Source organism: Dromaius novaehollandiae, chromosome 1 (assembly GCF_036370855.1).
Source record: "Dromaius novaehollandiae isolate bDroNov1 chromosome 1, bDroNov1.hap1, whole genome shotgun sequence".
NCBI lineage: Eukaryota > Metazoa > Chordata > Aves > Casuariiformes > Dromaiidae > Dromaius > Dromaius novaehollandiae.
The window spans coordinates 33,936,255-34,041,704 of record NC_088098.1 but is presented as its reverse complement, the minus strand read 5'-3'; the positions used below and the strand labels follow the sequence as shown (position 1 = coordinate 34,041,704).

The following is a 105,450-nucleotide window of genomic DNA, read 5'->3' as shown; positions in this document are numbered from 1 at the left end:
CACTGTGCTATATACTACACCTACAGGCAGAGTTCAGTGGTGAAAGATATCCACAGGCTAGTCTTTAAAAGAATATTTGCTATGCTGATGGAGCTTGAGCTTGCAGAGAAAGAGGAAGAGATTTCCAGATTTCCATGGACTGTGTCTCTTCAGCCTTTGCCTGAGAGTGTTCTGAAACGGACCAAAAGATTTTAGCAACCCAGAACTGGGTTTTGCAGAGAAATACTGTATCTATGCATGGAACGCCATTTAATGCGTGAAATATATTTAGCTGGAAATAAACACAAGCTGTGACCTTCCTTCAGTCCTGTTAATTACACGTCAGAGCCAATTCTGTCCAAGGTTCAAGAGAGGGGTCCTGCCTGACTAGTCTCTATGCTTCAGCACTACCGGATGGCATTGGCATGACACTGTCAAGACACAGTATCACAGATTTTGTTCTGAAATATAATTTATAACATCACCATGTGTGACAAAGTTACTCAGTTGCTAGGAAGCTTATAATGAAAACAAGATAATTACTAAGAGTACAGAAACAAAAACTGCTGCATTTGTGTTTAGTTCAGCAAAACTAGCAAAATACTTCCAATTTCCAGCTCAGCTGTTCATCCATTCCTAATCCAAATAAGTAGCTATATTTGTGAGCTTTCTAAAAAACCCTTTGACTCCTAGCAGCTGCACAAACACAAAAAGAAAGATTAAAAATTAACCAGTGATTGGTAATCTGCAACTTTCAAAACTTTGCCTCAATTCAAAAGATGGAAATTGAAAATCTGTAGTATTCAAATTAATGTAAAACACATTTGTTACTAGACTTATCTGGAGCTAAAAAGTATGCATTATCTGCAGATGAACTAATAAAGTTAAAATAGAATTGTATAGATACCTTTTTAGCTGTGAGATCAAAAGTATTTCACATTTGATCCTCTGTTACTGAGGCTTTATTACCAGTAAGTAATAAATGTAATATGTAAATAAAGAAAACCGATAAAAGGGGGGGGGGGAATGTTGAAAACATTATACAATGTACTACAGAAGATAGTTATAGTAAGAGAAAAAAAAAAAGCCTAAAAAAGTGATGCAACCAAAACCTTACCTGCACATCACACAATCACGGCACGTCAAACTAAACCAATACCAAATCTGTATCACTAGAAAACCTCATTCCACATCTTTTCTGCAACAAATCTATTAAGCATAAAATTCTAAAATGTTAAGGAAAACAGCACAAAATCTGCCTAAATCCCATTCAAAATGGAGAGAAAGCAAACGAGCAGGAAATGAGCATGAGCAGTTTGTCTAGACCCCTTTTTATGGGTCTAAGGAAATCTCTCTGTATAAGCAGTGTAGTTGGGATTCATCTGATTGAATGCAGGTGTCTGCAGCTGAGTTGGTTGTCAAGGCTCCCTTTATGGTCAGTAGAGAAAGATCAGGGCCTCTGGGCACAATTCTTCTCATCCTGCACTAAAGGTGTAAATACGTGAGAAGAACTGTGCCCTGTGTTTCTGAAAGAGCCAGGATGCCGCGATAGAAAGTAGAGAAGAGGTTAGCAGAGTATTAGTTCTTAGAGTTGGAACATGAACAGCTGTAGAGACAAGAAGCAGTGTGCTGTTGTCTGGCACACAGAACATACTAAATCAAAACACCTGAGGTTGTTGAAGTATGCCATCTCTGTCAGGGATGGAGGATAGAAACAAAAACAACTGAATTCAGAGCACAGAACTAAAAAACTTTAGTTCTAGTCTCAGAATTGTGTCATAAACACACAGAAGCACTCCCCAAGTACAATGGGATTTCAATTCATTTTCTTCAGCCCTCAAGTGTTATAATCAAAATAAAATACTTAATATAAATTCAGCCTATCAATCATGTCTTAGGGTCCTCTGAGGTGAACTGCTTACTTCTCCTACTGACTATCTGCTGGAGAACAACTGGTTTCTCCTCCTAAAAGAGAGATCAGAAGAGAACATCTTACAACAGATCCAGTGAGGCATATCCTGGACTCTATAGAAGAAAATCACAGTCACAAAATGTTTGTTCCAATCTGTTAAGTTCTTATTTCATTATACAATATATTTTACTACTGTGAAATACCTTCACATATTGTTACACGGAAAAGAATCTCTCTTTGCATATTCCAATAATATTTGTGCTTGATTCTGTTTAGTATAGTATAATGTATATATTTATTGTATAGTTGTTTAGTACTGTCTAGTTGTTCCCTATTTTGTTTTGAATACTTCAATCTGTAAAATTTGCAGTAACATACCTTATATTCCTCTCTTGATGTTGGAAATGTGCAGAGGCAGACAGCACTGGCAAGGACTGGTATCATACTATGATGAAAGTGAGTATGTTAGAGAGGACATTTCTATGCTGCTATGGCTGAGCACCATGATGATAATGGACTAATTCTTGGAGACTACTGCAGGTACAGTGTGGTGTACATTGTCATTTTAATGTAGCTTTGTTACAGGTTTACTATACGTATTTAGTTCCATATATCAAAATTAAATTTGAGTATTAATTAAAAAACTAAATGAAAAAAAGGTGTTTACAGTAGAAATAACAGACTGGCATTAATTCTAGCTAGGTAACAGGTATTATACTAGTAGGAGTAAAACTACAAAAAATGATTCAATGGTATTTAGGAAAATCAGCTTTGTACATACTTTAGAATACAGAAAAAATAAAACTCAAGGCTAAATCTACAGAGAAGATACTGAGTTGCCTTGTAACACAGTTTGACACATAGGATTTGACTCAGTGGATGACAGCTCAACTTGCCTGTGGGCTTTGCGTGACTTTGTGCCAAAATTAGTAGATTTCTCATTGGGAGTTTGCACGGAACCATCTATACAGGAAATCAGGTCGGGGCAGCAAAACAAAAAAAGTGTTAAACATGCTGCTAAAACAATCAGTTTGTTCATCCCAATTTAACCCATTTAAGACAGAAGTAATCTGATGTTTCTTTAGGGTACAATAAAGCAGGGACATCCTCCTTTAGATCTCTGACAGTTGTATGAGTGATTACATGCTGTTTGCACTTGAGATTAACAAGGTCGCACCTTGTACATTTATTCTCTCTAGGAAAGCAGAAGGAAGTTTTTTTTATCACCCATGCTTTATTTTAGCCATGGCAGCTATTAGGCAGAAGATAATGTTTAGAACTGAAGTGTAAGATAAAAATGCACAAAAGAGGTATTGCAGAGCTCACCTTTCATTGTAGCCCCTTATGCTTTTCCCTAAGCTCCTATACTCGCCGTCAGGGGACTGTGCCCAAAACACTATAAACGATGTGCTCTTCTGGTACTCTACTGAGCAAAATCAAAAAGGCATTTGTCAGTATTCAGTACAGTGCAGAGAAAACAGACATGTCTAGCAGCTCATAAAGCCATCCAGCCAAAAACAGCATCATCTTTTTCTTTCTGTTGTGCACACTGCTGACTTGCATTTAACTGTCTGGATAAAGAAATCCATCCAATCACACTAGAGTTTTCTGGTAAACGCTCCTTAGCAACAGAAGGAAGAGATGACCAGGATCACTGGACAAGAACTGAGCTCTAGTTCCGGCTTGGCCAGCAACCTCCTAGATAACCTTGAAAAAAGTCATTTCACCTCCGGGTGCTCTCATCCGTGTCTGTGTCGCTCACAGAACTTCAGAGCAGGGACTGCTTCTTACTGCTCAGGCACACTGTCTCCCAAGGACTCAGTCTGGCTGACAGCTCCTACTGCTACTACAATGCCAAAAAAACGAATATATATAGAGAGATATATATGCAAATATTTCAGAAAGCATCTTAGCAAGGAACTATTTTATCAATTCATCCAAAAATACATTAATCAGTAAAAACTTCAGCTTTATCTTCTTACTCAGCGTATTAAAAGGACAGGTATTATTAATTCCCACAATGCCTGAAACTCCCAGACAAGCAATACTAACCACATGTTGAACTTTGAGCATGGTAATATTATATAAAATGGTCTTCAAGATATAACAAGTTCTGCAAGGCTTTCAAGTAACAAGGAGAAGTTTCTCCTTCTTTGGTTCCCCAGTGCTTTCTCAGCAACCAGAACATCAGGAGGTACCATGCTGGTGAGTAACAGTAACGTTTTTATTACTAAGATCTTCTTTGCTTTTGTAAATAGATCATGGCTTTGATGTTTTATTACAGATCTTGAAAACATCCTAAGGTATAAACACTGCCTGCAGAAACACCTATTTTATCACTATTTCATTAGCAGACTCCTTTCTACTCCCGTATCAGCTCCCAAATAAAGTGTTCATTCAAAACCTAGCCTTATGGCATCTGGCCTCCTTCCACCTTGCTCATGAAATTAAACATAGCATATCACCAATGAAACATGCCCCAGGCAGCGAAGACTCCCACCTGCTTGTAAGAACCCTGCAGGAATCCCCTGCAGGGTGACCCTAAAGCATATGAGAAAGATAAGCCGGAAACCACATAGCCTGTTCGGAGCCTTTCAGTGTTGGCATCTGAATGTTGTGATTTTTTTTTAATTTTTCTCTTCACTACTGTGGAAATTGAGTAATAGCTGTTTGTATTTTCTGTAGGCCTACAGAGTCAGCATCTGAGATGCTCCAAATCTGAAGGACTTAATTAATAATTAACCATTCCTGAGGCGGTAAAGACAAGAACAAAGGAGATATGCAGAGAATTAATCAATGCCTCTACATATGAGTGTATGGTTTAGGTGTGGAAGGTGTTTTTCCAATCAGAAGAGAAATACCGGAGCCCTGCTGTAGCTGCAACCACAGAAATGTACTGGGAGAAGCAGAGAAACTGATGGAGATAACAAACTAGCAAGCAAGTCCCAGCAAAGCTGCTTCTTGTTTTAAATTTGCACACCCGTCCCTCCTTTCTGCACCAGGCACAGCAGCCTCCAGCTTCACCAGCGCTACAAGCTCTGGCAAACTCACCTTATGTAGAGCAGCAGTTCGCTCGGGCTCCTTTGCACCCTGCAGGGAAACCAGGGCTTTCTGGGACCTGAGCTCCAGCAGCACAACGCAAGCCCAGGCTAGCGCTCTGCCATCCAGCCCCTACAGATTCCAACCAATTTTGGTAATTTTGGATTTAAAACATAACAAAGAAATATTTGAGAACTGCATATCATAAGACATCTCTCTGTAAAAGGAAGGGGAAATGAAAAAGGACTCTCACCTCCACCATTTCTAATCTGATCCACAGTTCTCACTCTTAAGATAAAAATTGAACAGGCTCCTGGAACTTGAATGGTTTTGATAATTGAAGTAGTAACTCGAGATGTAGTTCTAGCAACTTAATCCCCTCATTACATGTCATTAAATATGAACACACTCCTACTGCAGAGATAGCTGATAAAGTCTATCCTCTTTTTAAAAAACATTAAAATGTACGTTCCACACATTTGTCAAAGAAAAAAAATCCCTTTGAAGGAAAAAAAATCATTAATCCCTGTCTTCTCCCTCCCTCTGCATTTTACCTTCATTTCTGTAAGGGGGAATCAATTTCTTTAATGTTGCTGCTAATTGGAATGCATTTAGATAACACCTTAATTTGTCCCAAGGCCTGCTTTTTTTTCCCACACATAATTAAAAAGCCCTCTTGTAAGAGATATATATCATACATTAAAATGGAATCCCTCAGTCCTTTAACTGCACTAAAGCAGCAGTCATCTACTGAATATTCAGAGCCAATATCAAAAGAATAATTTTTAAAATGAAATGAGGCCCCTCACCAAAGGCTAGCCTGCAGTTCCAAAGTACTCATTTCTGACGGAAAAAAATCAGAAGGCCCTGATAATCCCTGAAACTGTGCTATACTCTTCACAACCAAGGAAAGATTGCTAAAAAAGGGAACTCTGAAAAATGGATGAAAACATGTAAGAGATGATTCACTGAACGCAGCTGAGATGACATGAATAGTAGATTTGGGGGGCAGAGGGAACCTGCCATCGTATCTTCTAACACGGGCTCCTGCACCTGTGCAGAGCACCTGGCAGCTGAGTGGGCCCTACGCAGGGACAGCAGTGTCTGTCTGCACATAGATCACACTAGACTCAGATTACATTACAGGTATGCTATAGGTATAGAAAACAACACTACAAGGAAGGAAGAAATGGACTCAGGGACATAACTACAGACTATCACTTAGAAGATACCCACTGACCTGATTCTTATCTCATCTTTAAGAAGACTCCATCTACCCGAATTCTGACAGAAGTACTTTAATTTTTCCTTTTCGTATACAGGCAGCTTAAAAAATACTTGTGAATCTTTGTTTTGTTCCCAAAGTTCTTGCAATGTTTATACCAATACATATGTTGTTACATAGGTGACAGCCAGTCTTTAAGAGTCAGTCCATCAATGCCATGCTTTTAAGAAGTATCTGAATTCCTGATCTGGCCCCGTTACTTAATAGTGAAAAGGAATGACCTGTTTTTCATGGTACCTCTAAATATTATCTGATTAAGTATCTTCAGAAAGTTTGAACTGAAAGTCATGAATTTCTATAATTTCTCTATATTCACATAAGAAAATTTTACGCTTGCCTAAAAGTGATTGTAGGGATATGTGTGTTACATGTAAACACAGAAAATAACATGCAGCATGGGTAAAATTTCTGAAAAGGCCTAGTAACATTTCTATTTGGTTCAATGAAAAAGTGCATCTAAAAAAAAGTTTCAAAATTCAAGGCAAATGAAAAATAATTCATTACGTCATTCACTGCCCCTGCCACTAGTGTAAACCTAGTCCATTGACCAGACCATGTGGAAAATAAAACCGTTAAGAAACTGTATTCCAAAACCTGGAAGCATAAAGGCAGACTTTTATCTAAAACCATTAGAAATGCCTCAACTTTCAAATGCCAAATGACAAGGCTAAACAAGAGCTCCAGAGCTGCTGCACTACCTCACATTACATAACATGAAACCATCAATACAGTGTAAGAGATTGAAAGAAATTTTGAATACTAGGAAACAAAACCATTCTTTAACTATAAATCATTGCATTAGTTTAAATTAGAATAACCCAGGTTGCTTCTGCTTCAAATAGTTAGTACAAGAAAGTAAGACCAGACAGTGACATTCTGCATATTTAGAGTATCATCAGTTTTTTACCCCCCAAAATAGAGGTGAAAAGGTGAACGGCCATGCTGTACCACTAAACCAATTAAGTCTCTCTTGAAAGGTAATCCAGAACAAGAGCAAGAGCTCAGATACTACAAAGCATCTTTTTCAGAGGTATTTCATTACACTTGGCTTTCTTCCTGGGCTGAGATCCAGAAATATCAGTGTTGCTTCAGTTTATTCCAAGAAATAACTTGTTTCTTTGCTGTTTGAATAATGTGCACCTTGTACACTGCATTTGAACAGAAGATCATTCATCTCCTTGAACTCCTTTTTTCCATTCTGATCTCGCTTCCCTGAGTTACACGAAACTATTTTTTCAATATTTAGCTGCAGCCTGACAACAAACTTCTGAATTATAAACAAAGATTTCACAAAAAGGAAAAGGGTCCTTTACTCTGTAGTTCTTCATTCACTCCAGTGATACCATGTTACTTTATTATACTCACTAAGGACTGCACAAAAACCCGAAGATGACTGCAGCCCCTCTGTGAAATTACAAAAGCAGTCTCTACCAAAGCTTGGCTGCGTTATGTTCCCCTTCCATGCGGCAGGCGGGACAGAGATGCTCAAAGCAGACCACCTCTCCCATAAAGATATTGCTGTTCTTTTCTCTAAAACAGGAACAAGTCTGCTCACCTGAATACTTTAAATACTACTCTTTTTACGTGCCCTTTAGCTACTTCCCTATCCCAGATAGGGTTTCACATGCCTTCTAGTCTTCTGGTTCCTTTCACCGAACCAAGCACCTCCAATTCTGATTTTGTTTGAGAGCAACAAACTAGTGAGAACTGACTTCAGTTAATACTCAAACAGGGAAATTTAAATATATAGAATATCTATATATTTCCCTGAAACAGAATCATCATGCCAGTTTAGCATGTAGTTCCTTCTTTATCTGCAGTGGACCATCTGGAAGATGCTGTTGTATTTTGCTTTTTAGATGACATATAAAATGAAGGTACCTACCACTCACAGCCTTTAGAAAACACAGAATTATTTTAGAACCTTTCAGCAAAAGAAGGGCACTGTTAAATATAACTAGCAGCTTAAAATCTTTGAAAGGTACCCGCAGTTGTAACATCAGGTGTAATTTCTCCTTCACAAGCCTAGCTGTAGTCACTGATGCATCCACTGCAGCTTGCAAGGCCACGTAAGCCACGTTTTAGAAGCTGGCTGCCTTGGTTATACTCCACACATTTTTGTTCTGTTAGCTCTCTGCGGTGAGAAACATCATCTTCTTCTGTATTCATACACCCACACAAGAGCCCATGACTAAGGGTGTACACTGGCATCTGGCCACAGTGTTGATGTAGCAACTCCAAATCACAAGGGCACCCAGCTACTTGCTCCCCCAAGCCCCAGGACTGTTCTGACGAGGCTACTGTTTTTGTGGCCCGAGCCAATTTTTCAGCCAGATCAATTCATCAGTCTGGCTCACTGGTGTGCCTGCAAACCAGGAAAACCTGAGTTTCTTGCAGCAATCTTTGCGCATCTCAGCTGTTGTTTCCTTTCATCTCCGTATCACTCTACTGCTTTTAAATGTTATATTCGTGGTAGGTTAGAAATGCTGACCTCTTCCTATGCAACTATGCTATGCAACAGCAATTTCAGAGAGTAGCTTGAAATACTACCGCTCATAAAAATGGAGCCTCTTGTGGAAGAGAAGGAAAAATGCTATAAACTGTAATTGTTCTGAGAAAATGTTACTGGAAGATAAATAATCTAACATGAAATTTGAAATTCTTGCCACATAAAATTTGATCATAAGAGTAAAAACATGATTTTTAAGGTCTACTTTCACATAAGCATATTTTATGTCCGCTCAGAACAAACAGTGCACTAACTTAAACAATAAATAAAAACTACATTAGTCTCACATCCAAAGCATTTGCATTAAGACTAGGAAACTGTAAAGGCAGAGCTATAGAAGATGAGTATAACAGTGAGAACAGCATACTGTTGTAAAAGAAAACTTGTACATCAGCAGAGGACAATGTGAGATCCTTACATTTCCTTAAGCCAGAACAAAAGAGTAAGAAAGAAGATTGACCTTTCTGTCCTACCTTGGGTTTCAAATATCATCTGCTAAACAACAGTTCAGTGACGTAAATCAAAAGCAAATCATACATCTTAACAGGTCACTCCACTAAGGATAGTACTAGTTTATCTTTAACAATGTAATTTTCATCTTTTTTTTTATTTTTTTTTTTGAACTGGAACTATGAATAATGTGTCTCAGAGTTTCTCATGGGGGAGGATCTTTTTCCTTCAATGTATTTTATAAAAGCACTGAAAACAGAACAAGATACGTAATGTTTTAAAGTGATATAAAAGCTGTAGCAGCAGAGGTACTCGAAAGATACAGAGACAATTGCTGCCCTTGTCATGAGCTCCGTTCCTCCCTGAATTAGTCTTTTTCTCTACAATTGCCCAGTAATGTAAACGCTACTGTAGTCCCAGCAAATGGAGTTCCAGCACAAAAAATGCAGAGGTTTTCCTGCTGATTTTTCCAGTATATGGCCTTGAAGAAAAATATTAGTCAACTTATTGGTAAAAACACCAGCGACTCACTAAGGTTCCCCCTGTCCTACACCACTGGTACAACAGCACAATAACCACAAGCAGGAACATTTAAGGAAAAAGGTACCGCTGTAGCAGTGAACATGCCTGCTGGACAGCGCAATGACATTCATCTTGAGGTGACCACAAATGCGGCCAAACGCTTTTAAAACTGAGGGATGACAAATGAGGATTTTATTTATGACGCCTAGATTACGTTTCCCTACCATAAAGAATAGGTGCCAGCAGGTGGGCAAAATCACTGTATTTTAGAGTATTTCAGTGAAAGAAAAATAGCTAAAAGAAACAGAAAGGAAAACTCAATTGTTTTCTACACAGTGAAAGAAAAAGCCATTTTTGTCTACTATGAATCAGACTGGAAAGTCCAAAAAGATATTTACATGGTGGGTACGTGATACATACATTTGGTATCTCAAGACTGAGCAAGATGCAAGGATGCAAAAACTAGACAGTAGAGTTTCTACTGAACTTACGAAACCATACAGGACCCTCCAGAGTGCCACCAAACCCAGAGCCAGAACCCTCCTGCTGTACACGAACTGAGCATTTTTGCCTGGATTACAGTACGTCCACGCTATTCCTCCTCCGCAGCTCTGCGGCATAAGCAACAAGACTCAGCAGCCCCGGGCAGCCCCGCAGCCCGCCCCGCACCACCTCGGGCGCTGCGCTCCAAGCGCGGCGGCCTGCACGAGTCACCCCGCTCCCCAAACCGCCCCCGCGCCGTCCCCGCCTCGCCGCCAAGACCGTGCGGGGAGCGGCCGCAGTCCGCGGGGCGACACCGCGGACGGGGCGAGGCCGACGGAGGTGGCGCGGCGGCGGCGGCAGCCCGTAGCGGCCCGCGGGCGCTCACCGGCGCAGCGCAGGCCCTGCGAGACGACGAAGCGGCAGCAGAGGTCGCACCACGTCCCCGCCGCCGCCGGGCTGAAGCGGTGCCCCGGTGCCGCCGCCGCCTCGAAGATGGTCCGGACGTGGCGGGGCCGCGGCGGGCCCGGGCGCCGGCGGCCGTACACGGGGCGCGGGACGCCGGCGGGCGCGTCCAGCTGCAGGAACATCTCCCGCGCCGCCTCGCTCCGCGGCGGCTTCGCCCGCCTGTCCCCGGCGGGGAGGCTGCCCCCGGGCGCCGCCGCCATGCGCAGCGGCGCGGGGAGCCCCCGGCCGACGGGGCCGGGCCGGGCGTGCCGGCACCCTGCCTCCTCCTCGGCGGAGCGGGGGCTCTGACAGCGCCGCGGCCGCCACCGCGGCGGCGGCGGGGGGGGGGAGGGGGGGGCCGGCGGGTGCGTCCAGGGCAGGGGCGCCCCTCCCCCCCGCCCTGCTCGTAACGGTCGCTCGGGGCTGCCGCAGCGGGCGCTGCCCCCGCGCCGGGTCCCTGCCGCGCTGTGGCGCCGCTTTGGCGAGCGACCGGCCCAGCCCTCCCCCAAGGAAACGTTTCGGGGAGCAGTAAACGCACCCCCAAGCTCGGCGGTGCTCCGGGTCGACCCACGGCACCAGCGCTTTCACCTCCCATTTTCAACGCGTTTGCCAACACCATTATGTACCGTGAACAGGTTTCCAGGAGGTACGTTTTACGATGGGAGAAAAAATAATAAATATTGAGTAGCCTACATCGCTACTTTGTTTTTTCCCAGCTCAAGTTTCCACAGGAAGCTTTTAGGAGAATCCCTTACCTTGCAGAGGAAATCTCAGCTGCCAGAAACGCTGTGCAAGATCTGCGAGGCATCGCGCTTGGGAAATTCAAGCCGAGGGTACACAGGGCGCCGAGAGCAGACCGGATTTCAGCCCCACGAAACCCACCTCTACGCTGCCAACTAAAATCTCTCTTTTTGTCGCAAACTTGCAGCCCATCCCACAACTACACATACAACCCAGATTTATCAAACCTGCACTTTTAGAAAACACTGCCCGTGAGCTTATTAGTACATGACGGTGACCCATCCCATGCATTAAAAATGCCTATTTTAATGCAGCCTTTCAGAGATCTTAAAATGGCATAAAATTAGCTTGCAGGAACTAGGGTAGTTTTGTTGTAAGGCATTTTCAGGATTTGGAGATAACAGATTTATGAACAATTCACCTGCACATTCACTTCCAAGGAATGAATGTAAAGAAATGCAAAGTCTTTTCACCTGTTCTCTATACTGCAGATTGTAAAAGCTATGCTCCTATCCAGCTCAAACCTGGAACTGCCATAGAGCCCCCCCGCCCCCCCCCCCCCCCCCCAGCTATCACCAGGGAAGCAGCAGCATGACTGTGCTGGCATCATCCTGCTCTGCCATGAGTTAGCAAACGTGCCTGCAAGGCCAGCTAGCGCCTCGCATAGCTCGGTGCCTCGCGCGAGCTGAGCTGCGCTCCCCCTGGCACAGTGCTGCCCTACAGTCGCTCATAACTGGCTCTGGAATTGCTTAAGAAAACGTGTGCCACACAGCATAGATATATTCAAGGACACAAGAGCAACCATCCCGCTGCCACACAGGACGCTGACAAGAGATGTTGATGTATCTACTGAAGATTTTGATTAAAATGATCTTAAATTACTCAAAGCAAGTAGCCCAGGAAATGTTTCCCCATGGCTAAACAGTAGTGCCATAACCTATAACCTGATGGGAACTCTGTGAAGGCCTGGCTAGTCACACACTTAAACACTTGTGCAAGTCTTCAGGAGCTGAATACAAGCTTTAACAACTGTAGTATGACCGCATTTGTGGCACACCAACAGATCTACCTGTTGCTGTCAGTCTTCCTTGTCAGTATGAAGCAAAATTCTCCAAACGATGCCCATATGGGCATCTATGAGCACAGTGACCACTGGCCGGGCTGGTACTGGTGTTGCAAGGCCAAGCTGCAGCTCCAGGAGCACAGGTCCTACCAGCATCAGCTATTCTCCTCCAGGTCATCTGTTCATTGGCTGAGGGATAGTACGCCTACTGGATTTATTTGTGATCAATGGAACAAATAACCAAAAAAGCATGAAAAAATTACTGTTTAGACCACAGAAAATTAAAAGGAGAGCTGGAATGGTCATGCAGCCTTGCTGCTGGCTGAGTTCGCCACAAGAGCTCCCGCTCGTTAACCTGTTCCTAAAACACTCTGGTAATGGATATTACTCAGTTCCCAGAACAATCCGTTCTGGTACTTCGCTCTATTTACTGTAAGAAAGTTTTTCCAAGCTGAACAAAAGTCTAGTCTGGCCTTTGTTTCTTGCACTACAATTTATACTCATGATCTCTAGTCCTAGCACCACAGACATGCCTAAGACTGATCTTCTGCAACAGCATTTAGATAAATTAAGACTTCCATTCTCCCCTTCTTCTGATCTTCTCATTTTTAAGTCAACTCCCATTTTTTCCAGTCCTAGACCCTAGCCATTCTTTTTTTCTCTCCTATAGCCTATGATCAGGTAGTCAGTATCTTTCTTATCTTTATGGATAAGCCAGTTTAAAAGTGCTGGTCACAAGATGTGCTGATCACAGAGGAAACCAAGCTTTCCTCTGCATAGACCAGGGTCCGATTCTAACCCACCAGTTTCCAGGTCCTCAGCTAGAAGCCATCATTGGTTTAGCTAACCAAATTTGGCTAACCAAATCAATGACCGTGCCATTCCTAGAAGATTTCACTGTAACAGCAAGCTATGCAACTGCTTAGTAATAATTCTTTAATTTTACCCAAATAAGTCTATGTAACTGCAGCTTCCAGATCTTCCCTTTCTAGGCTTCAAGTTAAAAAAACAAAAAAGGAATCTCCTCTGTTCAGCCTCTTTAATCCTTGTCATAGCACTATATCCAAAATTATTCTGTGATTACCACTTCCATCTACAGTAATCTTAATTAAATTAGCACTGATTCAGCTCCACCAGTGGAATGTTTCACACACAGCAGGGACTAAGAATTTTATCACTGTTAGAACTAATTTGGATCAGAACAGATTTCAGCACAGTGGCTGAAAAATAACAATAGTAAAAAGGATTAGTGGCCCTACCCTATAGCCTATGTTAATGATTCTATTGTATGGGACACCTTCTGGACAACTGACTAATGCAATCTAAATAGCAATTGCTACTTCTGCCTTCAGACTTTATATTTCATGTGAATTTACGGGGAAATAAAAATTATAAAGCAACACTGAAGTTAACAAAAAGTGAAATTATGAAAAGACTTAAAGAACTAAGTACGCAACCTACAGTAAGTGGTTGATGATGTATTTAAGTCATTCACTCATGCATTTTCACAATTCATATGAAGACAGGTTTGTTCGAGTAACAGATAATTAACCTACTAATCTAAACCCCCCAGAACAGTAAACCATCTTCAGGAGAAAGGACCATATATTACTTTCTATTACTTCTTTAGACAAATCAGCAGAATGACTGACAGTATCAGGGCACTTATTTTGAACCAGTTGCATGGTACAATACACTATGCTTCAATGTGAATAATGTATTTCTTTCATAAGAAGGTAATCAGTAGATTATAAACTGATTACTTCAAGTTCCTTAACCAGTGTTTAGTTAAAATTACTTGAGAAAAAGTAATTTTAACAAGGTTAAGATTACTGATGTATCTGACAACACTAAAACCAGCAATGTTTAAAATGAACATAATATAAAGTAATATAAAACATCTTCAAACATATAAAAGAATGCCAGCACATATTTCAATATATTGCTACTACAACCAACTTTCCCTTTCAGACTGCTTCAGTATAAAGGAATTTGAAGATTACATACTCCAGCTAACACTCAATTTCCTTCAAAATTAAGAACCTTTGAAATAACAAACACAATGTTTTTTTTTTTACAGAAGTAATGTTGAAAAAGCCGTAAGATTTATGTACAATTTAAAAGCCCAATTTTTTCAACAGCTATGTATCTGTTTTGCTGACACTTACAGACTATGGACATGACTAAATGAATGTACAACCAGGCATTAAAACATTCCAGTTAGATTCAGATATTTTGAAGCAAACAATTAAAGAAGCCATGGCTAAACAAGGAAAAACATGCAACGGAACTGTTGCACTAGTTTTGCATAGCTAGATTTTTTTCAAAAAAGCTTGCAAAAGTATGAAGCTCATCACATGAGTGTTTGAATTTCCTTTTAATATTTGATCCTCACTAAAAACCCTGGAATGCAGGTATCTGGGATTTCCAGGCAGTTAGTATCCTCATCTTTTAACAATAAAAGAAGCAAGCAAAAATTTCATAAGTTTATATTTAAATATATTTGAAATATATTGGGTATGTTTTGTATTTTGAGAAAAGATAAGCATGGACTAAAAATCACAAAACTATCTGATGGTATCAAAGGTTACCACTCCTTAAGTTATATCTAGAAGTCTCACCATTAATTATGGAAAATTTTAAATATCCTGGAACCAGCTCTTCCTATATATGCAATACAGCAATCAGAAGGGCTACTTGGATACCACTGACCATCTGTGGCCTAGTTTCCACACAGAAAGAATGAGAATACTAAGTAAGCCCAGCAATATTTGAATGCTCTACACTTTAAAAAAAGATAAATACAACTGTGGCATTCAAACAAAGTGCGGGATGTTTTCGGAAGTTTATGGTTTTTGTTTTCCTCTTCTTGTTTCCTCTCCTTTCAAGTACTTTGGAGCAGACTGTTTCATTCTCCATCTCTACATGGATGCATGTACTATATGCATTACAACCTAATTATGTAGTACTAAAAGTAATACCTATTTATAGTGGAAAATAAACATACATAGTCTTAACAAATTCCCCCCCCAAGTTTAGTATCTCAGTCAAAAGTCAGCAGTGCACGTGATCCTTTTTCAAGATCTAGACAAGATCTGGATTAGACTTTTCTAATGTTCAATTACCACTGAAACATGATGCTATCCAGTTTACCGACTATTGAAAAATTCCCACAACACAGATTTTTAACCTTTTCTTTTTTAATGCCTGCAAACAGGATTCTGAAAAGGCTACTGAATTCTAAGATCCCACTTCTCTTGTGGTGAGCAACAAGATTCCAGGGAAATTCTGGAAATGCTGTACTCCACAAAAGGAATTTTTACATTTGACCTGATAACCTGAAGGATAAAATGCCATAATAAAGACCAGTCATATAATTACAGACAACATGGCACCAAATATGGACAAGGACTTGGGGGGAAAAAAAAAAGTGGATTTATTTCCCAAAGTGGAAGTGAACTAACAGTCTGGATGTGAAGGAAAAAGAAATGTATTTCCACTCTTTGTCTTATCTGCACTTTTAGTTCCTATTTGTGTTCATGTAAAGAGATCTTATTTAAGACAGTCTTTATGTTCCGTAAATGATGATCATTGTCATTCAACCAGCAGCCAAAATAATAGTGGTGATTAAAGGAAACCCCAAACACCCTTTACAGACTATGCATAATTTGCAGAGTTCTGAAAGTTGCAGTTCTCTTGTAATGAAGAGTACACTGAATTCTGAAAAAGGGGCAATATTCAAACAAATGTCAGCTTCATCCACAACACTTTCGTCTTTAGGATTTTGCCAGAGATCCTTCAATGCATAAGTTCCCTGCCAGGAGTAATTCTCTCCTAACATTGACAAAAAAGATATATTTCTTTTATATTTACATATTATACATATTTACATTTTTAATACTACAGTTGCAGAGGAAAAAACTGGGTACAGATTTATTATCTGTCTTTAAATGCTCCAGCAGTATTTTTTCCCTTCAAAAAATTTACAAGTCCTTTTCAGGTCCTTTGATAGCTAGATACAGTCCACATTCCGCAGGCCACCGTCCATAGTCAAAGCTCCGAATCTAAAATGAAAAAAGAGTATATTCTTAGCTGATTGAACAGATTCACATCCCAACACACACATTTTAATCTCATTATTGTAAATGAAAAGAAGATATAAGGAAGGGCACCATGCTTTAAGTATAAGACTGGGGAATAATTAAAAAAAACAAAGAACAAAAAACATAACCCCCCCAAAAAGTTTAGCTTGAAGCTAAGCTCAGCTCTACCAGCACTTTACCACAAAGCTTTTAGCAGATCATTATTTTTATATTTTTTACCATCATCATCATCATCATCATTAGAAAATTGTCCCACTGCTGACAGCTTCCATTTGCAATAAGTTTCTCAGAACCAAAAGTATTTCAGCTGTTCACACAGAAAAAAGCAAAATCATTGAAAACACTCTCCCAGTATTGTGAGAAACACATCAGCCTCTCTCTCTTCACTTTATGTAAGTAAACTGCAAAACTGCATTCGTTCAGACTGGTATAATTCCACAGTTGTTAAAAATGGTATCTAAAAGTGAAGAGTTAAAAAAAACCCAGTAGATTGCTGCAGAAATACTGGGTTTAAATTCAGAATTAACCTCTCTGTACAACAGATATTTCCATTAGCTAAACAGAAGTTACCTTAAACAAAAATGACATGACTGCTGTGTTAGAATGATTTTACAGTAATGTTTCAAAGAGAAAGCTTGTTACAACTCAGATCAGCACTTCAAAGACATGTTTACTGTCATCAAATAGATTATACAATGTCCCTTAAGTTGCCTTCTGGATCTACAAAATGTACCAAATTCAGGCTGTTCCCAATATCAGGCAAAAAAGGAGAATGACGGCTTGCCTTTCCAAAATGTGATTGTTCTCAGCCAGCTCTTTAACAACCCCTTCCATTTCCTCCTTTAGTTTCTTCATACTGTAGTAACAAGAAGCAAAAGGAAGGTTACAATTTTTATAGTAACAGTTATCTACTAAGGCCACTCACCACCACAAAGCTTTTAGCAACTTGCTATTACATGCAGAAGAAGGGAAAGATATCAAGTTGGTTATTCAGTAGAAGTGATGGATGATATCTTAGTGTTTTCCCCTACTAATTTCCACCACTTCAGCAATATAAAGGTTTTTTTTCTGCAATAAATACAAAGTTCCTGCTCTTAACAGAGCAGTCACTTAAGCTTTGCACTTACAAAGCAGTTAAGTCAACCATAACAAAATTTATTTTACATATATAATAGATAAAGAATGTTACATCAATCCAATTAAGAAATTCTTACCCAAGAGTCATTTCCACTAATGTGTTTGAACTTGGATAAACTGGATTCATTGCATGTTTCATCTCACTGGAAGCTGCAAACATTTTTTGTGGCAGAGCATCTTGTAACTACAGTAAATAAAAAGCAAATATAAATTACAAGGTAAGTTGTTACACATATCTTGGTCTCCACCTTAAAATATTCTTTAAATTCTCCATTGCCATGATACCTCACAAAATCATTACAGTGGCAAGCCACCTGATAGCCTGCAAGTTCAGCTCATCATGGCAAATTTTGTATTGATATGACCTATAGTTCTGATTTGTTCCATCTTCTTAACTGCCTTATATTTTGATAATAAACTCTCTGAAGGAGGGATTATCCATTTGCTTTGTCTGTAGATATCCTAAGGCAGCAGGAGCTTTATCAGTAACTGCCATCTGTAGTATTACCAAAACACAAACAAGTAGAACACTGCTTTCCACTGTTTCTTAATAGCTTCTATATCTATTAGGTGTTTTTTTTTCATTTACATTTCCTTGTTAAAGAATAGTAATTTTATTGCATGAAAGTGTTCTTTTGTGCACTGAGATTATTATTTTTTCTTTTTTTCTTTGATGTGGGGACAATGTGTTAAATTTGATGCTCACATTTCATTAACTAGGTTCCACAGGAAAGAATAACAACTCTTCTCATTCTCTCGATCTTGAGCTAACTCTAATAGTTTGCATTCTGCAGAATCGCTGTCCAAATGTTACAAAATATTTTCATTCATGGCACCAGTAGCATTACATTAGCATGTATCCTTGAGCCTCTGTCCCCAACCTTCAATATTGGAGTAATGTTTTTATGCTTCATAGCAGTATTAAAATAATCCTCTAGGTGCTCAGATACTATTATGATAGGAGCTGCACAGAATGTTTCTCAATGAATCCAAATCCACTTGCATAGATTTTTTTAGGGACTGCTAGCCCTACAAAAAAAAAAAAAAGGTCAGATTCAAAATCAGGCTGACTTCTATGCTACTCTTCCACCAGCAGTGAAGCTACTACGGACCATACTATAAATACTATATCCACGCACTCCTATATTTCAATACGACTGCATTAATGTAATTAAGACTCACTATAAACAACATTACTGGTAATAAGCAACATGGAATAGAGTTTTTTAGTTTTGCAAACAAACACTTGACATAATTTAGACGCATTCTACCTCATTTATATAATCCTGGTATTTGGATACCTCTTCTTCAATATCAAAACACTGGTTGCTGAGAGCGAGTAACTGTTTCCTTATATGAAGCATTTTCCTAGGAAAAAAAAAGTTTTATTTTAAAAACTTCCTTTTAAAAAAGCAGTGCTGCAGTCAACACTACCAAATATTAAAAAAAAAAAAAAGAAACCAAAAAAACCCAGCATCTTGCCTTGTCCAGTCCTCAGCCTTGTCCAGAAAAGTATCATACTTGCTGACACATTCATCTTTGAACAGAGCTACAGCTTTTGTAGCATGCAAATACAACTTCTGCCTGCAACACAGGAACAATAGGAACAATGTTGTTATACTGTTTTCAGAAGCCCATTCCTCTAATTTGCTTTCTGAAACTTGGAGAACAGATATATGGACTTAAAATCCCTTCAGATGGCTTTCATTCATGTTGTTGTAATGCATGAGAACTCAACATACTGCATGAAAAGACAGGTTATGTTTCAAAAATGGACCCTGGTAGGGAGAAAATGTTTTATCTGTAGCATTTAGTTTCAATTATTTGCATACAAACAATTGGTCAAATATCTTCTCCCAGTCAACATTTACCTGTGCAAGTATATTCAAAGAAAAGGAATTCTAAACAGAAAGGACAAACTCTTATTATTTTTTGTCTTGTACAGACACTTGCAGCCTTCATCATATGCAAGTAATTATTTGTGCTATGTGTAATATATACACAACACAAACGCTGTTTTGTGTGTCAGCTTAAATTTATGACAGGAAAAAAAAAGCAAGCAGATGGAGAGATAAGGACAGGAAACGAAACAAAAATTCAACACTGGTTAGCAATGCAGACAGTAGTCCCACTGTGACTGCCCTGCCATGTTATGCACTGCACCAGGAAGTGAAATTATGGGATGTAAAATATTCCAACACTGCTTCTGATATTTCACTAATTTCACCCTTGCTAGTGGAACAAAGTTCTTAAATTTCATTTTTCAGATCAGCAGAGCTCAAGCTACAGCATTGCAGAACAGCAGGTACTTTACACAAACCACTGCAGTTTCTCTCTGGGGTCAATCAAGCAAAATTGGATGTAATTAGGATCTCAAAGGTACCTTAACAATCCTGAGGAGATACTTGTGATAGAAAATATATCGCTATTCAAAACCATGGAAATGAAGCCTATTTATTTAAAGTTTTTCATATATTAATGTAAGGACACATTTTGATTTTTAGAAAAAGGCCTTAAAAGCCCAGTTTGCCTGAGGGAGTGCAGCTTTAAAATGAGCTACAGATTGTGCCCCTATGCTGGCCAGTTTTCCAACCATACCCTTAAGAACATAAGCCTTGAAATTCTCTCTTATGTTATTAAGTTCAGTCCCTTGCTATTGCAGGCAGTCATGTCCAAGTCACTTTCAGTTTATCAACATCTGCCTTAAAATCAGCTAGTTTCTTGCCCTTGATGTCCTTTATTTTAAGGGGATGTCTCCTCTACCTGACAGTTACCCCATTTAGCTTTCTCTAGGGCAAAATCAGGTGACATGGTTGGGAGATTATCAGTGTCTTCTGCAAGTTAGCCTTCTGTCAGTAACTGTCAGTGAAGCTACTAGTGGTAGCAACAACTAGAATTTTTAGAAAATGACACAGGGGTGTCTAAATTCATATAGCAGCAAGCAGACTCTAGAGAGCTACTCCGTTGAGCAGGCACGAGGAGAACAACTCAGTTACCTAAACACAGGCATCTAGCACCACTTGAGATGCACAAGGATATTCTGCCCTGCTTCCAGCTGTCCATCCAGAAAGGTCCAAGTCTCCCATTTGTTTTGGGTCGTACCCATCAGTTCCATAAGCATGCCAAATATCTTAGGACAACTGATACAGTACTAGGTACCTGCCTGTGAGGAACTGAATTGAGCCTGAGACATCTGCTGCAGGATGAGCAGAAGAGCTGATTACATTTGCTCAAAAGCTAGGGGCTTTAATGGGAGCCCGGACACTCAGGTTACATATAGATGCTTAATGTAGGCACCTGTCAGAAGTATTAAATTCTTTATAGAGGTGAGAACCGCATTAAAATTTTTTTACCTGCTGTATTTCCTGGAAGACTAAGTCACTCTATAATGTAATTTGACTAACCCATATTTTATTAATCTGAAGAAAATTATCTCTGCCTTAGTTACAAAGTCACTTAACTGCTATTGAGGGTTTTTGTCTTCCTAAGAAAAAAAAACACTAATAATGTTTATTTCCTAAAATACAGTTATGTCCAGATAAGGTATTAACATCTACATTTAAAAGGTGTATCAGCACAGGAACTCCACTGCCAGAAAGCATCTCATTATAATATGTTGGCTCTCCATGCATTTACAATGTTTGAAGGAAATTAAAAATAAGTCCATGTCCTAAAGAGCTTGTAATTTAATAATCATTGACAGAAGAGGTTGTTGCCAATAGCACCTGAAGGACCTGCAAGCAATGATGATGCTTCCTAAAAGTAACTTCAAAATGTAACTTCAAAAACACTTACTTGTCAAACTTGTGAATTTGTTCTTCATTATAAGGAAGCCCTAGGATTAAAGCAGATAACGAGATATTGCAGTTGAATTCTGTTAACTGTATTTATATAAAATTCCAATATATTTACACATTTTCTATGTGTTTTCCTCCTCCTGTTCTTGCAGGTAAGAGGCAGTAATTTACTTTTTTCCAGTGGTGCTATTCAAATTTCTGAGACTAACTGGTCTTCTATTCATCCAGGCTTTAAGATAGTACTCAACAGAGACAGCACTTACAGACACACTCACTCTTGCTGACCGTTTCCCCATTGCTACCATAAATAGCCTACTAGATCAAATACTGACCTGTCCTTTACATTACAATTTATGTTAAAAGTAAATTGAGTTACTTACTACGTTCTGCTTTGTCTTTTTTGAACTGATAATAAATATCTGTGATGGAACATAGCAGTGCCTGCAGCCTCTCTGGACTAGAATGACAACAGGAAGAAAATGACATTTTATATATAAACTTAAGTGCACATTGATGAGTTTTATGAACTACAACTCAATGTAGAATTCAAAATATATTAAAACAACAAAACAGTTACTTACTTTCTGTCTTTTGGATGCATGCCTTCCTGATTTGCCCAGGTGTCAGCCAGTAAACCACCAGGAGAAAGTTTGTTTTTGATATCTTGAAGACTAGTTTCTATTGTGCCTTGAGAGCTGGAGAGCTATGTAAGAGCAAAAAAGTTCAATCTTACCACTAGCTAAAGCAAAAAATTACTTCAGGCTGGAAACAGACCAAGTACCTGACTACTATAAACTCATTTGTTTAACTGATATTCATTATAGGAACATGCCCAGTCATGTATAGAAAGTCTGCCCAAGCTTCTCTAAGGGCAGGTAAAATATGGCACTGTTAAAGAAAGGATCTTCTTTGAAGCTGGCATTCCCACTAATTAATATCTGTTTTCTTTTGAAGTCCTCAACAATAAGTTTCTTCCTTTCATATATCCTCTACTTGCTTCTACACTTCCTCTTTCAGTTTATTAACAATTCATACAATGACTATTCACATAATTCATAACAACTCTTATACTTCAAATAACCTCCAAAACAAAAGTGCATGAAGCACCTTTCGTTTTCTAGAATAGAGAACTTTATAGTTTTTCCCAGGACACCAGTGTATAAAGTCATTTTCAATTTTTCTTTACTTGTCTGAAAACATGATACAAATTTTAGAGTAGATCACTCTGAAGTGTGTGTACATGTACCATTTTAGAAAGCCAATGAGGTAGTTCAGTATTCTTCAAGGAAAGGGAAAAAAAGCCTCAAACTAAAAGATATATTTCATCACTTTAAATTTTTTATTGGAGTATTGTAGTAAATGGGATGGTACTTTCAAGGACTTACTATTTTCACTACACTGAGCTAACAACAGGATTTACTCTGCTTTCAGAAAAACATCCACATCTCAGCACTGGCATTTTAACAACCGCTGGTAGTCTAGAAATAACTATGACAATTCAAAATCCTTATTACCTGTGTGACTCTGTGTTTGGATTTTTCTCTAGAAAAAACATTTTGGGAATGACACTGGTTTTGTAAGATACTCACACGCAGTAGTTTCCCATGTATCTCTGAAATTTCATCCACTTCTGATGTTTCCAGGTTGATCTGCATTAAATTCTCATATCTGACCACAAAAAATCATAGCACAATAATAAGAAAATGAATGAGTGCTGTGAATACACTCCGAATATTATTTGAATCTAAAGATTAACAATAACTACCACCCTCTTTATACAAAATACAATATTTATCCACCAACCATGAAAGTCAAACAACCTTACAGGGCATAAATAACACAGGAAATATTTTAGTTTAAAAAAGTCTTTGAATTTTTTCATACGTTTGAACTGTTTAAAAAAAGGCTTTAAACTTCTGTTCCTAATTTCTTTATTCTGTTCTCGTTACTTTTATTCTACTGGCAAATAATCTCTCATCGAGTAATTTTTAAAAGGTTACCAAACTAAAATTACTTAAAACAGTCAATAGCAACACACCAGAACTAGTAATCTAGTGCCAAGAGATGCTTTTCTTCGGAAACTTATTGGAAAGGTTGAGTTAACAAAACCTTATGGGCTGGACTGCTAGCACTCCCTGTTCATACTGATACTTTCCACATGACTGTAATTCAAGTGCTAAACAGATCAATGAGAAGACTTTTAATGCTGAGTCTCAGGCAGGTTTTTTAACACCATCAAAACAGCTCAGCTATTTTCAAAATGATACATTCTTTCCTCAAGCTGAATACTCTCTCTACTTATTCACATAAAAGTCATGCTGTGAAGCACAACCTAGAAAAGGGACAGCTTTTCCAAAGGACATGCACCCTTTGCTAACTCCAGGGAAGTCTTCTAAGTTAAACAAACTGAAAAACCTGCTCCTTCATAAAAGGCTGAAACAGCACATGCAAACACGTAAGAAGCAAATTTCTATCCATGAGTCCTACTCCAGTCCACAAGTGAACGTAATTTTTCTTCAAAATTGCTGCTCTGAATCACAGAACTGTTGAGGTTGGAAGGGACCTTTGGAGATTATCTAGTCCAACCCACCTGCTCAAGCAAGGTCAGCTACACCAGGCTGCCCAGGACCTTGTCCAGACAGCTTTTGAGTATCTCCAAGGATGGAGACTCCATAACCTCTCTGGGCAACCTGTTCCAGTGCTCTGTCACCCTCAGTAAAAGTTTTTCCTCATGTTCAGGTGGAGCTTCCTGTGTTTCAGTTTGTGCCCACTGCCTTTCATCTTGTCACTGGGCACCACTGAAAAGAGTCTGGCCCCATCCTCTTTACACCCTCCCTTCAGATATTTATACACATTGATAAGGCCCCCCCTTAGTCTTCTCTTCTCTGGGCTGAACAGGCCCAGCTCACTCAGCCTTTCCTCATATGAGAGATGCTCCAGTCCCTGAATTACCTTAGTGGCCCTGCACTGGACCTGCTCCAGTAGCTCCATATCTCTCTTATACTAAGAAGCCAAGAACTGGATACAGTACTCCAGATGCGGCCTCACCAGGGCTGAGTAGAGGGGGAGGATCACCTCCCTCAACCTGCCGGCAATGCTCTTCCTAATGCAGCCCAGGATACCATTGGCCTTCTTGGCTACAAGGGCACATTGCTGGCTCATGGCCAAACTTGTCCACCAGGACTGCCAGGTCCTTCTCTGCAGAGCTGCTCTCCAACAGGTCCGCCCCCAGCCTGTACTGGTGCATGAGGTTATTCCTTCCCTTTACTGAACTTCATGAGGTAAATGAGATGCTGTTGAATGCACTGGAGGTGCAAACTGTAATCTAAAGCACAGAAATGATCTCTTCTGAAATCTAAGTGGCCGCCTTCTGCTGGGTCCTTGCAGAATGGGAGAAGGAGCCATCTGAACCAAATACAGATTGAACAAGAACCAGTCCTGTCAACTAGTGTAAACTGGCTCAAGGGACAATTTGGATTACAGCCCTGATGATCTGTAACTAGGCTATCTGTTGTCTAGCTTGTTATCAGCTCTGCTGGTTTCACTGTTCATGGTTTTTTTTTTTAAAGGAAGCATCTTCAAACCCAGATGTGTCAGAGTTGTTACGCATGTGCTTGACATGGATGCAGCAACTCTGACAAATCCTTGGTATCTCCAATTACTATACACAAGCTGTTCAATTTGCACATACCTAGCAGCTCCAACATGGCTTATATCTGTTGGAGCTATTCTACAAGCACAATGGCTCTACATGTGTGCATTAATCATCTTACAGGCATCTAGATTTTCAGACCAGTCTGGAAGCAAGTTTAGAGAATCTTGTGACCCAGACAGCATTCGGGGGAGACTGGGAGGAAAGACTATAGGAAAACAGGACTCTCCTATGAAAAGCCAGGGTATAAAGATTGTACCAGACTTTCTAAGAACAAAGCACCTTAAAGATGGAGCTGAACAAAGACACTATGATGACACTTGAAAAGATGCTGCAAAAGGTGAGTGATTGAGAACTGGATATTAAGTGGGACTGGGAGAGCTGAAAATAAAAAATCTGGAGGGAGGAAATATGAAACTTGGAATTGAACCACCAAATTCTCCACCCATCTCCTACAGACAGCATTTGATTGAAAGAGTCAGAGCAGAAGAGTCTGCCTACTAGAAAATATTTGCTTCCAGAGCTTGGAATGGATGACGACAGAAACAAGCATCACCATTCTTCTGCGGTCTTGAAACTCAGAATTCTTGTCTCTTTTATGCTAGAAGATAGCAATTCATTAGTTGACCCTTAACATAAATTTCACTATCATTAAAGGAAGTGCGCTGAAAAACTTCCTACTATATAGATCTAAATAAGTCCACACGGACAACTGCAAGATTCTGCAAGGCAGACCCCTGCCACTTGAATTAACAAAAATAGACAAACATAATTTAAAAGTCAGACACTTAAACAGAAGAGGAGCAGGAAGAGGAGTGGACTTTCTGTGCAGTTTACTTCTGGCCTCCTTATGTGCATGTACTGTGACAGTCAGAACGAGGTTCACATAGTACTTCTGCCAAAGGATCCATTTTATAGAGCTCTACCTCATTCATTAAAGACGAAAAGGGACTGCAATAAAAGCAAGAACACTAAGATAGCTGAAGGCTAGGCAAGTCATTTAAATCAGGATTTCCAGATTATAAGATTTATGTCTTTTATTTTACAAATGCTTGATATAGAACCAGTTTCTGATTTGCAAAACAAGAACTCATTGCTACAACTAAGGGTAATGGAAACTGTGTTTAAACATATAAAATAGTATATACTAAAGTAGTCTGAAAAATCATGGCCCGATCATCTCCATTTGACACCAGAAGTATCTGTGGATATTTCTGAACTTTATTTTTATGTGCTTATGTTCACAAGTTGTACAGTCAGAACAGTATCTCAGAGAGATACTTATCTCACAGAGCTAAGTCTAATAAACACTGATAAGGATAATTACTTGTTGAAGCATTGTTTAATAAGGAATACTAAAGAAAAGCCAGTGAAGAAAGTAATAATTCTGTTTTCAGAGTAAAAGTCTGAACAGCTTGCAGCAAATAAGCTGTTCACTAATCAACACCTGAAAGAAGGAAAAATGTTCAACAACTTTCCATTGAATATATGCTTAATAAGGAAGAGCTGACATGGGGAGAAAAAAAAAAAGCTATGCAAACACACAGGTAGAGACTAGTCACAACATATATGCACAACAGCTAAGATGGTATTATAGAAGCAACCCTCATTTTTTCCCTATGTTTTTGATTTTATAACCTTTACAACTTTACTAGTGCTCTCCTAATGCATATTTCTATAAATTTTTTACAGCTGTCGTATCTCCTATATGAACATTAAAATTCCTTCCATGCAAAAAGTGCTAAAGTCTTAAAGTTGTGAAAGTGGCAGTATTTAAATTCATCCTTAATAAATGCACACAAGCAAACTAAGTGACAAAAGCTGCATTATAAGGAAAGCTACTAGATTCTTTGTCTAGACTTCACTATAGCTCCTGAAGTCAACAACAGCAAATGAGCTGTGTCAGAGAGTAAAGGAGGAAAAAAAACATACACTACCCAATAGTAATTACTTCTTCTCACTAAGTAAAGGAGCAAAATTAACACTCAAATTTGAGAAAGCTGATTACTAGAGCTGGTGCTTAAGTCACTGCCATTAGCAAATCCATTCCAATTGAAATTTAATTTTCATATGGAAAAAAAATCTGTAAACATAACTTAAAATACAGTTGTCATTGAAGACAGAAAAATCAGTGCTTTTACTCACATTTTCTCAGCTCTCTCAATGTTTCTGCTGCAGAAATCCAGCTTGATGACAACCTCTGTCTTTCTATGAACCATTTCATTGTAATCGTCCTTGATTATTTCCCTAGAAAAGCGAAGCACTAATATATAATAAAAAGCATTCAACTGCCATCTTACCAGCAATCAGTAATACAATAATGTATCTACAGTTATGACTGCTAGTAGGAATTACTATCATTTAGAATTACATTAGCAGTACTGTCATACAAGACTATCTTGTGCAAGCCACTCAAGTTGTCCCTGCATGTTACTGGAGATTATACTTAAATTAACCACAGGAGAAAGTGAAATTGCAAATGCCTAAAACTTCCTATCAGACAAAGAGATCTTTGTTTCCTCAGTGTCAGAAAAAAAAGAAAAATTTCAAGACCTCTCATTCAAGGAGAAAAGGAAACCTCCTAAGGTACTAGAAGATCACAGAATTATGTATTGACAACCAAGACATATTTCAATTAAAATAATACATCATGCTCTCTGAAACTCAGTCAATTGCTTACGTTAGCCATCGTATTCCTTTTCTCATCAGTTCATGGTAAAGCAGCAAAGAACTGGCAACTCTACAGGCATAACACACAATACCTGTTACTGCCTGGTAGAAAAAAAAAGCAACATTAGTACTAATCTAGTATTCTCTTAACAATCGTTTCAAGTCAATTAATCACAACAAAGCAACTCAGATTAATAAAAGAAAGAGCAACATGAAGATGGTAGTATAAAATGCAAAACTTTGCCCAAACATTAGTGGGAAGACAACCAAACACTCATTATGGAGGCAGAGCTAGATGTGGTAATGAATTTTTCCAGTTATGCTGGAATATCAGTTAGGGATGAAAATAAGTCTCTTATGAACAAGAATGACTCCACTTAATCTTGGGTTTACTTTAATTTTCTGGAAAGTCACAAGTACATTTGTTCAGTAGTTCAGGTATTAAACACATACATTAAAAGACTCATAAAAATGATAAATTTCTAAATCCTAAGGTTAGGACCTCTCTTCACTCACCTAATTCTACTTACAGCCTTGCTGCACCATTTAGGAATTATAATTTAAAATATTTTAAGTAACTAATATCAACTTACAACTTTATTTAATAGTTTGAAAGACTTCTGGCTTTCAGAAAAGCATATGCTTTTAAGACTACTCCGCCTGAACACAAGGCTCTTCAGCAGCCAATCTTTTATGGACACACTATAAATGATTGCCACAAAGTCAACTGGCAATGCACATTCAGTTGTTTTAGAATAATGACAAAAAATGAAACATCCACTACTTTTCTCCCATAGAGATTCTGAACACCTGCAAGAGAGGCAACTGAAAATCTACTCTCCTGCAGAGTCCTAGAGATTCCTCTCTGTGAGAGAAAAATTAATTAATGTTATCTTTCTCATGCTAAGTTCTTCTCTGTCTCAGGGGAACACAAATCTGTTACAAATCTGGCTAGCTTCTGGACTCCAAAAAAGCAGGAGGCTACTCCTTGCCCCACATTACTGCATTACACAGTAACAAAGCACTGGGACTTTAAAAGACTGATTTTTAGAAATCAATAAAGATAAATAATCTTTCCACTGCATGGATTTCTCAGTAGATAATGTTTAATGATTTTTTCAGAAGTATGTATGGATAAAGTTAAAGTTGATCTAAATACTAATTCCTAAAAAAAGTCAGTCACTTTCACGTAGAAGACAAGCTCTTTCAAATGGATAAAAAGTTAAAATTACGGAATCAAACAAACCTAACATGGAAAACACTTCAGTTACTAAAAAATGTATTTAGAATGATCTAACTTCAATTATTTGTATTTTTTCTGGAAAAACAGATTATGAAAGACCATCTGTTAATTGACTTTGCTCTAAAATATTCATCTCCCCTTAGTAAGAAAGTTAAGTGAAAGTTTATTTTAAAACTGATGGTACTAGTAAGAACACATTATTTTCAAATGGAAACAAACCTATTAACATAGATAGCAAATAAAAACAACTCTCCCCTTGACTGAAGTAGAAATTTTATTTAAGTAATGACTTGGGGAAGCAGTCATTGTGTTTGATTTCCAAAGCAAACAGTGAAATAAAGTTGGAGAATTACATATTTTAGTGAGAAATAACATCACATTTAAGCAGTTAAGTAAATATTTTGTAAATAAAGTCTGGCTTTAGCAAAATATTCTTTCAGAGCACTTGTTAACAAATAGTAATATATACATCTCTGGCAATCAGAATCCTTACTACCATATTAAAAATAGTTTTATTAGCACTGCTCATTTGAAAATTAAATAGCTTTCATTTCAGTATTGTTATCTGAGATGGCTATATAAAATAAATAACAACTCACTTTAGCCATACTGGCATCCCCATCCAAGTCATAACGTTGATGTACTTTAGGAAGTAAGACTGAAATATAAAACAAATATATCTGTATTTTCTTATTTTCAGTAAAAGGCTTAAAGCGTCTTCATAAAATAATAAATACACTAGTATATATGTTAGAAATACTTATTAGAACTCACAAACACAACTGAGTCAGAAGTCAGGAATCTAAAAAGCATCCCATTTTGTTCCACTACCTAGAACACCGCTACGTGAGAAGGCCTTACTGGATGTCACCCAGCTCAGTATATCATCCTCCACAGCTGTCAGTAGCAGAGGTTTAGGGAAGCATACAAAAACAGGGCAAAAGGTAATTCCTTCTCAGATTCTCCCAGCTTCCCACAATTTGTGGTTCAGAGCTTCCTGAAATCCAGTAAAATTTGTGTTCAACAAAACCCTTCATAGATTCCCCAACCCTTCCATGAACAGAAGCTTTCTGAACCCATCAAAACCTTTAACACCCACATCTTACAGCAAAATCTGCAGCTTAAGTACGTTTTGTGTAATGAAGTATCTCATCTTGACTGTTTTGAACCTGTATATGACAACTGAATTTGGTATTTCATGGTTCTTCTATTAGAAGAGAAAGTAAACAAGCCTTATGCAGCTTCTACATGCTACTCAGATGTCTATGAAATGAGAGGTCTACATGCTACTTCTCTGCTTCTCCTTCTCCTCCATCATCTCTTTCTTGGCTGAAAATCTTTAGTCTATTTAATCAGTTCTCTCACCAACCTTATTGCATTTCTAGGAACATATTTTAGTTCTTCTATTGCCATTTGAGAGAATAGGGAAGAGGGCCTAGAACTGACCTGAAACTCAAAGTTCAAGGTGAAGGCACACTGTAACTGCATGCAGGTGCATTATAATGCTTTCTTTTTTGCTCCTTGTCCATTCCTAACTTTGCATTTGCCATTTTGACTGCCACCGAGCACTGAGCAGATGTTTCGAGAGAACTACCCATTACAACTCCAAAGGCTTTTTCCTGAGTGGCAAGGCAGAGCAGTATTAGTGCAGAGCCCCTCAGGAAGTTCAGATTGTTTCCCCTTCACACCCTGTTCGTCCTCCTTACCTGCATGTACAGGCATGTTCATCTAATCTGTTACTGCCAAGCCTTTTAATATCATGTGATCCTGCCTTTGTCTTAACTCCTCTAAATAATTTTGTATCTTCAAACTGTCTCACTTCCTTTCTCCCGATCACTTTTGAATATGCTGCACAGCACAGATTTCTGCAAGGCTCCACTAATGATCTCTCGCCATGGAGAAAGACATTTATTTATATCCTTAAGCCCTATGTTTGTCCTCATGGGACAAACTTCCCTCTTATTTCATGGCTGTTTAGTTTCACTAAGACTCCTGGGGGCAGGACCTCACTGAATACCTTTAAAAAACCTAAGTAGCCAGTATCAACTGGATCTCCTTTGATCACATGCTCATTGACTCTCCCAGAGAGCTCTGGCAGGATATAAAAGCCCTGTTGATCCTTCTGCATGCTGGGTGAGTGCCAGGTGGCCCTAGCAGTCACTAGGTAGGACATACTGACAAAAGCAACATTGCTCCCTCAACTTGAGGCACATCCTCCAGCTCATCTCTTATAAAGAAGGGCTTCAGCGCAGGGGCTTCTCTATGCCTGTGATGAGTGCAAATGCAAAAACTTTATTTTTTTCTGCTATGGCATTATCTTCTTTAAGCAAAGGTAAGTGGTTAAGATCTCTGTTAACAGAAAGACTAATCACATTCAATAGAAAGAAAACAAACAAAGCAAAACTTGAATTTCCACTTAGCGAGAAGTGGAACCACAGAACCAGCTCTGAATGACATTCGATAAAGTTCCTTTCAACTCATGAAGAGTGGAACACTTCAGAAATCTCAGAACTCCAGATGCACCACTACCTCGTAACACAAAAATGCTCACATTCACAGCACTTGCAGTATTACAAGCAGCTGCTATTATTGTAAAAATATGCTGGATACTCAGCATTCTCAAGAAAATGAACTGCTTGCTTACAGTCAAATACCGATAGAGATTTTTTTGAAACACTACATCTAAGATATACCAGACATAAAACCGTAACAACCACAACTCTTTACAAAGGATAGCTCTAAGAAGGAGGAAATGACGTACACATACCTTCTTCATAGATTAATCCAACAATGCTCACAGCCTCCCTGCTTACTACAATGATGGGATTCTCCTCGGTAGTTCTGGGGAAGTGTTGTGCCAATCTGCCAGGCTCTAGTATTAAACGCCGACCTTCATATATCAGTTCTTGATTCTGAGATGGTATTTTTGTCTGTTTGTAGACCAACTCATGAAATATAGCAGCTCTATAATACAAACAATATATTCAGTACTAGTTAGATTCACTAAAATACAATAGCTTAGCAACTCATAGCTTTTGTATTATTTAAATAAACATCTCTTATTTCTGTTGAATTAAGAGTTGTTTTTAGACATACAGCATTTGATTTATAAAAAGAACAAACAAAAAAAGCAGTACTGCCTAAGGCTACAGCTTGTTCTGTTAAAAAAACAAAAGACTATTTCCTGCAAAATATCAAACTCTCCTCTATACCTCTGATTTTCCACCAAAGCACATTTTTGTAAATGTCTGTGTAAAAAAACTTGCTTTGACTTGAAGTCTGAAGGTCAGTACAAACAGGCAAGAGCAAAGGAGAGGGAAGAAGCATACTTCACTTTTCTCAAAAATACCCATTTCTTGAAAGAAGAGGTTGGTCTCTCCACAAGAAAAGGCCAGTGTTTTACATGTTAAACAGCACACACCTGAAATTCAACCTGGATGCTAACAGGTGGCCAGATTACCTCCTAGAACAGCATTGATTAGGAAGACCAAAGACACTTTGGTGTTCTATTTCCAGCAGACAATGGAGATAAGGTATAGAAAAAGATAATGAAAAAAGAAAAAAGAAAAACAAAAAAAACAACCACCATACTTAAAACACACTAACAGAAATGATCAGTTTGTCTCTGATGCAGCGCTAATATACTGTCACCTCTTAATATGGCATCTTGCATTTAAATAAAGATAAATAACAAAAATATTAGAAAGTAAAGTTCAAACAGCAATTAGAGGTACAAACAGAATTTATCTGCAAAAATAGTGCTCAGGCTCTCTCAAAATGCAAATCTCAGAATGGAAGAGAATAACTGGAAAAGGGCAGTACTGTATCTACAACATTTAATGCTCTCATATTAGAGAATAATTATTATTATCTGTTATAGATCTGTATTATCTGTTATAGAAAGGCATTTATTCTTATATCAGACTGTATACAAGACTTAACAGCTTTAACATCACTGCTTGATGATCATAAAACGAACTCCATATAACTCAGGATCCTAAACTTGCCACCTACAACTTCTCTTGGAAACCCTTTAAGATTTTTATGTCCAACACAGATGATGTACGTGTTTTATATTTTTGATGACAAAATAAGCAAAATGGTTTTGAACACACTCCTTGAAAAACTATCTTGCAAATACATGTATTTAATAGTAGCATATATGAACCTGGGGGGCTGGGCTGGTAAGACTCAAGCACTGTAACACATCAAGGATTAGTGTGTTCTGTCATTGATTAAGATGAGTTGATTCAGCCTTCAATTATTTTATTAGAAATATTTTATTATCAACAATACTTATCTGCACAGTGAATAAAGCCCATTACAACTTACACTTAGATAAACTGTCAAGGAAAGGCTAGTGAATTTGTAACATTGGTGATTTTGGGTCATAGTACTGTTGGACTGAGTAAGGAAATGAAAATAAAGAGAGAACACTTACGTATTATAGCTGTGAATATAAACTTTGTGCAAGGTCATCTGTTGTAGTGAAAAGATGTGGATTGTTATTCGGTGCAGTATGTCACTTGTCTCTGCAAAGAACTGGTCAAATCCCCAGCATTTTTCCTGGTCTGCTTCAAGAATATTTGCAAGGACAGGTGTGAGCAGTACTTGCAGACCCCTAAAGTACACCAGGAAGAGATATGGCAACTTGGATCTTCTCATGTTGCGACCAATTGTAATATTTCATTTGACCTCTCTTACGAATGCAAGTCTACCTTTAACACCTTGAACAACACTCCAGCTTCCCCCCCCGCTGAATGACAGAATGCTCATACTTTATCTATTTCCTTCTTAGGCCTCTCTACCAAATATTTTTTCTTTAGTATTTGACAAATATTCACAGATATTGGAAAAATGGCAAGCAATTTAAAAAGCTTACATCACAGACCTACAGTCATTTTCTACCATGGCTGGGCAATAATCGGTTACCCAGCTCACTAATAGCTCTGAATAAGCACTCAACAAGGCACTTCAGAACTTCTGTAATTTTAAAGTACTTAAGTAGTCTCAGATAAATAGGTGAATGAGTTATAGGAGTTTTATTTTTTTGTTTTTTTTTAAGATAACATTGTCATCACTTCCTTCATGTTATGACTGCTAAGGAAATTTGTTAAAAAGGGACAATAATCCTTAACATACCGAAGGTTGGATTACATTGGTACATACATTTCAGTTTTCCCTTTACACATAGCTTCCCATTACGTATATCAGCAAGAATTATTCTTTATGCCTAAAACAGTTTGCATGGTTCCTCCTACTGAGTATTATGAAATATTAAGCCAAAATATCAACAAATGAGATAAAATTTTGAAAGACACTATGTGACTATGCTGAATGCACTCAAATGAATTGTTTTCCGGGAAAAATGCAAGTCTCTCTGAACTAACTTTTCTTATTTAACTCCTACTGCCTAATCCCTAGAATGTTTGAAGTCATACTCTTGCAAGAAATGGGGGGTGTCAGCTCAGGGTTTATATGAAGCACGATGTGTCCATAACAAATCATCATACTCCTTTCTGAGGGTGGGTGGAGATTGGGGTGGAGAAGAAATAATAATAATCTTTCTTCTGCTCATATCACTTCAGATTCTTAGGTACTTATTTGTAAATTAGCAGTCATTAAACTAAATGGATAGTTTGGAAGAAAAAAACATTTGATAACCTAGTGATATACTCTATAGATCTACTGAAAAGTTCAAGGAAAACAGCTGCAGCAGCCAGACCTCTGTTCCAAAGACCCGATACTGAGAGAACAAGAAAAGCCTAACCAAGTAGCACTGAAACACTTGATGAGAGGTTCCAACTTACTTTGAAAGACTACAAGAAACAGGCATCTCCCAGCTCCACTCAATTGGTCCATTTTCTGCTTTCTGTATTCCAGAAATAGCTCCAGAAGGCTTTCCAGTGATTATTTTGTACCTGTGATGTATTACGAAAACAATGTAATCTTCAATTACTACCTCCTATATATAGGTCTAGGCAACTAATCCTCAAAAGGGGATCAATAATATAACTATAGATTCTGAAGTGAGAGTAAACATTAGGCTACTCTGTTGTTTAAGGGCAATGCAATAATTAGGGAGTTTAATTTACAAACGGACACAGGCAGGAGCGATGCTAAAATAGTAATCTTAATGAAAAGGAAACAATATGGGCTGTGCTAGAGAGGCAATTTTGTCCACCTCAGATTTGACAAAACTTTAGGAGACTTATTGGAAGAAGCTGAATTTTTTCCACAAGTGTTAATCAAAGTCAGATTTCCAAAGCAGTTCAGTTTAGGCATTTACCTGACTGATGTCTAGCATGTGACAAGAGATGACATTCAGCTACCAAAAAGTCACTTGGGGAGGAAGAAGAAAAGGCAATGGAAGGAATGAATATTAGCCAGGCTTTGAGAAGTTATTTTAAGTTGAAAACATCCAGTGATTTAGACAAAATTTGGTACTTGCCTAGCATCATACCTAACAGGCTAGTATTTCTCAGATTTCTCACGAAATGAATCAAGAGCTATAGGCTTTTTCCAATAGAAAATTTAAATTGTGTTCCTCTTTTCGGAGGATGAGTTCCATACAAAATATAACCCAGTTCCTTGCTTCTCCATCAGGCATATAAGACAATAACAAGAACACCTGTGGGAGAATCATAGGATGGGCAGTTCCTTAAACTAAGAAAATGGGAGTCAGCTATGACAAGGACTACCAGTACAAAGGGGGTATTGGCAATTTAAGAGTTCCTAAATACCATCTAACTAGCTTTATTTTTAAATACAATATAGAAGAAGAACAAAATAGAACTATATTATGATGAGACAGGAATGGAATCCACCTAGCACATCACAGACGTGACTTCTGTTTCATGTTCAGGATCTCTCTCTGTTATCTTCAACTACGGTAGCTGATTGTATGAAATATTAAGTAAAAATATGATTCTGCTACTAATAAAACATCAATTTCATGAGTAGCACATGCACTACAAGACTTTCTGAAAGGACAATCATTCAAAGGACAACAAAAATTTGCAGCACTGAAAGAACACATTTCAGAATACAACAACTTAGTCTGAATATCCAAGTTATAAATGCCACAGGGCGACAGACCAGGCTGGTGCAATGGTGAAGGAAAGATGTGTGAAAAAACATCAGTATTTTAAGCGAGCTCTGACATTTAATCCTTAATGTCCCACACAAAGCAAATCTGCTAAAGAACGTTAAAGAATGTTATACCCTAAATATTTCCACTATTATTATACTGTCCAGTGTGTGTGCATAGGAAGTATTCTTGATAAAAGACTTTTGTGGACTGTCTTAATTTATGAATAGATAAAATTCTCCTTCTAAATTACCTACATCACTTCCTTGTTTCTACGAGGTCCTTCAAAAGGTCGGAAAGGCAAACTCCCTGTTGCAGCATGGTAAAAGGTCACCCCTATGCTCCACAGATCAACTGTTGCTCCGTATTTTTTCTGATGCTCTTTCCTCAAAACTGCTCGCTCGTACATATCTGGATGCTAAAGAGAAAAAAGCAGATAAAAAGAACTTAAAATTGCTTTATAAACAGAACAAAGAACAAAAACCCAATCTAACTCACCATTCTAAACAATTACGTCTTTTATCAAAAAGTGAAGTTAGCTTGTATCCAAGAATTTGTTTAAGTTTTCACAACACAAGTTATTCCAACAGAGTATCACAAAAGTGCTCACTAGGCATATGACAGCCACATTTATTAAGGTTTCCCAAAAATAGTTTAAAATTTTGCTAAAAATACACTACTGGAATAAAACAACACTAAAGAAGAGAAGGCCAGTAATCCTCCAGATGATTTTGAAACAACAGAAACTAAATTTGCAAAAGGTCCATAGCAGAGGAGAGCATCAGTTAGAATATTAAGGATATATACTAATGAGAAAGCATTTTTAGAGAGTGGGAGGAAGAAAACTATGGTTACCATGCTTGCATTGATGTTTCTCTGCCTCACCCAAGGTAAAAAGGTGGAAAGTTATAATAACAATAATAATATGAAGGTTTGAATATTAATTCCCAACGGTCTGAACTTCACCTATTCAGCTTTCACCACAGAGGACCCCAAGCTTCAAACATTACTTCAACAGGAAGTAAAATCATATGGGCTTACTAAATACTCTTCTGTGCCATAGAGAGAAACAAACTGTTCATCATCTTCCAGTTCTCTTGCAGCACCGAAGTCTGTCAGTTTGTAAACAGACTGACCGTCTTCACCTATAACACGCATTATATTGCCTGGTTTGATGTCACGGTGCACTATTCCATTCTCCCGGAGATGATTCATCCCAGCCACTTCAATAAAAGGCAATACATAATTAGATGTACGCATATGGACACACACCGCGCAAGCAATGCAATGTAACTAAGACTAAGAAGACAAATGTGTTTACTTCCTCTTGGGGAAAGGAGAACATGAAAGGACACCAGATTAACAAGACGACCAGAGAATGTTCTGAGCATCTTTCCCTTTTCTTCTTTCCAACAGCTAAATAACAGTATTTTTTGCTCTCAGAAACATCTTTCCCATAAAGTAATGGAGGAAATTTTTATAACAGCAGGCGGACATGGGTAAACCTCATTATTTCTCTAATTCTGAGATGAACTATCACAAAAGAACAGTCCAATGCATAACAATCTTGAAACAGAAAAAATAATTTAACCAGTGTTTTAAGCAAAAATGGCTTCTAAATGCAGCTGCTTAAACCAATATGAATAAAAGACGTGACTCTGTATGAGCATATTCATTTGCTAAATTAGTTGACAATCATTCAAATTCCTTGTCTCCTGTTATTTTAAGATAAACAAAACTAGCATGAGTTTGTTTTAACCAATAAATTAGACTAAAATGCAAAGTCTACATACCCACATCTCTCAAAACAATTAAAAACTCAGATTCTGGCAAACCAAAGGCATTAGACGGCTCTTCTAAAACAGTATATAAACTCCCACATGGACAAAATTCCATAACTAGTACTTTATGTCTAGTCGTCGTCTAGAAAACAATAAAAAAAGTTTGTGAATAATGTAAAAACAGTATCAGAAATCATGCATAGCCACAGGAGCTTATTTTCAACAACAAAACAATCAGGAGCTAGATTTAAAGACCAACAGACTGGGTGGGACTTGTAAGGAGGCGCAAAACAATTTTTACGTTGCTCCATTTATTCTAACTTTGAATGGGGAAAAAAATAAGAAAGCTTCCAGTTCTCGATCCTTACAGAGCAGGTAACAGTGGAAAAACAAGAAACTGCAGCAGGGAAGAGCGGAAAGCAGCAGTTTTCCTTCTTTCCTCTTACTTTACTATCTCTGCATCTGGTGATTTCACCTGTTCAGTCTCAGTTCCACCACTATTACTGTAATTCATACCTAAATCCAACTCTACATGTACTATGTCATTATCTAAATTGGTTACAAAGCAAAAATCACAAAATTGTCAGCATTCCTGAAATACCTTCAGTTTTCAAGTGTTTACTGTACTTGAACTATGTTCATCTTGTTTAACTGTCTTAGCAGTCCATATTACATATTCATATATAAAAATAACTTAAAAACCCTAATTCAAGATAAAGCCTAGGACAGTAGCTTGTTGAGCTGGCTCTGAAGAATCAGAACCTGCCACTAAACATTGAAAGCGAGCATATTCTTTCAAATTAAAAAAAAAAAAAAAAAGAGGGAGAGTCTTTTATAAAAAAATGTAAAATTAAATGTAAAATTAAAAATGTACTTCACTCTTCATAACTGAGGCTATAAGCAAAAAGAACAGTTACTGTGGTTACTGCCATACATCTCAGACCACAAGAACGATTCATTACCTCTTCTTCAATAGCAAACAATTTGACAATATTTTTATGATTCAGTTTCTTCAGTACTTCAAACTCTCGCATCTGAACATCCACAGGACGAAGGAAGCTTATACTGTTAAATACTTTGACGGCATATAAATCTCCAGTTTTCTGTTTGAAAAAAAATTCAAGTTGTTAATAAAACAGAAGTATGAGATTGCAAAAGTACACATACCCATTATCCAAGTGTTTTGAGATGTGTGCACCAGCATAACTGGACTGGAAATACTTATAGTATTTTGTGTTAAGTTGGAAATTAAGATGCTAATAAAAAAAAAAAAAATGTATGTATTGGTCTAGCTTAAAACAGACTAGAAGTAAGGAGATTAGCAGAAGGGAAACTCAAGATAAACCCACAAAATCTAAGTGTTTTTTAAAAAAGAATAGCTATCATAACAAACGCCACAAATTCCAGAATGACCCATAAACTCAGCCAAAAAAGAAACAGAGTTTTTCAGCAAGAGGTAAGCCACTTCTGGCAGTCAGAGAGACAGGCAGCTACTACAGTTAAGAATTTTGGCCTGCTCAAGTTAGGAGACAACTTCAGGAAGGTGAACGTTACTCTCTTTTTTTCTTTATTGTTCCGTTTATGCCGATAAAGCAGTATTTCATTTTTTTAAACGAAGGCAGTGTCAAGCACTGCATACCACTCATGCAAAACCCTAAATGGAAGAAACAGGTACACAAATGCATTCAAACGTACCTAGTAAGTGTCAGGAGCACAGCCAAGAGCTTAATCAGAAGACCAAAGTTCTTGACTGAGACTAAGCCTCAATTCTTTCATGCACCTGCAACACCAGTTCAGTGTGCATCTCCAGTCCATTTCAGAGCAACGCACTGTGCCCACACTAGGAGTGAGTTTACATTAGCAGCCTTGTGCGCAGTAGATTCTTTTTAAGTACAAAGCTTTCCTGCGTTCACACTAGGCTTGCTGTACGGCACACTTATGTGCATCACTGGTGCCCAAGTACTGTTTTTCTCCCACTGACACCAAGCTGCAAGTTGTCTTCTCAGAGCAGCAAGGGTGATGAGAGGTGCAACCATGAAACCATAACAAGCTTTTACAGGGCAATCACTGTGTTGAAATTCACTTGGCCAGAGAACGACACTACCTGTTAACTATTGCTTAGTGTTCCTTCACATAGATAAATGTGGAGAACAGAGAAAACTGCAGCTGATATGAAACTTCATATTGATTTCAGATATCATTGCTAAAAGGAAACTCACTACCACAGTAGGCTTATCTTCATTTTGTGACACATACTATGAAATTCATAGGAATGAAATGACCTACATAAATAAGACCATTTTAACTCCTCAGGTTACAGCACATGCAGTAGTATACAATCTATATGGCGAAATTGCTCAAAGATGTGCTATTTTGTATTGATTAGTCAAGGCACATGCCACCCAAGAAAGAAGGTTTACAGCCAGGTCCTAGACATGCATGAAGCACTGACTTAACAGTACATATACATAGATTAACAGCCGCTTCATTAGATACGATCTTGTAGCATAAATGAAATGTTCTTAATGTATTATCGTAAAATTACAGAAAATAAGTTTTTAATAGAACTGGGAAAATACCAAGAGAAGAGAATTTAACAATGGCAAAAATAACATATCATGTAATAAAACCCCAAGATTTTTATTTCTATATAAGTTCTTCAGCAAGGCATATTTTTTCCCCTAAAAATGAAAAATGAAGGAATGAAGAATTAACTTTAGCTATTAGTATTTTAAAGGCTAATCATACATATTGTAAACAAACAAAAAATGGAAATAAGTGTATAGAACTCTAATTCATTGGATGACTATATTAACAACTAAAAAAAAATATCTATGAATAGCTATGAAAACACATTTGCCTTAGGCCCAGATCTTGAACAGTTTTTCATGATTCCATGACACTACTCACATATGAAAACATTTTAATTTTACACGCTACCCAGATTAGTAATTCCTCACAAACCTTGTGTCGTCCACGGAAAACATTTGCAGTAGCTCCTTGTCCTAGGATGTCAGACACGAGCCAGAGGTAATTTGAAGTGCTCTGCATCTTTGCTCTGGATTAGACAGTTTTCTTCTTGACCTTAAAAATAAAAGGTCAAATATACCCAATTATAATTAATTAAAATACATGAAGGAGACTTTTTAAGTTGGAAAAACTGAAATACAACTCCAAAGACATAGTGACAAAATTAAGAACAAATAAGCAGAGGAATAACAGATGAAATAAAGAACCAAAAAACAACCTCAACACTAACAGAAGTTAAAACTAACACCTTTAACAACATCTCTCAGCATTTGAGGTCTTTACTCCCCAAAACCTATTTGAAAAATCGGCTGGAAAAGTGAAAGCTTTATAGCCACTGTTCTATTGTAAATATGTCTTTAAATGATACAGTAACGAAAATTATAGGAAAAACTGAAAATCATGTGCACAAGTCCTTAAGATGAGCAGGATCTCTGTAATTGAATTCCACGATTCAGTACACACGACAAAAAACACACAACATAAGAGACGGTGGCAGATAAGTATATCTTTAAGATCAGTTTGGTCTGGAGGATAACTAAATAACAGAAGGTACAGCCTTGGACCTCAGTACAACTGTGGAAGAACTGGACTGAGTTCTTGAAAAAAGTTACTTTTACACGGGTTAGGTAATTAGTCATGAATATTTTCCACTTGTTAGAACTATCCATCGCCACGGGAAGAAATTAAAGGACGCTTCTCCCTCATTTCTAAACCCTGCTCTGTGGCAGCCTGTGTTAATGGCAGTCACTGAAGGAATTAAGAAGAAACAGTTAACTGGTATTAAAAAGAAAGTAAATAAAAAAGCCTCTCCAGTAACTACTGAAAGAAGGAACATGAAAGCATTTCCTGTGCATGTTTATTACCAGAAGGTAGTCGGTACTTTTGAAGAACTCACTGGCTTATAAACCAAACCCAAGCAGAAGTCTCTCTCGACACATACCCAGGGAAGCGGAGGAAGTTGTGCTCCGACCTCGAGAGCGCCGGCAAGCCGTCACGCTCCGAGGCTCCAGCCTCCTCAGTACTGCTAGCGCACCCATGCAACACGGCACAGAGGCAGACATTTTCATGTGATTTCAACTGAACACGTTTCTATTTGTAACAATGTCTGATGTTATCTTTTTGTTTAGCTACTTCCTCATTGTGCCAGATGTGCAGTTTCTGATAAACCTGTCCCAAAACATCCTGGCAATTACAGGTAACAGATAAGCACAGATACAACACAAGGCCTTGACATTAGTCCAAAATAAAATTCAGGATGCTGCAGCAACACTTTTTTTTTTTAAACTGCTTCCTTCAATGTATGTTCTTAATGCCTAGAACAAGGGAAGAAAGGTTCAACCTCAAATTGAACAAGAGACAGCAATTCTTAAACCGAATCACTGGGGATCTGCAAATACCTAGCTTGTCACACAGTGACATCCTTTCAAGCCATTTAAGTGCATTAAAAGAACTAAAAAGTACAGCTGATTAAAAAAAAACACATACACAAAAAACCCTTACATTGCTCAGTTAACTCTGCTAACACAACTTACAATACTGAAATAACAGATTCTCCCAGTTGGCAATTACAACAGATGCCAAAGAACTGTATGATGCAGGCACAGAGGATAAAGAAGGCATCTGCAAGGAAATTTAATATATAGCCCACTCTGAAAACCATTTGAAAAATAGTCTCTGAATAAAATTAAATTTTTTTCATAATTAAAACTCCTAATTGTAACATGCCAGCTGGCACATTACAAGTAAATTTGTATTTTGCCACCTAGTTAGAGGCAACATTCGTCACCTCATACCAAGACTCAGAAACATAATAAATCCTTTCTAAGCAGGCAGCAAGTGTAAAGATCAAGTAAACACAGATGTGTTTTTCTTTTTCAATGTTTATTAAAATCCTAAAAACTTTAGCAGCCAATTAGAAACGAAATCATCATGTTGCCCAAAGACACAGAGATGTCATAGCTTATACACCAGATCAACTCTCCTTCTCCACCCTCTTGCTTTTAAATTAAATTTGCATCAGGATCAATGGGTGAAAACAAACAAAAAAGACAAGTTTGTGACAGAAGAGCTAAAATTTCATCCATTAGATTAAAAAAAAAAAAAAAAGACAGTAAATTATTAATGAGTTCTCAAGGTTCACTTTTTTTTCCTAAGTAATAAAACTAGAAAGATGTAATCATGCCAACGTTAACCCCAGGAACATACGCAGCTCCAAAATAAAGTCAGTGTTGCATTATTACACTTTGCCATCAAAATATTATTTTTACAGTAGTAACAAAGTCACAGCCTTCAATTTAAAGTCATAAAGTCTCCTTCAGCTTTCACTTTCACCTTCAAATTTTAAAAAAGAGTTATTGAATAGCTTCTATAACGTATTAGAACTCTTTACTTCCGTTTTCATCTCTCTTCCCATTCTGGGTTCACAGTATCTTTCCTTTCTTGGGCTAATTCAGAACGGATCTTTTCTAAATACTCAGCATTTGTTGACATGGTTTTCTTTCCATGTCTCCTGTTATCTTCCTAAATCCATTCACTCGCTAAGAGTTTCATATGCAAAGAAAAAGGATCTCTGACTGTACGACTGGTCTGTTAACAAATTTCATACTGAACTTTCTATTTCTTCATGTCTTATTTATGGTCATAAACACCAATGCTGGATCAGTCAAGAGTCCCACACCGAGATCTAAGGGGGTCTCTCTCCTGTCACTTGTTTGATTTACTCTCCTCCATGACTCATTAGTATTTCAAGGGTTTAGGGGCAGCTTTTTCTTTTAATATTTCTCTGCTTCTGGTGGCACCGCTTCTTTACCGGTCAGCAGGGGGGACTGCAACAGAAGGCGGCTGTGTTGCGAATTTTTTTTTCCAAACTCCTAACGCTTTAATGCAGAAGGAGCACTGGCTGCTCCTAACCAACAGGCAGAAGCTGAGTGTTTTCTCGGACATACTAGCTAAGCATACCACGCACCCACATCCTCCGTTAATAGCTACAAGGTAGCAGTTCACTAGCAAGCAAGGGCAGATCATTCAGTTAAATGAGGGATATTTCCGCCAACAGCAGGGTCCTACCTGCCACCAAAGCCGGCAGCCGGCAGGGAAGCTGCTGAGGTTTCTAGTAAACGCCGCATTTGCGTTACAGGGTGTGGTAAACACGAAGGTTTGGTACCTTTCTGTACCCCCTCTCTAGCTGCTGGAAAGGAGGCGGTTTCCTGCCCAGCAGCCCCCGGCACGCTCTTCACCCCGACACCTCCCCCGGCGGCAGGTGAGAGACCCCTGCCCGCGGCAGGACGGCGCTGCTGCCCCGCGGGGCGGGGCGGACGCTGCCGCCAGGCAAACGCGCCTCGGCGGTCTGTTCCCCGCGCGGGGCAGCGGATGCCATTTTGACGGCGGGACCGGCCGCGGCCTGCGCAGGCCGCCCCGCCGAGGGCTCCCTGTCGCCCGTGGCGGCGGCCCCTGCCTCCCGCCGCCGCCGCCGCCCCGCGCCGCCCGGCAGCCCGCGGCCACGCCGCCACCGCGGGGGACGCCGCCGCCTCGCCCCAGCGGTCGAGGGGCAGCGCCCCCCCCCCCCCCCGCCGCTCCGCCCCCCGCGCCGCGGCCCCACGCACCGAGCCTCCGCGCGCCCTGCCCGCCCGGCGCTTCCGGCTTCCTGAGGCGGCGCCGGCGTCGGCAGGGCGGGCCGTGCTGCGCCGCGCCGCGCCGCGCTGCGGGGGGGAGGCGCCGCCCCGCCGCCGCCCGGCCCGCAGCCCTTCGGCAGTCCCCTGCCGGGGGAGCGCGGCCGCCGGAGGCGGGAGCGGCCGTTGGCGGAAGGCCGCCGCCTCCCTCCGTCCATCGCCTCAGGGCGGGCTGCGTGGGGCGAGGCTGCTGGTGCCCCGCGGCGGAGGGAAGCGGCCGTCAACGCCGCAAAATTCACCTGCGATGCTCTTTAAAATAGCTTCGCGGCTTCTTTGGGCCTTTTAGTTGCGGTGGTGGTGAAAATCAGCAGAGACAGCCGGTTCGGGGGAGGGTTCCTGTCGTCCCCGTCCCCCTCCCCCGGTGTAACTGGTTCAGCTGCGGTTTCGTTTCTGTTTCCTCTGCCGCCTGGCTCAGGCAGGGCTCTGGTTTCTCTGCTTCCCGTAACCTTTTGAGTGCTTACCTGTTACTGCTTCGACATGAGGTGATAAAGAATATTGCCCGGGTGCTGCGTGCATTTCAGTTTCACCCTTTTTCGTTAAATCTGAGTATTTTTCACATATTCACGCTCTTGCTTTTTTACTTCAGTATCTTAGATTATCTTATATTTATCTCCTGCCTTTTTTTTTGCCAGTGCCCTAATGTCACTGTTGCCAATAAATGGAAAGTAGTCTGTGCTGCTTTTATAAGATGCTGATAATCTAATGAATTATGCATGATGTCACTTAAGCATAACTATAAGACTTTAAGACTAATAAGCTTAAAGAATTGGTTTTTTTTCCCCACAAGACTATCCTTTTCTGGTTCTTTTCATTTTTCATTTGTAATTACTGTCTTCCCAAACCTTAGAAACCTGTTTTCTTGAGCAATTGGTGTATAACAGATACCAACCTTTTGTTTACAGGCTTTATTATCATTTTCACTTTCTGAGGCTTTATCAGAATTCCAAAATTTCACTGATTTGCTTGTTATAGCACTAAGCATATTCCAAAATTCTGCTTAGTGAAACCAATAAATTTACTTTGTTGACATGTTTTATACTCTTAATAAAAACAATTAATTTATATTCCCTGTTTATTTAGTCATTTGAGCTTTTTTTCATGATGCTTCTGTATAACACGGAATAGCTGCATGCCACATTTGCATTCTGTCCTTGCATCTTTCAAAATCTTGCAGTACTTGGAAGTCGCGTGGTTTATTTCTGTCATTCCCCTCCTCTGTACCCAGTTTTACCTGGGTTTTGTCATCAGCTGCATACCTGCGAGTCAGTTTTATATTCTTCAAGAATATTCGTCAGATTGTTAGTATGGCAAAATCCCTCTCAAAATCCAAAAGACACCAATAAACTTTTCTTTGTACTCTGAATGTATGCTTGCATAATGCCCTTAGTGTGAAGACTGCTTCTGGATAAAACCAGGCTGATTGTTGTGCTACTATGTTGATGCTTTTTGGAACCAACCGTTTTAAAATAATGCTGAAATCAGAATCATTCAGGGTGGAAGGGACCTCCAGAGTCCTCCAGTCCAACCTCCTGCTCAAAACAGAGTCAATACTGAATTCAGATCAGGTTTCCCAGGACTTTGGCCAGTTGGCTCTTGTAAAATTCAAGGACAGTGGTCTACTCCAATATGCTAAATACATGGCTTAAAAGTATATTATTTAATGCTATGCACAGAGTTTGGTATTAATAATTTAAGCAAGCATGTTCTGGCACCTAAGGACAGAGCATTTTGACTGCAGCCTCATTGCGCCCCAGGTCTGGCTGCCAGCCCTTCTCACTGCACTTACCAGGGCACACGCTTTCCTCACAGCTTGAATCCATGAAAATGATTCACACATTTGGTCTGTTTTTCAGTGATATATTGGTAACATAATCAGTGATCGTTATGCAAGGAGTGTCTTGTCTAGCCTTCTTTAAATGTCTCACAGTATGAATCTTGCCAAAACTGTATGGGAGTATAAGACCAGGCAAACAGACACCAACAAGGTGAATGTCATCACAGCTTAGCTCTAGAATTTTTTTCCTGGCTTCCTCCCTGTTTTTTTCAATGTATTAGTACAACTTTTGGTATTCCTCACCTCTCTTGGATTCTCATTTACGTCCACTGATTCAGCAGGCTGCAGTTGTATACTACTGCACCTCTTCATAGTAGCAATATGACTATAAGTATTACAGCTAAAGCTGGCATGTGGCACACAGTCTTCTCACTTGTGTAGATATGAAAGCCTGGTACTTAGAAAATAAAAAGATATTGGGAGAAAAATCAGACTGTTGGAACATAGGTGCTCCAGAAGAAAGTTGGATAATTAGCATAATTGTATTAGAAATTAGACATAGTAGATATTTGCCAAGAAAAAAAATCAGACTGAATTATCTAAATTTGAAGTTTTTTGACTGAAAAAAATGCATCTTCACTACATGACAACCTTACTAAAAGCAGCACTGCTAACTTTACTAATAAGTCAGGTGAAAACAGTAACTGGAAATTTCCAAGCACATTAAACATTGTATTTCCTGTATCATTAAAGAATGTTCTGATTTTCTAGTAATCTAAAGAAAATAAGCTTTTGAGCCATCTTATAGTCAAATCGCCTGCTACATTCAATTTAAATATTTAACAGGCATCACAGCTGAAACAGGATAAGCAAATTTATTAAGCAGTTATTTTCACTTTGGTTAGAACTGCCTTTCATAGCTGCAAATTATTTAAGCTTTTTTAATTTCTACTGCAGTTACACAGAGAGGGAAGGGAAACAATTCAGTGATGAACAACAGCTCTTACCGTCTTTGTCTTTTTTCCAGCCTGCCACCAGATAATTAATTCCAAAGCTGTTCATAAATCTCATAGACTATGATAAATACTCACAAGAAGATTTTAGTCCCAATAGTTAAATAGTACACAAATTATACTCTTCTTCTTGTCCCATAGGTAAGAAGCCCTCTAGGAGAATTCAGCAGAATAGTGGCTAGTGCTGATAGTCAAAAAATATGTATCAGATACAAAATTTCCTGTTCTGGGCCCTGGTATCTCCTACTTTTCTGAAATGTCTGGGATATGGAAAACAATGAACATAAGTAAGGAAGGACAGAGAAAGAGAATGTGAGAAGGAAAAGCTTTCTTGCTCGAGCAACAAATGCAACATTTGACAAGCAAGAGCAACAAACACAAAATCTGACAAGCGCTCTCTGCAAACCGTAAGAGTGCATGTCCTCCTGCAATGTGCATAATTCACATGACCTGCAGATACCTGCCTCAGAACAAATCAGAATTATCCAGTGCCATGGCTCAGCAGAAACTGTGGACAAACACAGCGCCCCATGTATGAACCAGAATGAATGTGAGCAATCAGCAGAGAACAGGAAAACCCCCTGCGTGAGAAAACATTTCTCAAAGAACAATTACTCCATCTCTGCCTTTCCACTTCTGATACTCCTGGAACAAAACAATCTTTAACTTGTCAGAAATGTATCTCCTAGCACATTTCCTTTTTTCTCATATTTGCTAACACCAGAATATTTAATAGATACTACCTCCCTCCTCCTCTCTGCCCTATCTGACTTCTACCACTTGTTCTCCTTGCACTACCACAGATTTCTGCTCTTTCCCTTGTCCTGGTGCTTGTTAGACCCTTCACAGCGGTTTCAGCATAGTAAATCAGTTTAAACTGGTTTCTTCTGTTATTTTCCTTCACTGTACTTTCTTTGGTTTCCTGTTGGCTTAGCTTACGGAAGTGGTTCAATTAAAGGTTCAGGGCTCAACAGCCAGCTGTTCCTGAAAGGGTCTTGCTTCCTCCTCCATCCCAGCTACACATTACAGCCGCTTTCTGCAAGTCAGCAGTAGCACTTGTATCATCCTATGGTGAGATAGTTCAGGGCTGGAAAATTAAACTTCCAAAAAAGGGTGAAGAATTTTCTAAATAGCTTTCAAAAAGCTATTCACTTAATTTCTAATAGTTGTCCACCAGAACTTGTCTTGTTACAGAGTCAGACAAGTACTAAGGCTGACTCAAGAGAGGGCATGGGGCAGATTGCCTCTTCGGGCAGTAATTAGCTGTTGAAGCGTCTTAGCTGCGTTGACAAACCACTCCGTGAGGGAAACTGTCCCCAACCTCTATTTGCTTGAAATTCATTGTGTCTGTTTTATACTTGGAAAAGGGTTTGCAAGCTTGATAAGCCTGAGAGCTTACGAGGCTTTAGTAACTGTACCAGCTTGTAAATAAAAGATAGTATCTGCAAACCCTGCCTTGTATATTTAACAACGACTTGCAACTATGTTTCCTACTTGAACATTTTACGCTGCAATAGAAAATTCTGTTGTGCACAAAAGACCGAGTTGCTATCACGATGATGGTCTATGCATTTTCGGTCTGGATAGGGGCATTTTGACCAGTGCAGGTGCACAGCAAGGGTTTAAGTCATACAGGAAGGCTGCAGGTGGTTTTGTTTGGTGCAGACTTTAAGTCAGGAGAACATACATCTAATGTCCGAGGAAGGAGAAAAACATGTGAACGCCAACCTAATCTCTCGGTGACGACCTATCTCCTCTCTTCATCTTTTCTCTCCTCTTCTACCCCCCAAAAAGTGTTTTGCACTTGGTTTGCAAGCACAGTATTAAAAACATCTAAACACTTTGCCTAGAGAGGCCTGCTGATGTGCTGAACAGAGATCAATCACCAAATTTTTCTTTGGATGTAACAAGTAAAGTGCAAAGTTCCTGTCCCATCCAGATAAAGAAAAAAGGAAAGAAACTAGAAATCCATGCCTTCAAAGTGAAAATCTAGACACTCATCAATAGCCTTTCGAAACCTTAGTTGTTTGCAAAGGTAGTTACTAGGTAGTTACTACATACCCACCACATAATTCAGCTAGGATATAACCGGCTATGGACCTGTGACCTTTGCCCAGATGAAAGAAATTGCACACAAGTGATCTGCTAGTAGCCAGAATGAGTGCTGTTTACATGTTTATCTAAATATATAAAACCTCCCATAAAACCCACAGATCCCAATTTACAGTTCACACTTTGCACAATCCCTGACCATACAGCATTTTGACCCAACAGGGCCAAAGTATATGAAAGTAAAGATCCTTTTTTTTGAATCCTTCAAGCTAAGGCAAATTTCTCAGAAGATCCAGTCTACGTAACCATTTGTCCCAGAGGAGATTCTTTCAGTTGTGGATGGAAGGTCAGGGCATGGCTTTACAATACAGCAAGGCTGATAGCTGTCACAGAAAGCTCCCTCCTGCACCCATGGGCTCTCTGCTTCATATCCCTTCTCACACGACACTACAGTGGCAGGCAACTAAGTAGAAGCATTTTGATGGGGAAGTTTTCTGCCACTTTAACTTCCTGAATGGCTCATTATGGGATTACGTGAACATGAAATTTGGCACAAAGTAACTACATGAGGGCAGTGGGGATGGGGAAGGAGGGGAGCAACCCCTTTTGGCAGCAGCTGGGCTTTACATTGTTCCCCTGAGAGCGTGATTTGGTAACAGCTAAATCATTCTCTGTTACACAAATAGCACATAGTCAAGTATACTAACAGAATTAGTAACTGCAGGCTTTTTCATGCTTTTACACAGAACTAAAAATAGCAGTACTATCCTGCCTTCAGAAGAAAAAAGTCTAAATCTTGTATGTTAGACTAAGTCACTCCATTGCAACAACGCTCTAGCAAAGAGGTGTTTTTCAATTATATATTACCCCCCCCTTATTATTCATCTTGTAGTCCAATTAGCGAAAGTTTTCCTTTCCTTGTGATAAAGCAGTGATAACTGCAGGGGAAGGAGACTGAACTAAACGCAAGCACGGCTCTGACCGCAAGCACTGAGCGGCAACAGCTGCCGTGGGCAGCCCTCTGAGCTGGGGCAGGGCAGCCGAGGAGCGCACATACCAAACAGCATCTCCTGCTTTCCTCTCTCAGTGAGAAGAGTGGGAAGGCAGCAAGTATCCACAGTGATCACCAATCTCCCCTCCTAGTTGCAGTTTTTGACCCACCTCCTCATTTAGTTTCCATTTAATGTGGACAAAGAACCTAGCACCACGCCGTCTGAAGGAACGCTCAATCTGATTATGCTAGAGCTAAATCAGTTCTCTGGTATGAACATCTATTCTTGAGTCCTGTGCTTAGCAACTTATATTTTTTTAAAAGAAAAAGACCTAGAAGTTATACAATAAAAAAACAGAAAAGCAAAGAAATAAACTGATAAAAATATGTTGAGATAAAATTGCAAACAGGCACTTTACTAAAATCTCTGTATAGATCATTGACCCTACTGAAGTATTTTAATGAATGCAATTCTTTCTTTGTACCAGGCTCTTCCACGTGCAAGACTGCAATACCGCTATCATCCAAGGATCGGTAATATTGCCAGGTTCTGCTCAGGTCACAGCCAAAAGACCACAGAATGTTGCGGCTTCTAAAAACTCAACCAAAATGATTCAAAGAGACTTAATATTTCACTAGATAAAATTTTATTTTTTGATAAAAAAGATAGAACCAGATGCAACTTTTAAATGAAATCATTTATTAAACCAATCTATTTTATAGGAGGTATATATATATTTTATCATTAAGACAACTTCAATGAAATGACTATCTACAAAAATGGCTTTGATTGTTTTATTTTCATGTCACCATACATGAACAAATGAATTTTATGTCTTATGAAAACATTTCACTCAGTATCAAAAATGTACACATTTTAATAACCATTACTATGGTCCTAAGGGATTTTTACACTTAATTTCAAAAATAAGTCATTTTACTGCTGTATATGTTACAGCATAAGCTTAAATCATCCTATACATAATAAAAGTATTGTGTGGGTATACAGGAAGGTTTTCATGTTGTCACATGCCTTCATGTTTGAGACACAGAAGTGGGGTATTTACTTTTTGCTTTTTTTTTTTTTTTTTTTTTTTAATGCAAAGGCTAAAACATGTACTGATGTGAGCACAAAGCAACATTTAAAAAAGAAAACAAAACCAGTTTGAATGGCACAAGAGTTAGCATTTTTATAAATTAACAGCCGGAGTTCCTGATTATGGAAAAAGATACATGAGATTCCAGTACTTCCCTTAGGGCTTTGCTCTCTGGAAGAATACCTGTTAAAAATTTATAAAAACCAATCTTTTAAGACAGAGGGAATACACTTTAACCATTCCATATCTTAGAATTGTAAGACAGTTAGATACATCTTCTTTAACATACTGAACCACTGATCTCAAGCATGTGCCTTGTGCCATTTTGGTTACGCTCCCCCAAACCTCCCATATTCCCTGCAAGTATAAACATCACCTTTTTGCTGTTCCAGCTAAACAAACAACACAAGCCACACAAATGCAAAGCTACAGAGGATATAACAAGGTGCTGAGGATAAATGACCATTCTACAGATGTAGTTATTTGGAAAGAAGGAGCAATTTAAAAAAAGAATACTTTCATTACTTGGAAATACACAGTACCTAAAAGCTAATAAATCATTTTAGTCTGAAATTAGAGCATCAATATTTAAATTTTTCTTCAGGTCACTACCATGACTGAATTATGTGACAAAATTCAGATTGAATGAAAGACTATTTTAAAGAACCAAAAAATCCTTACCTTTAAGTAATTTTTAAAAACTTTAGCATCAGGCTGCTGAAGTGCTTGACAGAATTCCTGTAAGAGAAAATAATAAAATACTAAACAGGTAAAAGGAAGGAAAAAAACTGAGATATGTTAGGAGTACATAAAAAATCCTTTTATGTAAGCCATTGGTATGTGTTTGTATTTTCCCTAATGGGTAACCAAAAAAAAAGCATGTTATGGCTAAAAAAATTCATAATAGGCTATAAGAGGAAGATGAAATGCATTCTCATGTGAAAGAAGCTTATGTTTTCAAATACAGGGTATCAAAGTTCACACTTAGCTGAATATAGTGAAGCAGGACTATCTAAGAGGACTGCAATCAAGGAGATTCTAAACAAACTTTTCCAGTAACTTTTGGTGGCTTGAAATGAATACTTCAGATAAACATTTACACCTAAAGTAGTATACACATCCTGAATTGCATTAGATTACAGCAAAACACGTCTGTCACTGTTGAAAAAGAATTATAACCTTAGATCAAAAAAACAGCACTGCAGCAAATTAATAATACTTGATCTTTACATATTTTTAATGCTATTTAAAAGCTCTACAATTTAAACCTTATGAGTACAATTATATCCTAAAGCAGCAAACCTCATTAATACAGTTTCCATATTTGTTGCAATTAAAATTTTGTCAGCCAACAGCTAACGATTTCCTCCTGATAACAAGATGCTTCCCATGTGGCTAGCAATGCTTAACATTCAGACAATAGCCAGGTGTGAAAGATTTCACTTCTGAGAACCCTTTTATACTGTCTACCACTCTGAAGTAAGCGGCAGGGGAGAAACCCTATGTTGTACAGTACTTTGACAGTAGAACCAGAGCTGTGGCTGGAATTTCCATAATGATGAACATGACCTTTATTTCTACACTTGTTTTTATACATTTTTTATACACTCAATATTGTCACTCTACTTCTGAGTTCTTGCCTTAAGTATTTGGATACTTTTTCCCTCAAGTTAAAATATATTTGAATCAAAGTAGAAACATAGCTTAGACATGTACTGGACTCTTTCCTGCAATGTATTCTTGCAGTAACTTCACTCTTTACACTAAATGAATCACACTTTAAAATTACATATCAGAATATTTTTTATTGAGGGGCAGTAGGAGACTAATTTTGCCTGTATACTTTTTGTTCCCATTTAGAATTTCTACTAGTTAGAATTTCCCAAGTGTTCTTTTAGAATTCCTACCTGAATTATTTCAGGAGCTACTTGCAAAGAAGGCAGATATTCTTGCTGAAGATACTGAATGCATTCAGGACCCTAAAGAAAAGCAGTACACAACTTGTTCAAGTATATTTTCGTATATACTTTTGGGAACTCATAGGCTTACGCTGTGGTACAGTAGAAGAGCTTGAAAACAGATAGTCTATTTAGCTATTTTACATAGAAGGGGTGCATATCAAATACCAAATGTTCACATTATTCTCAGCTGTAGTGAAGGGAAAGATTTATCTCAGCCTTGGCATTAGGAATTCCACGTTTCTGTACACAGAATAAAAGGTTTTGAGAAACTGCACTGAAATAAGAACCACAAAACAGCCAGTCAGTTTCTTGTAACACTATGTAATTTAAGGTAGACAAACAGTATAAAAATGGTACAACTCCCAAACCTTTGAGAGAAGCAGATAGTCTGTTTTGTCTAATGTATTAGTATTTGTTTGTCTTCTTCATCTGCATTTATCGAATGCCTCTCACCACAAGAGGTTTTACTGTACAGTGGTATACAAACAAGATCCAATACCTCTGTAAGAGGAAAGTGAATCAACCTTCTTTTCATTCAGGCAGAAGGTAACCCTAGAATTGGAACCTGGTATACAGTTCACATGAGGGGTAGAAAAAAAAGATTCCAGATCATTCTGCTATAGTTGCATTGGTAGCGTTAATAAAAATAGTATTTGTAATAGGAAGCATTTCATTTACCCAAGCTCCATTTCCTACAGATTTGTGTCTCCTCACTGCTTTTGGGCATAAAGCAGCACAAACTCAGAAGGTCTCCTCAATTAGAACACAATCTCTTCTCTGCCAGTTTACACAAAAATTTTAAGAAGTTGTTTCTATTTGCGACTTTTTTTACTTGCATTTGACAGAGGGAGAAAAGTCAGCCAGCAATTTCAAGGGTACAGTAACATGAACACAGAAACTGCTTGCTTTCTCATTAAAATGGAAATATGCTAAAATGTTTTAATTGTTAACTAATGCAAAATTCATTTTTCCCCTAAGTGTTTTTCAATCAAGTCTCTCAGATACTGAAAGATTCCTTTATTTTTTGCAAAAGTACTCTATAGTACATCTCTAATTGTCCTTTTACATCAGCTTAAGTACTATACTGAAAAGCAGAAGAATGACAATTCTTCAGCTAAATCCAGTAACAATCAAGTGAGCAATTTTTCTCCTTAATGAAGAGTCAATATTTTGCTGTAAACTGTCAAGAGTTTGGATTCTATATTCCTACGTAATATTATAGCCATCCTATTAACACATGAGGATGAATTACTATTCTATTTTTATATAAGTATTTCTAGAAATTGATAAAAGCACTAGAGAAGCCTGTAAGTGTTATTCCCTGCAAAGTACTATGAAGCTTACCCTTTTGAGATGAATTGTTTTTAATGTCACTGCACATTCTGATAAAGCCTGTAATATAATGCATAACATTAGACTATTCAATTAGCCTTTTGGTTAAGTATTTAAATTCAAAGAAGCTAACCAGGCCCAAAACAAGGGCTAGTTCAAAGCCACTATCACCACCCTTTCCCTCACACAATGCTAACTGAACTTCAACCATTACTTCCAGTTTTTGCTCCACTCTAACCAGAACAATCTGTCACAGCTGAAACCAAGATGAACTACAGAACAGCCACCTACATTTGTTCACTTTCACTGAAATTAATTCATAAATAATACAGGTCAATGTTAAATACTCAAACCTGCAATTCTGTAGCTTGACTTTAAACATAGATGAGCTGCAGAATACAGCACCACACTTCCAAAAATTAGCATCCTGGTACCCCATTAAAAAAACATAAGGGCTTTTGTTTGTGAGACAAGCCAGTCTTTGATACCACATGGGCATGTTATTTATCTGTCCCATACAAATGAAAGTAAAAATTCTGTAATACACACCAATACTGTCTGGGCATCTGCTAAGTCAAACGTTTGCTTTAAAGGTGCTAAGAAACACGCAGGGACAATGTGCTTGTAGACAAAGTCTGCAAAACCTACTGGTCCATCTTTGCCTCCTGAAAAGAAAAATAACATTCCATATTTTATTCTTGCTCATTATCAGTAGCAGCGAGAAAGGAATTATTAAAAGACAGTCTTACCCCAAAGCTCCACCAACTTAGAAAGAATAATAAAACAAGTCTTCTGTGCAATAGGATCTGGGTAATCCACTGCTCCTTGAATGACAGTGAACAACACACGCTCCACATTCTGCGCACCTTAAATAGATTAAAATAAGTTTATTTAAGACTGCAGTCTAAGACATTTCTGTACTTTTACACTATTGTATACCAGAAAAATACCACACTGGAAGACATGTCTCAACTTAAAAATATTGTGCAAATACCATTCAACTGTGCAAAAATAGTTTTTTGCACGGATCTCAAATATTTTTGGGAAGCTTCCCCCATGATGCAAAACCACTCTTTTAGGCTATACTCCATTCCTTTTGATGATTTTAGTATTTTGTTTTCTTTACTAGTCTTTAACACACGCTAAGGTGAGGGGGTGCACTGACTTTTTTTTTTTTAAACAAATACAAGTTTTCTTCTGTCTAAACCTGCTACAGTTAAATAAAACTCAGCAGTACTTAATTAGCTCACATGCCTTCTAACATATGCACAGATATTTTTATCATACTTCAAACTTCTGTGCTGCTTCCATACTTATTTCTGTTCAACTCCTTTAAAATGTCTTAGGTGAGCACAAATGCCTCAAATACCTCTTTCAAGAATGCTCTCACTACTTTAACACCACTGTTTCCTTTCCCACAGGTATTACCAAGCATTTTAGGGATGGGGAAAGGAAATTTGAGCTCCATCTACTAGATGAGTCAATTTAAAGCTTTTAAAATCCCTAGACATTTTGACTGAATATAGATTAAAAGAATTACTTAGTAAAGAATCAAGTACCTGAATATTTGACTTTGCTATGAAAAGCAGTAATTTACATTTCAGCATTAATGGTGGGGAAAACCTGGTAACTACGTATTTAAGAAGTCAAATGATGCCTTTTACCATAGATGACAAGATCAGATGATAGCAACAAAAGAAATTACAGAATAAGTTACTCATGTATATTTCAGAAAGTGAATAATACAGGATGAGCTAAAAATACTAACAGCTGTGAGTGGTCTTGTCCAACAGTTTGAACACTCATACAAGTTTTGAACCTTGCTATCCATTTTGAAATGCCTTTCTACAGGAAAATATTTTATGAGCTCCAATTTGCAAATCAAATACAATGTTGCATGAGACACTATTCTTCTCCTTACAAGTTGAAAAAAATCAATATTGCTTACATATGACAACTAGGAAGAATACGTCAATTATAGCTGGATTTTACAAACCCAAACTCTTGCTTAAACAGCAAAAGTTAAATACAGTACTTAGTCTGCTCCATCTTGACATAGTTAACAGTTCTTTACGGGAATAAGGCTAATGATTTTAGTAGCCAAATTTGTGGTTGTATTAGATGAGAATAGCTCAGTTTCTCAAAGGATTGCAGTGTGGTTACTTACCTTGATTAGCTATGACTTCACTCATTCCACTGCCAGTTACTGTCTGCAGGAAAGCAAAGTAACTCCTCCGTAACATTTGTTTTTCTAAAGCAGCAGACTGATCATTTTCTTCTGCTGGAAGGAGCAATACTTCAAAAATAGCATGAAGTAGTGGCATAAACATCTGTTGCAGAAAAGGTGAAACCTGTGTCTGTGGAGATTGGAAGAGGGTATCAACTCATACAGTTATGTCAACTGAACATTTGGAAATTAAAACTTAAGGGTGCGTTATAGTTCTCAGCTTGATTCAGTTTTAAAGTTAATATTTTAATGCACCAACTATATATAACAAAGTGAGTCACATCAGGCTCACCATGAATGCTACCATACTTGACTTGCAAATCACCTAAAGTCTTTCATACAAAAATATCTAATTACTCATCTAGTCTCATTCTGTGTAGAAACAGAAGCTTTTTCAGCATTTCTCATTCTTCTGTTGAGGCAAACACTAATTCAAATTCCCTAAAATACAAAGATGCGCTATTGTAAAGTCTTCGTAGTTATGAAAAATGCACCTTGGAGACACTAAAATTGACAGCAGGTCACTTTTTGTAGTACTTATCTTTAAAGATGGCTTAAACAAAAAAGTTTTCCTAAACTGAGAAACTATTGGCATTACAGAATAAGTTTGCTATGTATTTCCTACTTGCAATAGGAAATATATGTAAGGGTACTAAAGTCGTTGAACAACTATGAGTTGAAAAAGTGAAGAATCCCGTGGGGTTGCTATACAGCCACACCTTAGAGTTCCATAAAGAGGCAATGCAGATGTCCGTTTCTTAATATTTAAGCTAGTTACAGTAAAGAGATGATTAAAGATTAATAAAAAAAAGAAATCTTGAAAACATTCAAGGTGAGCCTTACAAAGCTGGAATTCTTATTTTAACACATTCTTAAAAAGAATGGCACAGTACCATAAAAAATTAGAAATGATACCCAAACATGCTATTTGTCCAGTCTTGCTCCTGAAACCTTTGTCCTCTTCACCTTAGACAGACTACTATTAATTATCTGCTGTTATCTTGAACTGCTTTTAGGACCACTTGCAAAAAGGACTACAGCGTATTGAAAGTATCTGAGAGACTAGGGAAGAAGACATAGGTTTTCAAAGTTCCTTCACTGTCTGCTCTGTAGAAAGATATTCCAACCAGAGGTCCAGATGCCAGATTTATCCAGGTTTATTATGGTTCTGGTTTACTACTCACAAAATGCATTTCTCTTTGCTTTTAGCAATTTTATTTTCGCATTCTGCTGAAAGACTTATTTAAGCCCCTTTAAAAGGCTCCTTGACCTTTCCATACAGCAATCAATTTGCCATCTTATTCATAACTGCACAACATTCTTGTGGCAGCTCTCTGAAATTAGCCAGGAGTAACAGGTTAGTAACTTAACATTGCAATGCCTTTGCATTTAGACTGTTTGAAACTAGGACGGGGTAGCTCTCAAAGGCTATACTTCAAGATCCTTTGTTATAAAATCAGCTGATGATCCACTCCTACCTCATGCCTCTGTTTCAAGAACTCCAAAGTCCTTCCAAGGTTTAACACCTCCATATTTGTCAACCTGTTTTGTATAATACTGCATTAAGCCTCGGTGTATGTTTTTGTGTAAGAATACTGCATCAAGTTCTTGTAAATCAGTGTTTCTCCCTACATGCACATCAAATGTTTCTATATACCTAACTATAAATCTCATAAGAAATCAGAAATGTACTTCAAAACTTAGCATATTGTTGGAATTATTAACTTAGCACTTTTTTGAGCATGAAGTTAATTGTGCCAATAAAAAGAACAGCATTTTGCTGTAAGTAGCACTTTAAGTATTAAAATAAAAATCAAGAAAGAATCCAAGTTTGAGACTAATCATAAAGAAAAACACTCATTTCATCGATGCATGTCCAGCCATGCATGGCTATGGGAGAATGCTGTTTTCTAGTCAGATTCTTAGAAATATACTTATTTATTAACAGTGAGGTAAGGTTCTGACACATTCCACCCTCTTCTCTGTGCTCAGAAAACAGCTGTTCAGCAATGCTCTAATTCCCAAAAGCTTATGCAATATCATACCTTAAACTTAGCAGTTATTTGGTTTATAAGAGGAATGAATTCTTGAAGATCTTTTGCTTCACAATCTTTGAGCATGTGTTCAGAGGCAGAAGGAATGAATGGAAGAACTTCTTCCTCTAGGCAAATAATCATGCGGTGAAGGAAAGTGCGGACACCACTTCTCAGAACTTCCTTCTGTAATGGACAACTGAGAGCTGGCAAAAACGTCTGTAAGCAGTCCAAATATACTTCAGAGCAGCCACACTGTTTTACAGTCTGTTTATTGCTGAAAGCCTTGCTGGTTCGGCTGTAAAAGCAATACACCAAGTTCACATTCCAATATGATGGAGAAGCAATAACATCTAGAATAATGTATGCTTTAAAGCCCATGAACTAAACTAAAATATTACATTTCATGAGATGGGAGGCAAACACTGGAAGTAACAATTATTTGATATGAAGTAGCTATACTTTGGTAGCTTTTGGAGATTTAAGTCTAACAATTCACAAGCAACATACTACCAAAACAGCTCCATACAGTTCTTTGAGGAAGCTATTTCATGAGGAATGAAATAGATGTCAGTTTGTTACAGACTTGCTTATTATTCTCTTTATCTACACCTCTAACAGCCTTTTCTAAGAGGACTTCACTCATTTTCTGGGCTACTACGAAAAATTCCACAACCACTAAAATTTTTCTAGGTCAATAAAGAACAGGTAGAAACTCAACCCCTCCTTGCTAGAAATTCTTTACATTTTCCTTTTACTCAAACCAGAAACAGTCAATGCTGTACCTACCTAGCAAACCCAACAGCATGATTCAGGCAGTCTGCCAGTGCCATCTGTCTGTCCTCATCTTGTGCCATCATCAGTTTTTCTAACAATACTTTAAACTTCTCCATCAGTGGAGTCAACAAATTCCTCATTAGAACCTGTTTTCTTTCTGCGGAATATTCACTATTAACTATTAATACTCCAGCCGTTTCATAAATGAACAGTTGATCATCACTGCTTAAGAGAGCCTGGTAACCATTTTCCTAGAATGGAAGATAATAGGCATAAATTGCTAAATGCATTCTTATGGAAGCTGTCTTCTGATAACAATTTAAAGATACTACTTTTTCTTTTATCATTGCATAAGCAATGTCTGCAGAACAGTTACAACAGTTTTGAACTTTTCCTACTTGACTAGAAATGTCAAAAACTCATAAAACATAAGAACAACTATTTCGATACAGTTCATAAGGATAATCTTCTATACACCCATCTCTAGCCTACACTTCCAGAAACTCAAGTAAGCAATGTGATTAAAATTAGGTACAAACGGATGCATGCAAGTGATCTCACACGAAAAAAGCAAGACAATTGTGTTTAAATATGTTAGTGTACTAAACTGACAAGTCAGTAAGTACTTCGGCACACTGATGAATAAGTGCAAGCCTTATTTATTACAAAAAAACTGCTTCAAGTACTCACAGGAGGAGAAAGTTCCAGTAGGTCTTGTATTCTGTTCAGAACATCTTCAATAAAGGGATTCATTTGCTTACTGAAGTAAAACATAAATATGCAACACTGTTTAAAATTGTATGTGTTTTTACAGAACTCTTGCCATTTTCTTTAAGTCGTAAAGCTTGCTGCTAAACTATCTTTTCAATATAGAAGTCACCTTTCAAAATCAAAGCATTGTTGTAGAAATACTTGGGTTATGGATATGGTGCTTGTGGGTAGGCCAAATAGATTACACGGCACAGTGAGAAATCAATATTTCTTTCTTTCTCTCATTCTTTTATAAAACATGCACAAATAGCCTCACTCATCTGAGTGAAGTACTTTCATTAACGGTTGAAAAAAGGATCCTTCTGCAACCTGAACTGTCTTGCGGCTTCTCCTGCCTCTACATTCAAATACATGCCTGTAAAATCAGATCAACAGGATGAAGCTGTTTGAAGGGCTTTAACAGACCAAGTAAACTCCATCTGTATAAGTTTTCTAAATATTCAGAACTTGGTTGGGGATGGGAGGATGAGTCACTATTGTGAGTTTCCAGATCTGTGCACCCTCAGCTGTGCTAACTGAACTGAGGAAAAGTAGGACAGGCATTTATACTGCTTAGGCTTAACGTCTAATAAAAATAAGCTGAGCATATGCATTCGAGTTCTTTATTCTATGACAGATTTTTTCCAGTGCTACCTTGGTATTTCAAAATAGGACATCTCCATCAGAACACTTTTGATGTATTACTTCATTGCAGTTCATTTAAAGCCCAGCCTGTTCCAATGATGCTATAATGCACTGAATTCACCATATATAGCCCTTCTGTGCAATCTGGATGCAACATTTGTAACAGCTTTTACTTACTTAAGAGACTTGACAAATCTGGAAAAGAGGTAAGCTATTCGGCTTCGCACTTTTGGACTTGTATGGCGAAGACCACGGTGATCTAAAAACGCCATCTGCAATCAAGAAAGTATTGCAATTTTACAATCCCTGAACAAGGCTGGAAAAGCTAATCATGCAACAATTTAAGAAAGCCAGCTTCCTTAGTGACTTTCGGAAAAGAAAAAAGGTTCTTTAATTTCAAGAAAAGTCTTATCTAGTTGAAAGTGTAAATGAGATGGAACTTACTAGAACAGTTGGAATGTGCTGAGGTTCAACAGCAAAGAATTTTTCATATCTAACCACTGTTTCGAAGAATTCCAGGGTCACTGATGTATGTTGATAGGCACTAACACCAGAAGTCACCAGCTACAGGTAAAAACATTAACAAGTTAGCACTTTAACTACTTATAACATTAAATTACAATTTAGGTGACATACCAATAATTAAGATGAACCATTCAAACATTTTTAAATAGCCCCCACATCACACATACTTACTGTTCTCATCATATCTTGCAAAGCCGTAGCTTTTGTAACATCACCAGAGAAGTGAGCACCATGAGATACAGGAAGAGCCTCAGCCAACATATACAGTAGTCTTATCGCTACTTCTACTTCCATAAACCGTGTAGTCTGCCAATTCCTAGACAAGGAATAGGAAGATCAGCCAATTGCTGCTTTTGAAATAATCATCAGTTCTACAAGGTGATTATATTTCTATTTTCTTTCAAACGTTCATCAGATGCACAGCATAAAAAGAACAGATTGATTTTAACTATGCAAACACACACTGTTAGACCTAGGCAATATTTCAGGATGCTTTTGGAAGACCTTATACATAGATGTAGCTCTTTTCCATCAGAGCAGTACTGATTTCTCTTTACCAGTTTCAATTTGAATGCTACAGATTTTTCCAGATGCCTTTTTTAGGTATGAAAATAGCCTACTTTGATATGTGGATGAGCCATTCAGCTTCAGTTCATTCAGCCAATGACACCACTATTCCTATTTGTATATATACAACCCTCCTCCTAGTTAGGCAGCTGGTAATATTAATTTTTTTACATACACAGGTTTCAGGATTGGTTCTGTCCCCTTTTATAAAAATATTTCACTGCTGCTTCTTTTCCTCCATCCAAGTTTGTTCCTCTGCTAGCAGTAATATATAAAATTACTTTCTACATGTCATATGCATTCCCTTGAGGTATGAAGTAAACAAATGCATCTGTCCAAGTGGCTGTTGCTGTGCAGATAAGTGACAGATCAAGAGACATGTCAGTGGTGGTGGAGGGGAGCATTCTCATTCAAGATTACATAAAGAAAGCTTTTTTTCTATTAGACAAAGTCAGGTTTATCATAAAGTTATAACAAGCTTATTCAACCAATTGACTTCTCTTTGCTACATCATGCTTATGTTCAGTATGAACCAGGACAGTAAAAAAGGCAAAAAAGCTAAGGACAGGGTGTTCATGTAAAATTAAAACAAACAACTTACTGAAGTGTAGTGTTAAAAACTCTGCGGACAGATGCCAACAGTAATTCTGGTGAGACTTGAGCAAGCCTGTCCAGCAATAGTTTCAGCTGTTTTCTGTACTCCACAAACATTGCTTCATCTTCACCCTACACGACAGCCACATGTCAGAGAAGACCATATTTTCATGTTTAAATACATCCAGAACTGCTTTAGACAATCGCGCCTAGAACAAAAACATGTACATACAGAAACAATATACCAAGCTCAGAAAATTCAGTAATGCTCATCTTATGCTCCTGCAACATAACAGCAGGCTCTTTTATTGTCTGGTTGTAATTCAGTGATATGTTGAAGTCTACTGTGTTCAGTTCAGAAACACATTTAAAAAAGGCTTTTCAGACTGAAGATAAAAGCCAAAAGTAAATGAAAGAAAATGCTCTTCGTAAAACCTTACTGACCCAGCTCTTGAAAATTGACTCCATCCTCATAAAGAAGTTCTTCCTCAGCATTTAATTTAGTTTTAAAATTAAACTGACAGAAACATTTACCACTGACTGCATACAGTCCAAGTCAACTTTTTTTAGACTAAACTTTCTGAAAAGTTTGGACCAAAAGTAAGTCTGTTGAACGTATTCAATTATTATTGGTGGCTGACAGAGATACAGGCATGTGAGAAAAGGGAAACCAAGACAATCAAATAAACTTCTTTCTCTTTATGCTGTTTTTACAGAAATTAGACCACCTCCAGATGTCGTCAAGCAGCACCTCTAGGAGCTTCATTATAGAAAGTATTTCTCAAATCTTTCGCACGACCTAGGAGTAATGCATGGAAACGTACAAACTGCCTCTGAATGAGCCATCTCAACCACTATGCTTAGCCAATAGCACAGCTCTATTTGTCTAGAAATGATTCTGTGTGAAATGCAACTGCAATTAACCCGTTAACTGAACTGGCTTGGCTAACCCTTTACTATATTTTTTTATACTACTCAGACACGCATTTCGGTTAAAAAGCTTTTTACACAGAAAAAAGTATCAGCCCACAGACCTTAGCTTCAAACCTTCAAATGCTTAGCCTGTGCAAACTACTGATTTTTAAAGTGTGAGCAAGTTTTCTACATGTAATTTAAGTTGCATTTTAGTCTGTTTGTTTTTACATCAGAATACCTCATTTTCAAAATTGTATTCTTCATCGTATGTCAACTTCTTCATAACAGCCAACATGATTGCCTAGAGTAAAGAAACAAAACAGACAGAACTATGAGTGCAGAAGCAGGCAAGTGATAAGAAGCAACAGTTAAAATCCTACGCTAAAGGAAACATTAAAGCTTGTGTTAAAATATTTGCAAATGTTTAAGTTAATTCCATTTGTATTACTTCCACTGCATCTCTGAAAATTGTAATAGTCCATATTAAAACAGATGCATTATATCCAAACGATACACAGAAGCCATTCCAGATACACAGCATAGATGACTCAGCAGAGTGCTCCGTCTCTGGCAGTATTATCTGGCTTTGTTCCTTGCCTGTGCTGTTCTGTGCTGTTCAGCTCCACACTGAGCACAACAATCAAGATGGCTAAACTAGACGGAGGGAATCGCAGCTCTCAGGTTGTCTGAGATCCTGTTTTAAAGATTCAGGTCAGCTTAGCCATAACTAACTTCTCTAACAGCTCAACACCCCTGAAAGGTTAATTTTTTCCAGGTTAACAAGCTGAATCAGTTCAGCAACAGATCCAAGAATAACAGCTGGGACCAGCGTCCAAGAGAGTAGGAGAAGCAAAACCTTCCCCTTTCAGCAGCAGCAAGCCGTTAGATCAGTTCAAGCAATGAGGTGCAGTTTCACCTTTAGGAAGGACTGTTGTGTAAGTACCCTAACAGGAGTAAAGACTTGATCTTGTCTCTATTTAATCTGAAATGCTAGATATATCACTTTAAACTTATTTACTGTTTCAGATTCTTAAAACTCTTGACTAAACGTTTTACTAAATAGTTAAGTTCAAAAGTGTCTTGTGCACTTCAGTGGAAATCTGATTTGATCCAGTTATAAAGAAGAAAAGAGACAGAAGAACAAAAAGTTCAGTGATATTATGAAACTTCTCTATAATGTTAGCTCATCTGATTAAAACAGATACATTAAACAAAACCAGATTAAGACAATCTGAACACAGTTAACTGAACTCAAAATTTACTGTTAGAAGAACAAGTACAGAATTCAATTTGTTTGTAAACAAAAAGGAATCACAGTTTTCAGTTGTATCAGCCTGCAGAAGACCTGCATGAACCTAGCCAGTCCAAGATCTAAATTAGCGTGAAAGCTCCACAGAGAACAGAAGTCCAGAAGGACTGTGTTAAATAAACCAAACAAGTTTACTATCTCCAAGACTGGGCACAAACCTTACTTATTAAACTTAGCATGTATAGCTGCTCATCCTAAGTACAAGCATTACATTTGAATAGCATCTTTTTTCACAAGTTTAACATATTCAATAATGAATGGTTGAATTTTATGACAACTCTTTCCATTCTTCTTCCAATCCCTTGGAATTACAGCAGGTTTTAATAACACAAAGCTTTCAGGGAAACCTCTTCTTCTATCTTGATTTCAGAACAAAATATTAACAGTCTTTCCAGGAGCTTACTAAGATGGGCTTAAAATACTAGAGTTGTTTGGGAAGGTTAGCACTAAAATAGCTTTCATCTTCATACATGATTTAGTACAGGTTTACTATTTAAAGCAGCAACTGAAGTTACTGGGTGGAAGAAGATGGAACAGCTCATACTGTCCTTACTTTTAAGTTTTCCCTTTTAATTATTGTCCACAGGCACATTTTAAGGCATATAAACACAAACATGATTTGTTTCAACAAACGAAAGTTCTGTCACACAACGCACTCTTGAAATAAAACTCTAGTCAAAATAAAGTTTTAATTCTTACCTCTACATTTGCTTTTTGCTGGTCTGAAAGCACAGAAAGCTATAAACAAAAATTTCAAATGTTATTTCTTGCATCATAACTCTTTTTCTAATAGCAAGATACGTTTGCTTTTCTTTAACAGCCATATGATCTGCAAGCATTCTTTCCACTTAACACAAGACTTAACCCAATTCCTTCAGATTGCTTAAAAACTGTGTAAATAGTATGCCTGTGGCCAGTAAAGATACTAATTAGTCTAAAAGGATTATTTTGCAATCAGCTTCCACAAAGTATTGCTTCATATAGTCCCAAGAAATCAAAGAAAATAATAAGTCAAAAAGTGACATTAAACTGAAGCCAGACATATTTACTTGTTTCAAGATGTGAAGGTAGTCATAGCAAAAGCCGATGATATTAGATGAGATATCATCATCTTCATGAATTAGGAGCTGCAACATTAGGGCCACTTTCGCTTCAATAGCTTGCAGAGTGTCTTGAGCACTCTTTATATCACCACTTTTTACGAGTTTAGTCCAACTAGCTATTAATGCTTGCCCCATCCCATTGATGAGCTTAGAAAATCTGGCCAGAAAATCCACATCATCTTCCTGCAACAAAAAAAGTCTGATTGAAACTAATAGCAGAATTCAGATTTAAATGCATGAGCTTACAGACAGTACTGCCTGTGCTTAGTATGTACATAGCGCAACGTAAAGGCAACATTTGTCTCCTAGGTGGATAGTATAATTGCCTGGTTTGTTTTCCCTGTGGAATGGAGAGACAAAAATGAAAGCAATGTTAGAGCTGGCTGCCCTCCATCATACAAGAGCAGACTGATTCATCTCTTGAGATTAGTTGGTTTCTTTTTTCACTTTACAGCAAGAAGTAGGTTCATAATTCTAGGTGAAGCACATACACAGCTTAATCTATGGTAGATAAAAGGAAAAGACACTTTATGGGAAAACTTTAAAGATTTAACAGCTACAGTTCACTTCAGAAATACTGATAATGAGTGAGCAGAAATTTTCAGTAATCCCTTTAGGAGCAACTGATTATTAAGTACTTAAAAGTACTTAATACTGTACTTTGAGTACTTAAGTACTCAAAAATCCCCTGACTAGAATTGAGAAATATTGCTAGAACAACCATTCCAAGCTTTGCCCCCTGCCAAAACCATACAAAAGCACAGGAATAGCAAGACTTCTTCAAAGAGACTGAGGTAAGATTTTTAGAGGAACGATTCCTGAATTAATGAATGTACATTTTCTGCATTCTAGTAGACACACGAATTTGAAGAAGGCTTTACAACGAAAAATTCAGCTGTCTTGCAGTTGGAGAACTGGAGCCTTATAAGAACTGTTTCATCCTTCTCCATAGCAGGTGGTGAACAGCTGCTCCTCATGCACTGCAGCTGCACAGGGAATGAGCCTTTGGCTGGTAGGTATATTTTCCCAGCTCACAGGTAAGAATTTCAAGCCTCGTATCTGACAGTGCAGACGTGCATAACAGCTTTCTTCAAGTTTTATGCTATCTCTTTCCTCTGCCTAATCATGTACAGCTGGTCTAAAGTCTCACCCTAAAAAATCTCTGCCTTGGCTGCAATACTTGTACTTATCGCAGAATCATTTAGAAGGCAGGATTCTAGGCACTGAAACACTGAAGAAACAACAGTAAGCACAGTATACTTTAGGAGAGAAAAGGAGAAGTGATGGGATTGTATTAGGAGAATACCTTTATTCAAGAAAGAAAAAGTTAGTGAGGACAAAGGAAATAAAACACATTATATTTTTAAAAAAATAACAAATACTAATAGCAAACTTAATTTAAGTATCATAAAACTGCTACAAATGTTTAGCATTGGTGCAGAGGCACACACAATTTTCCCCTGCTGACGTAGACTTATTTTGTAGTTTTCTGCTCGTCTGCTTGTTTAAGAACTCTCTGACTCACTCTTATTCAAAATCAATTCACAAACCTGATCAATACTGAAGAGGCCAGCAGACTGTAATACTTGACACAAAGATTCAACCAGTTTTGTTTTATCAGTTGGGTCCATTCCTTTATTTACAATTTCAAACAAACAATCACAGGCTTCTTCCCGGAGAACTTCCACAGACATGTGACCTAGCAGCATATTTATAAACCTGGGGAAAAAATAAAAAAAAGTTATTTTTATATATACACAGTAGCATCATATAGAAACTTTATATTATTTGTTCGCATATTTACAACTTGCTTTTTTTTTTTAAAAAAAAACAGTTAGAAGTCTATTGTACCAACTAAAACCAGCATTTTATACATTTCACAGAGAATCTGGCAAACTATGCATGTCCATTTTGGCCATGATATCAGCTTGAAAAGTGAAATGCTTTATTAAGAAACAAAGATGAATGTATAATTAGTCTTTATTTAAAGATGAGTTTTAATGTAGTATCATAGAAATACAATCAGCGTGCTATGAAGGTTATTTTTACAAAGATGTGCCATCAAAAAAACTCCTACCTTTCATTGGCTATCAGGCTCAAATCTATCCAAGACACATAAGCTCCAACGACTTCAAGGCACTGGCATGTCAACTCTGAGTTATTATACTGATAATTTTGTAGGATTTGGTACCACGATTCCACCAAACTTGGAATGCATTGTTCCCTCATAGTATCTTTCAATAAGGTGTTCCTACGAGCCTCCTATCAATAGAGTAAAAGGATAAATTAATCTTGTCATAGAAAAATATAAACTAATAGCATTTTCACATCCTCTTCCAGATAATGCTTGTCCGAGCAAGATAAATAATTCAAACAGAGGTCAGAAACCCCAGAAGTGGAGATTACTCCTCCCTGCAAGGAATAACAATCAATGCCCTAGGTTTTCTTTTATTTGTCGCCCATAACGCCCAAACACTGAGGAAAGGCTAACAAAGAGAAAAATAGTCCTCTAGACCATTAAACAGATTTTTGATATTAAGATTCCTTAAAAAATGCACTAGTAGAAATTAACATTTTAAAATGAGTCATTCTAACATGAAATTGGCTAATTCAATTCATTAGTTTTTGCTTGCTAGGTCTTCTCTGTGGGGTGCAAGAGCACTTCAAGCAAAAAAATTCATTAACTGAAAAGTACGAAACCATAAAGAGCATTAAATGATACATGGCTCTTGGATCTAAACCACCTAATGTCTCTAAGGTAGAGCTGCCATAGGGAGGAAAAAAAAAATCTTTGCAAGTCTTTTGCCCTAATTAAACTAGAGAACTCTTCTGAACTTTAAAGAAAATGATAATGCAAAGTTGTAACTTGCCTCTGATGTATGAACAACATCACGGTCTACCAGCTCAGCATCAACAGCCATCAGGATTCTGAGGTACATATCCACTCCTCGTGGATTAAGGTCAACTACTGATAGAATATCAAAAAAAAACTTGGGCCATTTTGTGAGATATTCAGTAACAAAAAGCAATGCAAAGACTTGTGCTGCTTTGTTGCGAATAAAAGTCTTCTCAGGCTGGGGATTCAGCATCTGGTAGAAACAAAATATTTTATTTGTATATTCTTATTAGATCAGAGAAGTATCATTTATGCTTGTTGATTTCTGTACACTGATTAATATATTTCCTCTCTTCTCTCTTACTGGCGGAGATTAAAAAAAGCCTAATCTTTGCAATGATTTTGAAGAAAACAGCAAAATTTTAATGAATTAGGGGCAACATTCTCTCTGGATGAATTAAAAAAAAGTCTTTTATTCAATAGTAAGACATTACAGGTATTATTTAAATAATAACAGCAAGTTTGTTAAGTTGGTGGAAGTAATAAAAAACAACTTCTAGAAAGCAAGAGATGGTCCTCTTGTGCTCCTAAGTTAAATGTTAGCTTTAAGAATATTGAGATGTGCTTCTAAATCTCAGCTTATCAGGGAAAGAAGGAATCTGTCACACTACCAATTTCTCTCCCTACTCGTTTTCTATAAACTCCACCTAAATGGGGCAATTTGCCACAAAGAGAAATTAAAAACAATTTTAATCCATTTCACAATGATTTTCAAGTATTATGTCAAGTTTCATGTATTATATCCCATTCTTACTGTTCAATTTTGTGCAAACAAAGCAAATAGGAATTTCTAGTGCAGAATAAGCAAAACGACAGCTAGATAATGGTAGATATAGGCATGATTTGTATCAGCCCACTTGATGGTTTTGCTGGTTGCAAAGTCTTGGGTCCAACTGATATTTACTGCAATTTCAGCTACGGTAGCTAATTCCAGCAAAAGCTAATGACAATTCAGACTAATAAAGTGCATGTCAACTGCTATGAAGTGGAAGCACACCCCTGCACTTTTACTATGTAGGGAAGATAAACTCTCTTCAAAAGGCAGAAAGAGTTATTTCCCCCCCCCCCCATAACTGCTTCCAAAATTAACTTCAAACTACATTGAAACACATTAACATAATATTTCATTTTATTAATTCTTGACATAGGAAGGAAATCAGTTAGAGGGGACTTTATGAAAATCAGCAAAAATTAGAATTCATTCACCAACCTTCCAAGATTACGTACTTACAGTTGGGCTAAATGATGACTAACATGGAATCATTTATAACCTGACCATCATTGAAAGGTTATGTTATAAAGGAGGGGGAGGAAAAGTGCATATACAGCATGAAGGCGACATAGAGGGAAAAATCAAGATGTTTTGTCAGCAGTACGACTTAGGTGATTCTGACAGGCTAAGAAAACTGAGGAAACTTTACTGGTCCTTTGCTGACACAAGAAAGAGTAGTCAATATACTACTATAATATTAATAAAGGCATGGCCTGAGTAGTCTTTTTGTTCATTTATGAATATCTGCTAGTACTCTAATAGATAGGAGTTAGGCTAAAAACAGAATTACTGCTCCTATTTCATAAACCCAGGAACACAAGGAATCTGGATTATACCTCTCTAAAGGGAAACTTTTAATACTCCACATTTGGCACATGATTAAACAACTCATCATTACCTGATGTAAAAGTTTTATATTCAGTAATAAAAAGTTCAAGCACAGACTTCTTGTCTGTGTTGTTCTTGTCTGTTGTTCAGCAAAAGTTAATTTAAAGAATTTTTAATGAAGATTAGCATGTTCAAAGCTTTTCACTATCAGATACTGTATTTTTTCAGGAAGTCACATTTAAACTTGGATTACAGGTTGGACACTTAACCTGCACTGAACACATTACGCTAGCCAGCTAATGTAAGACTGCTGTGAAGAAACACACTTACCTGTGCTTGCAGCCATGTTATGAGTGTTTCCCTTATTAGCTGCTGCTGGACTTCAGTAAGTTCAGAATATCTGAAATAAAGTGTAACAAGATCAAAATATGACTTTGCTTCATGACAACTGCAACACGCCATAAGGCAAAAACTATTTCAATCTGTACTGCAGAGCAGTATAAATGAAAGGTTCCTAGAAAAGGTATTCACACAACTATTTGCATGTTACAATTCTGAATCAAAGTCTTAGAGAGAGAATAAGGAAAGATATTTCACCCATAATAATGAACCACACTGAGGCATTAGTGCCTCTTGCATTGGAGTAGAAGCTTGAAGTTTTGCAGAAAGGCTGCCTCACTATTGGGGACATAACTTATTACCCTAAAAAAAATACACACATTTGACCATAACCCATGGGGAGAAAGAATAGACATTTCTATATACTCAAGCTTGCTTAGTACACTCTTCAAATATTCTGTCAACACTGAACACAAGCAAGTCCTTCACACGGTTGCCTACAGTGTGTTCATTACCACAGATAAGTCAAAATAAAAAAGCAAGTAAGCAATTGGCATTTAGGTGATACGTATACAAGTCTTTGCAGAATTTAGCATTATAACCAGCCTACTTCAAATACTACCCACACAACATGTTCCTTTCTAGGACTAGAGGAAGTAAGACTCTCCCTGCAATTATTCCTCCAAGCTGCTTAAGGCTCTAGTACAGACCCTAACAGCTGCTGAATGGGGCCCCAGTGTTCCCTCTTTCACCTACCTACTTTTTAAGGAGAAGAAAAAAGCATCCCACCTTAAAATGCTTGGAGAAAGAAAATGAGAAGCATGAAACAAGGGGAAAATGTACTGCAGGAAGCAGGTGACAGAACTGGAATGAGTGGAGGAGGGAGGACAATGAGGTAAAGCCAGGTAAATAAAACTTCAGAAACTTAAGTCTTAAATTTCTGCTCCAAAACATAATTGTGAAACCCACCTGCAAAACATATCTTATTGCTATCTAAAGCCTGACCCACATGATCAGTATATTGCAACCAGTCACGTCAGTACTCCAAGAGGCAGACATCTCTGCCATGATGTGAAGGTCCAGGCCCAAGCGCAGAACAACTGTAGTTCCATGCAATGAAATCTATATTTTAAATTAATTTTTCCCTAAAATTATGACACTATGTAAAGACTTCACAGCCAAAAGACTATTTGCTCGTAACATCTCTGCCATGCTTATTGCGTGAATAGAGCTTTGTCTAGGATTCTGTATTGAATATGGCTGCCACGTGCAGAACCCAAACTCTTTTCTGCAGAAATTGGCAAGAGGGCAGAGTAAGGGGCACTCCGGGGGGAAGGGTTAAGGAAGTTTAATGCCATTCGTGGTAACTGGCTCCATGTTGAGCCATGCACAGGTTGGACTAGCTGAGCAGAGCATGAGTTCATAAAAAACTACTCTTCTTCCAAAAAAAGGTGAAGGAATACAAAGAAAAGTCCTGTGGGCTGGATTAAAGCCACCTCACCAATAACACTGAGCTAATGGCTTGCAGAATGAAGGTTCTAGGAACTTTTATTCAGGAATGGTAGGAATGACAGGTACCATTGAAAGTCTTTGAAAACAGCATAAAAATGGAAATTAAATAGTTTTACACAGTTGGTATCAAGAAAGACTACTCACTTGAACTTAATTTGATGTTCTAGAACTTGAAAGCAAAAGAATTTGATGTGATCATCACTAGAAAAGAAAAATACTTCTGTTACTTTGTGGCAATATTCTGCACTCCTTTGGAAAGAAAGAAATATTTCTCAACTATTGTAGACCAGTGGTCCCTTTAGCAAATCAAGAATTGCTATACATTAGAAAAAAGCTACCGCTGTTACTTAAAAATAAAAGTGACAAATACTTGAGCAGTTCATATGTTAAAAGTGAGCAATTATTAAATTAATATTTCTATTTTTTTCCTATCTCCACCAACCCATTGTTCTTTCATTTCTGCCTTGAACATACAATACTACAATAACTACTGCATCCTGTCTTAAAAAAAAAAAAAAAAAAAACAACCCAAACTATTAAGCTTCAATAATATGTTCAGGGGACCATTAGTACACTGGGTGAGAGTTGCACACTGTGTCTAAACAGCAAAGCTAAAGACACACTGAGATATAGACTAAGGAGAACCATTCTACATGCTATAGTTATTACATTTATCTTAGACTAAAACTTTTAACAACAATCAGCATGCATTTTAGTAAATGGAGAACAGAAACTGCTCTTTTTGAGTTTTGCATGGTTTTGTAAAACACTGTCTACTCCGATGTAGTCAGAGAAGTTTTGATAAATATGGTACAAAAAGAAGCATTCACTGTAAATCACTATTTTCTTATTGTTATTTGGGAGGTACATAGCTGAGGTCCCTTCCAAACTGAATTATTGTGCGATTCTATGATAAAGGAACAACGTAGTGTTTGAGATATAAATACATGCTCTCATGCAAAAATACTAGTGACTACACAAGCTTTGTATCAGTTTCATGAAAAATGAGATGGCCTGCTCAGTAGGAGAGTGGGAACAATGAACTATTTTCAAGCTTACTGCATATAAAGCCCATGTTTTCACAATTAAAACATTCCCAGCATTCCCCTCCCCCCCCCCCAAAAGACAATACTTCTATAATATCGAGGCACTAGAACACATTCTTTTTTCTTGGATTTCATAAAGCAATGTTTTTTTCAGCTATTAAATTAATATGGAGCTTTATTTATACATTGCTCCTCCCTGGAAGACATAATACACAAGTTACAAATCAATAGTGTCACTAAAATTGTATGCATTAAATCCATTTTAATGTACAGCTTCCCAATTACCTGGTTCATAGTTTCCCTCGCTGTTATGCTGTAGAGCTAAAAACAAGCTGACCCAAACATATTGCAAATGATTCTTAGATACATTACCTGTATATACTCTGAGCTAATGCTTCTGCACAGACTTGCCAAGCATCCTGAGATACCTTCAGCTGCTCAAAGTAGGCTAGTGCCTGCAAGCGTCCAAAGATGTTTCATTAAAAACAACAAAACAACCAAAACCCCCTAAAAAAACCCCAAAACCCTCCACAGCAAGACATCTCATTCACATTAGACTCGCATTTAAACTCTACTCCTTCAGGAAGCATGAACTGTATTTGGATATAGCCAAGAGTTTATATGGCTCCTTCATTACCACGCTGCACGAGTATTTCTGCAAATGCTAATACTAAAGGTGTCCATTTTATTTTTACATCCAATATAAAGATTTTGTTACTTTAATATAAAATTCATAGAATCAGAGTTGAGTTGGAATGAACTTCTGGAGACAGTCTAGTCCAACCTCCTAGCTCAAAGCAGGGTCAGCTAGAGGAAGTTGCTCACAGACTAGTCTACTTGGGTTTTGAATATCTCCAAGGATGGAAGTTCAAGTCCAAGATCCAATTCTTTTCACAAGTTCTAAGTAAAAAGACATTTAAATTTTTCACCGAAACCAACTCAGTATTCTTGCCGGACCACTCTGGCTATACTCTACACCTCAAGCTCAAGAAACATTCACATACAATGTTTCATTGATCACCTGACAATTGTCTAGTTTATGAATCTATAAAAGAGATTAGAAAGAACTATCCATTTCTGCCCAGTTTTAGATACTTGAGTTGCTCATCAGACCTTCTAAATGCTTTTATTAACATTTAATTTGATCTAATTGCTTTAAGATTTAGGATGGCCTGTTATAAAGCCAATAAAGGAATTTTTGAAACACAGTAGATTAATAGAATCGAAATAACGTCTGCAAAGTCTCTATTTCAAGGCTGCGGGTTTTGTTTTTCTTTACTACATAACTGTTTCCACTCATCAGTTTCACAAAGTAATTATGCAATGGATTGAATTAGTTATTAAAACAAGAATTAACTTCTTGGAGATAGTACTAGTATTTCCTTACACTGAACAGTCTTACAAAAAATTGTTTGATAGCTTACTTTATATAAGCTACTTCTTACGTGAATACTGAAATGTTAAGTCACCTTTTACTACAAAGTATTTCAAAAGCATACAGACTGCATGGTTAAAAGGTCAATAAATCTATAAGCTTCAAATCTGATAATGGCATTCTATTAACAAAACATTAAAAATTAACTATATTCATCCTTCCAAGCAGGGCAAGCACCCACAAAGGAAACAAATTTAACAGGTTCCTTTGCAACACCAGGATGTATCAAGCCACATTCTTGGACATTAGCATCAATTCTTAAAGATATTACTGGAGGCCATCCTGTAGACACTCAAATCAATTTCATAAACAGTATGCAGAAAATTTTTCTCTTTAAATAGTTGTGGAAATTTTAATGCCTTTTCATATAAGCATTTCTTATCTTTTAGTCAATAGTTAAAAATACACATTTCATTAAAAGACACTAAAAGTAGGTAAGCCATTCAAATCCACAAAACAGCTAAGAATTAAAAGGACAACTGCAAGCAACTCTGTTTTCAGTGGATATTTTTTATTCTGGGGGAATCTACTTGAGGTGCTAAGCAACAAGTACAAAGAACTGAAAGCACTGAAAGTTGCAGCCCAGAGAAATAAATTCTACATATGTTAAGTGCAATTTCATAACAATGGTGACACATCCTTTAGTTTACATACATGTATGACTTTCAGTTTAGTACACACCACCACAATCCCTTTGTGTCAGTTAACCAAGCAACAATATGTGGTCAAGAAAATACTAGATTTTTTTCATTGAAATAGCACCCCCAATTATTAGAGAGATAAGTAAGTTAACTACGTACTCTTTGTCTGAAGTCTGCATCGGCATTTGGGTTTAGCCCTAAAAGGGCTTGTTCATCCATCTTTGTTGCTATATTCTTTGTTTCCTGTTCCTAACAGCCTTGCCCACTTCTTCTAGAGGGGAAACTACAATCATCTGAAAATAGAGAAAGAACAACTTTTTTTGCTCCGCATCACAACCGAACTTAAAAGCATGACAGCAACAACCACAGCAGTTTGCACACAAAACTCAAACATATAGTGTGCACCCCACCAAGACAGCAACATACATACTTCTACTACAGACATCAGAAATTTCAAGTCCTTCATCGATACTAGAATTTGTCTAGAAAATAAACTATTTTAAAGAAATAAGGAAATTTAAAGTTCTCATATATTTGAGCTTTCTTCAAAAAATTAATGTTTGTAATTAACAGAGAATGTCTACCATTTCACAAGGCTAGCAAGTGCAAAAATATGCATCTCTACTCATCTCAAATATTGTTAGATGTTTCATAAAACCATTTATAAAGTATTTCCTCTAGAGTAGCAAAACCATCAGGACGTCTTTCTTCTAAAGCAAGCACAAACAGGAGAAGTGTCACAGAAATTAACCACAAAATACTTCATACTGAGTCGTTAATCAAGTTTCCTGTTCTTTACAATGGGTGCTAATTTACTAGTAATTTCTTTTTTAAGAAAATTCTGTGCAAAACTAACAACCAAGCTGGACAAATGTTCTGAAGAGATCATGTAGCTCTACAAGCCATTCTGCAATGCTCTTGATTAAACACAATAGATAAGAAGGTTTTGTCAAACACTCTTGCTGTTAAACAGCAAGAGCTTAAAAAAAAATCCAATATGGTAGCACAGTAAATTAGGCCTGAAATAAGGCCTTATTCCATAAGTAGGCAGGATGTGGGGGGAAAGCAAGATGATAGGCATGAGGAAGAGATGAAATACAAAGGAACTGTGGTTAGAAACTGCCTACATGCCTATAGGTAGAACTTCCGATTTCTTAGTATTGCATGTCTCATGCATGCTCCACTGTTCACCCTCCCCCACAGCAAGAAAGGAGGCATGGTTACAATTGACAGCAAGCATGCAAAAGAAAGCCCAGCATTTAATATGATGACAAATATACACTTCTATAAAACTCATTAGAGTAAATCATAACAAAATGCATCATAAGCAGAACTCAGTCCATAAAAAAAAAAAAATGCAGGTCTTGACAGCAGCGAAACTAGAAAATTCTCTATTCTGGAACAAAGTAATGATTCGTGGCAAACAAGCTTCACACACTACCTTACAATACAGAGCAAGTCTGCTCAGGGTCAAAACCTTTAGGGATTAAAGTTGCTCTACTGAGTCTCCTCTCTCTGTACCCTCCCCCCAACTTCTTAGCCCAAAACAGCCAGAAGATTAAAATAAAGTTAAAATGCTAAGGGGAAAATGCTTTTCTGACAGCATCTTCCAGTTAGGGTGTGGTCCACAGTTATATAAATAAAACTCCTAACATATACAAGCATATTTTCCTGATGATATCCCTATATCATCTGCTCAAAAGATTAATCTTCTACAGACCGGTGACAAGTTTTGCTGTTAAAAGTAACCTGACTCAAGGATGTATTCTCGTCGCATGTTTAGCTAACAATGCTACCCAATTCTAAATAACTTACGTATGCTACATAAGCACATTTAAAATTTGATCTTCCACCACATACTCTGTTTTAAGAGTTTCAGTTGGCTAGTCAACTCTAGACGATACTTAATGGAATAGCCATCTCAGAAGATCAGTTCAAATGCCGTAACAACTCATTTTAAAATCAAGCTTTATTTAAAAACAGTATGAATTAGCAACATTAAGAGTTAATATGTAGCTGTGTAGGAAGTACTAAGCCTTATTTATGCAGAATTGTTTTGTTTTTTTGTTTTTAAACTGGTACACTATGTTCATTGGCAATTTGATCTTACTACAGTTAGGAGAGCACAGTCCTTTACAGCAAGGTCATACAGGTATACATTCTTCTCACCAAGACAGTCTATTCCCTCTCAAGTATCAAATATTTAAAATGGTAGAGTCTGCTTTAATGCAGGAAAAAAACTGTGGTCACACTTTGTGTAGGAAGGATTGCTGCTGTAAAAAAACTAACATGGTCAGAGGTGTGTAACTTGGGTCCAGACATGCCCTAACAATGAAAGCGTTCACAGCATTTTGACTACAGATGTTAACCATTAGACCAATTAGTAATTAAAGAATACCTCATTTACAGCACTTGTTTTAGGTACATACAAAATTGTGATAGCACACAGGGAGCCAGCTACACACTTCATTTTAATTCCCTTGAATTTTCTCCCTAATAAAATAAATATAGGGAAAGATCATCTCTTACATTCTTTTTAGAGCTTTGTTTTGCTTGTCACAAATCTTGAACATATTTACAGACTCTTAGAAATTTACAATTATGTATACAAAGTATACTTGAAATGAACACCTCTGTAATGGTCACTGCTCAAACTTTTAAACTGGACTAGAAAGTTCTTCTTTTGGGGAGTGACAGATCAGGTGTTGGTGTCAGGCATATTCTTACTGGCCAGAAATTCTCTGTGAGGACTAAAGTTTTCTTGCCCCCTCAACGGATTCCGCTAAAGAGCCAACGCCATTCTCCGCATGGCTCAAAAGCTCTGCCAGCAGCAGTGACCAGGCACGCACATCCCATGGCCTCCAGATCCGCAGCGAAGACACCGGGGCTGTAACTTAACCTCTGCAATCCCTTCCTCGGGTCACTGCGGAGTGACAAAGCACTCCTCCTCGGCCGCGCGGCCGCTGCAGTGGCCGGCAGCCGAGCCAGACGCCGGCTCCCGCGCGTAGGGCAGCGCGGACCGCTGCCTGCGAGCCCGCCGAGGGCAGCTGAACATGGAGGTACGTGGGCAGGGCCATCCCCTCACGCTGCAGTTTAAGAGCTTATGGCTACCTTCTCCCTCACCGAAGGTATAAAGCAGGACACAGACTGAGACAGGTCCCGCACCAGCGGGAATATAAGCGCACTGCAACCTAAAGCTTTAAAGCAGAAAAGAAAAATCCTGGTATTTCTTAGACCTTTTCCAGTCCCCCCCCCCCCCCCCGGACGGCTCACAGCGATGCGGCAGGCCGGGGGCAGAGAGCCGGCCCCCGGCACCCCCGCTCCCCTCGGCAGGGCCAGGCTGCGGCACCCTCCCCGTCCCCCCCCTCCCCTAACAGCTGCCGAGGCGGCGGCGCCGGGCTTAAGCGAACCGGCAGAGCAGCTCGGCAGGGCTCGGCAGAGCCCGGCGCCGGCCCGGCCCGCCTCCCCTCGGCCTGGCGCCGGGGCGAGGGGCGCGCTGCAGCCCCCGCCCGCCAACGGCGCAACAGCCCTGCGCCCCCCGCCCCGCGGCTGCGTCACCCCCCGCCGTTACCTTCCCGGTCACTCCGCCATCGCGGCGGCGCTGCCGGCTCCGACCCCCACAGCTCCGAGAGCGCCACGAGCATAGGGAGCGGGCCAGGCCGCGCCGCGCCGCGCCGCCTCAGCTGGCGGCGAGAAGAGGAGGAGGCGGCCCAAGGGGAGGTGCCGCCGCCCTCGCGCGTGCGAAACGGCCGTCGCCCGCCCCGGGAAGGGAAAACGCCCCCGCCCCTCGCGCCCGCCGGCCAGCCGCGCGGAAGCCACGCCACCGGACTACAGCTCCCGGCGTGCTCTGCGGCACCCTCCGCGCCGGCGTGGGGAGGCGGGGGCGACCCGCGCACTCACCTCCCCCTCTGCCACCCGGCCGCGAGCCGCCGGGCATGCCGGGATACATCACCTCCCCGGCCGCGGGGCCTCTCGGGAGGGGGGGCGGGCGCGGAGCAGGCCCCGCCTGCAGAGGCTGCGGCCACGTTCAGGCAGGCAGGAAAGCGTCGCGCCGGCGGCTTCCCCCACCGCCGCTGGGCGGCATGGCATCGGCGAGGTGGGCAGGTGCGAGATGGAAATATTTTATGCGCATCCAAAAGGCACAATGTAGCTATCAAAAACGTTTTCCCCCCCTAAAACGTGCTTTACGCACTAGTTATTAGAGACTTAACAGATAGCTATGAGGCAGTCGTGCGTGCGACCGTAAAATAACATTGTAAAATCAATCGGTTTCATAAATCAAGACTGCACTGTTCCACCCATAAGTTCGCTCCAGAATCTAGAGATTTTGTTTCGTTCTCTCTCCTGCGTATGCCATCGACAAGAAAGCTGAGAGTATTAGTTGTGGCTGGTCATGTCGCTGCATGTTAAGCTAGGACACAACGCGTTCCTTTGAAGTGACGTTAGCGTCGTAATTCCGACCAGAATAACTTGTTCAATAACCCGCACTAAAAGGGCCTAAGCCTAAGTTCCACAAAAGCAGCACCACCTGCTTAGCTTTAAGCAGATGAACAAGGCAGTTTATCTGACTTTGACTAATACAGCATTGGTCTCTGTCCTGCAAATGATTGTGCTACCATCAAATTTATGAGCGTTTTAGTATGTCTGAAAGTGTGCACATTTGTAAAATGAGACTTAAAGAAAGAGGCTGAACACAAAGAAGTGCAGGAACAAATATTACAAAATAACGTGCCTCACCACGGCAGTTTCTACTGTTATAGTACTTTTTCAGTTAAAAAAAAAAAAAGTTTCACAGCTCTGGAAGGGCAATTTGCAAAACCATAGCCTGCACAATGTTTAAGGAGAAAACTTAATCCATAGTTACTGCAGAACTGTTTCTTATTAATAGCATACAGGAATACAAATACTCGGGACAAACTGGGGGAAAAATACCATATCAAAACCGAACCATAAAATGTGGCAACCGATATCATACCAAAACTAACATCATAAAAATACAAAATTGCGGTGCCGTAAGGGAATTCAGAGAGGCAAAACTCACTGCAGTTAGCAACCTTGTGCCCTCCAGGGGCCGCCGGCCAAGGGCCACCTCTGCGGGCCCGCTGACCTGCCGCCTGCCCCACGGGCGGCTGTGCGGCCCCTTTGGGGCGGCCACGACGGCAGCACGGGGGAGGCAGGACGCGGGTCACCTGCCCGCCCCGGCGCGGACACGCACGTGCACGCGTGACACGCACCCACGGCAGACCAGGTCCGTCGAAAAATTTGTTACCACCAAAAATCGAGCAGCACCCAAGGGCACGGGGCGGCGCGGACTTGGGGCACAGGAAACAGGGAAGTCCCGCACCAGCGCCACCGGTGCAGCCATGCGAGCCTGCCCGCTTCCCCCGGAAGCGACGTCAGCCGGCTGCGCGCGCAGACAGATAGCTGCCTCATCCAATCGCGCTCTGCCCCCAGCCAATAGGCGAAGAGGGTGCCGCGGGGGCGGGGCTAGCCGCCGGCGGGTGCAGGGACGCTGCTGCGCACCAGGCCTTTCTTTTCCTGGGGGCGGTCGAGGCGGCAGCACTATGAAGGCGTCGGGCACCGTGAGTGAGGCCCCGCGGCCTGGACGCGCCACGGGCTGGGCAGCGGTGGCTCTGTGTGTGTGTGTGGGGGGGAGGGGAATGGTGGCGGCGGCGGCGGCTAGGGCTCGCGGCGCTCGAGTGGGGCCTCCGCGCGGCCGGGAGCTGCGGCCCGGCCTAGGAGGGAGGCGAGCAGCCAACATGGCGGCGGCGCCGCTCCTGGCCGGCGCGTGAGGAGGCTGCGGCGCCTTTGGCCGGGGGCCGCGGCCCGGGCGGGCGGCTCTGTTTCGCTCCCCTCAGCGGGAGCCGGTGTCCTCCGTCCTCCCCAGTTCCTCCTTCCTCCCGCGGCTGCGTCCGCGGGCAGAGCCGTGGCGTCTTTGGCGGGACGGGGCTGGCGCGGCGCCGTAGTGGCGCGGAGGGGGCTCACGGCTGCTGCTGTGTCTCGTTCCCTCTCCAGCTGCGGGAGTACAAGGTGGTGGGGCGCTGCCTGCCCACGCCGAAATGCCGGACGCCGCCTCTTTATCGGATGCGGATCTTTGCCCCCAACCATGTTGTTGCCAAGTCCCGGTTCTGGTACTTCGTTTCCCAGCTGAAAAAGATGAAGAAGTCATCTGGAGAGATCGTGTACTGTGGCCAGGTACGGCATAAAATCCTGGCGGTCTTGGAGGCTTTTAAGACATTCCATCTGTTTTACATAGCAGGAATTTATGTAAAATACTGTTACTGAAGAAGTTCAATTTTCTTTGCCATCAGCTGCTGTGAAACTGGACAACTACTCCTTAAGTATTTGTATATGTCAAATGAGATTAAAAAAATTAACTTAAACAACATTTCAGAATTGTGATAAAATATATCACTACTGTAGGTAGTGCTGTTGCCTTGTTCTTATGCTAGCTTCATTGTGGTATATATCTCTGAAGAACATCTGGACCTTTGTAATCCTTGGAAAATAGACCCTTGCATGCTTGTATGTCAACATTTTATTGCTGGAAGGATGTTATTTTCCACTTCCTTTGAAGATGATTTAACTGCTGAAATCTAAGTATGTTTTCATTTCCACATTGAATTACTAGAGACTTTACTGTAGCTATGATGGTATGGAGAAAGAGAGTAAGTAGTTGTTTTAGATAGTAAAGCTATCTGTATTGCTTTTGTTAGAGCTGTAACATATTTATTCTTAAACTTGTAAAATGCTGATGGTGTACTGCTCTCTGTAACTATTTCTGTGCTCTGTGCTCTTGTGTAATTCTAGGTGTATGAGAAGTCCCCTCTGCGGGTAAAAAATTTTGGTATTTGGCTACGCTATGATTCTCGTAGTGGAACTCACAACATGTACAGAGAGTACAGGGATTTGACCACTGCTGGTGCTGTCACTCAGTGCTGTAAGTACATATAACCATTTGAGATAAAAGGTTAGGACCAGTATATGAAGAGAAGCTTAAATCTTAAAGTGGATGTAAAGCTTAAGTAGGAGTACTGACTTGATCCATGATAAGGTAACTAAAACACTGGAAAAATAAAATGGGAAGCTGCTGGAGAAGTCCATGGATGCATATGTGTAATGTTTGTGGTATTTTGTTCATTACCATTTCTTAGACAGTTTCTCTAGCTGAAAATATTTCCACTTGATCTTGCTGTGACTTTTTGCAGTTCTAGTCCTCAATTTTGCTATATAGGTGAGGATTTTTGTGACCTCTAGGTGCTGTATATATTTCTTGTTTCTTACTACTTTTTAAAACAAATTGAAAATATTTTTCCAAGTCTTCTGGAAAGAATATTGCTGATACTATGTGGAACATACTAGGATCTGTCCTCTGGAGAGCTAAGTTAGGAAACTTGATTTCCTAAACATGTTTTTTTTTCTGTAATTTACATTGCTCAAAGATCTCAGTCTTAGTTCAGAGAAGACCACAGGTTGTCCTGATTTCAGTCTGTTATATAAAGTAGCTGAGAGAGAGCATTTGTATAGCTGATGCTGTTGACATCTGAATTCAGTATTCAAAACACTGCAAAATGCACACAAAAACCCAAAGAATATTGTTCCTAGTAATGATGTTCTTGTCATGTGTGCAAATATTATATGTATCTTGTCGCCTTTCAACAGCTGAAGTGCTGTTGAAAGTGAAACTTAAGGTCCTACATGTAATTTATAATACATTCCTGTTAATTAACATACTGAAGGACTACTTAAGAGGTCTGAGAATTTACCTAATTTGTTATTACATAATGACTTTGATACCTTTATGCTCCAGACTACTTTTGAAGGATAGGTTTTTAAAGGGTATTTTGCATCTTCATGGGAAGTATTGTGAGCACAGGAATATTTAGATAGCTACATCTTATGTGAAATAGCTATTGACATCATGATTTTAAGACAGTGATATATTTGGATTGCCACATGAGTGAATTTTGATGTAGCCTATATAAGGATATCTTCCACCTGTCCTGTGAGCCTAATCATATGGGCTAAATGTAAATTTAAAGACTTCAACTAAAGTTGGGGTCTGTTTAGAAAAACAAAGCTAGAAGTTGCAATTATCTTTACCTGCATCTTCCTTTTGGAAGGGGAAGGGAATATTTATTCAAGTTCAGTTCATATTTTTCCTGTAATGATATTTGACTTTGTATTGATTCTGAATCATCATTTTCTTGTGCAAAACATAAAATAGTCCCTGATTAGTTTACCTCTGTAAATGTGTACCTTCTTGAAATCAAGCAGGAATAAGATGCCACTCATGCAGAAGCTTGGTTATGAGTTCCAGGAAGAAGGTGCTGTTGCATGTTGGTTCTCTGGTTAGTGCTTCTGCCATCATTCTGCCTAATAATGCTATTTGTAGTATGCAGAGTTGCCTGAAAATTTGCAAAGTGGTGGACAGCATTACAAATACTTACCAAGAAGATGGTATTAAGATTTTGAACTGAAAATGTCTTAAGTTATTTTAGGATTTATTTTTAATGAGCTCTCTTGTTACAGACCGTGATATGGGAGCCCGTCATCGTGCCCGTGCTCACTCTATTCAGATCATGAAAGTTGAGGAAATTGCTGCTAGCAAGTGCCGCAGACCAGCAGTCAAGCAGTTCCATGTAAGTGAAGTAAAATGGCAGTAGCTGGCGGGTCCCAGTCCTACTGGACTGGAAAGGGAGCTCTCTTGCCTGGTCCAGATTTGCTTTGCAGACAAAAGTAGGAAAGGAACCAAACTTTAAAATCATTTTATATCATGATCAAGATTTTAAATGCTAAACTACTTGAGAGAAAGTAAAATTGAGAAAGCATACCTTAAGTTGAACAAAGCTTGCCTTTAACAGGTATTCCTTTTAATAAGAATTACACAATGCATCTGTTGTTAGTTACTATGAAGCTTATCTAATCTGTGCATGCTTTACTTCTATAGAAGTTAACAGTTGAACACAACTTACCCATTTACTGCAAATTATTTTCTATTATTCATCTGTTATCTCAGTTAATAGAGAAACTTTTTTTTTCTTACAGGATTCTAAAATCAAGTTCCCTCTGCCACACAGAGTTCTGCGTCGCCAGCACAAACCACGTTTCACCACCAAGAGACCAAATACGTTCTTTTAAGTACAAAACAGGTCATCAACTCTGTGTTGTAATAAAGGTCTTATCTGAACCTTTGACTCTCAGTTTTCTTTTGGAACTTGTGCCACTGGTCCCTAAGAATTCCTCTCCTCCCTCTCCCCCAGGTTTTCTGTAAACTGTCAGCAGCTCACTGTTTACAGCTATGATTGCCTTCAAATTGAGGCAGCTGTAGTTCTGCTTTGTTGTGTTAGTAAAACTGTTCATTATGCTTTGTAATCACAGCTGCTGTTAGGTGCTGACCCAAGGTACCAAAATGTACCAAAAATCAATAAAACAAAACAATAACTTTTCAGGTCAGAATAAGTTTATTGTTGAACAGCTATAAAATCCTACATTCCTCTTGCCCCTCAGGGGCTCTTGAGAAAAATATCTGAATTGAGGAAAAAAGTTGGCAGTTTTGAGTATGCAGAACTCAAACCCTTCTTCAACTAAGAATAGCTTCTCATAGCTTCAGTTAAGCTCAAGTTTTAAGCATTTAAAGCCAAAACCTTTAGTTCTTGCTTGATCCTTTTCGAAGATGTTACATTCCATTCTAAATTAAGTGTATATACAAAGACTGATGCTTGCCTCTAGGTAAGAGAAGTGAGAAGAGGTATGTCAGACTTTTTTTTGTCAGTTCAGTTGGTCTGATAAATACAAGTTCTGCATGTGAACCCAGTCTTAGCCTGCCATGCTTGCAGTACAATACTACAGTCTAAAAACTATATTGCATGATGTGGTTAAGCTGCCTCAGACCAAAAGTCAGTTTTCACATCTGGTGCCTATTTAAATTGCAGTATGTTCTGATTGTTTCCTGCAACTTCATCTTTGAATGCTTGCTGGTCTGCTGCTGTTCACTTTGAGCATTTAGCTTGAGAAAAGATACGCTTTGAACTTGCAATTTTGGGGTAGCTGGAATGTTGCAGCTCAACCACCAGAGGAGGAACAGCCTGTTAAGTGCAAGCAGGAGACTAGATCTGTAGGCTAGGGGGCTATGCGGCAAGAGCTGAAACAACCAGTGCTGCTGCAACCTCATTCTTTCCATGGCCTCATATTTTCTGCTCAGCTTTTGTGTTGCACCCTTTGCTTCCATGGTAAATCAACTCAGGGAGTTGATCTGTCCAAACCTTAATCCAAATGAAAGGGGATTAATTTGAACAATTCACGATCTCTGAAATGGCTTACCAGCAGACTGCAGAAGTTGAAGGGAGGAAAAACTCCAAAGTATTCAGACAAGCTGGAAGTATCCTGCAGGAGCTGACAGAAATCAAGTCCCACAAGGACAGATCAGAATAAGGTCACCCACAAGCTCTTGTATTTTGGCAATACTGAATGATGTTTAGGCAAGAGCACTTCAGCGTGACAATGGGTTTCAGATTTGTTTCAGAAAAAACAAGACAAAGTTTTTAAGAGTAGGCAGCTTGTAATAGGAACCAGTGCTAATACTGCCAATCTAAAATAATTAAAACACATTATGAACCCAGCCAATGCACAAATAAATAGCTATACAAGTAAAACTTTGATTCTTTCCATTTGCCTTCTGGCTTTAGAGCCTTTAGGACTCAGGGTGTCAAGATTTTCTTGGGAAAGATATTGTGAGAGTACTTCGTACTGAAACACTAAAAGCTTATGAAATCTCTTGACTAAGATCATTAGAAAATACTTGGCAAGGCCAAACACTGAATCATTAAAAAATTAGTGTAGATCCTCCAGGGCAAACTTAAAAAATGGTAATTTTATTCTATGACTATTTTTGTCTTCCTGAAGTCAGGATTCATAGCTTCTTTTCTGCAGTTAGCATGCTATCTACTGCATTCCAGCCATAGTTGAGTTATAAATTACTGAATTCTGAATGTATGTTACTGTGAACTTCAGGCATTTGAGAATGTGGGGAGCTGCATCTTCTGCTAAGCAATAGAGACAATTCAAACAAGTCACAGCTGGTAGGACATTTTGTTACACTGAGCAAAATCCTGCATACTTGTCCCAAGTTCAGATGGAAGAAAATTACTATTTTTTAAATTTTTAATTTAGTGTGGGATCCTGACATCCTATTTCCCATATGTCACCTCTACATTTATCTCTCTCTTTCCCGGTGTAACTGGGGAATTGGATATATACGTACTGAAATGACATTCTGGTAAGTAATCTTCCACACCAAGTAATCATTTAGACTCATCATCTGCTATTAAAAACCAAACATGTCTCATTGCAACGCTGAGGCAGGCAAAGACTGCTCTGGAGTCTGTCACAAGCACGTGTTTTGCAGGGCAGGAGGGAGGCTACTGCTTCTGGAGTAAGGATATTAAACCCCCCAAAATTCAGGGAAAATTTCAGGACAGAGCAACGTACGGTGGACCAACCGCACCACCTCCTTCGGCCTCAGAGAAAGGCAGCAGGGGCTGGTGAACACCGACCCCTGCCCCGCTCAGGCCCGCCTCCCCTCTAGCTTCACACAGGGAGACAACGCCACGACGACCCTTCCTCCCCCTCAAGAAAATGAAAGGGCGCGCTCCGTCTAACGGCCGCCCCGCGCCCCCCTCCACCGGTCGTGCCACGTGACCCGCGCGCGCAGCCGCACGGCGGCAGAGGCCCCGCCCTCCCCGAGGACTCGCGCCTCACGTGACACTGAGATACACCCCCCCGCCCAGTTCCTCTCGTCACGTGACGAGGGCACGCGCGGAGGGGGGCGTTGCGGCGAGGTGGCGCGAGCCCCTTCCCTCACGTGGCCGCGGCGTCGCACCCGGAAGCAGTGGCAGTTCGGGGGCGGCCGGAGGAGGAGGCGGAGGAGGGGGCCGCCGCCGCCGGCGGGCGGGATGGGGGAGTCGATCCCGCTGGGCGCGCCGGTGCCGGTGGAGCAGGCTGTGCTGGAGACCTTCTTCTCCCACCTGGGTATCTTCTCGTACGACAAGGCCAAGGACAATGTGGAGAAAGAGCGCGAAGCCAACAAGAGTGCGGGTGCCAGCTGGCTCGCCCTGCTGGCGGGGCTGGCGCACCTGGCCGCCGCCGAGAAGGCCTACCACAGCATGACCTTCCTGGGCCAGAAGCTAGGTACCGCCGCGCCGCCCCTCGCGCCCGCACCGGGGGGGGGGGACGGGGGAGGGGCGGCGGCGGTTGCCCTCCTCAGGCACCTGCCCGTTGGGCGCGCGCTGCCCCCTCCCCGCGCTGTGGTCCGCTCCAACGGCCGTCTCGTCGTCCCCCCCCCCCCCGCGCTGTGGTCCGTTCCAACGGCCGCCTTACTCCCCCCCCCCCCCCCCCCCCCCCGTAGCTCCCGGAGCCTCGGCGGCGCGACAGGGCACGGGCGGCTCTTGCAGCCCCCACCGCGATGGGGTCAGTTAACCAGCATGTGGACTCGCCAGCACGGTACTAGATCATCGAGGACCTTGGCCGGCGTGAGGGGCGGGTGTATTTGAAACGCACGTGTTGGATCGTCGGACGTGTCTATGGGTCCAGCGCAGAAACTGGTTATACCCTCCAGGCCCCCCTTTTAGAGTAAATAAGAGTGCAGCCGCAGTGCAGTTTGCACAATGGCTCTGCAAATCGATGCATTTCTTGACTAGTAAGCTACCTACTTATGGTTCCCGAGGTTTAGCCAGAAGTGTTTCTGTGCTGAGACACACCGGCTAAGAATCTGGCAAAGGTGAGCCCAGTGGGGTAACCAGAGTTACAGCTTTCTCACCTCATAGTTTCTAACATTAGAACTACATACATACAAGTACACATGTAAGCACCATATGTAACCACCCAGGACTGGAGAGAGCCTCCCAGGAATTGCTATTCAGATAGAGACTACAGGATCTCTGTAAATTCTGGCTACAATCTCATCTACCTACCACTTTCTTAGTCTGTAAATAGAAAAATCCCAAACTGGCCCAGCACAAATCATAATCAGTGTTGCCCTCTCGGCAAAGCTCTTTATTTCTCTTTTGAACCGTAGAGTGGTATGGAAAATGGATCAAGGGATATAAGTCTAATATGTACTGCAGTAAAGCATCAGGAGAATTCCACTTTGGTGTTTCTATTTAAGCAATGTTGAACTATTTTATAATAAGACCTTTATGGAAAAAATGCGGTCTGTAAAGCTGAGTTTAAAAAGAGAATGTGCTACTTGAAGAAAGGACAGGATTGACAGCAGTAGGGACAAGGTTTTATTTGCTTATATATTTCATGAGCAACAGCAATGGAAAGATTATTTCTCCTGACAAAGGGGCAGCTTGTGCCTTAAGCAGGTAGCTATTTTTCTGTGACAACCAATTCTCTGCTTTTCTGCATGAAATTGATAATGTAGCTTTTGATCATTATATGTGTAAAATGGGTGTGAAAAGTACTGTTGATCATTACAACATTTCCATGCAGTTTCAAAGTAGAATCTAAATTTGGAATGACTTTAAAAGTTCTTCATATTCAATCCTTGTGCTGTTATATAATTCCACATTTCATGCTGCTGCAGCTCATGAGTGAATTTTATTAATAAGGCTGTCTGTAAATGGAAATTATTAAATAAAGGTAGTATCTTTGTACAGTCCTTTGCTAGCATCAAATTTAAAAATCTTATACTTTCGCCCTCTACTGTTTTTTGAATTCTTCATACTGCCAGGCAGGTAGAGAGGAACATTGACTTCTGTTTTTCTCAGTTTTTCGAAATCTTAAATGTGGAAATTGCTTGTAGTTATTTAGGTATGGATTGATCTGTGCTCTGGTCTTGCTGAGGTAGACTGTGATTGTTTTCCCTTGGAATTCTGGTTTATATTAGCATTGTATAGGGACTGGAAACCTTCAGTTCATAAACACAAATACAGTCATATGGTTCTCATTTAAAGGTTGCTTTCCAAATTTGCGTGTTCTATGTTTGAAGAGGTATTGTTGAGAGAAATCTCTTTAAAAGATCTAGAGTTATGAATAGCAATGGAGGCTATTAAAATTTCATGATGACTTGGTTATTTGTTTTCCATAGATAACAATATTTCCAGGTCATGTATGATACTAGCAAAGTTAACTGAACCCTTGGTTTCAGAACAGTCATACCATAGCTGAGGCAGATATGAAGGAGTTAGAGAAATTTTGCAGCAGCCCTTGGCTAAAAAATGAATTAGGATGAGTGTGAATTAAGTTAATTACATAACATGCTTCTGAATATATTCTATGTATAATTTAATTCAGTTATTTGCAAAATAGTATACTGGAAGTTATTTCTTGATGGAAAAATACTGTGATCAAACAACACTTAGGAACACCTAGTTAAAAACAAGTACAGTTATACACGATTTTCCAGTATTGCTGTCTATCTTTGCTGTCCCTGGATTTTGGTAATACCTCCATATTTATCTGAACAGGTGGTCAGTCATTCTTCAGCCGAAAGGACTCCATCCGAACCATCTACACATCTCTGCATAATGAGCTGAAGAAGGTGGTGGCGACGGGTCGCAATGCACTAGGAGGAACAGCTCCTCACTTGGAAGAGCTGCTTTCTCACCTGTCTGAACAGCTCTGTTTTTTCGTTCAGGCTCGGATGGAAATTGCTGACTTCTATGAAAAAATGTACACACTCAGCACCCAAAAGTTCATTAACTCTGAGGAACTGGTAAACATTTTGGAATCCATCTTAAAGAAATACAGCTCAAGGTCAGTGCTTATTTGTTGTCAGGAAGTACTCAGGTATATGATGACCTGCAATAAATGAGGTTGAGGTTCAAAGCAAGTCCGATGACTTTGCCATCCTTTGTTAAACAGCACAGCCCTTTGTGTGAATTCATGCGTGCTGGTGAGCAGCATCAGATACTGTAGGTCTCAAAATATGACTTTTCTGCAAAAAAGAGAGACCCTTTCTACTCATGAGGTAGGAGCTACCTTCCCCATTGCTTAATTTATCTCCAGCATATGAATATTCAGCAAGGAGAAGGGTCATTTTCCTCATAAAAGTTGAAAGAGTTCTTGCACATTTTCGTGAGGGGTGGAGGGAAAACAAGACTTAAATCCATGTGGACTTTAGTAAAAATGAATGTAGAAATATTTATTTACATGTGACCATTTTATTTTTAGACTAGAATGTATGTCCACTTCTTTAATTATAAAAGCTACATATTAGACTCAATATAGGCCTATCTTCAGCTAAACATCAAACTCATTTCACATTTCTTTTTGTTTTTGTTTTTAATAGCTGTTTGGGCCACTTAGAAGGGCTTTATGGTGCTCTGAAATAAATTGAGAGTTATTGCAGTGACAAGAAGGAGTACCTCTGAGTATCTTTTCCCTCCCTCTATGATTTCTTGAAGTTCAGGTCTAATAGTTATGTTAAAAGAATCCTAGGATGTTTCTAAATGATTTTGGGATAGGTATTTTGCTTATAAAACATGGGAGCCTTGCAAGTGATGGTAGTTTAAACAAGAAAAAAGTTTTGAGATAAATTTTAAGGCTAACTCTTCAACAGACTAAAATTCCAGTTTCTTATTTTAAAAGCAAAATGAAGTAGCTTTTGTAGGAAGATAATTTTCAAATGCAATTTGATTTTTTTTTTTCCCCCCTCCATCTTTTATTAGTAAAATAGTGCCTAGGAAAACATTTGTAGTGAATGTTCTGAGGTTTTCTTTTTCATGAATATTAAGCTAGATTTTTAAAATGTACACATAGGAAAAATCAAAATAATTCAGTGGTGCTTTCTGACATTCCAAATCTTAAGCACTGCAGCTGACTCACTTATTTTTAAAAATAGCTTAGGCAAATTGCTACATAACTGTGCTATTATAAAGTCAACATAAATCTAAATACCGTGCTAGTGATTTTTGGCAATTCTTGGTCTGTGAACCCTTACAATGTCAGGGCTGTTTGTCCAATGAAAAATGAAATGTAAATTGTTTTCCTTATTGTGATAATCATTCGTTAAAGAGTAAGGGGAGGTAAATTTGTTTAAAATTGATTTACACTATACACTTTCTGACATTTGTTCTGAGCAAATGGTGAATCAAAAGCAATGTTAAATCTGAAAACCCAAACTGATACTTTAACAGAGTGACTGGAGACTGTTATATTTGAAATGCTTTATTGTGCTATGTGGAAAATGTCAGTGTCGCTGTCTGTTCTTCTAATGCACTATTATAAACACACGCACACACGGCAGTGTCTCCCAGGGTAAATAGTGATGACCTTGCTTTGGGTTAATGAGCCATCTCTAAGATGGAGACATTCTAAGATGCTTTTAAAGCTAATTCAGTAACTGCTGTGTGCTCTTCCCCAGTAATGTACAGAATGTTTCTAGAAGAGAAGTGGCGTTAATGGTATCTTTCTTTAGTCCAAGTATTTCTTCATATTTCAGAATAGTTTCTAGTGGGTGTTAGTCAAATTGTGCTGGCTGGAAGATATTTCATTATCATAGTCTATAGACTTTCTCAAGTGAAAGGGCAAATAAACTCACCGCTATCCTGTCTGTTCTCTTGGGAATATGTTCCTCACTGGTAATTTAGGATGTGTACCATTATTTCAGGCAACAGTTCTAAGGCCAGACAAAATATCTGCTCTCTAGATAGGTTCTGGCCTTGACTTCTCTCTTTACATATGCAAATAACTATTCAGGTAATGTAGAGCAAATATCTGCTTACTGGTAAAGGAATGGAAGAACTAATTGTCCATCAATGATCAAATCATATTGCCCTTATCTGAAAAATCAGAACTCTTGAACAGTTAAAAGCTATTTTCTTACTACACACTGTCTAGTACCAGCTGTTTACAAGTCAGCATTGTTTTTGCTCGCTGTTTCTGTGAGATGCAACTAGGGAAGCAAGTTTCTGAACTTTTGAATTGTTGGTTTGGCTGGGATGTTAACTGAAATAATTTAAAGGATCCTGCTGCTGATGCAGATGCTGTTTTAAAGCTTTTTTTAAAGTGAGAAAGTAACTAGCAAGCCTATCCTGATGTATTTTTTGTGTTAAATGCTTTTTCTCCTCAGTATTTTGTGTAATTGTGTGATTTATAGAAGGACAGAAAAAGCTGTGGGACAATGAGGCTTCTGTAAAGTATGGAAAACAACTCAAGCATCTCTCTGCTTTGGAAAATGATTAGGGGAAAAAATTAATTATCTAATGTGTTCTTTAGTTGTTAACACTCAGTGGCTTACTGAAATATTGTAAAAACCTGTCTGTCTTCTGTGATGCCAAGCTTAGTCAGATGCCTCTGTGCTGTGAAAGTTAATTACAGCAGATATACATGGTACATAACCTGTTAGTTTATTCTGCAACCCTATTTAGCTTCTCAGCTGTGACCAGGATGTGTATTTTTGGATTAAAACAGTTTAACAAATCCTGCTATGCAATGAAACATGAAAATAACTGAGCCATGAAGCAAAGTGGGAAGCCGTACATCATGGCATTAGTACAGGAGACTTGACAGTACTGCATTAGTATGAATTTTTTAGTTGCTTTTAGGGTTGAAGAGTAACCTTAGTTAACCCTAGCTCAGTCTGACTGTAAGTGTATTGAAACTTACATTGTGCTAAGTGTATGCTTGATGGGAGTATCTGGAAGAAATAATGTTACATAGTGCTTTCCCTCCCTCCCCCGATATATGGCAACAAAACATTTTTCTGCTAGATAACAAAAGCACTGCAAATACGTAGTGTTGAATATTAGCAGGATATTAGTTTTAATTGACACTTTTTTGTTCAGATTCACGTAGGCTCTGAACTTCTCAACCCACCAAAGTAGCTAGTAGTCACTAGATGCTCTGCTGTAGAGGGAAGGCAGGATCAGTCCTGACAGAATATTGTGTGCAGAAGGTGGTAGGTCACCTAACCTAGCTTGTTTACAGAACGTAGTGCATCAACTGATCTGCCGTATTCATTATTTCGTTTTCTTTCAAATAAATTCAGACTTGAATCTTAATAGAAAATCCTTTCAAGACATGTATTGTGGCTGTCAAGAAAAGGGATGCTTAAAAATAGTGATATAACTGTCAGACAACTTTCCCAATCCAAGAAATAATGTTTTTGCAAAGAGCTTAATGGAAAGTCAAGGCCAAAATAGTGAGGGGGGAGGGGAGAAAAATTCTAGTTCTCTCTTCTGGACTGTAGCAAAATTAAGTGCTTTGGTTCTGAAACAGATATTTCCAAAACTGATTGTATGTATTATGTCTTGGGAGCTGAGGGGGATAATGGAGTGGTTTTCACTTTGTCTGAAGATGAGCTGTTAAAAGTTGGGGGAATTGAGTATGAACTTCTCTGTTTTGAGGTAATATCAAGACCTAGAATATTTTTCCGAAGGGAGAGGCTGTATCTACCTTTTCTTAAATAGAAGCATCATCATGTTTTGTCTCTGAGCTATTGGTTGTTCTTTACTGGAGATGATTTTGAGTCCTAAATGCTTATTATGCGAATCCTTTTACTAAAAAAGCCTCGTTCTTCTTAACTTTTACAAGATAGGTCTTCAGCAAAGTATTTAACTTCTGAAACCAGAACAGTTTTGCACAATTTTAATTAAAAGTGTATTTATTTGTGATGTTACAAATTTACAAGTGATTTGAGTATTAAGGGAAAGAGGGGTGTAGGCTGGATATGTGAGGGTTTTTTTTTCCTTTTTTTGAATTACAGAGAAAATATAGTGACAGTCTCAACCATTCACATCTTTTCTGCATACCAGCAAAGCCGTTGAACACTTGCAGCCCATCGAATGGGGTGTAGTGGGCAGACTGGGGAAATCCGTGGCAGCCCAAGTGGTGCATGATTTCCATGCTAAGAACATGATAAACTTCTTGTGGAACACTGGGACTTTAAACACTATGCCATTTTTTTTGTTCTATCCTCATATGCAGTAAGAAGTGACCAGGAATGTCATCTTTTGAAAAGGAACAAATTTTAGCCTGTGAATTCTGCACTCAAGGCAATAATTAATCTTGAAGGAGTAGCCTGTAATGCAGGAGCATCTACTGATGTTATCACGAAGTTTATGAATTTTTTTTACTTGATAAGGAACTGTATTTCCATGCAGGCTACAAACACAAGGGTGTGGAATATTTTGTTCCTAAATAAGGGTAATACTGAAATACAGGTTTTCTGAGGGAAGAGAAAGCTACAGAACAGATCTATTAAATTCCATTTCATCAAGTCTGTTCTATTCTTTTCTAGTGGCACTTCTACCTTGTAGAAGAGATATATTTTTTTTCTTTTTAGCATCTGTTAAACAAATTGAGAGCTGATCTTGTCCTGACTTCTTAATGAGAGAAATTGGTCAGTACAGCATCTTCATTGTCACATGATGAAATCCTGCCTAATGTTTTTCCCCTTCATTGCTTTTAGTACACCAAGATTTAAAGTTTGAGAGCTGGTTCATTGTTAGATACAGTTAATGTGGTTCTATTGACTAATTTTCTATCACCATTTCATTGTGAATTAAAAAGCGTAGGGTGGGGTGAAAAAAAGCTCAGCTTGGCTTCCTCATAGCTTTCCTATACAGCCAGTGAATTGATAATGTTAGATAATTTCCTTGGTTTGATTTAATGTCTTACTACTACTCCAGAACCATCAAAACATATTTTATCACCGGAAGGAATGTAAAACTGAAACAGAAACATCCAGATTTAAAGAGAAACAGTACTTTAGTATTCCATGGATCATAATAAGCAGTGATTGTTTTTGGACTGATCAAGTATGACTCCCTTGCTTTGATTTAAGAATGAGTGACAGGTGTTTTTGTCAGAATATGAAGAATGCTGTATGTTAATGTTTATGCTAAAATTATGCTAAAAGAATTGTCTTTAAATTGACAAGATTATTCTTTGATTTACACCTTAGTCTGCTTTGATGTTTGGTTTTCTGGCTGTGAATTGATGTACTAACTGATTATTTCACTATTGTGTACAACAGTTCTCATGTTTTGAATAATGTTGTGTTTTCTAGATTTCATCATCCAATCCTCAGTCCTCTTGAAAGCAGCTTCCAACTGGAAGTAGATGTGCTTGCACATCTCTTAAAGGCTCAGGCTCAGATCTCAGAGTGGAAGTTCCTTCCATCCCTGGTCAACTTGCACAGTGCTCACACAAAACTACAGACTTGGGGCCAAATTTTTGAGAAACAGCGAGAGACCAAGAAGCATCTGTTTGGAGGGCAGTCTCAGAAGGCTGTGCAACCTCCACACCTCTTCCTCTGGCTGATGAAACTCAAAAACATTCTCCTTGCCAAGTTTAGCTTTTACTTTCACGAGGCCCTCAGTCGACAAACAACAGCATCTGAAATGAAAACTTTGACTGCTAAAACAAATCCTGATTACTTTGGGAAAATTTCCAGTTTTATCCGGAAATATGATGCTGTCAATGTTTCCCTAATCTTTGACAATCGTGGATCAGAGAGTTTTCAGGGACATGGTTATCATCATCCCCATTCTTACAGGGAAGCCCCTAAAGGAGTGGATCAGTACCCTGCAGTGGTGTCTCTGCCCAGTGACAGGCCTGTTATGCACTGGCCCAATGTAATCATGATTATGACTGATAGAACCTCTGACCTCAACAGTTTGGAGAAGGTTGTTCACTTCTATGATGACAAAGTCCAAAGCACGTACTTTCTTACTCGTCCTGAACCTCATTTTACCATTGTAGTTATTTTTGAGTCCAAGAAGTCAGAGAGGGACTCTCATTTTATTTCTTTTCTCAATGAAATCTCACATTCCCTAAAGAACTCCAAAGCTTTTGCAAGCTTGAAGCCTGGATCCAAAGGGTAGAATACATACTACTTACAAGTTGTCAAGGCAGTGCGCTAGCCTTGGGGGAGCTGTAGTTTTCAAGGATTACATAAATTCATGATTCTCAGAATCTAATTAAAAAGGAGCCATTATTTTTAATATGTTGTAAGTTACTTTTTTTTTTTGGCTGACAAGAAACTTGAAAAAATAATTTTTGGGCACTGCTTGGTGGGACAACTTAATTGTGGGGTGCTGAACAGCCACAGTGGGATTTTTATGTGGTTTTCAATTTACAGTATGAATAACTTTCTCAGTCCAAAACTTCTTTGCCCATACCAAAATGGAATATATGCACTTTATCATAGTCTACTCATTGACTGTCTTTTACAGAGTTTATTGAAAATGTGATTAGGATGGAAGATACTATCTTTCAGAAAACTACACTGCTTGACAGGATTTATATCTGGGAACAATATGCCAATACAAGGGAATATTAAAACATGCAAACCTGTAGGAACACATTAAAAAAAAAATACTTGCATCACAAACACTCTTGTTAATTATAATTTAGTTTTCAAATGCTTTAAAAATGATAGTTGAGGTCTCTGACACTTCCTGTTAAACAATAGTCTCTATTATGAGCAAGCTGTAAAGTATAAAGCTTTGTTATTGTTTCAAAATAAAGATTCAGGCAAGTAAAGCTGAAGCATGGGTTGGAAGTACAGTATTCAGTGTTGTGACGCACTGTGTCCACTGCTAATCTTGGCTTAGATTAAACTGAAGAAGGCAAGCTGAGGTTGAGCAGGTATTTTAGAAGGAATAGATCGGTAGAAAAAACAGAGCTCTTTCAAATTGTGCTTCTGTTTCTCTACTTTTTGAAAAGCAGTAGGAAATGTGCTTTTTAAGTAAGATATTCTGTAACTTGTGGTTATGGTCAACCCAAAATTGTTTTCAGATGTTTTTTATACATGTATTTTTTTTCCTTTCTGTTCAGTTTTGAATAATTTCACAATCAAGCCAAATTACTTTCAGAATTTGGATTTAAATATTTATCTAGCCTATGCAATATATTTAACCTGACTCTAAAGTCTCTCTCTCACCACTTGTAGACTCCAGGTTTGGATAAAGTACAATTTCTAGTTACTCTGAAAGCGCTCTATTTATGATGGAAATAATTATTGGCAAATGTAATACAAAGGTTAATTTGGCTGTACTGTAGCCTTACATCGTTTGATTCTTCTGAGCATTAGCTGTGCAGTTTTACAAGCAAGGGACTAATGTGGGTCTGACACATGATGCGTAGACCCTTTGTTGACACCCTTTAAGGTATAACAACAACAGATTTATTTTAAAAGGGAAGTTTGTAATTTAAGTTAAAATATTGGTTTCTCTTCTGCTAAGACTTGAAATAATACCTTAACAGACAAGGCCTTTATTGATTCACTTCCTCCTCCACAAAAGGTTATGGTAACTTGTCTTGCGTTGTAATGCGAATATCAATTTCTTTACAATCATGCAATCAAAACAGTGAGCATGTGGTCGCCTCAGACATAAGCTCTGACTTCCTATTTTGTGCCAAATGGAACCTTACATGATTTGCTATAACTGTATGTGTGTCTGTTGTAAATATCTGTGCCACTTCCTTTTATCTGAAGTCTTAATCTGACTGCAGTATGATGCTTAAAACTTTAAGACTGTTCTTTACCATTGAAAAATAATAGCAGTTGCAAATACACCAGCAACTGGACAGCACCTAATTGTAACTGTGTTACACTTGCAGCTTGTATTGCCATTTTAACAGGACAGGAGGTTGCTAGTGACAGTACTGAGAGAGTTTGTATGTTTTCCCTCTTTGGGACAGTGACCTTGTAATAACATTGTAGTATTGACTTCCGCAGCCTGAATAGCAGAAAAGAGGCTGTTACCAGAACTGATTCCCAGTCTTCAGCAGCGTAATAAAGTGTTGCACAAATTCTGTCTGCTTCTACAGTATTTTTCTGTGATATTAACTGTTCCTGGGAAGGAGGGGTGAGGAGGCTGGGGGAAGAGAATGTGAGTACAAATACCTTCTTGCTGGTTTCTGAGTTGCACAGGACTACGCTCTTTAAAAGGTTGTATGATGGAAGAGGTGAAAGAGGAAGCTGCTGCCCTTTGGAGCAGACCAGCAGCCTTTACTAGTTTCTGAAATGGCTGCAGGCTGTACTGGTTGTTTTTAGGGAGAGGGGAAAAGAGGGCAACTCTCACAACAAACCACTCCTGCCACTGCTTTTGGTGAGTGGTCTCTGGGAATGGGGGAAGTGTTCTGGGTGATGCTTCTGTGCAGGAGGAGGAGAAGATTGCTTTGCCCTTTCTGATTCACATGGTGGTTTGCTGCAGTTTTCTTCAGAGGGTTTTGGGGAGTCAGCCAGAGGGGCCATCTGACTTGTGGGCAAGGATTTCTGGGTATTTAGGGTGATGGAGAGCCAACTGGAGCGATACCTCTCCTGGTGTGAGAGAGAGAGTGGGAGAGAGGAACAGAACCAAGAATGTGGAAAGTGTGACGAGTGGCACTTCCAGCAGTACTATGGGAGCTTGGTCTGGGTGAGATCCCAGCTGTTTGCAAGGGAAGGTGATAAACCATTTGTATTCTGTGGTATAGGAAGCAAGTCACTTCAAATTAAGACTACATTCATATTAAGCAAATGCAAACGTTGCCCCCCCACTACGCCAGCATGTAGTGTGAGGGAGAAGGCAGGCATTACGCATTAAGCCATTCCAACCAATATACTGCCCACTTTGTCCTTAGGAGTTGCTCAGTTCTGTTCTTGCCATTTTATGGGTATATGGAAAGCAGTATCTTTTCTTGAGCTTTGTGCGTTATTATATTAGGTTATATGGATTAAGGGTATATTGCTAGTGGTTAAAAAAAAGTTTTGAAAGCAGAAGATGAGTTCCTCTAATGAGTTACAGTAATGGTATAATGATGATTCTTTTAGAATTAGGGTGGAGTAAAGCACATGGGATGAAACATTCTCACCTATGGAACTTAGTGCTTGGCTTAATAAAAATTGTCATTTTTTATCTGGTCAAGAAAATAGAATGAAAGTATATTAATAGAGAATGTAGCAAAAATGTAAATATTTGCAAGTAGACATGTTTTCCCCCCTCATTTTCACCCATGAAAATGTCTTACAATGATTTTAGAAAAGCATCACATTTGTTCACAGTTACTGAGTTAAAAATTTCCACTTGATTATATATAAAACATGTAGATGCTAGTAAACTACCACGTGGCAAAGCTTAGTTCCTTTACATCATAGGTGGATGTAGCGCTCCAGCTGATCAGATGCAGGAAAGGGAATCAAAGCAAAAGTAATTAAACTCAAAGCCTTAAGTGAGTGCCATAAAAGTTTTTTAGCAAATTTGAACTTGACATCTAGCCTCTTTGTATTGTACTAAACCAGAATCCCACTTCTGAATTGCTCTTAATTTAGCAAAAGTTGCAGTGTGGTTATGTGACATTAAATAAACACGGGCTTATAAATATTTTTTCTAAGTATGCAATCTTGGGAGCCTAGCACAGTATTGACAGACATTATGAATTTTTGTGGCTTTTTCTCTGGGTTTCAGAATTCTTTCCCTGAAGCTCTCCCCGTAAGAAATCAGCCTGATATTAATAGAAGATGGAGAGTTGAAAATCTTGGCCATAGGAGGAGGCTTGGGTGAAAGCTTCTGCAGAGGTGTTGCTAAAGATAAGTAAATATAACAGAATGTATATTGGATGATTTTGCACAGTTGAGATGTGCTATGTCCAAAAACTATTGAAGGGCTGAGTGCATGTGTTAGGAATGAATATTTATAGATGTGTTAGCCCCTTTCATATAAGACAGTTTCTTTTCTGATGCCTTGAGTTTACATTTTAAGTGACAAATGATGTAAAGAGGAGACAGAGATCTCTACTATATAAAATTGGCTGGGCCAGTAATGAAAATTCTGCGTAATTAAGGGGGAAAAACATGTGGAATGGGCAAAGATGATCAGAGACTCAGAAACTGGGAAAAAGTATATCCATTATTGACTTCAATATTAAAAAATTGAGCATCTCTTTAGAATAAGAATTTGAGAACAAATGCATTTTTTGAAAACTGGATCATAGCCCATCTGCCAGCTTTTCCTCTCTACCTCCAATTTAAATAAGTAAGGTTGAACATACTAATGTACTTTAAAAGTCTTATATAAAAGATTGCTTAAATGCAAGATGTGAAGAAGTTTATGGCAACAGAATGAGAGCCAATGCTTCCAGACATATTTAAAAGTTAAAACAGATATTGAGGTCTGATCTTCTTGGTACCTACTTAAGTTGCTTAGAATAGCAATGTAAAAGCTTATCTTGTAGCAGATTTCATATACCTCATCACTTAATTGAGTCCATGAGGATTTTGGCAGAACTTTTAATTTAGTATCCCTTGCCTGGAATGTGGATTTGACTGCAAAAAGTATTCTCAGATCTCTTACATATTTTATATTTATGCCTTGTAAGGTGTTTTTTTTTTTCTCAAATAAAACATCTTTCCTTTTCTACCCTTTGGCATGAAGACATAACACAGGGAGTTGAGACTCTTAATATATTTTATATTGTGCTGCAAAAGACTGTCATATATGCACAATGCACGTACTACTCAGGTTTTAATGATTTAAAAGTAAAGTACATTCCTGGTATCTGTTTGAAATGCCAAAGCTCAGTGTTTATCTAATTCACTTTATACATATATATATTTTGTATATATATAGACACTATAAGTGGAAATAAATTTATGCACATCTCCCAACAAATTATCCCTTTTTCCACAGTGCAGCTCTGGTCCACCATTTTTCATATATGAGCCCTTAGAGACACTCGTGCCTTTTCTAGTGATTGGTTTTTGTTTGAAATCGGTTATTTGGGGTGTCCTTTCATACATGTCTATGATGCCTGCTGCTGCAGGTCAGTCTCTTGTCTTTTATTCTAGTGGTTCTTAAACTTCTTGTGACCAGGCTTCCACACCTCATCTGTCAAGTCTCATTTTTGTCCCAATATCTGTAGCCCCTCATCTTGCCATAAGAACAGTGTCACACACTGTTGCTGGCCATGGAGTTGCTGTTAGCTCTTTGATTGCTTCCAGAAGTGCTGGCACTCAGCTAACTAGCTTGGCTGAAACTTTGGTGTTTCTGCTCTGCTTTCTCATGAAATGAAATCCCATTTTCAAACTCCCAGAAATGTGAGCCAGCCCTGGGTGGAGACAGCAGAGTTACTGCTAATTTGCTTGGTCTCTGCCTGAGCCTCAACAGTAGTAAGTTTGTGTTCTGCCTGTTGGGAACAACTGTTCTGCTGCTTGGCAGAGATGGCCTTTGGCTGTGATTGTGTAGAGGCAGAAGTCACTTATCGGAAAAGCAGCAGAGACCTCCAGAAATGAGAATACCGGCAAAGGACAACAGTAGGGTAACACTTAGAGCAAACACCCAAAATAAAGAAGTAAAATGCATGACAGAATTGGACTTTAATTTCCTTTTCCAGTTAGTGAAGGACTGATTTATAGCCTCCTTTGGAAGATAAAGAGCACGGACTGTTTTGCTATAAAATTATTTAAGTACTCAATCATTTTTCTCCAGGAACTGCCCCTCTGCCTTTCTTGGGTATGTGTGCTTTAAACACATTGTTTGATTTATTTTTAAAATAGCCACTAGAGCTTTTCTGGGAGAGTTTGCCTTTTTGAGTTGAGTGAAAAAATATGCATTCCAGATTTTCAACCTGGCATTGCAGCAGCTACTGGGTTTATTGAATTAACAGAGTTTTCTACCTTGTGACTGGGACCTGAATGCACCCTAGTCATATATGGCAGTGATAAGAATAGTAAAGTGCATTAGAAGAGGAGGCAAGTCAGTACAAGATGCACTGGGGCAGATAATGACAGCTCTAGGACAGACAGGCAGGGTGAAAACAGAAGTGAAAGAACTGCAATGCAGACAAAACTTGAGCAGAAGGGTTTTGTTGGCCCCTCTGCATTGCTGGCCTAATTTTATAGGAATCTATATACATTTTATATCCTGCAAAACCTGCATTAGACTCTGCCTGTAATAGCAGCTGCTTGTTTTATGTGACTACTTTAAAAATAACTGCAGTATTTCTAAGATGGTAGCGTTCAGTCTTTAGGTACCAACCATCTTGGCAAAGCAGCCGTTTTTGGATAGATGATTAAGACCGGCTTTGCTATATCTCATTACTGACTGGTGGATAATTTGTTCTGAGTTAACATTCAGAGCATTGTAATGTGTTGCTCTATTTGTGCAGGTCACTGCTGATTGTATAAAATATTTAGTGGCATTATTTTTTTGGCTCTGAGGTGCATGTATCATTTGCTACAGAAGTCCTGAGAATTTTCTTGGTGTGTGAAAATCAAATTCCTCAGGTTAGGTTCATAAAGAATCAGCCCTGCTATGCTGAGTTGTTACAATCCCATATTGGGATTCACAGCTTTGAATGAGACCTCTAAATTTCCTATTGGGAGGATTAGGCACTTCAATGTGATATTCACAGTGGTCAGAGGCAAAGTGAGGACCAGTGGGAAATGCTAAGAGAAATGGGTGAGTTCAAAGAGCCAGCTCTTGCAGAAGGCGGGTGGCTAACTGAGGGAATGACTGCAGCAGGGTGTCTGTGTCAAACTGAACTCCCAGTCTTGAATCTTCTCTTGGAGTTGGTCCTTTCTGGGAATAGAGTCAGAGGAAACATTATCTCCCATAGTACTACATAGCCTTATGGTCTCTTAAGCAGTTACTTAGAAAACGTTAGACCCAGGTTCAGTGCTTTCTTTGACCAAGGGAATCCAGCCCTGCATCTCCCTCTTCTGTATATTCACAGAAAAGTTCTGGTCCTTGGGCCAGAAACTCTGGGTATTTCCCTGCTACTTTGGGTGAGAACCAGACTTCCTTTCTCTGGCCTCTGACTTTAGATTTTCGCTGGATGGTGCCACCCCCTCAGCTGGGTAGAAGGGGTTTACGTTCAGTGTCAGAAGGAGAGATTAAACTTGCTCAAGAGGAGAAACTCAGCTACTTCCTAGGTGGATGCTGCAAATGGACAGTATCGAAAGGACCATCTTCTCTGTCTGGAGCAGTGGTGCCTGCTGTGGTCTGGGGTTACCTGTCCTCATGGCATACTTACTGGGTCTGGTTCTTCCGGGACTGAGAGGGACGTGTGCTTGAGAACCTCATGGGGCTGTGCAAGACTCGGTATCTCACCTAGAAGTAAAACTCTAGGAACATAACAGCACTTCACAGGTGAAAACTTGGGTTTCAAAATCACACTTCTCACCTTTGGGCTCTGTAACACTCGTAGTGGGAGCTAAGACTGGTTTTGCCCCCAGTGGTACAGCCGGCCCATCTGTCAGATGTCCCTCCTCCTATGTAAACCAGATGTCCCTGCTCTTGGAGATGCCAGTTTCTGTCAGAGAGATGGCGTGAGGGGTTGAGAGCACCAACAGGTTTAGCCTTCTGCTTTTAATTTGATGTTGCATATCTGTCAGAATCGTTTAGGAAGTCAGCCAGTTAAGTCCAGCTATACGTGTGGAAGTCTTTTTGTAGAGCTGGCCTCTGAGTAAGGTGTCAGAGGTCTATTGAAGAAAAGATGGATGAATCAAGTAAAAACATTATATTTTCTCCATTCATATACATATCAGGAGAGAGCAATAGCAAATTATTTTAAATAGTCATTGGAAAATAGGTGTTTGGGAGAAGTCTGTTCCTCATTTATTGCTGCATAGGCAGAGATTTAGTGGCATAAACCACATTGCCCCCCAGGCCCCCAAGTAATTTATCTACACTGTTTTGACTGCAGATTCAATCTTCTTACAGATAGCAGATCAACCACTTGTCATGCTGAAGTTTCACATCGTACACAAGATGGCTTTGGTTGGAGAACTCCCAAGTTTCATAATCTGAGTTCTCCCAAAACAACAGTAATAAAGGACTTCATGTTTAGAGGAAAGGGAGGTGCAGAGTCCCCTATATTTCTGTGAAGGATACGAGTCCTTCAAATACTGGTCCCCTATCCAATGCCCATGTGGGTCTGTCTCAAGCCGACTGAACTGGTAACTGTACCTCACAGCAAGAACACTAGGCAAATTTCTGAAGTTGTGCATTACTCACTATCTATTAGATGCAAAAATAGATGGACCTAAATCTTGGACCAGGCTAGTTACTTCTGGAAACAAACCAGATATAGAAATTTTTCCAAGGCAGGCATTCCTTAGAGACTGTGCATTGTAGGCACTAAATTCAGCTGAGGCAGGCTACTAGCTGTTCACAATTTTTGTACCATTTCTTAACGCATGAGACCAATAAGCTAAACAAAATTTTTGCTTCGATACAACACAAGAACTGCCACTAGAGGGTGGTGTTAAATTAAAAAAAGTCATTTTGCAATCAGTTTCTTTTCTAGATAAAATAATTTATACTCTCCTGCACGTTTATAAACATGGGATACATTATACTGCTCTTGCCAGATTTATTTTAGTATTCTTGGCTTTTTTTCCCATCCAGTGATTTATGTATTCTGTTTCAGCTGTAAACAGCACTGAAAGGTATCTTGTTTCATACCTTAATGTATATATGAATACTAAAATGATGTTTCATCTTCTTTGTGAAGGACTTCTTTTATTAAATTGCCAAAAAATCTGTGAGAAAGCTTTTATAATTTTTCTCTTCAAAAATACCCATTGACTTAAAATTCCATTTTATTGTAGAAAAGTCTTTTTCTTTTTTCTCCTTCCTTTTTTTTTTTTTTTTTTTTTTTTTTTTTAGTTCCTGGAGAGTAGAAGGACAAAATTATTTTTTACCAAGGTAGTGCAGCAGGATCTAATAAGAACTTTGATTTTCAATGTCAAAGTCCACTTAGGAAGTTTGATACGGTCCA

General features: G+C 39.0%; 4 protein-coding genes and 1 non-coding gene across 10 annotated transcripts; 3 read left to right on the top strand and 2 right to left on the bottom strand.

Annotated features, from left to right (window-relative positions):
- Positions 1-13,885: 13,885 nt before the first annotated feature.
- On the bottom strand, positions 13,886-44,947 carry TBK1 (TANK binding kinase 1). 3 transcript variants are annotated; one of them, XM_026092403.2, is made up of 21 exons: positions 44,838-44,947; positions 40,865-40,984; positions 38,863-39,003; positions 37,913-38,042; positions 37,161-37,342; positions 36,377-36,537; positions 34,840-34,950; positions 33,471-33,650; positions 31,797-31,993; positions 29,629-29,687; positions 27,797-27,888; positions 27,262-27,363; positions 23,054-23,132; positions 22,046-22,167; positions 21,845-21,921; positions 21,463-21,502; positions 19,150-19,251; positions 18,939-19,035; positions 17,745-17,851; positions 17,315-17,386; positions 13,886-16,491 (listed from the first exon to the last, which is right to left on the bottom strand). In XM_026092403.2, the coding sequence occupies exons 2-21, from the start codon at positions 40,949-40,951 to the stop codon at positions 16,440-16,442; spliced, it is 2,190 nt and encodes a 729-aa protein (XP_025948188.1). In that variant the 5' UTR covers positions 40,952-40,984; positions 44,838-44,947; the 3' UTR covers positions 13,886-16,439. The 3 variants fall into 3 exon arrangements, with proteins under 3 accessions (XP_025948188.1, XP_064364639.1, XP_064364633.1); XM_064508569.1 differs by lacking the exon at positions 44,838-44,947 and adding an exon at positions 44,533-44,685 and having other exon boundaries at positions 17,264-17,386; XM_064508563.1 differs by lacking the exon at positions 44,838-44,947 and adding an exon at positions 44,533-44,685.
- Positions 44,948-51,058: 6,111 nt separating this feature from the next.
- On the bottom strand, positions 51,059-81,117 carry XPOT (exportin for tRNA). Of its 3 annotated transcripts, none has more exons than XM_026092374.2 (25): positions 80,967-81,117; positions 75,892-76,025; positions 74,029-74,111; positions 72,755-72,811; positions 71,090-71,159; positions 69,134-69,352; positions 68,341-68,525; positions 67,814-67,982; positions 66,210-66,446; positions 65,860-65,898; positions 64,090-64,152; positions 62,944-63,068; positions 61,947-62,091; positions 61,695-61,814; positions 61,428-61,522; positions 60,546-60,615; positions 59,868-60,106; positions 59,091-59,376; positions 56,986-57,175; positions 55,568-55,684; positions 55,368-55,483; positions 54,831-54,878; positions 53,433-53,504; positions 52,207-52,263; positions 51,059-51,708 (listed from the first exon to the last, which is right to left on the bottom strand). In XM_026092374.2, the coding sequence occupies exons 2-25, from the start codon at positions 75,949-75,951 to the stop codon at positions 51,682-51,684; spliced, it is 2,889 nt and encodes a 962-aa protein (XP_025948159.1). In that variant the 5' UTR covers positions 75,952-76,025; positions 80,967-81,117; the 3' UTR covers positions 51,059-51,681. The 3 variants fall into 3 exon arrangements, with proteins under 3 accessions (XP_025948159.1, XP_064364611.1, XP_025948158.1); XM_064508541.1 differs by lacking the exon at positions 80,967-81,117 and adding an exon at positions 79,633-79,682; XM_026092373.2 differs by lacking the exon at positions 80,967-81,117 and adding an exon at positions 79,304-79,584.
- Positions 81,118-81,174: 57 nt separating this feature from the next.
- Positions 81,175-84,922, top strand: RPL18A (ribosomal protein L18a). Its single transcript, XM_026092411.2, has 5 exons — positions 81,175-81,314; positions 81,748-81,927; positions 82,543-82,672; positions 84,265-84,374; positions 84,781-84,922. Exons 1-5 carry the CDS (start codon positions 81,297-81,299, stop codon positions 84,871-84,873), a joined length of 531 nt encoding a protein of 176 aa, XP_025948196.1. The 5' UTR covers positions 81,175-81,296; the 3' UTR covers positions 84,874-84,922.
- On the top strand, positions 83,303-83,434 carry LOC112978738 (small nucleolar RNA SNORA68). The gene has a single exon (XR_003257998.1). It is a non-coding gene; the product is annotated as a small nucleolar RNA SNORA68 (small nucleolar RNA).
- A 2,586-nt stretch (positions 84,923-87,508) lies between the features above and the next one.
- On the top strand, positions 87,509-98,502 carry KICS2 (KICSTOR subunit 2). Of its 2 annotated transcripts, XM_026092408.2 has the most exons (4): positions 87,509-87,921; positions 90,204-90,277; positions 90,356-90,492; positions 95,750-98,502. In XM_026092408.2, the coding sequence occupies exons 1-4, from the start codon at positions 87,687-87,689 to the stop codon at positions 96,564-96,566; spliced, it is 1,263 nt and encodes a 420-aa protein (XP_025948193.1). In that variant the 5' UTR covers positions 87,509-87,686; the 3' UTR covers positions 96,567-98,502. The 2 variants fall into 2 exon arrangements, with proteins under 2 accessions (XP_025948193.1, XP_025948192.1); XM_026092407.2 differs by having other exon boundaries at positions 90,204-90,492.
- Positions 98,503-105,450: the final 6,948 nt, after the last annotated feature.

Coding starts and splice junctions, on each gene's coding strand:
- RPL18A (XM_026092411.2), top strand. Junction 82,673..84,264: donor TGGTGCTGTCACTCAGTGCT/GTAAGTACATAT, acceptor CTCTTGTTACAG/ACCGTGATATGGGAGCCCGT. Junction 84,375..84,780: donor CAGCAGTCAAGCAGTTCCAT/GTAAGTGAAGTA, acceptor TTTTTCTTACAG/GATTCTAAAATCAAGTTCCC.
- KICS2 (XM_026092407.2), top strand. CDS start 87,687: ATGGGGGAGTCGATCCCGCTGGGCGCGCCGGTGCCGGTGGAGCAGGCT. Junction 87,922..90,203: donor CTTCCTGGGCCAGAAGCTAG/GTACCGCCGCGC, acceptor TTATCTGAACAG/GTGGTCAGTCATTCTTCAGC. Junction 90,493..95,749: donor TTAAAGAAATACAGCTCAAG/GTCAGTGCTTAT, acceptor TGTGTTTTCTAG/ATTTCATCATCCAATCCTCA.
- XPOT (XM_026092374.2), bottom strand. CDS start 75,951: ATGGATGAACAAGCCCTTTTAGGGCTAAACCCAAATGCCGATGCAGAC. Junction 64,153..65,859: donor AGCAAAAAGCAAATGTAGAG/GTAAGAATTAAA, acceptor TCTTTACTCTAG/GCAATCATGTTGGCTGTTAT. Junction 53,505..54,830: donor AAACAATTCATCTCAAAAGG/GTAAGCTTCATA, acceptor GCTTTTCTTTAG/GGTCCTGAATGCATTCAGTA.
- TBK1 (XM_026092403.2), bottom strand. CDS start 40,951: ATGCAGAGCACTTCAAATTACCTCTGGCTCGTGTCTGACATCCTAGGA. Junction 38,043..38,862: donor TGTTTGCTATTGAAGAAGAG/GTAATGAATCGT, acceptor ATTGTTTTCTAG/ACGACGACTAGACATAAAGT. Junction 29,688..31,796: donor TGGATTAATCTATGAAGAAG/GTATGTGTACGT, acceptor TTTATATTTCAG/TCTTACTTCCTAAAGTACAT.